Source organism: Barbus barbus (assembly GCF_936440315.1).
Source record: "Barbus barbus genome assembly, chromosome: 23".
NCBI lineage: Eukaryota > Metazoa > Chordata > Actinopteri > Cypriniformes > Cyprinidae > Barbus > Barbus barbus.
In genome coordinates this window covers 6,513,834-6,637,115 of record NC_136751.1, presented here as the reverse complement: position 1 = coordinate 6,637,115, position 123,282 = coordinate 6,513,834, and the positions used below count along the sequence as shown (strand labels likewise).

Below are 123,282 nucleotides of genomic sequence, written 5' to 3'. Positions count from 1 at the left end.
AGAGGATTTTGAACGTGTAAGCGAGTTCCAGTTGGTTGAATGCGGGTAGTGTTGGAAGTGTAGTATCTTTATTATAATATTATTATAATTATAATTATTTAGTTTTTTGTTTTTTTTTAACCCAAGTTGAAATTGTTTTCTGGCCGACATTTCACATAACGTGTCAGCTCCATGTTGAAAAGATGTATCCATTGTGTTGGATGAATAGACTCCTATATGGTTATAGTAGTGTGCCTCTGCTGGACTTCTGGGGACTGGAGGTCTTAATGATGGACCTGCTGAAGTTGCTCAGCTGGTGAAGCCGGGCTTTAATCCCATAATGTAGCGGAGCACAAGAAATTCATTTAAAAGAATTGGCTGGTCTTATTTTATGGTTTCATGGCCAGATAGCATTTCAAAAATAAAAAATAAAAAAAAAGTTAATTAAAATAAAGTTTATATGCAGTTTTCACACCCGGTTTGAGGTGGGATTGTCTGCTTTTGTTGTTTTTTTTTTGTTTGTTTATTTTTAATTTTCTATTGTTTGTTTTATTTTATTTTTTTCCCTCTTGCTGTAGTTTATTTTTGCACTGCTGGCTTGGAACAAACCGTGGTGTGCACTGCAGTCTGTGGCCAGGAGGAGGTGCTGCTGTGCGCTCTCCTGTCCTCATTGTTCATGTGCTGGTTTCTAAGATCTGCAATAATTTACTGCATCAGGTTCATGTTTTTACCTGAACATAAATAAAGTAATTGTTTGACTCAGTCTGTGCTGTTACTGACCGAGCTCCAGTTTTAAGTCTTGGTTAAAGTCTAAAATGAACATTGTCAAGGGTCAAAAGCAAATGAGTAGTTGCCTTTAGTCAGTGACGAAGACAAACTTTCTTCTGAATGAGCAGTGGGCTTTTATTCTGGTGGGAAAACACATTGCAGATTTGGGAGGAATGTTGCTTCGTGTAATGTTTTCACATGCACAGCACTCGCAAAGATCAAGTTTGCATGGAGCAGCAATAACAAAGATTCATTTATATTTAATTTATACAGTGACTCTGCATTTTATGTTTGACTATTGAATTTAAATTACCTGATTTTTTCAATTTCCTGTTAGACCTACTGGGAAAAATCTGATGAAATTGGCACGACTTAAAGGAATAGTTATTTTCTGAAAATATACTCACCCTCAGGCCATCCAAGATGTAAATGAGTTTATTTTTATCGAAACCAAAATTTACTGTAGCCTTCTATCACCTGCTCACCATTGGATCCTCTGCAGTGAATGGGTGCCGTCAGAATGAGACTCCAAACATCTCAAAAGAGCACAATCTACAAGCTGCATGTTTGTAATAAATCCAGTTTAATTTAAGATGCTGATTCCTTTATTCATAATATTGCATTCTCCAGTCATCTTTTCTGAATCAGAAGAGAAATAAGCACAGATCAAGAACCTTTTACAAGAATCTTAAATGCTTCTAAACAAATATGTCTGTGGATTTTGATGTGAGAAGACAATTGGGCATGGGCTTTTTCACTGGAGGAAGCATTATTATGGACTGGTGTTTTGGCTAGAAAGCAGCAGTTTGAAGTTAAATCACCTTAATGATGAATTTGTTTCTTACAGATTCTTCACAAGACATTAATTGATGGATGTCGTGTGGATTGTGGCATTTTTAGCAGTTGTTTGGACTCTGACGGCACCCATTACTGACTGAGCAAGTAATGCTACGTTTCTGAAAATCTGCGGAGAAGCAAACTGATTTACATCTTGGACGATTTTCAGCAATTCTATTTTTTAAACACGCAGATGATAAACTCTGTAAAATTCTGACGACTGTCTCAAGTGTCTTTCAAGCTCTCCCTGGGTCATTGGTTGTGTCCTGTACTGTCAGGAATAATATTTAATTATATTGTCATTTTAAAGTACTGTATTACTGCCAAACAGTACTTAAATAGGTCTAAATGTGTCCAAATGTAGGCCCTTTTTTAGAAAGATTTGTTTACATTTGTGTATTTTGGACTAAATACAAGCAATTTTTACACTGCATCTAAATTAATATTCTTAGTCTTAACATAAAATATGCCAACTGGTGCACCTGAATTTCTTTAAAGTCACTCACAAATTACAATAATGCAATTTAATTGACATGACAGTCAGGGTCGATTGTGTTAAATAGCATGTTTGTTCAATTTGATCGAAATTAATCATTTAATTCCAAGCCGTCATTTATAGTGACTTGCGTTTTCTTTTGACGGATGGATGATGGTGCCAGACATCTTTTGGTTTCTGAATCCTGATTACACAGAAACATCCAACAGAAAACCTGGGATATGTGTGTGTATATTATCATGGGGAAGAAACCCAATGAATGAATCACTGATCCAGCCGCTGTGATTGTGTCTGTGTTACTGAGAATTATTTACTGTGCTTCTATAGAAGAGTATATTTGCATAGTTTGCATTGTCCAAAATTACAATTCAGCTAGATATAAATACAGCAGAACTGTAACAACAGTGTTTGAGCCATGCGTATTTTATAATCAACATATTTTCATTGTTTATCTGTTCCAGTCCTGAGAAAAACCTGGTAAAACTAACCTGCTAAATGTTTTTCAACACATAAGATTGACTCTCGAATTATTTTTTCATTATAGATTTAATTATATAGTAAATATTGTAAACTATAAATTAATATCTCAATGTGAGCGTTTTAGTTTAGGGAAATGATAAACCAAGAATAACCATTTTTGCTTTTATAATTTAATACTTTGAAATTCATAGTTTTATAACGGTGAATCAGTCAGTCATGTGAACTGTGAGACTGATTTATAGGAGTTATAACAATCTCATTTATATGCTAACAAAATAAATATTGCTTATACATGGATTTTAAAACGGTGCTTGGTTTAAAAAGAAAATTCATATATAAATGTAACATTAAAATGGATTTCTAAAACATTTTCTATGCCTTTTTTCCTCAAATGAATTATTGCATGTCTAAAAATGAGGTTTACATGTGATGGATATGTTCAAGAAAAAAAAGCGAATTTGTAGCAAAGCTCAGAAATGCACCTGTTGCTGGATGTACCTCCAGCTCTGGCCACACGGAGGCGGATCATAAGCGCGTCCTGCGGGAGAACGGAGCATCTCGCCTTGCACTATTCAGAAAACCATTTCGCATCTCGCTTTCATATCAGCTGCAAGGACACGGAATGCTGGACAGAACAAGGGTGAGTGACCTTGAGTATTTTGAGAGGCTGTATTTGCTCATATGATGCTTGATTTTCAATGAATCGATTGAACCGATCAGCCCTGAACGAGTCTGTTCACAAATCCAGCGATTCCCGAGTCAACTCACCTTATGGCTATTTTTGCTGTAACCTAATTCTCCAAGCGATCTTAGCGGCGTCATTAAGGAACGTAAATGACTTTAATAACAAGATAAAAGAAAAGAAACGAATTGGAATAAAGACTAGGACTTTGAATGAAGTTGAACACTGTAGAGTGGTTTTCTCAACATACTAAAACTACGACACACTGCTTTATTTAGGAATAAATGTGTAAAATAGCGATGCTTGGATGCAATAATGTCCTAACACAGTACTAAACAACTAGTTGGTTAATTAAAACTGAATTCAAAGCTGGTCTCTTCACACAGACAGAGGTGTGCGACTCATTTTCATTGTTTGCTGTCTCCACTGCTATATTACATTGTAATATAGCATTTTTTAAATGACAGAGGTTTAGTAAACATTGCAAATATTTGTTGCTTGGTTGTTGGTGTTCATGTTTCAACATAAAATGTTGCCATTGATATCGGCATTTCATATTTTAGCCAACAATGTGCTTCTAGTTACTTAGCTACTCTCCTGAAATATCTGGATAGGAAATGGGTGATTCTCTGAATTGGGTGCCTTTTGGGTCATACCTTTTTTTTTTTATATACCTTAAATAATTATATTTCTGATAATTTCATGTGATAGTGGATTAGTCAAACCTTTAAGAAAATACATTTTCCCACCTCAGGCATGAAATTCTAATCGATATCGAGTGTTTTTTCTTACTGAAAGTTGTTTTGGAGTTCAACCCCGTCACAGACCACTTGGACCCTGTTTAAATATGATTTAAAAAGATTTTCAAGTACATTTTTGTAGAAGCTTTTCAATGAGATGTCCCTTGTTTGATATCATTTATTGCATGTAGAATTTTATTTTTAAATACTCACCATTTGAATACCAAATCAGGTCATGAAAACTGCATCTAACATTGGTCTTCATATCTTATCACAAAATATGCATTAACATTAGGATTTAATTAGGCTTTCATATTTTTTTCGACTGTCCTGTAAATTCTGCACACAGCAAAACAAACATTGACCTAATTTGTCTTCTTATCACGAAAATATTAATAAAAACTGTCAAATAACAGGGTTGAACTCTGCATAACGGGGTTGAAAATGATAACAGGGTTGAAGTGATGATCATTATTTCAATATAGTATGGATTTCTTACCTGTAAAATGAATGATATCACATTCAATAACATTTTATTTTATTAAAGTTGGCAAAAACAAACAAACATTTTAGTAAGTATTTAACATTAAATCAAAAGCATTAAGCATTAATTAATCACTAACATCAATCGATCTTTCCATTTGGAAATATTGAACATAAAATACCATAATTGATTATTTCTGACAGTTCACATTACAATACAACAAGTCTACAATTGAGTAATCTACTAAGAAGTGTCAAACTTTCAACCCTGTCACAACGATTCAACCCTGTTATAATAAAAAATGTGACGGGGTTGAATGTGACGGGGTTGAAGTTTTTGGCTAACAGTAGCTAAAACAGTTAGCTTAGCTAAGACAGTAGCACCACATGGCATTTAGGACATCATAAAATTTTAATGTTTTGCAAAACTATTATTTAATTCTTCTTAAACCGTTGTTTACTATCATTTAGTCATATAACAGAGTTGAAATGTTGAGCCTGACAATCTTAATCTGACAGTGAAAAACATGAAATATAGGTAAGAAAAGATACTGGCAAGTGCCTTTCTTTGCAGCATGTTCTTCAAGAGACTTGTGTGATGTCACTGCCTGGATGTGATGCCACAGGGATTGATCCATTATTTTTATAGGGGGGTAAATAGTATGGCGTGACGGGGTTGAAAACAAACTGGAGGACGTGTATAAATATTGCAATTTCATATATAATTAATGCATTTTTATATATATATGTATATTTTAGTTTAAGTAGACCAACATATGATTATATTAGCAGCAACATTTTGGTATAAATTTCACTTTTTATTTGTTTGATATTCAATGAAAATTTAATGATGGTTAGTGAGGACATGCAAACATGCTTGTTGTCTACTACTTAGGCAACCCATTATATTTAAATTAAAATAAAAAAAAGCAATTGTGTTGCATTATAATGCAAAGGCACCTGGTTCTATTAATTGACAGCGTTAAAATGCATTTTGTGATTTCCTTCAATTGAAAATCTTTGAAGTAAGTTTGGGGGACTTGAAGGGCACCCAATTCAGAGAATCACCCAAATATAGCTAGATTTGAATTATTTTGTACCTGTTATTCTTAATAAATAATCCACTGCAAAGTGCAAAAAATAAAATAAAAAAATCAAGCCAATATATTAAAGTTGAACAATATTACTGAGGTTATTTTCACATAAGATTGGAGAAATTTTTGTGGGTTTGCGCTTGCTCTTTTCTCTCAATAACAAACACACAGCAAAGATGACAGCGGTGAGAAAGCAGCAGTTAAGAAAGCATCTGATTATATTGCATCAGCTAGCTGTGGTGCAAGGGCAGGGCTAGTGACGTAAGGGGTAAATACTGGGATAAATGACAGGGGGAAAACTGAAGCTCATGCTTCACTTTATAGAAATCAATGCATTGACCAGTGCTGACACGAGCCATGGGTCATTCAGGCAGTCTCTCTCTTGCACGTGTGCTGTTGAACGCCGTCATCCTCAATAAATACAAAAAATCTTCATGCTATGGTGTCGGCGGTGAATCCAGTGGAGAAAAATACCCCGACAAGTAAAAGCAAACTGACATTCAGATCTGCATCCATTTTGTTAGGAATTTCCCCAATTTCCAACGATCCAATCAATTCTCGTAGGACGAAATCAAGTCCCGCCCTCTCGACTATAGACATCACAGTAGAGAAAAAAAAGACAATCGCTACTTTCGTTTCATGCCAACTTTAAAGCAAGCAGCTTTATATTATTACACATGAAGAAAAGTGTCATTGTCGCTTTCAATTAGAATTTCTACCTCAATATCTACTATAAAGCAGCACTCCAGTGTGTTCGTGTTTTTTTCTTGCGGTTGACCCTGACAGACTGAACATAAGCAGGGCTCGCAAAATTTCTAAATCCCTGGGAGCCCTTTGGGCAGGTACTTTTCAGATTTTGGCAGCCCGAAAATTCATTTAACTAGCCCAAATAAAGGCAATTTATGAACCTTTTTAAGAGCTGCACAAGTCAAATGAACACTGTATGAGCGGGGTTGGACAAAGCTTTAAATTTTATACAAGTAAATTGAGAGTTTTTAAGGACCCGCGGGAGCCCTGTATTTAAGATTTAAGGGCAGTGATACATTTTGGTAGCCCGACTGGAAAACGTAATAGCCCCGGGACGTCGGGCTAGCGATTTTGCGAGCCCTGATAAGAAATTAACTGAAGATTTCCTTGTCAAAGACGGTGGAGCCAAAGAACACCCTGACCATCACATAATAACTACAGACCATAATTAGGTAGTTCAAAGGTGTTTACCAGCTGGAGCAAACTTTTCCAGAAAGTTCACTTGGCAAGTTATTTCAAAGTCCAAAAATGAACTCCAAACGAACTTTGTTCCGGTCAGATTTTGTAGAAAATTATGTCGATCTTTAATTTCGCTCAAGCTGTGTCGGTGCCTTTGCAGTACTCTCTCTCTCTCTGGACTAATACATTCGGACACTACTGTGAAACTGTGATTTTTGACTTCAGTTCTCTACACACTACTTAAGTTTTCTACAATTTACCAAACTCTGTGCAGAATGAGAGGAATCACTCAGGACAGAAGTGACATCACCTGCATTGGTCATGTAGCCTTAGAGAATCTTCAGATGTACATGTAGCATTGTGCATGTTTGCTTGAAATGCAAGATTTTCCCATATCTGTTCCCATACCAGAGCTGGAACTTGTCTGTTGAGCCATGGTAGTGATGTGTGCGCAGGAATGAGAAAGGCCATCGCAAGGAATGTGTTTGAGTATCTGTACTTCATGTACAGATGCTGCATATGAGTTGCTGACAGCTTCCTGCATTGCTCCTGTCATCCATTCCTGCACAGCAGCTGCAGTACTGCAGGCCATAAATACTGCAACATCGCCACTGTTCATGCTGATTCCTTCATCATGAGCATATTTAGCAAATTATAATGTTCTCTTTTTTTTGTGGAGTTCCTGTGGAGTTCAGCACATGTCTTCCTGACATTAATGAGATAATGTAAATGCAAACATTGCTTGCATGCCAGCGTGTGACCCACTTTGCAGCAGAAATGTGTGAAAGGGTAAAAAATCAACACGTGCCTGTTAATTTTGCACAGAAATAAGTAGGCTAATTATATTTTGAAGAAAAAATATATGAAGCCTATTATACAGGGGCGTAGATTACACACTGACGATCTGATATAGGACCGATCTTAATTTAGGGGTGCTCGGTCATTATTGCACTAATTTTACGTTTTTATGTGTTGTCAAGAATGAACAAGAAACAGTCAGCCTAGGTTTGTTAGCAGAATCAGGACGTTTACTTAAAATTAGGCTTTTATGGAGGATCGAAAGTGCACCGATTATTCTGATTATTGTATTTTCATAATCGTTGGAGGCTGAAATCGAAATCGAAACTGTTTTTCGATTAATTGCACAGCCCTAGAGTGTAGTATATGTTGTAGTTAATGCTTTTGTATTTTTATTTGCAAAAATAATATCACAAGGAATAAAAAAAAGAAATCCCAGATATTACTGTAAATTTTTAGGGATGCACCAAAATTAAAATTCTTGGCTGAAGCGGAGCAAATTGAAACACTGGGCCGAAGGCCAAATACTGAAAATGTTTTTTTTTTTTTGCGTTTTTTCCCCCATTGCATAAATTAAATAGCCAAAATGTGCTTTTTAGGGTTTTGTTTTGCTATTTTTTAACATTCTAGCAGACATAACAAAAAAGCACAGTTTAGCTTAAAATTAATAAGTTAGTAAAATAACAGTTTTTGGCCATTTTTGAGTCCCCCTTCTTCAATCAGGCGTATATTTTCTTACTGTATAAATAAATGCAGCATTGATGAGCAGAAAAGACTTCTTTAAAACATTAGAATATATTACAGATCCCAATTTGAACACTGTGTGAATGTTATAATAAATGTATTAATAGAGCTGTAGTAATTATTAATATATTTGATCACGTCATGTCATTGTTCGGTCTTTTCGCTTATTTGGTCGAACACCGAAAGAGGGGTTTTTTTGCTAGATTTTCATACAATTTCTTATTTCTGAGTGAAAAGTGATCTGGACATGCTTACGTTAAATTTACCCATTACATTTGATGCCCATTTAATCCCATGCTTCTCAAGGATGGTTACATTTCAGGTTCTCTGTTAGGGCCCTATTATTTCTGTGATGTGTAAAACGTGGATGAAATCGCAGAATCCAGGCATAAAAATGGAATTTGGAAAATATTGAATGAGTAATTTGAAAGTAGTGCTGAACACTTAAAATAAAAAGACAAAAAAAAAAAAAACATAAGACTAGGCTAAATGTAAGATCTGTATGTTTTGCGTGCCTCTGAATAAATGGCATGGTTTTGTCAACTACACACACTCAAGCACATATGGCATTCTTGATGTTTTCTGCATCTGCCATTTTATTATATGAGCACATGAATATATAAACTTAATCTCCAGAGCTGCTCTGAGGTTTCACTTCAACAGCATCGCACCATTTCAGTTGATAAAAATGTTTTTCGTATCATATACATACTCTTCACAACAACTTGTCAAATAAATGTTTGGTTTAACTTCTATTACCATTATAGAGTCGAATGTACATCTCAAAGCAATAATAAAAATAATAATAATGCAGTTATTAACCTAATCAGTGTTTTGATTTAAAGAGTAAACCTGTACAGCACTTTGTTTGGCAAAAAACAAGAGGAATTTTACTAATTAATTTCATGACTCTTTGAAATTTTAATTAAATTGTTAAAGTTTTATGCATTTATTTGATTACCACCATTTTTGATAAAGAATTTCTATCAAATTTCTATAAATCACAGAATCCAGAAAAATGAAAACAACAGAATTTATGACTCATTCATTAGTGTTAAAATTGTAGTAAATTGTTAAAGTTTTCCAAATTCAACTGATTAGACACCCTTTTTTAAATAATAGTAATTAAACCACTAAAATGTGAAAAATACAAATGTAAAACACCAAACATGGGAAAGTAGTTTTAAAATTGTTTAGTTATTTGTTGTCTTAGCTTACTTTTTTCCAAACAAATATAAATCGACAAAAACAACATAAGCAGTTTGAATAGCCTCGGTTACAGTTCTGCTCCAAATATCTGACCTTGAGGGCTATAATTTCAAGGTCGTTTATCTGGCGGGCTGCATTGTTTGATTGTGATGGTGGAGGAATGTATGAATGGGCACTTTGCTCCCACCCTCAGCCCTGCCACACAAAGCCCTCTTTGACCGGGAGCCTGGAGGGAAACCCACTCCCACCCTGTCTGGGACGGCATACACAAACCATGTGTTGTGATCAGACTCTGTGGTGTGTGTGGCTGTAGAGAGAGGGGCGGGTGAACAGGTATAATGGGCTGATCATAAGGATGTTCTTCTATCTGCTCTCGGCAGCCTGAGTATCTCCATAAGGGGGCTGTGATCAACAGGTGCCCATTATTGCAGTAGAGGAGGGGGGCAAGAATACAAAAGACTCAATGTTAGTCAGTCTCTCTTTCCTTTAAGAAAAGATTACGTTTAGTTAGTGATCTTTAGATAGGTCAAACTTTCAGGCAATCGATGGCCATTAAAATGACATGCTCTGCCTTTCTACATTTTCCCAAGTTCTAGGTGATTTTCCTCTGCACTATGCTGAGTGGTTGCTAACTTGCTTGGTGGTAGGGTGTTCTGCATCGCTTCTAGGTGCCGGATGCACCAGCTGTGCGAAAGTTAGTTGCGATATAAATGGACACAAAGTTACGACTTTTGCACTACTAAATATTTTTCTGTTGCACCATTAAACTGAAATTCTTAATAAATAAATAGAATTTCTTGTGTTTTTTTTTTCTTTTAGCAGTATTTACGACTTGCAATTGATTTCAAAAACAGATTCTGAATGTTATTTACATACGAAAATACTTTTAATAACATTTAATGATTACTGTGTTTTAGTTGGAACTTCCTACACGAGGCAAGCAGGATAATCTCACAGCATAAATTCACATAATTAACACAACTTTAGAGCACAAAGTACAATCTAGCTAGTTTGTGGAGGTGCTTTGCTTTTCCTTCTAGCACTTTGCATGTGCTGGCATTGTATCGTAGTGCATGCAAGTGTGCATTGAAGCGTGTATATGCCAGCATGTTTTTAAAGACTGCATTCCTGAGATTGCTGAGCCGTATCCTGAAGATTAATTGTAACTGAATTGTGACTGTGTGATTGTTTAAGAGACCAGACCCAGTGACCTGCTTTCTGTCCAACACATACAAAGCTATCTGGTTACAAATAAGAGGGTCATCATGTGTTTGTGCATTTATACTAGCGTTTTAACCATTCATTACAGCTATGTAACCAAATGAAAAATTAAAGGCCCATTCACACCGAGAACAATAACAATAATAATAACTATATCAGCATCTACGCCAACATACAATAAGATTACGTTTCTTCTAAACATGCTGTAGTTTTGTCGTCTACTGCTTTAAATGCACAGGCTTTTTAAGGATAGGTGACATTTTTGTGGAGCGAGACAAGTGTAGCAGCTGGACAATGTATTTTCAGCTTTAAATTCAGGCTGACAAACTAGGAGCCCAGATAAAGTCATTGGGATTGTATTTGAGTATTAGTGTTTGGTCAGACCTCCGAAGGGTCTGTGAGCGCTCTTGCTGTGGTATCCTAGCGATGCTCAGCTCTGGAATGCGAGGACGGGGTGTGAAGTGCAGCTGTGTTGTCGCCTTCTTAGCGACTCTGATATGCCATTGGCTGCCTGCCTCATAATGTCTTCTGATTGGCAGGACCTATGATCCGTTTGGATCACTGACTGATGATAGAACAAACAAGAGGCCCAACACAGGGATCTTTCTTGGTAAAGTTTTATTTATTATTGCCAGATTATTGTTCATAGCTGAGTCTTGCCAGTGTTCTGGCAACAGAATATTCTGAGTCCTGCTGTTTCACACAGGAGATTGCCATTAGGGAAAGCTACATGATTTCATAATTTATAACCTTGCGATGTAACAAAGATAAACTAATGACAGCCAAGCATTATACAAGCTGAGTAAAATTCATTCTGTAGCCCTTTCTGAGAAATAGCAGAACACATCCGTTCTTGCAGTGTGATCCGTGTTCGCAGAGTTTGTGACTGAAAGTGTGACATTTTACACTATTTAATGAATGATGGAATCTGGCAAGTATGGGTTTAACACATTACAGATTAACAGAGGTTTAGCTTCACTCTGAGGAAAACACTGGCAGAATTGTTTTCTGAGAAAATTTTACTAACAGGAAACGGGACAGCCTGGAATTCCATCCAGGTTCTCTTTAGAGGCATAAGCCATCTTTTTATGCATACAGAATATTTGAAAGGACTAGTGAAAATTAAAATTCAACTTGTTTATTCATTTACCTCGATGCAAAGTGTTATGCTGTGTTTTTGTGTGGAAAAGAAAAGGAGAAAGGTGGCCTTTAAAAAGAGAGAAGTATTCGAAAGAGCAGATTCAGTGTTGCCTCTGGTAGGGAGTAAACACACTCAAGCATCATATCACTCACAGTCATCCTGTTGGTTTATGTCATGTTGTATTATTATTTTCCCCAAATTCTTTTTTTTTTCTGTTTTCTGTTTTTTTTTTCATTTTCTGAATTCCATTTAAATGGAGTAAAGTTTTAAAGTTGTAGTATTTAGTGTGTGTGTGTGTGTGTTTTTATTATTATATTATATTTTATTTAATTTAAAATACTAATCATTTAGAATTTTTGGTAAACTTTTTTTTTTTTTTTTTTTTTAATGTTATAGTTTTTAAAGAACATATTTTCAGTTAAGTATAACCATACTGCCCTTAATAAAAAAATTACAAAGATCAATAAAAGCTTACAAAGAAAGTTTAAATGCAATGATGTCTTTTTCTTGTGTCTCACTCCCTCTTTTCCTTCTTCCTTATCTTCCTCATAGTTGTCTTTCTTCACTACTTTGATCACTTTTCCTCTCTCTCTCTCTTTTTCCATTCTCTGTCTCAGATTGTAGGTGTTAGTCTGATGCATGTATACTGGGCGCATTTCAGGAGCATGTCAAGTCATCGTGGTAACACAGGGCAGGGGCAGCCAGCTCAAGTTTGAGCCTGTCCCAGAATGCACAAGCTGTTCCGTCTAGTGCTGGGACAGAGAGACCTGTCCCGTGCAGGAGACCTCTTCTCTCTGGATGACAGCGAGATTGAAGACTGTCTGTCCCAAGCCCTGGAGGAAATCAAAGTCATATCCTGTTCACCAGTGAGTACTCTGATCCCAAAAAAGTAAATTCATGACACAACATTCTTAAAGGGGTCATTTTAAACATAAAATTCCTTAAAGTCCACCTAGAATTTTACTACAATGGTGTTGTTTATTTTTGTCTAGTTAGTATTTTAATCATAATTCATGTAATAATTTTTACCCCCCCATAATGTATAGGTATGAATGCATCCTCATAAAATCTTCTAACCCACTTAGTATGGTTATTTTTGCATTACAAATTTTTTTAATTATCACAAAAAAGTTTAAATTGTTAAACTGTGGGACAAGTGATTTGTAAAAAATGTATTTGTCATTGAAACATTAATTTAAGAGATTTGCTAAAAAAAACTTGCTGATTATAAGTAATTTTTAGTAAATATTTGACTGCATCAATTAATATTTTGTCAGACTCTCTTTCATATCATTTGGTTTGTCTATTCAGAATTGTGGGAAAATATATTACAGCTGTACAGATTCTGTTGTTTTTTAAACAGATTTATAGAATTCTCAGAATCTGAACAATGTCACAATAGCAAAACTTCCAAGTACAAGCGATAAATTGAGCAGCTATACCTCAGAGGCTCATAACAGCATCGACTAAGATTGGATATAGTATTCAGACACCTGCAGTTAAAATACTAGTTCACATTTCACAGTAACTGTTTAGTGTGTGGTTCTCATGGATCAAGGTGACATTGACAATATCTTCCAGCTACACATCCTATTGTTTGAACCTCCTGTCGGTCACGATGAGGAAAATGATATTAATAGAGAGGATTTTCCAGGAATTGTGGTTATAGTCGAGTTCGAAGACGAGCATGGCCTGCTGATGCATGTAGAAGTACGCTTACCACGTTACATGACCGCGTTTAACCCAAGTATAGGTTTGATGCGTACTCGAAGAGCTCTCAGGGAACTTTTATTGTATCAATGGACACCTGACACTGAATATAGTCCTTTGGTCTCCATGCTGACCTGGCAAACAGATGTCTGGGGCGTCACTGTGCATGCTGCGGGTGAATCCTCAAACCTTGGGTTTTATCCCTTGTATACGTATAACCCACCAGCAGCACGTGAGGAGATTCCTACGGATGACGAACAGCCTGGACCTTCTCACCAGGTCAACCGTGAGGCTAGTCCTGGAGGATCTAGAGCACCTGCAGACCAGAGCTCAGACAGTCAGGTTAAGAGTAGACAGGGCGGTAAAAGAAAAAAGAAGACTTCTGGCAGGTCAGAAAGCCGAGAATGGAAAAGGAGGAGATCAGACCATCAGTCGGACTCTTCATTTGATTCGCTCATCTCTGGAGAATCACTTGGAGAGACATCCACCGATGATGACCAGCCTGGATTTTCTCACCGAGACAGCGGAGAGGCCAGAGCATCAAGAGCACTTACTGACCAGAGCAGCCAGGATGAGTTGAGTCAAGGTGGTAAACGGAAAAGGAAGACTTCTGGCAGGTCAGATAGCAAAGAAGGGAAACAGAGGAGATCAGACCACCAGTCTGATTCAGATTCTTCAAGTCACTCCTTCACCTCTGAGTTTTATTCACCGGCATTACTTGGAGAGACATCTTGTCATGATGACCAGGCTGGACCCTCTCATCAAGAGGCCAGAGCTAGAGCATCCAGTGCACCTGCTGGCCACAGCAGTCAGGATGTGTCAAGATTCAAAGGAGTAAGAAAAAAGAAGACCTCTGACTGCCCAAACACCCAAAGCAAAAGGAGTAGATCAGACCCTCTGTCTGATTCGTCGTGTGATTCCTCTGGGTTTTATGGTCCAGATATCACTTTTACAGGAAACCATGTTTGGTGATGTGGTAGAGTTGCATGATTAATCATTAAATAATTGCAATCTCGATTCAAATGCCCACACTTCAAATACCAATCTTATTCCTAAACGACAGTGATTTGACTGTCAATTTGACAAGCATGCTCACACTGGAACTGAAGAATCGTGATCTCTATTTTTAATTATTATTTTTGTTCTTGTTTTTAATATGATTCTAAATTCATCCAGAATTATGCAGCTTTACATGAAATAACTGGAAAAAGTGAAGTCAAGAAACTAAAGTAAATAAAAGTTAAACTAAAATAAATGAATTTGTTTTTGTATTGTGGTATTGTGAAAATTAAAGCACAGCATTCAGCTCAAAATTCAACCATGATTCAGTCAGGACACTGTTATGCTTATCAGCATATTGTACATTACAGTTAATTTAAGTAGCCTAATACAAAATAAACACTTGCTAAGTGACCAAAAATCAGCACTGCTGAGTACATGAAATGTTTGGCTGGTAATTTTTTTAATGAATTCTATTAAAGGGGTTATCAGATACCCATTTTCCACTAGTTGATATGATTCTTTAGTGTCTTAATGAAAAGTCTATAACATAATTTTGGTTAAAAGTTCTCAATGGTAGTGTAAAACAACACCATTTTTACCGCTCTGCACACAGCAGCACATTTTAGTGCATGTTTCTTTAAATGCTAATGAGCTCTGCTCACCCTGCCCCTCTCTTCCATGGGGTGACGAGCCGTTCTCATGAGACTGTTGACTTTAGCCACATTTAGCCGCGGAACTTGCTAACTAGCACATTATTAGGAAAGGCGATTTGTAAAGATTCATAAAAGAACCTTATCTTCTTCTGTAGGTGAAGCTGGATCACGAATGATTTGCGTGAACATAAATGCATTTAGGTAGATTGGGGGTGCATTCCCTTCAAAAACAAATGTAATCCACTGCGTCTTCAGCGGCTCAGATGTCAAGAATAATGATGACTGCAATGTTCATTAGGGCTGTGTATCACCAGCAAGGTCACAATACGATACGTATCACGATACAGAGGCCACGATACAATACATATCACGTTTATTCTTCAATACGTTATCACGTACAATACGTTTATTAAACACTGTATTACTATAGGGCCATTGCTAATAGAGCACGCAGTTGACCTCTGCATTATGAAGGGCCTCCATAACTCTACCACAGTACAATATAGGTAATGGCATATGTTTAATGTTTACATTGGGCACTTCCCACCAGGTCAAATATTCTGATTGCTTGCATCTTGTTTTTAAGCCCATAAATAATATTGTACTCATTCTAATAAATGTATATTGTAATGTACTTATATTAATATTAAAAATCATCTTAACATTGCTGGTAGGTTATCATTGCACAAATTAACGCATTCGCTACATTTAAAAAATACAAATTCTAAGCGTTCTAAACTAATGCGCTGTCTTCACTGAATCTATCGAACACACGCTGTAGTCACTCAAACAGATCACGTTGCGAACGCACACAGACATTCAGCAACACACATTTTTTTAGCGCTGCCCCGCAATTTTTTCAATAAAATAGCTTAATCGCTTAAGAGCTACATTATCTTTTTCAATAAGGAGGTTGTAACATCATTGTTTCTAAAACCACAGCTTCACTGTTAATACAGTGGTAATTCATACATATGTCAAAAGGGCAAAGTTAAAGATCAGATATAAAAGCCAACAACACAATTGATAAAAAAAAAAACATAGCCGACTACGCCACCTGGACTCTTAACTGAGACTAGTGTCAGTCAACAGTTGTGGGAGGGGCCTGGGTCAGTGTGTATTTGACTAGTTTTTCTCAAATGAAATGATGAAAAGATTCTGAAGTGAATCTCAGAGCAATTTCATATGGATTGTCTTCATATATTAAGATGGAACCATGAGCGTTACATCTGTTTGAGTTTGTTTAATAGACGAAACCTTACCACTCATTCACAGAGAGACATGCAGAGCATGCAGACTTATAATGGACATGCACTGACTGGCTGTTCTTGCAATTATTTCTGTTGTATGACACTCTGTTAGATTAATCCACATCGAGTTAAAAAGACCAGAGCTATCCAATTTTATTGCAATCTTGATATGATATTGTTTATTGCCCAGCAATAAACTTTGCATTTAAAAATTAGCATTTAAAAAAGAACAACATGCGTGTTCCCAGTGTTTGCAATAATAATATATTTATTTATAACTTACTTTGAAATTATGTAATAATGGACGAGGAGACACCACCCCTCACAATGTAGAGCGCTTTGAGTGCTTAGAAAAAGCAGAAAAGCGCTATATAAATGTAATGAATTATTATTATTATTATTATAATAATAATAATAAATGGTTATTATTCTATAGTCATATTGAATGGGTTTTCCTTTCTTTTTCTCCTTAGCTGATCACATGCCTACTAGTTGATGTTATGCTGTAAAAGTGAAGTTAAAGAACATATGGCTTGTTCTGGCTGATCACTGACCCTGTCAGCACTGCATATCTGAATAATTTGAATAAGGTGACCCTCATTTCCACACTTAGCTTATTTTCCATTTAAATGAGATAAGTTCGAAAGGAATGTTGGTGTCACTGAGCGTGATCATCTTGCCTCGTCGGGCTTCTTTGTTCTGGCTGGCTTTTGTAAACAGATTTGGGCTCATCCAGCGTCTCAGGGGTAGCCTTCTCATTCTCTCTTCTCTTGTATTTCTCTCTCCAGGGCCTACAGTGTCCTCCTTTCCACAGTCACTTGCATAACATTATCATTACGAACATGCCACACCGCAAAGATGAAAATATTTGCTACCAAACTTTCTAGTTTAAAGATACTTCATGCTTTCAGAAATCTAAATAAGCTTGTAAATACTCTGTAGCTTAATAGGAAGGATGTCAGTCCATATATGTTTTATATATTACATAACCATGTAAGGAGACCTATTCACTAGATTTTGAAATAAATGCTTCAGAAATGAAATAAACTTGATCTTTTTGTCTTTTATTTAAACAGGATGAATGCAAACCAAAACATAAGATTTATAGTAAATGAATGATAAATCTGGCATCAGTGCAAAACAACTTGTTGTATAATAATGAGGTAAAACAAAAGATTTAAAACAGTAATACAAATTAAATGTATTGCAAAATAACCAATATATTAACATCTGTGAAGCTGTGACTGCACATCAGCTTGGCATATACACAGTGTGGTCAAACTAAATTGCTCCCATTATAATCAAAGCAGTTTGCAGACTATAGTTTTCTTTTAGGTGTCAGATTTTTTTAAATGAAGTCATGGATATACCTCTGCATAACCCAATTTCTACCATTTGATTGTGCTTGATTTCTGCTGTCACACAATATATGGCAACATGAAAATGTACAGCATTGAAGAGCATTAAATGTCTTTTCATCTCTTTCATTCAGTTATGTGATTTGTGATTGGTTGCAGGACTACTTGACCAATGACAACGACCAAGCGGTGGTGGAGATCTGCATCACGCGCATCACTACAGCCATTAGGGAAACAGGTTCGATCGAGAGGCACGGAGCAGCTCTTGTGTCATTATGGGAGTCGTGTCTCGAGCATAACCTCCAGCCGCGAAGCAAAGATGAAGACACACCCCATGCCAAGATCGCCTCTGACATCACCAGCTGCATCTTGCAGGTAGGAGCAACACTTAAGGGCCAGAGCACACAAATGACTGAATGATTACTCTACATTTATATACATATAACAGCAGATTCATTACAGTATTAGTCAGGGTACAGCTTGTTCAAAAAGTGTTCATGTATCCCAAATATAAAAAGGAAAATATGCGATCAATTCTTTGGATTTGCTAACAAATCCCTGATAGGGTGATTCATTTACTAATTTACACATCTGTACTTCACTAAACAGGCTCACTGGCATTCACTTCTCTCTGAAAATCCTGTAGAAATAAACCAATCAGACGATGACTTCAAAACTGCCGAAGTGTTTCTCATTTTGTGTGTCTTATGCATCAGTCATTCTGACGTCTGAGGCTGAGACTACAATTATGATGACTTTCGCTACTGAGAGCCCCGGAAATGTGAAAAGGGTCCATATTTGTCAGTCGTGAAGCAATAATTATACTCATTCTCAGGGAGTCAAGTGGCATGTCTCAAAATGGAAGTGACACGCCTGACAACAGCAATTAGCCGTAATCTCTTTTTAATTATTTCTGTTTCAAAAAGATTTTTCACAGGCATGACACAGTTTCTCCTGCTTCTTTGGATATTTGCTTCACTCTCCTTCCAGTGGATTTCCCATATTCTTCCTCTCAATGACTCTTCTCTCCTCTCTTTCTTTTTATATTTTTATGTCTCTCTCTCTCTCTATCGCACACACACACACACACACACAAATTCACTTACATAATAAGCTGCATATGAATCTTAGAGCAGGGCTTAGAGAGAGGCTGAGCTAGAGTGATGCATTCTGGGTAGTGGTGGAGATCAGTATTCATTAGAGAACTGCAGCTTGAACAGTCTTATGCCTGAGTTCTTCAGAACTATTTGTGGAGGGGCTCTTTGATCTGAGCAGCAGTCACATATTCAAGTGGGTGTTTTATAATTAGCTTGGGTTGTTTGGAGGTTATTTGCCCTACGTCATGCCTTTTAAAGTTTTAGTTCCGATAATCAAGGACCCTTTCCCTTCAGGCAAGAATGTAATTGGCCATTCTTTTTACAGTAAAGGAAAATCTTTTCATTTACTACAGAAGAAATGCAGTTCATACTCATACCATGTCTATAATGTACAGTAATTAGATTCATGAATATTTTTGAAGAATTCACTAATTATGGCAGACTGTTAAGATTTAAACATAAATTTGAATTATTTTATTTTGACCACATATATTAAATGCAATTGCTATGTAGTAGTGAAATTATTAAAATAACTTTCCATTTCTTTCAATATCCATCAGATTTTCCACCTGTTTCGATCTGACATGTTCACATCGTCTACACTAGGCGGCAGCAGAACTTTTCACATACTTTCTGTGTTCAGTTCATTTGAATCGTTTGAAATGTTTACTGCTGCCTTATATGCCTTACATAGTATCTCTTGTTATTTTTATTATTTTTATTCAATTAACTAAGCAGCCAGCTAACCCATATGTGATCACTCCCTGAATCTATTAAAATCTTTATTGGCATACAGAATTAGCACACGCTGGTACATTGATTTTGCCTTATTTGAATGAAACTTCTAATTTAGAGTCTCAATTCAGGCTTCAAAGTTTGTGGTCGTAACTAGTAAACAGTTTACGGTTAATTGAAAGAGTCTGTGACCTGAGATGCAGGTCTAAAGTTGGATTGATTTGTTTTTTTCCAGAATTACAACAGGCCTCTCGTGATGGCATTAGCGGTCCCTGTGGCAGTGCGGTTCTTGCAGCAGGGGAATCAAGAGCTGAGCAGAAACATGTCCAGCTACTTGTCACTGGCTGCCATTGCTAAAGCTGAACTCCTGGCGCAACACACAGAGGCCATCACCTGCAGCGTGCTGGGAGGTAGGGGTGCAACATGGGGTCCATGGGGCGGGAGAGGTCACGGTAGGTCACTGACATGCCATAGACAAACACAAGATCCTCTGGGTTATGGTGGTTTCACCAAGTGCCACATGTTCCTGGATCAACACAGGGATGTAACAGTCACATTCTGTCACGGCGTGTTAAAGTGACAAGTGATGAAAGGTCTTTATATTTTTATCTTTCTCTTCAATTTAAATCAGAGGTCTTTTCCTTACTAGCCACAATTGTAAGCAAAATTATTGTCCTAAAAGGTTGAAAACCCCTGCATTAGGATATTAAGTAGAGATCATGTTTCATGAAAATATTTTGTAAATTTCTTACCGTAAATATATTAAAACTTAATTTTTGATCAGTAATATGCTTTGCTAAGAACATCATTTAGACAACTTTAAAGGCAATTTCTCAGTATTTAGATTTTTTTGCACCCTCAGATTCCAGATTTTTAAATAGTTGTATCTCGGCCAAATATTGTCCTATCCTAACAAACCATACATCAAAGGAAAGATTATTTATTCAGCGTTCAGATGATGTATACATCTCAATTTTGAAAAATTTACACTTATGCCTGGTTTTGTGGTCCAGGGTCACATTTGTCCCTCTTCATAACTTTACAATAAACCAAGTTCAAGTTTATTTGTATAGCGCTTTTTACGATACAAATCGTTGCAAAGCAGCTCTACACGAAATTAAGTTTCCACAATATATTTATATATTGCAGAACCTTAATATATTTAAGCTTATGGCAAAATTTGGTAATTCTGTATGTTGTCTGAGCATTGGCATCCTCTGAGGTCCTCTGAGGGGTTGGCATCATCTTTTCTCAGTTGTTCGGTCATCTCAGATCATTTAAGGGTTGGATACAGACTGAAGCTTCTGTGGCAGAAACAAAGAAACAAATAGAGACATAATTAGCGTAGCTGCTGCTCCATCTAAGCAAAAATGATTTGTTCAACCCAAGCTAAAGAATAATAATAATGTACATTTGATCAGATATAGCTGCAGTACAAGATTATAAGATGCATTATGTGAATGCTTGGTTAAAGAGATGTGTCTTTAATCTAGATTTAAAGAGATAGAGTGTGTCTGAACCCCGAACGTTATCAGGAAGGCTATTCCAGAGTTTGGGAGCCAAATGTGAAAAAGCTCTACCTCCTTTCGTGGACTTTGCTATCCTAGGTACTACCAAAAGTCCAGAGTTTAGCGACCTTAGGGAGCGGGTTGGATTGTAGCGTGATAGAAGACAAGTTAGGCCAGTGCAGAGACTGTAAAATTGGGGTAATATGATCATATTTTCTTGACCTGGTAAGAACTCTAGCCACTGCATTTTGGACTATCTGTAGCTTGTTTATTGAAGATGCAGGACAACCAGCTAGCAGTGCATTACAATAGTCCAGTCTAGAGGTCATGAATGCATGAACTAGCTTTTCTGTATCAGAAACAGGTAGCATGTTTCGAAGCTTGGCAGTGTTTCTAAGATGGAAGAATGCTGTTTTTGTAACATGGGAAATATGATTTTAAAAGGACAAGTTGCTGTCTAATATAACACCCAGATTTTTGACTTTAGAGGACGTAGCAGTGCATCCATCTAGTTATAAATTGTAATCCAAGAGATTCTGTGTAATGTTTTTTGGTCCAATAAGTAATATCTCTGTCTTATCTGAATTTAATAGGAGGAAATTATTGGTCATCCAATCTTTTAAATTTTTTACACAATCTATTAGCTTAGATAGTTTAGAAGTTTCATCTGGTCTTGTTGAGATATATAGTTGAGTATCATCAGCATAACAATGAAAACTAATCCTGTATTTACTAATAATATTACCAAGAGGCAACATGTATATTGAAAATAGCAGAGGACCTAGGACAGATCCTTGTGGTACTCCATACTTTACTGGTGATAATTGAGATGACTCCCCATTTAAATGAACAAAGTGGTAGCGATCGGACAGGTAGGATCTACACCATCTTAAAGCCTGCCCTTGAATACCAGTATAGTTTTGTAATCGATCTATGAGTATGTCATGGTCTATAGTGTCGAACGCAGCACTAAGATCAAGTAATACTAGCAATGAGGTGCAGCCTTGATCTGAAGCAAGAAGCAAGTCATTTGTAATTTTAACAAGTGCAGTTTCTGTACTATGATTGGGCCTGAAACCTGACTGAAATTCTTCATAGAGATATTTTTTTTGCAAGAAGGAGCACAATTGAGCAGACACAACTTTTTCTCAAATTTTAGACATAAACGGAAGATATGTAATGGGTCTGTAATTTGCCAGTTCATTAGAATCAAGTTGTGGTTTACAGCTTGAATGGTTTTGGGACGTGACCTAAAGATAACGATGAGTTAATAATATTGAGAAGTGGTTCTTCTGCTACAGGTAACAACTCTTTCAGTAGTTTAGTGGATTCAGGATCTAATAAACATGTTGTTGGTTTAGATGCACTGATACGTTTATTTAGCTCTTCCTGTCCTATAGTTGTAAAGCACTGCAGTTTTTCTTTGGGTGCGATGAATGAAGCTGAAATACTAGACACAGTAGAATCTACATTTGATATTGTATTTCTGATGTTATCTATTTTATCAGTAAAGAAATTCATAAAGTCATTACTATTAAACTGTGAGGGAATATTTTGATCGGGTGGCGTCTGTTTATTTGTTAATCTAGCCACTGTGGTAAATAAGAGCCTTGGATTGTTTTGGTTATTATCTATGAGTTTGCGGATATGCTCTGCCCTGGCAGCTTTTAGAGCCTGTCTATAGCTGGACATACTGTTTTTCCATGCAATTCTAAAAACTTCAGAGTTTTTCTCCATTTGCACTCAAGATTACGAGTTTCTTTCTTGAGAGAATTGGTATAACTGTTGTACAATGGTGCAGTACGTTTTTCTCTAACCTTTTTCAATTTGAGGGGGGCAACAGCTTCTAATGTATTAGAGAAGATAGTGCCCATGTTGCTAGTCATTTCGTCTAGTTCATGTGTATTTATGGGCACAGAGCAGTTGAGATAAATCAGGCAGGTTATTTGTGAATCTGTCTTTGGTGGCTGGAACAATAGTTCTGCCCGGACGATAACGCGGAGCCATATAACTAATATCAGTAATACGCAGCATGCACAATACAAGGAAATGATCAGTAACATCATCACTTTGAGGTACGATATCTATATCCGTAAGATCAATTCCATGCGATATAATTAAATCTAGCGTATGACTAAAACGATGAGTGGGCCCGGTGACGTTTTGCTTGACTCCAAAAGAGTTTATTAGGTCAGTAAATGCAAGTCCTAACGCATCATTTGTATTATCAACGTGAATGTTAAAATCTCTGACAATTAGCACTTTATCAACATTAACTAATAGATCTGAGAGGAAATCTGCAAATTCTTTTAGGAAATCTGTATATGGCCCTGGCGGTCTATACTAGAGGTCTGCACGGGCTTTAAACTGAAGCCCGAACCCGGCCCGTACCCGCGATCATTTAACCCGACCCGACAAATACATTTACATGTTAAGCCCGAACCCGACCCGAACCCGAGGTTATCTAACATCTGACTAATTAAAAATTAACCTCAAAACATAACATGCTAAATGGGGGATATTTAGCATAAAAAATTAATTGTCAGAATGTCGTCTCTCAGTTGTTGAATTTCGCGCAGACGTTGCCACAACGTAAATGTGTTTGCTCAGTCCGATCTCATGAAAGTGCGAATACCACGAATTGTATCTGTAGTGCTTATGATACGCAGTTTTCGTGTGCATATGATACGCACTTTATGGGGTGTAATAGGCACGCACTCCGCACCCCTAATCCTAACCAAGGGGTTTACAGTACGTAGCATATGCATGCAAAAAACATTTTTGGTGTATAAATGGCACTAGAAATTAATTTGTGGTATAGATACGCACTTTCATGAGATCGTGTTTCATAATCTGCTACTGGGCCGGCCCTCTGTCAAATTTTAAAACCCAGTGTGGCCCTTGAGCTGTGTTGCCCACCCCTGGGCTACACAGACCACAGACACACAGGTAGAGCCTGTGTGTCTGTGGTCTGTGTAGCAGATGCACATTGCACATCTGCGCACGCAACTTTCTCTCTCGCGCGTGCCGGTCACCACAACACAGCAAGCAGGCAAAGCACACGGCACGCAAACTATATATAGCCTATTTAGTTTTTCTTAGTTACAAACCCGAACCCGACGCTGTTCAATAAACATTAACCCGAACCCGACCCGAAACCCGCACATTTTTCGGGACCCGTCGGGCTCGGGTCGGGTAGCAGACTTCTAGTCTATACACAGTAGCCATTTAAGCAAGTAACAGTGAAACAATGGTAATGTGTGTGAATAGAGTATTAGCAATGTAAGCGAGATTAGCGGCAGCCACGTTGCCGATGCTAACGGGCTATAAGCTAATAGCAGACTCGAGAAATCAAAATAAAACTAGTGATAACAAGGCGCTCTGATTGGTTTTGTTTTAGAATGCTATAGGGGATATATTCACACATTATAGAAACGAAAATGATAGTGTATAAAATTGTTTTTAAGATAGAAAATAGACGATAAAGAATCAACTTGATGGAGCTCAAACTCAAAACACGCATTCACAAATAAACCAACACATTCTCACTCCCAATTTGTTACATATTGACACTTGGTCAGGATCCCTTTTTAACGCCCAGGGTACACTTTAGCGTAGTTTTTTTTTATGTGCAGTGTGCTCCATTGCTTTTAATGAGAAATCTTTGGCATCATACACAGACACGATGAGCATGGGAATCTCGCTATGATGAAATTACATATTGGAGTATTAATAAATACACTTAAATAAATGTTTATACAATATATAGCCTACCTGTGATTTTGCCTGTTATGTGTTTATGTTGTTGAGAAGTGGATTGGTTTAGGGTAGGAGTGGGGTTAGATGCTCTAATACCTATGAAAGTATGGATATTTATATCCATACTTTACTTTTTTTTAAATTAAAATTTATACTTTTACACATGCGTCATGACCTGACGCTAAAGGGTTACCCTGAGTGTTAAAAAGTGATGCCGAGGCATCCTGACCAAGCATCAATATGTGACAAGTTAGGAGTAAGAACGCCCTGAATAAACATTTAATATTTTCTGATTGGCTGTGTATCATGGTACAACACCAGTTTCACATTTATTCTAGGCAGACAAACTTGTTGCATTGATCCTAGTTAGGAAATATTATTAGGTGTAGCATTGGGTTTAGGGCTGTTTGTTTGACAAGAATATTGTTCCAGGACCAACAACAGATGTTGATCCAGGAACACGTCCTACTTGGCAAAGTCAACATCACCGTATTGCTGTATTTGATTACGCAGTAGAATAGAATGGTGAGTCATGGAAGGTACAAAACAATTATATTCCCCATGATTCAGTGCTTTCCAGACTGTGCACCTCATTGCCTTTGTGGTAATTAGAGAAGCAGTCCCTTTGTGCCTTTACAAGAATATCCACACACAGAGACCAGTGACTGTTTAGTTTCCACAGCACTAGTGTGCCACCCACAACATTGGCATGGTGTAGATGACATGTGGTCTTCCTGGCCCGCAGTGTGTGGTTCTGGTTTTTGGTCCCAAAACCACGCAGTTAAATGGGTCATTTGAGACATCCACAATGAAGCAAAGTTTATTACATCCATTGTTCTTCTAAATTGATTGAAGTACATGTAATTGACAGTTTTTTGAGTGAAAGATTAGCATTTTTTTACGAGTCGTACGAGGAATGGATGGTATATTTAACATGGTGTATGTGCCAAAATACACTATAATGTCAGCTGTTCAAACACTCCACTCACGCAAATTGTTGCCCATTGAAGATAAAGATCTCATTGGTGTGGTTCTAATACTTGTGTTAAAACTCTGTCATAAAGGAAGGGTCAATTGGGGAGTTTGTTGGCCAGAGTCATCAGAGGCGAAAAACAAACATGGCTTCATTAGGGAATAGTGTGGTGAAATGTACATTGACCTCAGTTCATGGTTATATATTGTAGTTTGGGTCAGCCAAAGGACAACCATATTGTAAATGCCTTTTAACTGAGCCACAGAATAAATACTGAAGCACTGAAATGATGGTATAGCGTGGTCATGTTAGAGATAAGGATATAAATCCGATATCTTCATATTCTGCAACAGTTTCATAATTTCTTATAGTTGGATCAATAAATTTGTACTGTCGGACAGCTACAAGTGATATGCCCTCTTAAAGAGATCACCTGGAAACATTTTGTAAGTGTTCTATTTGACCACCTGGCATGTTCATTCCTCAGGGAAAAGTGATAGATAATCTTTTCACTATCTACATGAAGTTTGGTATGCTTGTTCTTATTCTGGCCATTTTGAAGGAGGAGACTGTGTGATCTACAAATAAAAAACAGCATCCAAATATTGAAAATACAAACACTGGCGTCCTTTGATATATAATTTTTGATTTGTTGTGAGCATGGCACTGCAAAATCACAATAGAGAAACCCCATCATCCCTTTTCTTTTGGCTTCCTGCTTCAGTCTCTTCATCCCACATCATGAAGAGAGTTACCACAGACTTGAGATATTATTTAAGATATTTGTTTGTTCAGCAAATAAACCAAATATCTGTCAAGCGGATATCCATCCAAACCTGCCACAGCGGTGTACAGACAGGTTCCTCATTCTACTTTCTACATTCTATTTCTATTTATTTATGTAGTTTCATTCTATTTATTCAACATTCTGCTTCTTGCCAACACACAAAAAAACATTGCCTCAGATGAAGAAGGTCCCTCTTGGGTTTTAATATGTATTATTCAACTGTTCATGGGGGTTAGAGATCTAAATGAAGTGTATTGTCTTAAAACTGGGCTTGCTGCTTGACCATCATGTTCATCCAAGAACTGGTTACGTAATTCTCAGTTTTGAAACTGTCATGACAACTTCCACTCAACAGTTGGCCAGGTTTTTGGAGCCCGAGGTTCAGTCTACAATTGACTGACCACTTCAGTTAAGCAGCTTGCATTGAAATGTTTAGGTTTCCATATGCCCGATGCATTGTGTATATGTGCTCTCAGGTCTCCTTTGATTACATCTTGTACCATCACAGCACTCCAGAGGGCTGAGTGGGAGAAGAAAGCCGATATGTGTGTTAGCAGAACCTCTGGAATGAATCCAGCCTGCACTAGAGATAGAAAACAGAGGACTTACCCAACTCACTCTTTCTCAAAATCTACATAACACAGCACAGGACACAAAAACAACACCAGGATCGTCAACTCTCGAGAAATTAGTGGTCTACATTTCCTTACCGAAATTCAGCATGACTCAGTGATTTTGCAATACTTGGTTTAACTTACAGCAATAGTTTTTATTTCCAGTATAAGCATATCAGGTTTTGCAGCTTCTGCATATGCATTATAGCAGAGCAACTACAGAGGATTTTTAGCTAATGGGATTTTTAGAACTTAGCTCAAACTTGTCCTTCCTCAAGCCTCCCATTGGTGTCTGTCCTCTTAATCAGTCTCCTTTCCCCTTCTCTCATTATCACCACCCTGGTCCTACTTCCCATGGGTTCACAGGAAACCAATAATGTGCAACCTCTTCATAGTCCATAAAGCAGGATGTGCGGTGAGGTAATGGGGTTCAGGTTAGGTTTTGTGGGGTACCATCGAGGGGTTAAACACTGAACAATGCGAAAGGAAGTGTAGAGCAGTGATTCATAGAAACAACTACTTCATTGGTACGACAATTAGATTACAAATTTCATGGTCTATTTAATGCTCAGGCCAGGCTCATTCTGACAAATGGCTTTTTGAAAATCAAACATTTATCTTGGTAAGTAAAGAAAAAGAAGACCATGACCAGCTGTACTTCAGCAATGACTTATTGGCTACTGGTGGTAAGTAACCCTACTCAAAAAAAACATTTTGATTAGTGTAGAAGACTAGTTGGGACACCACCACCATAAAAAACGATAGTGTATGCTGCTCTTTTCAGCAGGACAGTCAACAACTTAATCACTTAGTCTCTTTAAAATGTTTTGCTGAGCTATGTAGGTGTTTCACCATGAGCTCTCATGTTTCCTTAGTCTGTAGACACAGGGGTCTCATGTTGGAGTCATGTCGTAGTACGATGAGTGTTTGTAGTGGTCTGGAGTGTGTTAGAGACACAGCTCCCCTGGTGTGTACACTCACTACAGGAGCAGGAAAGGTAGAGGTGGAAAAGAGCATCTTTGAAACATTAAAGCTTTTGAATGGCTCCCAAACTCCCTCCAGCAATGCTCATTATTAATAATATCCCTTCAAGAATGTAGTCTCCCTACCACCATCTGGATCCACTAATCAGTCTGAGGCCCGAGTGCTTTTGCTAAGCCAATGATTTGTTTCTCTTTTATGCTGACCCGTGACCAGTCTCATCCAGATCCTTGGTTATGTTGCATGTTACACATGTAAAATACCAAGTCAAGTCACCTTTATTTATATAGCGCTTTTAACAATACAGATTGTGTCAAAGCACTTAACAGTATCACATTGGAGGATAGAGTGTTAGTGTATAATGATAAGATTAAACACTCAACTTTCAGTTAAAGGCTTTTCATTATTGAATTCAGAGATGTCACTGTCTAGCTCAGTTTAGTTTAAATAGTATCTGTGAATTTAAATTGACGATAATCGCTAGAAATTAAGTGTCCTCAACTGAGCAAGCCAGAGGTGACAGCGGCAAGGAACCAAAACCCCCTCTGTGACAGAATGGAGGAAAAAACCTTGGGAGAAACCAGGCTCAGTTGTACCAGACGCTTAATGTGGCCTGTGATGTTTTGTCCTGTTTTCGATTAATTGATTTACTTGATTTTTTAAAATACACAATCTTATTGTACAAGTCTGATCATTTTTGTTGAGCATAATAGTCCAAAGACATTAACTAAAAGGTCACTTTTATATGACTCTTTTCTATTAAAAGAGAGAGCGAGAGTGAGAGGCAAACCAAGAGATATTAAAACTGATAGTCGAGATTCACTAACCCTGTTTCAAATGTTATGGTAGGGTTGAGTCATGTTAGCAAAATTTCAACAGAATTTTGCAGGCAAAAAGGTCCATTGTCTGTTGTCAGTAGTGTATGAAGCACAGCTCACACAGGAGTCACTTTCAAACGAAGCAACTTTTTGGTTAATCTGCATGACTAACGAATCCGTTGTGTAACAACAGTAAATGTAACCATACCTTTAAACTGTTGTGTTTCTTATCTGAGTCCACCCTTTCATAGTGGCTGTAAAGGGGTTGGGAATGCAGTAACCTGTAGTTTCGCTGACTTTACAGATATGGGATAGCTGTCACAAGTAAACGTTTTGTGTCATTTGGGACAAGGCCACACTCACTGACATTTTTTCACAGTCTCACTGGTACTAAACTCTTTGCATAGTTTTAATTTAAGAATGATTTAGCTGTTGGTTATGGAATAATTATGCATCATAATGTATTGAATCCACTCATCTATATATAATGACTTGATCGCTCATTGCATTCTAAACTGCCAACAGGCAGTGAAGCCACCAGAATTTTTCGAGCCGCCATCTTACTATTCCCTATCAGCATCACCTGATTTGAAGCGAATCAGTCACACAGGATTCGTTTTTATGTTATGTGTATGTAAATTCATTTTTACTTCAGATGTTATCTGCAATTTACAGTGGTGTGAAAAAGTGTTGGCCCCCTTCCTGATCTTTTATTTTTTTGCATGTTTGTCACACTTTAATGTTTCAGATCATCAAACAAATTTAAATATTAATCAAAGATAACACAAGTAAACACAACATGCAGTTTTTGAATGAAGTTTTTTATTATGAAGGGAAAACAAAATCCAAACCCACATGGCCCTGTGTGAAAAAGTGCTTGCCCCCTAAACCTAATAACTGATTGGGCCACCCTTTGCAGCAACAACTGCAATCAAGCGTTTGTGATAACTTGCAATGAGTCTGTTACAGCGCTGTGGAGGAATTTTGGCCCACTCATCTTGGCAGAATTGTTGTAATTCAGCCACATTGGATGGTTTTCGAGCATGAACCGCCTTTTTAAGGTCATGCCACAGCATCTCAATAGGATTCAGGTCAGGACTTTGACTAGGCCACTCCAAAGTCTTCATTTTGATTTTCTTCAGCCATTCAGAGGTGGATATGCTGGTGTGTTTTGGATCATTGTCCTGCTGCAGAACCCAAGTTTGCTTCAGCTTGAGGTCACGAACAGATGGCCGGACATTGTCCTTCAGGATTTTTTGGTAGACAGCTGACTTCATGCTTCCATTTATCACAGCAAGTCTTCCAGGTCCTGAAGCAGCAAAACAGCCCCAGACCATCACACTACCACCACCATATTTTACTGTTAGTATGATGTTCTTTTTCTGAAATGCTGTGTTACGTTTACGCCAGATGTAATGTGACACACACCTTCCAAAAAGTTAAACTTTTGTCTCGTCAGTCCACAGAGTATTTTCCCAAAAGTCTTGGGGATCATCAAGATGTTTTCTGGCAAAACTGAGACAAGCCTTTATGTTCTTTTTGCTCAGCAGCGGCAAACACTTTTTCACACAGGGCCATGTGGGTTTGGATTTTGTTTTACTTCATTAAAAAAACCCTTCATTGCATGTTGTGTTTACTTGTTATCTTTGATTAATATTTAAATTTGTTTGATGATCTGAAACATTAAAGTGTGACAAACATGCAAAAAAATAAAAAATCAGGAAGGGGGCCAACACTTTTTCACACAACTGTATATGTTTTTTTTGGGGGAGAATAAACAATATATTTAAATCGTTAAGGTGGGTGTGTCTGCTGCTGCACACTTGCCGACACAGGTAACGTTATCTGATCCAACACAAAATATAGCCAATTTCTTTATGTACGTAATTATTCAGGAATTATTAAACATGAATGTATTAGTATCAGAAATTGATCTGAATATATAATGAATAATATTATACAAGCCTCTGTTACTATATTGCTCTACGTTGTACTGAAATTAAAAGCTTACCATGCATCATCTTGGAAATAAAGCTTAATGTCTTTAAAGGGGTCATCGGACACCCATTTTCCACAAGTTGATATGATTCTTTAGGGTCTTAATGAAAAGTCTATAACATACCGCGAAACTGGCTAACTAGCACATTATTAGGAAAGGCAATTTGCAAAGATTCATAAAAAACCCTTTTACAGGTGCATCTCCAAAAATTAGAATATCGTGAAAAAATTCATTATTTTTTGTACCTTATTTCAAAAAGTGAAACTTTCATATATTCTTGATTCATTACATGTAAAGTAAAACATTTCAAAAGTTTTTTTGTTTTCATTTTGATGATTAGAGCTTACAATTTATGAAAGTCAAAAATCCAGTATCTCAATATATTAGAATATTTCCTAAGATCAATAAAAAAAAAAGGATTTGCAAAACAGAAAAGTCCAAGTTCTTTAAAGTATGTTCATTTATGCACCCGATACTTGGCTCCTTTAGCACAAGCTCCAGCATCAGTGAGGAAAGGCATGTAAGCGATCAGCCTGTGGCTCTGCTGAGGCCTTCAGCTCGTCTGTATTGTTGGATCCACTGTTTTTCATCTTTCTCTTGAAACTATCCCATAGATTCTCTATGGGGTTCAGGGCAGGCATGTTGGCTGGCCAATCAAGCACAGTAATATCATGGTCAGCAAAGCACTTGGAAGTGGTTTTGGCACTGTGGGCAGGTGCTAAAGTCCTGCTGGAAAAGGAAACCAGCATCTCCATAAAGCTTGTCAGCAGATGGAAGCATAAAGTGCTCCAAAATCTCCTGGGAGACGGCTGCATTGACTTTGGACTTGATAAAACACAATGGACCAACACCAGCAGACGTTACGGCACCCCAAATCATCACTGACTTCAGAAACTTCACACTGGACTTCAAGCAGCTTGGATTCTGTGCCTCTCCAGTCTTACTCCAGACCTTGATTTCCAAATGAAATGCAAAATTTACTTTTATCTGAAAAGAGGACTTTGGACCTCTGAGCAACAGTCCAGTTCTTTTTCTCCACAGCCCAGGTAAGACACTTCTGATGTTGTCTTTGGTTCAGAAGTGGCTTTGTAGCCCTTTTCCTGAAGATATCTGAGCGTGGTGACTCTTGATGCACTGACTCCAGCTTCAGTTCACTCCCTGTGAAGCTCTCCCAAGTGTTTGAATCAGCTTTGCTTGACAGTATTCTCAAGCTTGTGGTCATCCCTGTTGCTTGTGCACCTTTTGCTACCCAATTTCTTCCCTCCAGTCAACTTTGCATTTAATAGGCTTTGATACAGCACTCTGTGAACAGCCACTCCTTTCAGTAATGACCCTCTGTGACTTAACCTCTTTGTGGAGGGTGTCAATGGTTGTCTTCTGGACCATTGCCAAGTCAGCAGTCTTCCCCATTATTGTGGTTTCAAAAAACAAGAGATACCCGGATTTTATATGATTCGTGCGAACATAGACACATTTATGTAGATCGGAGATCGGCGCATTCCCTTCAAAAGCGAAATTAACGTTAATCCTCTGCGTCTTCAGCAGCTCAGATGTCGGGAGTAACTGACGACTGCTATGTTCATTATGACATCCAACAACAGAACACTTCAATCACTTAATCAAAGACATTCTTGTCTTCACCTGCACCGGAGTCAACACTATGGTGGACTGATGACTGCTCTCTCAGGGCGGGTCTAAGGTAAGACGGCCTTGTCAATCAACTATCGTGGGAGGGGCCTGTACAGAACTATATCATTCTGACAGGGGTCCCAGAACAGCCTGATTTGAGAAAGGGGATTTTAAATTAGGGATTTAAAAAAAAACACTGGGTGGATTTTTATTATTATAGGATGGATGTGTACACACACTTCCAACACACATTTATGTTCAAACAACTTGTAAAGTGAATTCTGCATCCGATGACCCCTTTAAGTCTGTACTTTATGTAGTCAGTTATTTCTCTGAATAAGTTATGATGTGTATATTATTAATGTTCTGATTGAGCAACATCTATTGCAGACTCTCCGATCGCGCAAATATGGCATTTTACTAGCCTTACCGTTCCCATGTAAAATGTTATGTATATACTGTATGTTAAATTAATAATTAATTTAACCACAGTTTACATCATTACCTGCTTCAAAATGAATGCTGTTAATGAAATCATTGTTGAAACATTTGCAGTTAGCCTACGGTGTGAATAAAAATACTATAACAAAATTACATAAACTATGAATAACAGTACAAGGCGAATGAAGTTATATGTGTATACAAAGCAGATTCAGATTTCAGAATGAGCACATTGTCATTTGTTATATATATGTTGAGAATCTCGTCCATCTGATGTTCGCTACTGTAATGTATATGAACATAACTTTTTAATAAACGGGAAATTCCCGACATTAAACAAATAACCGTTTACATGCCTAGGGTGTTTGCATTGTAAGAATGTACAGGGATACTTAAAGTCCCCCTGTAGTCAAATATTTTATCCCTTAAAACTTATCTTTGATCATCAAAATGACGTATTTAAAAGTTTTTTCTTGTGAAAATAATTTTCTCATGCCTTAATGTGAATTTAGAACCGCTAACTTGCATTATAACCCGCGGCAACAGTGTAAAAGTAGCCCGGAGTCAGACCCACCTCTCCTGCCTCGGTGTCTGCACTTCACACACGTATGCTCGTGGGCACAAATTAAGAATCACAAACGGCTGCATTCAGTCTTGACAGCATTTTGAGGACACAACATCATCATGTAAGTAACTTTAATGAATGTTACAGTATTCACTGTAGTTGTCTGCTAGTAAAAACATAGCTTTATCAGTCATTATCTGTGTATGCAATTGTTTTGCATTTACTACAGTTCAGTAGATCAGGAGGCACTGGCTGCTGCGACTCAGTGGAGGCGGGGCTAATTCGCATATTCATAGATCAGCGTATAGTAAATGAGGCAAGGGTGTTGAGTTACATTCAAGCTATTTTAAACCACGGCTTCATGGGTTTTTTGCTCTAATTTATGTTTGGTTTTGTGCTGGTATTGGTATATTTTGCATGCTAGTTATTGGTTTGTGATGTAGCAACCCGAGGGCTGTTTCAAGCTGCATTTCTGGGAGTGCCATTGGCAAACTACAGTTTTAAGGAGAAAATACTCAGCAATGGTGTTGATTAATGGATTGGCACATGGTTTGTCTAAAAGCATATTAAAAACACCACACAGACAAATAAACAACATAAAAAAACTTGATTTTCACTACAGGGGGACTTTAAGATTTAAAAACGCTGACTTGTTAAGGGATGTTTTCTCATTAAATTCGTATGACTTCCTATTAATTCAATGGAATGTATGGCTGCTTCAAGTTCATGATGTCAAGAGCAATCCAGTTCTCTATAATAGATCAGTGATTGAATCACTAAATAATGTATATATCACAATTAACTGTTATGTGCTATTAAATAAAACACTCACCTCTTGATCTATTTTTATTCATTGATCCTGAATGACAATTCATTGATATTTTCAGTTTTACATTTTTATTATGGTTTGTTTTCCCCAACCCTCAGAAAAAATATCTATGTACATTATACATTCATCTTAGCCTCTTAACAAAAAACATAATACATTTAATCACATCAGTGGAAACATAAAAATAAAGTCACAATTTGTAAACATTTTCCACAGTTCCATCATCAAAACTTAGCATCCATCTTGTGGTAAAAATACAAACCAAAGACAAAAAAGTTATTCATTAGCAGAACTCATAACACAATATTTTAAATTGGCCATCACAAGATATGTAACAGAGCCTATTGTTTGAAAAAAAAACTACATAAAAATAACAATGGACTGAAGTATTACATTACAAATAGATTAAAAATTAAGTCAAATCAGAATGTAAACATTACCAATCAAGATAAATAGTTTGACGATACATAATATATATATATATATTTTTTAAATCCCTCCATTTTGTATTAAACATTCTTGAAAACAGAACAGTTTGTAATAATAAAAAAAGATATATAATGTCCCTCCAATGGCAGCAGTTTAACTATTGTAACTTGCTAAATCACATTTTCCCTATGAGAGAGCATTTTTTGCACATTTAAGGAGAGGAAAATTATTGTTTTGTGCAGGTGTAGCAAAGCAGGGTCTTAATATGTGCTTGTAGGAGTTCAGCTGATTTGTATACAAGGCTCAGGTGGTTAAGACAGTAGAGAAATTTAGTATATTAACTTGACACCCCCTTTTGGCTCAATGTCAGAAACACCCCATGCCACAACATTACCATGGATACCACAACCACTCCCATCGAGCCGTGCTTGCTGAGATATCTCTTTTGAATTCAAAACGCGGTCCCACATGTTCACTCCAGTCATCTTCCCTGTGAAGGCCAGCTCCGCATCAAATGTGTCTGGGATACTAAGATGCCTGAAGAAACGTCCATACTCTTGTCCCAATAGTATGCTTCCTTTGCTGCGTAACTCATGACCTTCAGCCACTCCAGGAGAGCTTGCAGCTTGTTGACCATTCACCCACAGTGAAGCCAAGCCCTGCTGTGAACTCCAGACTGCACAAATGTGCACCCACTGACCCTCTTGAGCTGCCCCTGAAGCTTGCACCAAATGGGTTTCACCATCGACGGTAAAGAAGACACTCTGTCCATTCAACACCAGCTGGAGTTCGTAGGCATTGCCAGTTGTACTGTACGAGAAGAGGATGGTCTTGTTGAGCACCTGAGTTGGTTTCACCCACAGGCAAATAGTGACGGCATTGGTCTGAAAGGGTGTCTTGGGTGAGACTTCAACATGAGCTGTAGATGAACGTGTGGGGAAGAGCAGCCCAGTGTCACAGCCTGGAAAGGAAGAAGAATGGAGAGAGAGAAACTTTGATTATCCGCTGTTAGAAGGAACAAAATTGATCTGTTATGATGTCTCTTACCCTATTTATTTTATTTTCACTCCACCACTCCACCCATCAATAGGTACATACGATTGCATCACTGAAGGCTTATGATTTTATCTGTCTAACCTATCTAACCATCACACAAATCTTTCAAGGAGGGTTCATCGCAAAGTGTAAATAATAAAAATGTTTTGTGATGTAGTCTTTAGCGCATCCTTTATATTTTATTGGGGGTTTTCCAAGTAATGAGTTACATTGTAAACATTTAGTCATTGTGAATCCAGTCCAGGATTTGTTTCTGCTGAGCCTCCCAAAGAGCAACAAAGATCAAGAGACTTCTTTTTATTGTGCTTTTAATATTTATTCACTGCTAAATATAAGGAGAAATGATCAGGTATAACCCAATTATGATCGTCCCTGTGCAGTTGTCTTTTGTAAGCTCATGCTTGCATGAGCATGTTTTATACGGATGGCCAGTTTTGTGCGCTGCCATAACCATTGAGAGGACCTTCAACCAGAAGGAACTCAATTACAGTGGAAGGCTTGTAAAACTGAAAGGGACTTAAGGGGGCTTGGTTAATGGGATTGGTACATTCTCTCTCCTATGGGTGATTTCTTTGCTATGACAGGCCACGGCTCTCCTTTCTACCGTAGCTTACAATATTTTCATTACATTTGTCTTGGGTTTCCTGCTTTGGGAGAATGGAGGAAGGCTAAGTCATTCTCTAAACAGTCTCATCTGGTTCTGTTTTTCCCCCTGGATGCTTTGTTGTGGTCGCCCTGCATCGGTGTTCATGATTATACCTCCCTCTGTCTTTCATTTACTCTACCTCTTCAAAGCTATTTAATGCAGAAGGCATTGGCATCATTTTTAGCTTAAGCTGACTAGAAACTGTATCCGGCTTACTGACAAGATGAAAGCTCTCTTGATGCGAACAAAGTTTGTTTCCCAACTCAGTAGGAGCTTGGGGAATGTTTTTGTGGGTTAAACTTATATCAGATTTTGGGGGTATCAGCCTCCTACCTTGGGGTGATGGTGGTCTGCTCAGAGGTCGTATGAGTTGACATGCTTTGTGTTTGTGTTAGTCAGCTAAGTTGGCTAGTGGTTTGATCGTACCATGTGGTTTGCATAAATCGCAGATTTACAGCTCAAAATTTACAGCACCAAACCAGAATCGTCACCCTGGCGGTCTGTTTTAGTCCTATCCAAATTGACCTCAGAAGATTAACTCATATAAAGCAACATACTTGCATAGGGTGTAGGAATTGGTGCATGAAGTTTTGTTTAGGTCCTATTGCATAAATCGACATATGCGTTTTACCCTTTCCATACACAGTGTGGTCTGTTATCTGTGCCATTTCTTGCACATAGTTAAACACTCTGAGGCATCATTGACAAAAGTTTGAATTCAGCATGATTTTTGCTCTATGCTCCTCTCAATATAGAGATAAAATATTGACTACTTTCTATAACTTAGATGTCTCACCTGATGGAAGGCTTTTTGCAAAGACTGATTTGGTATAAATGGTAAGCTGTTCCCGGATGGTTTGCAGCTCACTGGCGATGGTTGCCAGAGTCTTCTCCAGCCTACCTCCATTCTCTGTCTCAGTCACTTCTTGCATGAGGTGTCGGACCTGGAAGCTCTTGGCTTGGGTGGCCAGACCTCCTTCCCCCCATTTCAAGCAGCCGTTCTCCAGTCGCTCCAGCCGTGCAGCCTGGTTTACGCTAGCAGCCAGTAGCTGCTGCAGGGCTGCATCATGCTGTGCGGACTGATCAGCTGAGACCTCTCGCACACGGTCTAGAGCGTTCTGCAGACGCGTCTCTGTTTGAATACCAGCCCGTCGGACCAAGTTCTCAACCGCAGATGCGCAAGAGCCGCCGTACTGTGCCACAAACTGTAACATCTCTTCTCTCAGACTCTGCAGCTCTACCTTGATGATATCATCGGTATACTGCAGGAGCATGTTCTCTTTCATTTGGGAATTTTCCAGCATTGTGAAGAGCTTATCCCACTTGGTGAAGACTGGACCTTTGCAGGGTTCAAGGGAAGGTGTGGGGGTCTCCCCTGAGAGAGAAATCAAGGGAAAGGAAAGAAGAGTAATGTAGAAAGAGAAAGAGAACATGAATTTAGATGACATGATTTTTATATGTACTTAAGGTGACACCATTGAGCTTGAAGTGTTAACAGCGGAGAGTGCGTCATGGTCCTATGGAACTCTGTGAACTATAACATTGAAATACTGCAACTAAGTCAATTCATAGTTGATTAAATGCTTAGATCTGGAAAACTCATATAGAATTCAGAAAAAAAAAATAGTTTGATTAAACTCAACCAAAGAATAACTTTTCAGTTTTCTGCAACAATGGGATGATCTCAGCAAACAGAACAGCAAAATCTATTTCTTCAATGATTAAAAAATATTTTGGACACCCTGACACATATCTAATAAGGACATGTTCACTTATAGATAGAATACTAAATTTAAAAATAATGATCTTCTCTTTTGATTTCAATTGAACCTAAAATGTTTAAAATTGAAAATTTTGTTTAGTTGGTTTTTTTTTCTTGCATCAATCTGGTTAATAAAAGCTTCTTCATTCTATTTTTCTTTTTCCCTTGATTTTTTCCTATTGTTAGAGACATACAGTATACTCCAAAGACAACACACAATCATAGTATAACCTCTTCATGGCACAAAACATGAATTCTGTTACACTTCAACAAATACTGCAACAAATATTGCTGCATTCACAAATGTTTAAACATATGATCCCAGTGAGTTACATTGTTTGTATTACTTTGTCTTTTTCCTTGTAACAATGTAACACCACTCTGAAAGACATTTCCACACACGCTCATAGTTTATTTGTCCTGTCACCACTTGCATGTCTCCGTATCTCACAGCTAACAGTACTGATCACAGTGGAATATTTATTTATTTATTTATTTTTGTCAGTTACTCACCTTCCATCTGGTCCTCCTCAGTTATCTCGTTCAAATAATTGGGTCCAAAGTTCACATCGATATCATCCTCATAATTCTCAGGTACTGCCGTGGACAATGAAAGCACCAGGCACATGGCCTGGAGGAATGTCCACTTGCACATGCTGGCCATGTGTGAGTATGAACAAGGCTCAGTGTTTGTGTATAATTGTCTCTTTTTTTTCTCTGGTGGTCTTCCTTGTTAGATGCTGAGCAATCGGTTGGCTGGACTCCTGCTTGTTTGTTGAACTGCAGCTGAAAGGGAACTGAGCCTGATAGAGGAGCTCTGTGGTCTATATAAACATTGCGCTCAGAAAGAGGTGGGGGAGAGAGAGTTAGCTCCAGTGAGAAATTCTTCGTTGGAGGTATGGGTAGGAAAATTGTTGTACTGCTCCTGCAAAAGAGAGAGAGAGATTGGGGGAGGATGTTGGGGAAGAGGTACAAGTTGAAACCCTGAAAGGGAATTTACCAGTGAATTTTGAAACAGTGGCTTGGAAAAATCATAGGAATTTTTGTAATACCTAATTCCTTACTGTAACTTACCCCTAAAATCGATGAATGGATAAATATTCAAGAACACCAATCTAACCTGAAGTCTCTATCCTAGTTTTAACATTTACACTTAATTTCTGTTAGAAATATTGCCTGTGACCCCTCTTACTTCATCTAACTTATATCTTAATCCTCAGGCCGACCCCTGTTCCTACCCCCATCCCTTAATTTCGTAGTCATATTTCTGATGCAGTTGAAAGATGTTAACAAAGATCTAACATTGTAACTACTGTACCACAAGATGTGTAGATGGTTGAGCAAAGGATCCAGCTCTTGTGAGACGGAATCGCTTGTCTTTACCTGCAGTGCATCTCATTTGTAACCAGATTTTTAAAAGCTGGGGCAAGTTAAGCTTATTAATGATGCCAGCCCTGTTAAAAAAGAAAACAGCATATGCTGGTTAGGTATGGTTTAAGCTGGTCCTTAGTTGGTTATGAGCTGGTTTATACTGGTTGTAAGCTGGTTATGAGCTGGTCCTGATCAGGAGATTCCATTGAGCTCTATTGGTAACAATGGAATTTGCGACCATAGTTGCTTTTGAGAGATGCGCTTAGGACCAGCACATGAAGTTTAAACTAGCTCATGACCAGCTAAGGACCAACTTAAACCAGCTCAAATCAGCTGCTATGCTACAAAACAGAACTAACTAGCATATGCTGGATTTTTTAACAGGGAGGGCATCCATTGACAGAAACACGTCTAGCAACATTTACTAGCAACTACTGTAAGTACAGTGATCTTGTTACCACCATTGATTAAAATTGTTGCAAATGTGAACAGGCATCAATCCAAACCTTAACCTCCCCTCCCTTTCCTAGTCCCAGCTCCTTTTCTCCAGTCCATATCCCACTCTTGGAAAACCAGACATGCTTCTGGTTCTCGATTAGGGTCTGCTGATTAGGACCACTGTTCAAAAACCTAACTTTAAAATCCTGATTAGTTTGACTTTTTTAAATCACAGAAAACATCTTTTTCATTCTCGTGGTCTCTTATTTCATCGTATTAACGGATAATGTGTTTTAAAATAATTGATGTATTATTTTGGGTAGAACTAATGGATCCTGATTATTTCGGATGATAAATCACAAAGAAAACATGCTTGTCAGAAAGGCTCAGATTCTGTGTTTTGTTTCGTGTGGGGTGCTGGGATTTGGGCCATAGAAATTTGCTGTAATTTTGGTGCAAATCACAGGCGCCACTTTCACAGTCATGCACATTTACTCAGAAACAAAGACTCCACACCCAACTGCAAATTATTTGATGCTTTCTAAACTTTTTGGACTGATGCATGGCTGATATATTGTATGGAAACAGAGAGGTCCCATGACATGTACCCTTTCTGAGGTCGATATTAATATGTCTGCAACACAAAATGCCTTTAACTGCAACGGATGGATTTTTCTGCTTACACTGCCAGGTTTGCGACAACATCAGCATGCCAACAAATCTTTCCAGAATGTGACCTTTACATTAGTCATCAGTCCATTAACAGAAGTTTACATATCAACACATTCTTTGTTCTGCATGATTTTTCTCTGATGAAGATTATACCCAACAGTGTTTCATTTTCCACATTAATGTTGTTCCCTACTGAGACGTCTACTTCTTGTTGCCTGGGGCAAAAAGTATGGAGGCGTATCTGAATGTGAACTCAGGCCAGGGTTACTGGACAGTACAAATGTGAATGACTGGTCTCGTTGTCTGAAGGGAACACAGTGGAGGGTCAGCTTTGGCTAATGCCGTCAATCTGCTACCTTGGAATAAAAAGTGCTGATCAAGAAATTCCAACAGAACCTACACCATAATTGACGGCAAAGCTCAGACAATGAAGTCCTCTAATCTAGTTTTAAAATGCACAGTATAATCCACGACAGCCTCACACCTACAACCCAAAAACTGGGCTGAGCAGGAAGGAAATATTAAAATGAACACCTGTATGTTTATCATTCCCTTGAAATCAATTTTTTTAATTTATTGTACATGGAGTGCACATTGTTATTTGTTGTACTGAACAAAATGTGTTACTGCTGATTTAAAGGAATATTTTAGGCTAGATGCAATGACACATTTACAGTAGATTGATTGCTTTTCAAGAAGGATCCTGACTTTTGGTTATTTGGTTAAGCTTTAGTCTGTTATTACAGTACATTATTGTGGAAGATAAGTTAGTTATTTAATATATACACTGCCCTTCAAAAGTTTGGAAACACCCCTGGCAAAGTGTGGTTTTGGACGATATCAGCATAAATACTTATCATTTTTTGGTGCAAATACATTAAAGTAACTTGACATTATCATTGAAGACCAGCAATAAAACATAATAATGGCAATATATACATGTCAAAGTCAGACATGCCCCTTTGCCAGCTGTGATGCCTGGTTACTGGTTTAAACCCAGGTTTTTAAAAGATTTTTGGGTCAACACATCTTAATACTGTAGCTTCAACAATTGATTGCCAAGTCAATGTTTGAATAATCTGACAGCTCGGATGCCCAGATTATGCAGAGCTGTCATAGTGTAACGGTAACGTGCACCAGGGAACACAGGATTCAGAAATATGATGAAAAGGAACTTTAATGAGGAAGAGCAAACGTTTCCAACAAAGGTTACTTTAAGACTGGACGATGAAATTCAAGAAACTAAAGGCTTATATAGACAGAGACTAATGAGCCAACGAGGAGAACACAGGTGAGAATACTTAACGATGATAGACTAATAAATGAACTAATTACAGGAAACAAGAACAGGAAACACCAAATATGGTCAAAACAGAACTGAAAGGAAACCGACATGACACATAGCTGCTAATGGTGGATATTTTGATGAATCGAAAATTTTAGTTTTTTCTATGTATAAACTGTTTCTGTAATAAAATATGTTTTCGTAGTTTGTGTTGTCCCTTATCAGTGCAAAATTATCACAAATTAAAAAGGATTCATGCCAATATTGTCCAAAACCCCACTTTTCTAGGGCGTTTCCAAACTTTTGGAGGGCAGTGTATATACATAAAACTATTTAAAAAAAACGATAGTAATATAGTTGTAACGGGGCAAAGGAGACGTGCGGATCCATTTGCAAACTTTATTAAACAAAGACGTGGTCAAAAAACACAAGCAGGGTCAAAACATCAGCACACAGGTATGGCACTGACAAGATACAAGAATAATCCAGAGGGCAAGCGTGGGTCTTTGATCGGTGAGCAATATCCAGATGGCTCGACAACAGGGGTAACCCAGAAACATGAGTGATAGTCCAGATAAGGTACAAACAGAGTCCGAATGGCGAGACAAGGGTAAATCCAGGAAACACAGACTAGAAAACAAGAAACTGATTCCGTATCGCAGCTAAAACTAGGGGAGTAATAAATGCAGAGCAATACTGGAACTAAACAGAAACACAGAATGCTTTGGTAAGGCCGCTAACACTAGGAGAGTGCTGTATGCTGTATGCAACAATACTCGGCAAAGAGGAAGAGGAAGTACATGGTTTAAGTAGGGTGTGTGATTGTGTGATAATTCTCAGGTGTGAGCGTGTGATTGAGACAGCTGTGTGTACTTAGTGCAATGAATGATGGGAAATGCAGTCCAGGGTAATATATGACAGTCTGTGTGGTGTGAGAGTCGATTTGATGAAAGAGTGACCTTTGGTGGCGAGCGAATGAAAGTCCATGGACCTGTTTCATGACAATAGTAATCTACATCTACTGTACAACAGATGATAATATTAACATATAGTCAGATAAGCTGTGTTTTTCTTTTTTGGCACAACCTCTGCTCATATGGCTGGAAAAATAAAGATCACATACATATGGATGTAGAAAAACTCTAGGGAAACGGCTATAGCTTTTGGTTACTTGCTTTTAGTTATACAAAATTTATCTAAAAATATAAAGATACCTTCTGCCAAAACTCCTGGCAAAGATTAAATTACTTATCTCGTGTTGTCTTTGAAAGTGAATGTCGATATTTCCTATGAACTGTCTAGGGTCAGCAACGTTTCCCCAGCTGTCTCATTATGAATGGTTATGTATAACACTAATCCTTCATTACTATAACCCGCTGTGTGTAGAAACAGGTGGGCAGGTCTTCTGCAGTCCTAAATGTCCCCCCTGAGCCAGACGAAACATCTCGTTTTCATAATTATGTCCGCTAACCAACCGCCCTTACTTAGATGGCTTGCCAGAGCAGAGATTAGATTTGTTGTTGATGTTGGTTGGGAGTTTCCTACCATATTTTGTTTATGATGAAGTGCCATTTTTTTAGCAGTTAAGTGAATGATCAATAAAAATTGTTCATGACACTAAATCAGAGTGTTAGTAAGAGCTCGGTCATGGAAATTGGTTGACTAATTCATCAAAGTCTGTTCACCATAATCTTCCAGTAAATTATCAACGGTCCATTACATAACATCTAAGGGAAATTTTGGAGTTTTGCTACACCGTCTTTGCTTGAAAGGGCTATTGCAAATTTAGTTTCACATGATTGTTTTCCACAGCATGCAAATCTGATTTGTTTTTCAAATTGATTTTTTTGTCACATCTTGTCATAAATGTCACATTTCAGAGGTTACTGACTGGTACTTGAAACCCTCTGCTGTGATTTTATCAGTACTGGTGCCATCCATTCGCACTTCAACTCCATGATCATCCATCATGGTGTCTTTTCACTTCCTGTTCCCACATTTATTTCATGGAGCTCTTCAAACTGCAAACCAAGATCTTTCTTGTGCTCAGATTAACCAAATTATAGATTGTTTCCAGATGAAGAATGGCTTTTAAATGACCTAAATTTACCTACCTGTTTACACTTAATTTCGAATTCCAAATCTTTCTTTTCTTCTAGTACAAATCAAGACTTTATGTTTTAAGTCTTTTTTACTCTGTGAGATCATTTTTGCCATATGTGTGTCCGCTAAAACAGCAAGGCCTGACATTTTCAACTAAATTAATGAGAAAACAAATGGCAATAAAATCCAAACAGCAACAGTGCATTTATCAAGAAAAGGGCTTAAATAATGAATCAGCCCTCACTCAGTTTTGCAGGGGAAATGACATGCACGTGACATGCATTTTTGGACTTTGCTGGAGGTTCAATTCATTCATTGTGTTTTTCACTTGTACTTGTGTGTGTGTGTGTGTGTGTGTGTGTGTGTGCGTGTTTATGTGGTTTATGAGGACACAAATTTGTATAATGACATGGGTATGACAGAGGTATTACAATATGAAGGTGGTTTATGAGGACACTGCCTATGTCCACGTAATTCAAAAGGCTTAAAAAAACATACTAAATGGTGTTTTTTTGAAAATCTAAAAATGCACAAAGTTTCCTGTGAGGGCTAAGTTTAGGTGTAGGGTTGGTGTAGGGCAATAGCACACACAGTTTGTTCAGTATAAAAACCATTATGCCTATGGAGAGTCCTCATAAACCACAAAAACCAATGTGTGTGTGTGTGTGCGTGTGTACTTTACTAACAATAACTATGGTGTTTATGCATAAATGGTCATTTTTCCATAACAGAAGTGTGCTGTATTGATTAATTATTGGTTTTGATAGGTAATGCCATGCTGCTGAGAGTGCTGCCATCTGTGTATCCACGACAATCAGAGCCCATCCATCAACACATCCGTGAGCTGACGGCAATGATGTCCCAGTTGGACTTGGCTGGCAGACAGCACCTGCTCAGACTACTGCAGATGATCTCTGACCTTCACCCCCTGGTGAGTGAAAGAGAGACAAATGAGTGAGCAAAAGAATGAACGTGGTGTTTGAGGATGAAGGCTGTTCAAGGTGAGTTATTCTGGGCAACAGAAAAATAATTTGAATGTCACCAAGGGAGTGGAGGGGTGGATACATAAATGAGTATGAATTGAGTGATTTAGCATTTATTTTAAAGCAGACAGCTGCAGTACAAGGTCAAATATGGGAAAACAGTTTGATGGTTGACACCTCTAGCGATACCATAGTTGAGCATCCGCCAAACGGATGGGGAAATATCAGAAAACACATCCTAAGCTGCTTGCCCCCCCGACTCTGAGTGAAGACAAATTTACAGGAAAAGAAAAGGGGAAACCACACTTTTGGCAGAAACAGAACCAGCCATCTGTTTTTGTGTGGAGATGTGTGGAGTCAGTAGAATGCATTAGTCATGAGGAGTTAATTTTGCATTGGTAATAAGCACATGCATATCACTCAGCTCATCAGTGAACACACTGGATGCCTGGATAGTAGTAAGATTAGGAAAGATTATGAGGCATTATTTTACAATAATGTAGCCTATCTGTTGTCATTTCCTTTGATTTACATTTACCGAAATAGGAAATGAGAATTCAGTGAAAAATTGTACTGTTTTCAAGGAGTAATATTGTCATTCCTAAGCCCAAAGTCCAAAGCCAAATCCATCACAGACACTTAGGGACTATCATAGAGGCATATATCATGCTTAAAAAAAGTAGGATTTTTAATGGCTGATTATTTAATTCTATCACTAATCTGAAATATGGTTATAGCCTCACAGAGTAGCAAAATATTTTTATTTCAACCCTTTTATTTTAACATTAAGTTTAGAATCTATTTGCATGTACTTTGAATAAGCACACTAAATTCTGTACTTTCTCACTGTAAAACCTGATAAGTTAAGACCTCAACCTAACCACAGACTCTACTCTCCACCACAACAGTAACACTACAAAACCAACATAAGAAACACCTATGTAAATCCTAACATAACACCACATTTAAAGTCCGTTTAAAGAGAATTCTGAGAATTGTATCTAAACACATTACAAATGTTAGAAATGTATCGCTGAAACACATTACAAAGACTCTGAACTATGTAGTACTGAATTGTGGAGTTAAACCGTTAAACAGTTTTTCACTAATTCTGTGTTCAGGATTTTTTGGGGCGGGGCTAAAACGGTGGCTCGATGACGCAATGGAGCCACGAGCCCCTAACACTATAATAACTGTTAAGAGGTCAAGTTCTTAGTTTGTCTTTTTGAATGTCTGTGATGTTAGATATACAGATTCTAGGCAGGGACAGTTCTAGGGTGAATGGATACCCGCCCAGAGACATCAATATGTGGCAGAAGACGAGAAGGTTTCAACTCACTGCAGCACTACAATTAAATAACGAACTTGCACGCTCAAACATGTATAGAGGTAGTATCAGTAGCATCCATTTAGGTTGTAGTGGTATTTGACAGTTGAGAGAGACGGCCGCTTTCCCGAGAATGGACGTGGTTTCAGCGCCGACAGCGGACATGCCCCAGCGTTTGAGAGCAGAGAGTTTTATCTGGCATAACCAACAACACTGTCATTGGTCATATTTCAGCCGCACCAGCTAGGATACGTTGATGAGTGGTGTGACTGTACCAGTCTGCCAACTTGAACAACACTGAACCAGCACCCGCCAGCTTAGAACAGCACAGAAATTCATAATAGGTTTTCTTTGTATATGGATGGACCGATAGATAAACAAATAGACAGGTACATCCATAACTTTCTTCTACAGTAAATCAGAAATCATGTGGGAAAGGAGAGACCCCAGACTCTCTCTGTCCCAGTGCTGCTAGTTTATACAGCGATTTGGAAGCAAACGAGATTAATTAAGATTAGTCAGTGGTTTTCACATCCTGACAGAGGCTGGGAATCCTGCTTCTCACAGGACGCCCTGTCTGCTGCCCTCCCAGCTCTACCAGATCTTCTCTTTGTCCTCTCAACCACTGCCAATTCAAAGGTGAAGTGTTTCACAAGGAAAAATGAGAGGATTAAGCAAATCCTCGCTAAAAGGGTGTAGTTGGAGTCATTTCATGCTCATGTAACCCATGTGGCTCATCTGCCTCTAGTCGTCACTGCAGTTTATCAGACATGAATGTCAACCAACACAAGATTTCACTGATGATCTGAATTTCTTCTGTGAGTCACTGTTCTTTTTGAAGGTCACCTCTGCTTTGCTATAACAGACAGATAAATCTAGATCAACTGTCCATAGTGGGAGGATGATTGCGAGTTTCCTTCTGCTCCGCATTTTTTCTCCTGTTACTATCTTCACTAGTTTTTCTCTGCAAACTCAAATAAGAACCAGGGGCTCTGGTTAATGAGCGGGCGGCACTGAAATCAACCAACCAGAGTGCTGTGGTTCTTTACACAGCACGATTACAACCATAAGGGACCTCTGATGAAAGAAAAGTTCAAGACCAAATGAGTGTGTTTGTGGTGTTTTTACTATTTTTATTACATCCTCACTGTCAAGAGGCCAGATAGCATGTCCTTATGTGCCTTCACAGAGAACTGTAGAAGTGCTTTAATACCCTCAAAACATTTATTTATTTATTACTACTTTCATTCATTCATTCATTGCAATTTTTTTTTTTTTACAAATTTGTTTACCATTCGGTGCCAGAAATACTTTTTGTTATATTATCTATGAAATTAAATTTGTGTAAGAAACATTTGTAAAATATATTTAGACTTTTCCCCATATCTCACACTTCTGAATTTTGTTGGTAAACATAAATATGTACACCTATTGACAAACCATTGCAGGATTAAAAATGTATCACTTTTTAAGTCAAATTATTTTATTTTGTTTGATATTTATGTTGTTTTGATATGTAGGTTTCATAAATCATGAGGAATTTAATTAAATTCCATTCAGTCCAATGGGGTTGATTCCAGTAATGTTCGTAGGTTTATGCTCTTAGAAGTTTAGTTATAAATATAGTTATGTATATAATATCGTAGTTTTTTGTGTGGTTCATGTGGAATTTTAAACTGCAAAGAATTCTTTAAAAAAGGGGTAAATGCAGTAAAACGCTGTATTTGCTATTTGCTGTTATAACTGTTTCATGAATAAACAATTATTTGGGTTCAAACTGATTTTGAATGCATTGTGAGCGTTAAGTCTGGCCTTATCTTTTTGTCTCCTCAGGTATTGTCATCTTTGGTGCCATCGTTGATTGGTTATGTCACTGACAGTGATCTCAGTGACACTGCTTTGGGTGTGTTGGTGAACGTCGCTCAAGCAAGCCCCGCCTCTATCGTTCCCTTCCTGTCCACGCTAAGAAATGTGGGTCAGAAGAACCCTTGGTTGCTGGGACACATCACTAAGATCCATGGAGCTGTGGGTCTGACTAGTGAGGTGGGCATTTACATCCCAATACGCGTTTTATGTCTCAGATCCAGCTAGTTGAACACTTAATGCGCTTGGTCATACTGTATGTCCCAAGATTAATTGTTTTAAAACTAAACAAATGTGACCTTTTGTGTGTCAAAAATAATTTTTATTTGCTGGTTCAGTTTAAAGGACATTTAGTAGGTCTTTAATATATGCAGCAATGTTCTAAATGTTTTTAAGTGCCACAAAGGTAGTAGTCACTCTACTATCGCACATGATTGTCTCTGAATTGTTTTTTTTTTTTTTATAATTACACTGATACAAGTGCTTTTTATAGTGCACTCTGCACAATAATTAATCCCCTTACATGTCTAATCAAACATCGCAGGTCACATCATTTTACCATATATACCATTCAGATGAGTCTTCACAAAACACTTCATTTCTTAATGTGTAAAACTTTTAAAATTAGCAACAAACTATTGAATACACCTTTTCAAATGTAGTGCTCATGGCGTGAGATGCTGAAAAAAGTCTAGTGCAGAGTAAATAAACAAGACTTATGCAAAAAGCTCCTAGCAAGCATTATCCAGCATGTCATGACACACTACCCACAACCCTTTGCAGTAATAGCTTCTTATCTACTTATGATCTTATTGTTAAAATGTCAAAATTTGAATGCCACTTGTAGAACTTGCAGGGCTTTTTCTTTTCACGTAATACAGTAGTTTTAATTGATTTATTATTTTGTTAACATTACATAACATTTTATTTATTTTGCTTCACTGACTGGCTGGCTGTACAATATCTTGCAGAAAGTTTTCTGTTGAAGAAAAAATCAGGGATGTAGGTAATATTCATGCCAATAGGAACCTTGAAAGTTTGACAGTAATCACTGTGAGAATTATTGTTGAAAGAGGTGAAAATGTTACAAGTGGTGCTTTGATGAGTGTAATGATGTTGCTTTAGAGGTTAATGTAGAAACAGAGAGGGGTTGAAGCATGTTAAAACTGCTGTGATCTTTATTAGACGTGACACTCTTCATATTTCTGTTGGAACTGAAGTTATATGCTGAAACAGCCATGCAGTGCTTTTTTCTCCTGGTTTCTTTATGGGGATTCCAAAGCAGATCTGGGCAACATTACGGTTATTGTAGCAGGCGATGAAGAGTTAAGATGAATTTCTGTGTGTGTGTGTTCATGTGTGGATCCTGAGGTTTCTTTGTGTTAGTGTACTGGCACCCTGATCTGTTTGTTCCAGAGTTTTTGTATCATTATCAGAGCTGTTCCATCATGTTAGAGAAATCAGGAGAGTATAAAACGGACTTGCGTCTTTTTTGTCTGTTGTTTTAGTAAAAACGTCTTTTCACTAGACTTCCTCTTTTTTCAGCTTTTGTCTTCCTCTCTTTACATCTCTGTTTCTGTCGCCCTCGTTCTAATTTTCTTTATTTCCACAGTGAATTTAAATTATAAAAATTCAGTGTTTTTCTTTATTTCCTTACATTTCTCAACTTGTTCAGCTCCTTTTCTTGTTTTCTTTTCATTTCATAGTCGCCTTCCTTTTAGTGTTCTTATTCATATATCACTTATTTGTATAGTTTTATTTTTACTATCATAAATTATTACAAATTAATCATTACTATATCTTAAACCTTTTCATACAGATTTAGTAACAAATCCTTAATTAACTCTAAAATCTAGTTCATTTTCTTTAGCTCCCCCAACTACATTATGCTTTCGTTCCACTCTCAGCTACTTCAGTATTTGTTAGCAGAAATTTAGTCACTAATGGCTCTCCTCACTTTTTTGTGTCATCCTTTTTATGTTAATTAAGTAGCCTGGAAGTGTTGACACAGTTCGTCAGCATTACTAAGCCTTGCTTAGGTGTTCTAAACCTGCTTGCTGTGCTGAGGGATGAGAAATTATTTTAAACGTCATCGCTAGTGTGGAGAGAGAGAGAGAGCTCCAGCATTCTTCCTTTCTTTCTCTATCTGTTTGGTAAAGCGATACCTGCAGTGTACTTGGACATTTTTCAACGTTACCTAATATGTTTGCTTTGGAGATGATCCACGGTCTGACCAGTTGCGATCAGGGCCATGTGGAGACAATATGGCACGAGCTGAAGTAGGTTTAAATCCAGTTACTTTCTGAGTGGACCTACTTAGAGCTCCCACATGCCCTAGCAGCAAAATAATCAAGGAAATATGGCACCATCTTTAGTTTTTACTTCTGTACAACCATGATGTAGCTCTGAAAGAATGAAATAATCTCCAAAACCAATCGCAAATCTAGTGAAAACTATTTTATAGATGCTGTGATGAGTATGTAGACTTGATATAAGATTTCTGGTTAGGTCTGTTTAGGAACTGGCCAATTTTTTACTAAACTGGCTTCATGTGGCTGCCTTCTCTGCTTTCACAGAGCTTTGTGAGACAGTGTTGGCTTGTTAAACAGTCACGTGTGTATGTGCCAAATTGCTGAATGCTGAAAAAGTTGTTTCTTCCTTTCATGTTTGCGGAGGGGCAATTAAAGTAGACAGCAGAAGAAAAAGACCAAAAAGAAGAGTTGACATGGTTTTTTAAAGGCATCGCTGAAACGTGAGCCACTGAACATTTCACACAAAAACAAACACAAATGCATGTGCACACACACACACATGCTCAACCACCGTGGAGAATAGATCTGACTATTGTTGGATGGTAAATCTCAGAAGACTGCTCGAGACAGGCCAAATTGCTCCCTTTTCGCCGCGTAGCACCACATGCTGCTAATCTGCATTTCTCAAAGTGTTCTTGCTACTTCTGGAAAAAAAAATGTTGTAGTTAAAGGTGAAAAAGGCTGGAATGAATTGATTTATCATGTACATTTTTGGGGGAAAATTCAAGCATCAGAGAAGTTAATTATACCACTCCATTATAAACCACATTTACATTTAGAGTCACATGTCTGTCAAGTGTCGGTTTACAGTTAGTTCCGTTTTGTCCTTATTTGGGTTTTCCTGTTCTTGTTTAGTTAATTATCATTCTCATCACCTGTGTTATATTAATCATCTCGTTTGTTCCTTTGTTTCCGTTCCTTTATAAGTCCTCAGTTCTCCCTTAGTCTGTGTCTCAGCTTGATGTTAATTAATGGAAAGTGTGTTTATGCAGATTAAAGTTTCTTTGTTTGTTTACCCCTTCGTCATGGCATTTATTCTAAAACCACAGTACCGTAACAATGTGTTTTTAGTTGAATTTTCAAAGCGAACTTTGTAAATATATTTAACTACTACTTTGTCTTGTTTCATGTCCCGTGGACAGCCAGGCGGGAAAACCAGGCGGGAAAGGGGGACAGAGTGCATAGGGCCCTGTCTTTTTGGGGGCCCCACTGAGGAAACATATTTCAATTATTGTCCAAAAGATAATTTCATTGCAGGGTGAAATATGACATTGCTCGACAGATTATGTAAGACTCACCCAAACCATGGTACTGTATATGAATGTGGTATTGCCATCAGATACAGACACGGTACTTTTTGTAAGGGTCATCATGTACATTACTGGTTTTGGATACTTTCCTTATACTTTCCCACCAAATCTTGAAGAAATTATCACATGTTTTATAAGAGATTAATTTAATCAGATTTCTCCCTGGCCCTCGTTCTCATTTCCTTTTGTTGATGTGTGACACGTCTGTTAAACCCGCATGAACAATAGACAACACATATGTATTGGCCCTGCGGCTGCTCAACAACAGTCAGGAGGCAAAAAACGTGTTGTTTTTTGATGCAACACATCATAATAAATAAATGTTCAGCTGTGTACATTCCTCCTCTCCACTTGTTTATTTGCAGATGTATTCCTAAGTGTTGTTTGTGAAGGGATTGCAATGATTTGAGAGCATGTTTGATGACCTCTTTGGTTTTGAGAGGGCAAGTTGATTTATTTTTCTTTTGATCCATTTTAGTTACGCAAAGTGCTGCAACTAATTTATTTCTGCAGTTGTGAATGTGGGTTGTTGTTGAGAGTTTGACTATCTATAAAGTAGACAGGACAGTTTATTTCTCAAACTTTCTAAAGCGTTGATAGTAATGATGTAAACAATGTAATTGTTATGGTATGGTGTTGTAGGAAGAATAGCGCACGACGAGGAATGGACGAAAATGAGGTTTTTAATAAACATCAACACAAATAACCATAATACAACATTATTTAACATTAACTTAACATTAATCCAAGACAAAGACAGAAGGAGAACTGAGGACTTATAAAGAACAGGAAACAGAACTGAGGACTTATAAAGAACAGGAAACAAAGGAGCAAACAAGATAATTAATACAACACAGGTGATGAGAATATTTTATTTTATTTTAATTATTTATTTGACAGGGACAATAAACAGTCCGAAAACTGCCCCAGAATTAGCTACAGAGCTAAATTTCATCTGCTGTCCCTGGTCAGGAGAATACAAAACAAATTATGTGACAAAAAAACATCAGTATAATACCATTTACGGTAAAATCCCTCCAAAATTTAACATAAAAAATATGATTTCTCACATAGAAACTACAAACCAAATTTCTACAAAATATCACCTAATAATGCAGAGCATCATCCTACAAACAATTCTAAAAATTTTACAACTCAATTTCATTAAAAACACAGAAATACTCAATGGTCACACACCTGACTCGTTTTTAACCATGATTTCAAATGTAACTTAAATTGTGCTAAAGTAGAACACTGTCTTATAGTAATTGGTAAATTATTCCAGTTATTAACAGCCCTTACAGAGAAAGCTGAACGACCAAAATCAGTAGCTCTAAAATTCACTGCACAATCAGCTCTAGACGAAGCTCTAGTTTGTCTTATATTTTCAGTACAAGAAAAAAAAAAATCCTTTAAGGGTGAGGGTGCAAGATTGTTAACAATTTTGTACATTAGACAACAATTATAAAACACAATAAAATTGTCAAAAGTAAAAAAAATTATACTTATCAATAATCAAACAATGATGATACCTGCAAGGTTTCCTATCGAATACTTTTAGAGCATGTTTATACAAAATATATAAAGGTCTAAGAGCAGATTTTCCTGCTTGCGACCATGAAGTAATACAATAAGAGAAATGAGAAAAGATCAAAGAATTCAAAAAAACTCTTGAGGCTTCTATTGAAAGTTGACTCCGTATAAATGTAAAATTTCTAAGTTGAGGTGACACTGCACAAACTATTTTTCGAACATGCTTTTCAAATGTCAAATGAGAATCTAAAATAACTCCAAGATACTTAAAATCTGGTACAATTTGTAATTTTTCACCATTAACTAATATAGCTGGTTGGACCTCCTCCTTTTTAATTTTAAAATACATACATGCACTTTTACGAACATTTAATGTTAAGCAGCACTGAGTAAACCAATCTAAAATTTTTGTCATTGCAATAGATATTTTTTTTGCCACCTTTTCGTTTGTTTTGTCGTGTACATAAATCACAGTGTCATCAGCGTACATTTGAATATGCACATCAGGACAAACATCTGGAAGATCATTCAGATAGAAACTAAAGAGTAATGGCCCTAGGGTTCACCCCTGAGGAACCCCTGTGGGACAATCTCGTAAAGAAGATATGTATGTATTAATCCGGGTACACTGTTTCCTTGATGTAAGATAAGACTCAATCCATTTTATTGTATCTTCTGAAAAATTAAAATGTGATCATTTAGATAATAAAATATTGTGATTTAGTGTCGTATCGAATGCCTTTTGTAAATCAAGGAACACAGCACCAACAACCCCACACTTATCTAATTTTGACCGAATTTGCTCAATAAAATAACATACAGCAGTTTCTGTCGAATGCTGTTTACGAAACCCAAATAGCATAGGACACAATAAATTATGTATATCTACAAAATTCACAATTTGATCAGTTACTACTCTTTCTACTATTTTAGACACTACTGATAGAATTGAAATCGCCCTATAATTTACCACATTAGTTGGATCACCTGTCTTAAAAACTGTGGTAACTAACCCCGTTTTCCAACAACTTGGGAATGTAGTTTGTGTAACTGATAAATTCACAAAATGAGTAATTAGTGCTAATATCACTATTATTTTTTTTTAAATTACAGTCTAAACCATCTATATCTTTGGCTTTAGAAATTTTTAAATCTTTTATAATATTCTGAATTATACTCTCTGTAACTGTTGTCAAATGAAATGCTGATATTTCTAAATTCACTGATTTCATTTCTTTGTCTTATTCCAAATTTATCACTCAAAGTTTGAACTGAGTCAACAAAGCAATTATTAAATGCATCAGCAATTTAATTAACTGATGACTGGAAACTAGGACAGGAAATACCAAAAAAGGGCAAAAGGGAAACTAAACAGAAACCAAACCGTGACAGTAATCCTTGCCAAAAAATCATGATGCTTGTCCATATTTTGTCTTGGGGTGCATACAAAAAAAATTGTAAAAAAACTAATTGTACTTTTAGGTATGCAAGTGAAAATGCTTTGCATTTGGTAATATTTGTTTTAAATTAGAGAAGAAAAAATATTTGTTTGATAAATGTTTCTGGCACGATGACTAAATAGTTAATATTGATTATGTCTCAGGTGAATTCTGAGGGAATAACTAGGAACTTTGTTGCAATGGCGTGTGTCATTCTCTTGGTAGAGGGTTCAGCATGCAAGCTTGCCTCTTGTTCATGCTCTCTTTATAATTCTTTTGGGACGTTTCTTAGAATTAAAGGATGTTTACCCCAGTCTGAATGATGAAACAGGGCAGCTAGTCCATGTGGGAACCACAGTGTGGGGCATCAAGCAAATGTTTTTATCGGTGCCAGTAAATGGCACAATTGTCGGCTTTAATTTGGCTTTGCATGTTTTGCCTAACTGATATTTTTAACATTTGTTTACCTCCTAATGACTCAAGAACAAGTAGATTATTTGCAATAATGACTCAGGCAAAATCACCAAGGGTGTTTTGTAACGTACTACAGCAACTTCCAAAAACTGTTTGTTAGACAATTGCTTGGAATTTTTCCTAGAAGCTATTAAACTGGAAAGCTAACCTGACACGATTCGATAATATCAGTGACAAGCAGTTTGTCTGTCCACATAAGTGACAGAGCTACAAAACACAACAAATGCAACAAACCACAGCCAATTAAAACAGTGTGTGGGTGGGCTCTCTTTTGCAACAAAATGGATAAGTACATAACCAAGTTAATGAAAAAGTAATGTTAATAATAAGAGGAAAAAACACTGATTTGGGTTGAACGCCTATTTGTTAGCACATTCAAAGTGATTAGTTCAAAAGCACACCAATATAAATATAGATCTAGTGAACACTTTTTTAAATTAGCACTTGTAAATGTAACAATATGAAAAAAGTGTTTAAAATGGGTACAAAACGTGCATTCTGCTGGCCTCAATGTAATTTACATACTACATATTACACTGTGCAACTGGGTTAAATTATGCAAGAGTTTCAGAAGTTTTTAGCTCAGAACACAAGTCTGTCAATGGTTTCCGAAGAGATGCTTTGTGGCTTGACACTATGTTCCCACTGGTATTAAAAAAAAGCTTTCATATGGGGAACTAGTTTCTGGAACACAAGCTCTCTCTGGCTAGTTTGCAGGAGTGAAATTGTCTATTGGTAACATCTCTGGCATATTAATCAAAATGTTCAACAATATTTGATATTCACAATATTCTGTTATTCTATATCAATTATTAAAGTTGCAATTCGTAAGATTTTCGTAAGAATTTGTAAGGTTAAAAATGGTCCGAAATCAATTTTTGGGCAAGTACATAACCAACCAGTGTTCAAAAATCTCCTTACCTTAGCCCGATTCACAGCTTGTAATAATGCTTTCTAATTTGAGGTTTTAGCGGGAAATACAAGCATGCTTCTGTTCGTCTTTGCTTCATTACATCGAGTCTGTTAACTTAAAGAAGGAGTCCCGGCTATTAGCTATAACGCATGTGAGGATGCTGCTGCAGGTGGCAGATCATTAGTAGCCTTTTCTCACAGCAGCTGGAATAATTATCATAATTATTAAACTCATTTTGATGGCGGATTGTAATCCAGAAAGGTCCATACAACGATCAGTGACTGGAGATTCACTGATAGTCACCAGTAGTCTACACGTAATGCTTATACACACCATATGCACATAGTCAAGCAATGCTGATGTTGATTAATATTAACATTTTGAGAACAAAGTATAATAATAATAATTTGCATGTGATTTTGGTGTGGTGTGATCGTTAGATTTAATCACCATTGGTTGCACGATGTATTGTAATGCTTTTTTTTCTCAGTTGGTCAGAACAAACGTGGCAGACATTTTACTTTCTTGTTCAGATGACATTTTCCAGTGAAAATTCTTATTTGGGTCATACTTCCAAGTTCCAAGACGTAGAATCTGGGATTCCGAAGTACAATTAATATTTTGAGAGCTGTAGCAGGCATCAGATTTGACGTGAGCTCATTTTGTTCATAAAATTTTAAAATTTCTGAGTTTAAACATTTGTTATGTTATCTATGTTCTATTGTGAATAAAATATTGGCTCAACCTCATCTATAGTGCACACACCTCTTAAAACGTCAATAGTTACACTGAAGAAAATAAAAAGCAAGAAATTAGGACTGAGAGAAACTGAGCAAGTTTGTTTGGCATGTTAAAAACATCATTTAAACTGTATGTTTGTGAAAATGAGGAAAATAAATCTGAAAAGATTAGATTTACCACAGTGCAGAAAGAAAGGCCAAACATTTATTTTCTAACAGCATCAGCTGAAAGACTTGAGAAATATAAACATTTAGAAAATGGATGAAAAGCATCCAGCTGTGGTAAGTGTTATGATTACCTGCATCTCAGCCAGCTCTTCATGAAATGCACACTAAGCATCCAGACTGTAGTTTAAATTTAAACAGCCAGAAGCTTTAATCACTCTTGATGGGTAACTTAAATATAAAGCTTAAATGGGATTGCAGGCCCCCAACGTCCATTAAAACACATAGAATAACAATACGCTATGAGAAGTAATTGATGTCCATCCAGAAATGTGCAAGACAGGAGGAACGTTTCCCAAAATATTTCTTTTCAAAGGCAACATTTCACAGGGAGTTAGAAAATGTGTTTCCTTGCGTGTAAAGCAGCTAATTGGAGTTTTTTTTAGTCTGTTTGCGTAAAAAATAAATACTCACCCTCATAGAAGGAACCCAGTTTGACTTCAGATGCAGAAACTGCCAGGTGTAATAACATTATTTTGCTTGTCATTTCTGCACCACTACCAGGACCAAAAGTTTAATTGAGTGTTTTAAACACTCTCCTGGTCTATCATTAGTTGGATAAACATATAGTTCCATCCCAGACTCACATGAATGGTTGAGTAAATTATTTTGTCTGACCCAGTCTGTCCACTCAAACAAACAGATTCCAAAATGCATCTGGTGATGTAGAAATTACACACAAAAACCACAACTACTAAATTATTTTTAAGAATGCAGTAGCATCCATCCTAGAGGATTATAGTCACATGTAAAGAGATGGCAGAAGGTCTCTTTTATTGGCTAAGGTCCATCTGACAGACATGTAAAGCAACCAATTAGTTTGTTTTGTTCAGCTTCATGTTTAGTGGTGTGAAAATGTAAAGTTGATGTCCCTACAATAACAGACCATTGTGCATAAATTATTCATTCAAGAATGTTGTGCAAGAACTGCATTTAAAAGTTAACGACCAAATGTTTGTAAAAATTCACATTGCTTTTGCAGATGAAATATAACACAGATAGCATTAAAAAAAAATGTTACCAGATTAAATGCTGATTATTAGTAAATCAAACCCCATTTTTCTAAACCTCTCTACCTAACTGTCGTTTTTTTTTAACGCATTTTATTCATGTTTGTAGTTCTGGACCGAATCCTTCACCAAAGTGCAGTGGATTGTGGGCAATATTAGCCATTTGAGTATGCACGGATCCACACTTGAACAATCTACCTGAAATAGTAGACCATCCGGGGAATTTTGGCATACTCTTTTCTACATACTATGCTTTGGGACACAGTTATTTTAATCTCACACACTATTTAGGATGAATAGAATAAACATTGGGATGCAGGTCCAGCAGTTCCTGAATGAATCAGTCGTTTGAATGAATCGAATTAATAAATGAATGAATCAATGACTTAGGCTACTCATTAAGGCATGACAAAAACCGTTTTAGTTTTCTATTTAGAGTATTTCATGTAAAAAATAAAATCATACTTACATATGATATATATATATTTTTTAAATCCACATGAATTAAAAATAAATAAATGAAAAAGAAAAGAAAATGAAAAGTAACATTTCTTTTTCAAGCTACTTTTTGTAATATTAATTTCATGCTTTTCTCATGTAACAATAATGGGATTTTCAAGTATCTTTTGTGGGTAATTTCTTTTGTGGCCAGATATGATGTGTGATTAATGTGCTATTAATTAGATTAATTAAACGCCATATCATGTAATTAATTACAATAATCATTTAAATCGATTGACAGCCCAAATATATATTTATCAGTGATGCACTGATATTTTGGAAACTAAAAATATTCAGCGGAAAAAAAAAGAAAAAGGGCCAAAAAGTCACTGTTTTCATTGTGTTCATTTCTTGCTTTGCTGTTCAGCTAAATGAAAACTTTCATTTGTGATTTCAGTGTTTTGGTAAAAAAAAAAATAATTTGGGTAAATCACTAATGTATATATGCACAAAATATTTCACACTTTATTTTTTAGTATACCTAAAAACAAATTACGCACTGATGCTTTAACATAGAATTGTTCTAAGATAGTCCTCCAAAGAAGTTGTGCAACCCATCAAAAAATATATTGCAGAATGTCCAATGTGACTTTTTTGGGGGGATGTAATTGAGTTTAAAAAAAGAGCACAGTGGTTGTTCTGCAATATGTCATGTTTCCACAGAAGAAATAAAGTCATACAAGTTTGGAACCACATGAGGAAGACATAAATTATGACATAATATTCATTTTTGGATGAACTATCCTTTTGAGACGCATGATAATATGAGGTGTAAAGTGGGCTGAATTGTTCATGCCCCATCAAGGGGAAAAGGCTGTTGTTCTGATTAGTTCAGTTTGAATTTTTGCTGAATCTTAACTGAGTCACACAGACAAACAAATCAGTCACTATAATTCACAGTCTAAAGGCTTTAGTCTGCTAATTACAGAACAGTGCTGAGGCAGATCTCCTACCTTCATCACTCACGCTGCTCTTCTTAGGCAATGTCACCAGAGCTATTGCGAGCTTTTATGCTTTGATGACAGTCCTAAAAAGAATGATGACATGTCAGGAGAGCTTTTTACCAGATATTTTGTAATATTTAATCACTTTTACTGACCATGCCATAAGATGCAAAATAAACATTTATAACATTATTTTTTTGAAGTTGTAAACTAAAGCAAGCTTGTTGGAGTATGTTTTACAAGAAAGTACTTCTTCAGTCTTTCTACTTCAAAATTTCACAATGAATTACATGTGAATGCCCATTTCTTTGTAGCTATTTGTGAAATATACTAGTGAAAATTGCTTTAATGTAAATCCTATATCATTTTTTGTCAGTGTATAAAATGTAAACACATGCATCACAGCACTGAGGTATTTTTGAATCCAGTTAAGAAAATAGATTCAAGCATTTGCATGTTTATTTATTTTTTATTTCGATATTGTGAGCTACTTTCTAAGGCAGCATCATAACCAATAGGGATGTCAAAACTATTGCTTTGGTACCAGATCAATACTGCAACAATACCAGTCTTTCTCCATTATCGTTAACGCTTAGTCAGTTCTCTCCCTAAGATCTGTCTGTCTGACATGCATACTGTATTTGCACATGTGAACACGCTAAAGCCATTATTTCCGGTTTTCTCAAATTTAAGACATGTTTAATTGAAAGCTGTGCATGAAATTTGGCTGATAGTTTTAAAATAATAATTTTGATGAAAGTGATTATTAGGCCAAACACAAATTTGTGGTGGTGGTAAGCAGAGATTACAGTAAGATGGAGTGTGTTGGTTTATTGAGCCAGAGCTCAGCCCAATGTCTACGGGACAGAACTGGCTGGCCAAGGCTTTTCTTGGCACTCATGACTTGATCTCTGGCCCAAAGCTCGTATTAGATTTAAACACAACCAGATGTTTACATATGCACTCAACCTGTAAAATTCACATGTGTATGCCAAGAATCTGAATCCCTCATTTGATTTGAACAGAAACTGCTCCTCGCTATTTACTCTTTTTTTATTGATACTAGCTCCATCTTGTCATTCTGTGATTGCTCTGTCCTGATATCCTCACTTCACTGTTGAAATTGTACCTTTTGTGTTTGAGTGTAGGATACGAGAAGCAGTTTTAGGACCATTAAGTTTATGTAAAAAATGACCAAAAATGCATTTAGGAATCAATGTAATGATTAACATTTATTCAGTGTGCATATCTGACTGCATAACAATTCTGACATTAAGACTGTAAAAGCCCCCAGTTAGAGAGCCACTATCACGTACCAGCAGGCCAACTTATGTCAGATTGATCATTATTGAAGTGACTCAAGAGCATATATTGCCGTGTGCTTTGGTTTTCCATTCGCATGTCAGCCAACATGAATAATAAATAATGACCACTGTTTTACCTAATTCAGTCAAATCCAACACTTGAACCTGACATCATAAGCTATAATCATATAGTCATCACCACCAAAGAGCCAACTTGTAATGTTTTTAGAAGTTGGGATAATATCCAGTGGAGAGATTTCAGCAGGGGAGCTGCCTGGTTGATGCATCTGTTGATTTTATTTTGACCATGTCAGGCTCACTGGATTGAGAATATTGCAGATTGATTTAAATGTGGAAATAGGTGTAATGTGGAGAAAAAAACAAATTTAGATTTATTGATGAAATTGATAATGTTACCATAATTAATTGTTTTTGTAATTGTAATAATTAATTGATTGATTGATTGATTTCCCATCTCATTACAAGTTTATGAAACTATAGAAGCTTGTTTGCATTAAAAAAAGGAATTGCGACTTTTAATCTCAATTTGGACTTTTTCCTTGCGAGTTTATATGTCACAATTCTGTCTTTTTCTTGCAATTCTGAGAAAAAAAGTCTGAATTGCGAAATGCAGCCTAAATTCAGAATTGTCAAATTTGCAAAATTGCAATTGCCTTTCTCATTTTTTCATTCCATGGAGGGGGGAAAAACTGAATTTTGAGATGTAACAAGAATTAAAGGGATAGTTCATCCAGTAATGAAAATTTGATGCTTATCTGCTTACCCCAAGGGCATCCAAGATGTAGGTGACTTTGTTTCTTCAGTAGAACACAAACAAAGATTTTTAACTCAAACCGTTGCAGTCTGTCAGTCATATAATGGCAGTCAATGGGACTCACAGCTTTGATAGAAAAAAAAACATACACAGACAAAACCAAATTAAACCCTGCGGCTCGTGACGATACATTGAGGTCTAAAGACACTAAACGATCGGTCTGTGCAGCTCTCCTGGGCGCGTTCACAACAGCCGGCGCGTGACGCGTCAGCGTGCTCTGGCATAGTAGATGCATGCGCGGAAGCGATCTGTCACGCGTATACGTCACTCATTGTTTACACCGTCACGCGCCGGCTGTTGTGAACGCTATCTTAAGAACTACCCTTTTGAACTATCCCTTTAAGAACTACACATTTTGAGAAAAAGACAGAATTCTGAGTTTATGTATTACAATTCTGTCATTTTTTCTTAAAATTGTACAAAGTCTGTATTGTGATCTTAGATATTTTCGCTATCACAAACAAGTATACATGACTGTATTCATACACACACACACACATAAGCCAATGATGTGAAACTCATTTTGTGTTCTATTTACTCAAAAATACATTCTATGAGGGGCATACTTTTTTGTTCAGAGTATTTTACTTTGATTTAAAAGAATGCAGATGTTCAAGAACGTGGTGTGATAGGATCCAAGATGGCGCCAGTGTGTTTGTCGGCTTGCCGTATGGCCCGTCAGCTTTTAAATACCAGATTGGATGTCTGGCTATCTATGTTTCTTCTGCTGCCGCTGTTGACACACTGTGTTGATGCTATCATAACTTATGATCGCCAAATATTGCTGCACATCAGAAGTTCATTGGAGACTCAGTCTAAAGACTGCTCCGTGACGCATAATTGTTTCCTCTCTACATTCTCTCATCTACCGGTGACCTGTGTTCGCCATTTACCTTGCTGTGGAAACGTCGCAGAAAGAGGGGTAACCACGGAGGTATCTGCGTGAGGATTAGGAGAGAATTCTCCTCGACGCAATCATCTTGTTGCTCTTCCACACTTCTGACTGGACATAATGGCCTTTATTTTACTCGGCGTCCGTGGGATGTGAGATACGTCAATCATCTGCCCATTGTTTCGGATCAGAATCGGACACCTGACTACTGCGCTCCTGCAAGACTGCACGTTCAGAGCAGAGGTGTGAATCTCCAAAATCTTCTTCCACTCAAGTATGTCCGACAATCACAGATACAAACTGTTCATTCTCACGTAAAAATGACCCTGGTTGATGCCAGGTCTGTGTCTAATAAGACTTTTATTTTGAATGACTTTTTTACGTGTCGTGGCTTAGACTTTTAATTTTTAACTGAGACATGGACTGGAGCTGATGAGACATCTATCATTGGTGAACTATGTCCATTAAATTGTAGCTTTACTAGCACTACAGACAATCTTTGCTGAGAACTTTTCTACATTCGAATCACAATGTGTACTGATAGAATCTCCCACCACTCCGTTGCTGTATGTCTTGGTTAACAGACCTCCAAAGCCAGATAAAGATTTTATAAAGAAGTTTTCTGATTTCATATCTCATATCATTACATTATATGATCATCTGTTAATTTTGGGTGATTTTAATATTCACATCTGCTGTCCTGGAAAACCTATGGTCACTGAGTTTACTCATGTTTTGGACTCTTTTGGTTTTACTCAGCATGTTGATAAGGCTACAAATGTACTTGGACATACTCTTGACTTGGTTATGTCATATGGGTTTCCCATTGATAATATTAATATTGACGATGCTTCTTTCTCAGACCATAAGCCTATTGTTTTCAATGTCATATTATCTAGTTCTACACATGCTGCAAAAAATGCAGGTGTTTATTCTCGTTTTCTTAATTCTCTCACTGCAAATCAATTTTCTGATATGTATAAAACAAATGATGTCTCAACTGCAATTTTAGCTGCTGCTGAGCAATCTTCAAGCCCATAAAATTTAATTTCTCTCATTAACTCATCTTGTTCAGCTATTTTGGACTCTATAGCCCCTCTTAAATATAAATCCCCAAAATTTAAATCACAGCATGGTTAGATGATACCACCCATTCACTTAGACAGATCTGTCGGAAAGCAGAGAGGAGATGGAAAATAGATCATCTTACTGTCTCTTTCGAAATCTTTAGAAACTCCCTGGTGAACTTTCAAAAAGCAGCTAGAAAGGAAAGAGCTAAATTGTTTTCTGATATTATCAGTAAATACTCTCATACCCCTAAAATCCTGTTCAGTACTATAAATTCAATAATTAATCTCTGTACTTCCAATGAAGCAGAACCTTCTGCTGACATATGTGAGAGATTTTTGAGTTTTTCATTGAAAAGATTGATGGCATTCGATCCTCCCTTATTCCTTCTTTCTCTAACACTCTGCTTGAATGTCCAGTTAATACAGCCAAATTTAATAGCTTTCAGACAGTGTATTTGTTTGATCTGAGGAACTTATTGATGCAGGTGAAATCTACAACCTCGCCCCAGGATGTTGTTCTTTCTGATATCATTAAAGGCTCTTTTGATATAATTTGTTCTAGCACGCAAACAATTATGATTTGATTTTATTTGACCCCTTTTTTTTGCTGAATAAAAAATACGATACACCAATTGTACCATACATTAAAACATACAGAAAAAAAAAACAAAGTCAGGATAACACAATAAAGCCCTAGGGCTTATTTCCATTGTGGTCCTATAATTCCTGCTTAGTCTCTGACACTGTTCCTGCATTACATGCAGTTGTCCACCTACTGCTTAAAAAGCCCAATGCTGATGTAAAATGTTTGAATAATTATCATCTCAAATTTGCCTTTTCTTTCAAAAGTTATGGAAAAAGTTGTCCAATCATAGTTACCTCCATTTTTAAATTTGACTCTGGTATTTGAACCATTTCAGTCAGGTTTTGCAACCTATCATAGCACTGAAACGGCTTTGCTAAAAGTGATGAATGATTTACTACTTGTGGTTGACTGGTGAAAATGCAGTTTTGATTTTATTGAATTTAAGTGCTGCTTTTGACACAGTTGATCACAACATCCTTTTGTCACGCCTTGAACATTGGGTAGGTATTAAGGATACAGCATTATCGTGGTTTAAGTCATATCTTAAATCCAGGACACGTTCAGTGGCTATCGGCCAATTTTCCTCATCGTCAGTTTCTCTCCCTTGTGGGGTTCCTCAAGGGTCCATTCTGGGGCCCTTACTTTTTAATCTGTACATGCTTCCACTTGGTAATACAATTAGGAAATATAAAATCTCTTTTCATTTCTACGCTGATGATTCTCAGTTATACGTTCCATTAAAATCTAGACATTCTCTGCAGCCTTTTATGGACTGTCTGAAGGACATTAAAATTTGGATGGCGAATAATTTCCTCCAGCTAAATAATGAAAAAACTGAGGTGATTATTTTTGGTCCCTCTAAAACCAGAAAATCTATAGTTAGTAACTTAAGACAGTCTCACTCCATATGTTACGTCCAGAGGTGGGTGGAGTACCCAAAAACTGTACTCAAGTAAAAGTAAAAGTACTTCTAGAAATATTTACTCAAGTAAAAGTAAAAGTAATAGTCTGAATAGTTACTTGAGTAAGAGTAAAAAAGTACCGGATAAAAAAACTACGCAAGTAGTTAGTTACTAGTTACTTTGGATCATATAGGTACTGAATATAGTCTATTTTTATTTAGATATATAGATTACATTTATGTTATGTGTATGTGTACACACACACACACACACACACACACACTGCCGTTCAAAATATATATATATATATATATATACAGGTCCTTTTCAAAAAATTAGCATATTGTGATAAAGTTCATTATTTTCTGTAATGTACTGATAAACATGAGACTTTCATATATTTTAGATTCATTACAACACAACTGAAGTAGTTCAAGCCTTTTATTGTTTTAATATTGATGATTTTGGCATACAGCTCATGAAAACCCAAAATTCCTATCTCAAAAAATTAGCATATCATGAAAAGGTTCTCTAAACGAGCTATTAACCTAATCATCTGAATCAACTAATTAACTCTAAACACCTGCAAAAGATTCCTGAGGCTTTTAAAAACTCCCAGCCTGGTTCATTACTCAAAACCGCAATCATGGGTAAGACTGCCGACCTGACTGCTGTCCAGAAGGCCATCATTGACACCCTCAAGCAAGAGGGTAAGACACAGAAAGACATTTCTGAACGAATAGGCTGTTCCCAGAGTGCTGTATCAAGGCACCTCAGTGGGAAGTCTGTGGGAAGGAAAAAGTGTGGCAGAAAACGCAGCACAACGAGAAGAGGTGACCGGACCCTGAGGAAGATTGTGGAGAAGGACCGATTCCAGACCTTGGGGGACCTGCGGAAGCAGTGGACTGAGTCTGGAGTAGAAACATCCAGAGCCGCCGTGTACAGGCGTGTGCAGGAAATGGGCTACAGGTGCCGCATTCCCCAGGTCAAGCCACTTTTGAACCAGAAACAGAGGCAGAAGCGCCTGACCTGGGCTACAGAGAAGCAGCACTGGACTCAGTCGTCCAAAGTACTTTTTTCGGATGAAAGCAAATTTTGCATGTCATTCGGAAATCAAGGTGCCAGAGTCTGGAGGAAGACTGGGGAGAGGGAAATGCCAAAATGCCTTAAGTCCAGTGTCAAGTACCCACAGTCAGTGATGGTCTGGGGTGCCATGTCAGCTGCTGGTGTTGGTCCACTGTGTTTTATCAAGGGCAGGGTCAATGCAGCTAGCTATCAGGAGATTTTGGAGCACTTCATGCTTCCATCTGCTGAAAAGCTTTATGGAGATGATTTCATTTTTCAGCACGACCTGGCACCTGCTCACAGTGCCAAAACCACTGGTAAATGGTTTACTGACCATGGTATTACTGTGCTCAATTGGCCTGCCAACTCTCCTGACCTGAACCCCATAGAGAATCTGTGGGATATTGTGAAGAGAAAGTTGAGAGACGCAAGACCCAACACTCTGGATGAGCTTAAGGCCGCTATCGAAGCATCCTGGGCCTCCATAACACCTCAGCAGTGCCACAGGCTGATTGCCTCCATGCCACGCCGCATTGAAGCAGTCATTTCTGCAAAAGGATTCCCGACCAAGTATTGAGTGCATAACTGAACATAATTATTTGAAGGTTGACTTTTTTTTTGTATTAAAAACACTTTTCTTTTATTGGTCGGATGAAATATGCTAATTTTTTGAGATAGGAATTTTGGGTTTTCATGAGCTGTATGCCAAAATCATCAATATTAAAACAATAAAAGGCTTGAACTACTTCAGTTGTGTTGTAATGAATCTAAAATATATGAAAGTCTAATGTTTATCAGTACATTACAGAAAATAATTAACTTTATCACAATATGCACATTTTTTGAAAAGGACCTGTATATATATATTTTAATGTAATTTATTTCAGTGATGCAAATCAGAATTTTCATCAGCCTCTACCCCAGTCTTCAGAGTCACATAATCCTTCAGAAATCATGTTGATTTATTATCAGTGCTGCTCTTTTTAGCTTTCTATTCATCAAAGAATACTGAACAAAATGTCACAGGTTCCAAAAAATATTAAGCAGCAAAACTGTTTCCAACACTGGTAATAAATCGATATATTATAATGATTTCTGAAGGATCATATGACTCCAAAAACTGGAGTAACAGCTGATGAAAATTCTGATTTGCATCACTGAATTAAATTATATTTTAAAGTAAATTAATTATGTATTATCCTATAACCTCTGACACTGAAACCTCTGAAAACGCCTCACATGACTGCTCTGAACATAACGAAACAAATGCATATTGACGGATCTTCTGTTCTGCAAAATGTAAACAAATGTAGCCTATATTTTTGCAAGCGTAAATATTGTAAAAATATGAATATTAATTGTGTCTAGAACAGGCGCGCGCCGCTGCGCAGAGCTAACGCGGGTTCCGCGGGTGTTCATTTCATACTCTGTGACAGCTTATTTAATGTATAAATTATACATTGTATTTAATGTAAGGTACATGTACAACAAACTGGTAATGTCATAATGGTATCGTGGCCTATACCTGTGGAACAGTAGACAGCACACGCGGTAAAGATCTTCATATAGCTCTAGCAAACAAGCCTTTGCAGATTTGCTTTCAACTGACTGTAAATCCAAAGTCACGTCTTCAGCGCTCTTGATGTTCTTAAACTCTCTGTTATCTGAGTGAGAACCGCTTCAGAGACTCACTGGTTTGCCAACTGGTTTGATAAAGCCTTTAAACAGAATCGACTCAAAAGAATGAATCATTCGCGAATGGGCATCGTTCATTGCCCAGAGAAAAGTAGACGGCGCGTTTGGAATAAACCGAAGCATTTTTAACTTGGATTGCATTAAGATACAGTAACGAGAGGAGAGTCGCCCACAGTAACGAAGTAAAAGTACCGTTTTTTCTCTAAAAATATACTTGAGTAAGAGTAAAAGTACCCATTTTAAAATATACTCTAAAAGTATTAGTTACCCAAAAAATGTACTCAAGTAAATGTAACGAAGTAAATGTAACTCGTTACTACCCACCTCTGGTTACGTCACATGCAAAAAATGTAGGTGTTAGTTTTGACTCTGAGCTTTGCCTTGAAAAGCAAATTAGCTCAGTTGTTAAAAACAACTATTATCAATTGAGAATCATGTCTAGACTTAAATCAACACTTTCCTCTCAAGACTTGGAAAAAGTGATCCATGCATTTATCACATCACAATTAGACTACTGTAATTCCTTATACCTAGGTCTTCCCCAATCTGCACTAGCTCGTTTGCAGGTGGTCCAGAATGCAGCGGCCAGATTGTTAACTGGTGCAAAAAAACGTGATCATATCACTCCAATTTTAGCGTCGCTCCACTGGCTTCCTGTCTCTTTTAGAATTCAATTCAAAATTTTGTTGATTGTTTTTAAGGCACTTAATGGACAAGCCCCATCATACATTTCTGATCTTATCTCGTTTAATTCTGCTCCTAAGTCCCTGAGATCTGCTAATAAAGCTCTTTTATATGTCCCACGGTCACGACTTAAGTTTAAAGGTGACAGAGCCTTTGCAGTAGCTGCGCCACGCCTATGGAATCAGTTGCCACCTGACATTAAGAGTGCTCCGTCTATTTCGGTTTTTAAGTCTAGACCTTAGCATCTTTATCCTATGGCATTTCCTGAATTTTAATTTATGGATTATGGATTAGTATTGTTATCTTGGCTTTTAATTTGTATTTTATTTTATACTTTACTGCACTTTATGATTGTTTTGTACAGCACTTTGGTCAGTATAAGCTGAATTTAAATGTGCTCTATAAATACAATTTACTTACAAGAACAGTTAATGAAACATGACATCATAATCTCTTATTTACAGTAGTTTTTTTTCATGTTGATGGATAAACTGTTTCTTTAGACCTTGAGATTTTGCATCATGGGATGGAGACAGAACAGTCTGTATATGATATCAGAGGTAGTTTTTGACTGACACATTAGTAGTACATCATGATATACAAATCTTGTGTTTTCAAAGGGGAATTCAATTGCTGATGCCAGTATGATAATTTATTATTCCCCCTTTCAGTTTGATTTAGTTTTTGCTTTGAGTCACCACTTTGACTTGGGCAAAAAACATGTTTTGAATCAGACCCCCATATTAGTTTAAAATAGGAATGGAACATAGTGTTTTGATATGCTTACAGCCACAGCCAGACACACACCCATTGTGCAAGATGTAATGTAGTCCCAGTTGTGGGCATTTATAGAAACTTCCTTTCATGGAATTCATCATGCTGTGATCTTACTCTATTTCTGGACCTTTCTTAATATTTTTAAATATTATTTATTGTACTACATGTCCTATAATGCTTCCAATAATTTTGTTCCAGGTTTCTTGTGCTTTATAAGCCATCCATCTACTGTTTATTCTGTTAAGGTACCTGTTAGTCATTCAGTACGATTACTGCAACATTTTAAAGAAACACTCCACTTTTTTTTTGAAAATAGGCTTATTTTCCAACTCCCCAAGAGTTAAACAGTTGAGTTTTACCATTTTCGAATCCATTCAGCCGATCCCCGGGTCTGGCTGTAGCACTTTTAGCGTAGCTTAGCATAGATCATTGAATCTGATTAGACCGTTAGCAGGTGCAATGATATTACGCAACACCTGAAAGTAGTCCCTCGCATATCATAACTAGTTACTTAGCTGGGGACTACTTTTAGGCGTTGCGTAATATAATTACACCTGCTATACCCGTGCTATGGCAGCAAAGTTCCTTGATCAGACCAGGAGATCGGCTGAATGGATTCGAAAATGGTAAAACTCAACTGTTTAACACTTGGGGAGTTGGAAATGAGCCTATTTTCAAAAAAAGTGGAGTGTTCCTTTAATAAAGTACTTTTTGAAAGGCTTAAATGATTATTTTCAAAAACATTTAAAAAGTATAAATTATTAAAATGTTTAGGAATAACGTGTATTATCGATTATAACAATCAGTAAGTGATTTTTTTATTATTATTTATTGGTTTACAGCTTATTAGTTAATGTGAATTCATATGGCTAAAAATTCAACTTGAATGGAACTACTTATTTTTATACTCTACTGTTCAAAAGTTTGGGGTCGGTAAGATTTTAAAAATGTTTTTGAAAGAAGACACTTATGGTGTATGCACACCAAAAGTGAAGCAAATATTCTCATCTCGTTATGTCTTTAGATTACTAACGGGATGTTTTTCGTGTCACTTGAATAAAAAATCACGTAATGTTCATTTTCTGATACAACCAGACATGTCAATAAGCTCTTTACTGACTGGCTTGCACGACAACGCTTCATGCTAATTTTCCGCTCGATTTTTCAGCTTTGCAAGTTTGCTGCAATTGCATCGCCCAATTTGCGTTTTTCGCATCACCTGACAGGAATTTGTGTCGGTTCTATCCTTTGCATTGACTTTGTAAGTAATCTACTTTACGAATAATTAAACTAACTTCTGGTGTGCACACCATTATGCTTACCAGGGCTGGAATTATTTATTAAAAATGACAGTAAAAACAAATATTGTGAAATATTATTAAAATTTAAAATATCTGTTTTATGTTATAATATAAGTATTAATGTAATTTAAATGTAATTTATTCCTGTGATGGCAAAGCTAAATGTTCGGCAGCCATAACATAAGTGTCACACCTGTCACACAAATCTGACCTCTTGTGTGCAGGTCCAGGCTCGCGGGGCGCTGCAGTATCTGGTATCACTGTTAGCAAGTATGGAGCACAGCGCCCATCACACACTACTGATGGAAATCCGTTGCCTGACCGATCGCTACACTTCCATCCTGGGTGGAGGAGGAAAAGACATCTACCGCATGAGCAACAGTTTCACTGCCATCGCTCGACTGCTGGGCCGCAAGCTGGAGGCTGACAGCACGCTTAGCAGGTAGTCACACACAACACACAATTTTAGATTTAGATTTTTAGAAGCACTCGTCATCAGTTGTAAACACGATGGGTTTCTTCTTTCGCGAGGGGGTTTGGTGCCACGGCATTTTTGTTTCCAGGCGGAACTTTAAAGAACGCGACACACACGTCTCCCGGAAATCCTGTATAATTCAACCAATCCGATGAAGACTTCGAAACTCCTGAAGTGTTTCCAGATAAGTGTGCCATATGCATCAGACGTTTAGCCAACGTTCCGTCTGAGGCTGAGACTAAGTGACGTTAGTCTTGTATTTTTGTTTACTGACAATGAACTGCATTCAAACTGCAATTTAGACTGTAAATTAAAATGTAAATTAAACCTAAATTAAGCAATTAATATCAATAGGAGGAAGAAATAAAGTTCATTACAAGTAGCTTTTCAAGCTGAGGTAAGTACCAGTATATAGTGCACAGTGTAGTACACAAAAATACAAAACACCATAATTATAACACACAACATTAAAATAATGCAATAAACATGAATTAAACAACATGAGTTGTAGCATAAAACCCTAATATATATATATATATATATATATATAAAACTGATAACATGAACTATTAAGAAACCCAGTTATTTAAACATAATGTCAGTGTCAGACAGGGAATTCTGGAAATGTTAGTTTATGGTTTTACACTGGAAATTATAATCTGACTGTTCTTTTTAACTTCCACAAACTGTACATTTAACAGTATTTTACTGTAACATTACATTAAACTTCCTGTTAGATCTATTACAGTTTTCTTTATAGTAAAGGGACTTACCGGTAACCAATTAACTGGTCTTTATTGTAGCATTTTTAGAGTCTTTCACAGTTAAAAATATATATTTTTTACAGTGTAGTGTTAGGGTTTAATATAGTTGATTATGCAGAATTTACTGTTATTAATATAGTAAGTGTAGTAATGAAATATGTGTAATAGTTCACTGTAAAATAAAGTGTTACCTACTGCTAATACTATTTCAAATACTGCTTTTAAAAAGTATGCAGTGCATACTGTTCAGTATACACTAGACAGTGCAGTTGTATTTCATTTTGAACTTGGGCTTTATCTTTGTGCGTCAGAGAGGAGGAGAAGATGCAGGATTTGTCAAGGTCATGTGAAGCCGAGTCTGGTTCTGACATGTTTGCTGAGAACCAGCGCCTGCAGGTGAAGATCCAGGCTTTCGAGCAGAAGATGGGTGATGAGGTGGAGGAATTTGAGGAAGAGGGTGCTTCTCCTAGTCCTCAGAGGCGCCACAGTCTGGGTCAGGCAGCACGAGATGAGTGCAGAGAGATGAGGTTCAACAGGTGGGCCCGACCTGTGGGAATTTAGAATTAAATTAAAAAGTTTTTGCTGATTGCTGAACTAGAAATGAACTAGAACTAGAACTAGAACTAGAAATGGCTATCCAGCCAAATAGTCAATCAAATTTCTGCACTGATATGCCTTGTTGTTATTTGCTATTCTGATTGTAAAGCTTATTGAATGGTCTGTGACACACAAACCTGCTTTTCTGCAGTAGTGTTATATGTTTGCACATGGAAAGGAATGGTAGACTGTATGGTGAAGGTTTTTAAAATAGCTCTCGTCATTCTTTATATACGTATGGTATTAATTTTATTTATGGCTGTCTTAAAGTCTTAAATTTGATTTAGCAAAATTCAACACTGCAAAAACATAAATACTACATGCATCTTCTAGTAGAGTATGGCACTTTTTAATAACTCGCAGCCTAAAATAAATTGACTGATTTTTGTATTTTGATGTGTGCTGTTCTCTCATGTTCAGGTCAAAGAGTCTGGCTCTTCATGCTGTACGCACACGATCCATTAACTCTGACAGCAGTCCAGAGGGAGAAGGGGTGGATCTGAGCACAGAACTCGATGTCTGTGAGGCCATTCCCAGTTCAGAGACCGGTTCTGCCCTCACAACCTTGCAGGAGAACCACAAACTCACAGAGACTCAACCTGACACATTTCCAAACAGTGAGGGGCGAAAGGTGGTGGCTGGAGATCCCCGGGAGGGAGATCGACTCTGGATCCACCTAAGAGACAACATGGAAGAAATCAAAACCTTCTGTGCAGAAATGATCAAGCAAATCCCCGTCCCTGAGCACTGTGTCATTGAAGGTAACCTGTCAAACCTTAGAGCAATCCACTCAGTAACGCTTTAAAAAATACCATGCATTTATGAGTAGTGCAGAAGGAAAACTCTCATCCAGAAATGACTTTGGACGTGGAAATTAATTTGGACATGAATGTGTTTATAAAAGACTGAATTTCAGGTCAGCTTCTAGTTCAGTTTATTTGTTGTTGTTTTAGCAACCGGAGGAGACCATTTTCCTGGCATACTTTGAAATATGTTAGAAATGTAATCACACCAGTTACATATTGGAATGCCATGTCGAGTTATCTACAGGGTTCTTATGCAGTTTGGAAAAGTATGGAATTTGATTTGAGTAATTTCCAGGTCTGGAAAAGTATGAAAAAAAGAAAGCAGAGTACAGAAAAATATTTGCATTTCCAGAATTTTGCCTCTATTTAGTTTTCGATAATAAAAGAGTAAGCATTTAAAGTGATTGTCAAACATGACTGAATTAATTCAATGTGCATATTTTCATTATGCAAAAAATCAAATTATAACTGTTTTGGGTTTCTTCTTATGATATTCTTAGCACCTTATTACAGAGCTTCTAAAAAGATTGATGCAAAAATAAAAAATGTACAGACTTTTGTGTGCGCACATGAAACCATTAAACTTAGCAAATAGGATGATGTTCACTGAGCCATTCATCAGCCCATTCCACGGTGTGGTTTCTTGGCCACCACAGAGTATGCGATAAAGCAGATTTGAGGTATTTTTTTATTGTAACATGAGTTATAACATGATTATAATGTTAATTAATATTAGCAATCACATTGCTTATTGACATTTTCTGTAGAGAAAGTGGTTCTTACCCCGGCACAAATCCAGAATTGTTGCACAATATCATAAGACAAGTGCCATTTTTTTCAGAATATTAATTCCACATGTGATACTGATTTTATTATACAGTTCAGTTAACTAGTTAATATTAAGTGAGTTACATTTTTGACACAGTATTAACTGTTTTTGCTGTATTTGGCCAATGAAAATAGTTTCAAACAAAGCCACAGCAGAACCGTTACATATCTTCGAGCAACAGTGTTTCACTATTGCATGAATCTGCGATCTTGAACAAATGATTTTAGTGAATGAATCATAAAGACAGTGACTTGATTTGTTTCTGAATGATTCAGCTGTTTGAACAAATTTATTGAATGACTCAGTGACTTGCAGCCACCTACTAAAATTATAATTTCATTTTTTTCATATTAATTTGATAAATTAGTAATATTCTGTCACTGTTGTGAACCACCACACACAATATGAAGAATATGAAGAATATAGCTCTCCTGACTCTGGACTCTCATTCCCAAATCTATTGAATTGTTCTGATTTTTTTTTTTTGTTGTATTGTCCATGATGCATCTAGAAGTTCAGTAGCTTAGAAAAAGTTAATGATTTGATTCATATCAATAGTGCAGTGCAGGATGAGTTACATGTTTAAGTTAAATTCATAAAGTTAAGTTTTTGTTCAAACCCATAAGTATGAACATAGATGCTTGACTTTTCAAACACCACTGATTATCATCTATTAGTGCATTGAATGTGACATATATAGTTCAGCTGAGGGTGGCAGACAGATTGAGGGGCAGCTTGGCTCTGTTATCCAGATGCAAATCTATTTTAACATCTACCCTGCACTGGCCAGGGTCTGTGCCTCCCCTTCACATTATTCAACAGCTCTCCCACAGAGAAACTGTAAGGTAATCGATCAGTCGGCGACCTGCTGAACCGGCAGAATACATATGAGTGCGCTTGTGTGTGTGTGTCAGTGTGAGGGATTCAGTGCAATCATACTCACCACATCATGGAGGATCAGCTACTGTCATAGTCATGTGTGGTAAAGCTGTCAGAAAGGATATTGTGTGAGATTGTTGAACAGAGTCCAAGTATTGGCAGACTTCACAAGCAGAGAACAGATCTCTGGTGTTCTGCTCTAGTCATTTATGATATATTTTTATCATTTAGTCCATTTTGAAGCGCACATCTAGAGCAAGCAAATGGATGTGAAGAGGCATTTCATTGGCTGAACCCATTGAACAAACATGCCTCTTCACTACATGAGAAAATGTCTGTTAGGTAGAAGAGTCTAGCTCATTTATGAATATGCAAAAAATACATAACTCATGCCTTTTTTGTATAATTTAAGTCAATGCTCGTAGCACCTTATTTTATTTTTTGATAAAAAGTTTATAATGTTTAAACACTAATTTTAGAGTCTCTTAGGAGATCTATAAACATGCAAGAACAAACCTGTTGAGTAAGTAATTCAATGATTTGCTCTATAGAAAACATTCACTGGTTGTCATCTACTGGTATATTGATGTTACCTACAGAAAGAGTCACTGAACAAGTGAGTGAACTAATCGGACTGAGTCTTTTTAATAAACACAGTCAAAAGATTTGAATCACTAAGATGAAACAAACATCAACACCATTAATTCCGAAGTGCAATTTGCTTGCCTGCATTCTACTTTGTCTCGCGGAAGCTAGTCTTTTTCTATCTTCCCAGTTCCGTGAACTCATTTTCTTTTACAAGAATACACTCATTTATCTCCAGCGCATCAGGATTTAGTTATTCTAAGAGGCCCAACTACAGTTTCTCTCTTCTTTCATTGTTGTTTTTTTCATTAAACAGTTGATGCATAATCCACATGTCACTGAGTCACATTAAAAAAAGAATATGAGAACCAAATCATAATTAAGCTCCAAGTGTTGTTTCATAAACACATATGGAGAGTTGAGGGACGTTCAGGCTGATGCTAAACTGGCAGTGTCACATATACAAACCCAAAAACATAAACGCAACATAATACTAACTTCACTCTTCTTCTCCTTCACTTATTTAGTGTCAATGACGGCCAAAGAGAATGGATGATTAATGATGTTTACAGAGAGGTTGATTTTATGTGATTTGTATAATCAATAGGCAGAATACAATGACACAGTTATGAGTAGCGGTTTACCGATACAGGCTTCACAATGGCTGATGGGAATGTCAGTATATCTACAGTGCATGGTGGGATAGTCTCAAATAGCACAACCAAATAAATAAATAAAATAAACCTCCCAACCATGTGACCAACATGCAAACTGACCAAATGTATCAGCTGAGACTAGTTGGACTGGGCCAATAAAATGCCAGTATAAACAAAGTAAATGATCTACGGGTCTAAATTTCCCTAAAACGTTATGAGTGTCTGGTTTCACTGACAAACACTTCTGCAGTGGTTTGGAGTCTGACTACACTATTGTATTAAAAGATGGAGCAGTTTAGCTGCTGGGAGTTTATTTTAGGATATTTTGTGGTTTGGGGAAATAGATTCCATTTCTGGTGAAGGAATTCGTAAGCAATACATGCTCCTGTGTTTATGTGTGTGTTTGTGCTCCAGACTCACATCGTGGCTGTGTAGCCAAGCTGTCCTTCTCCTGTCCACTCAAAGGACACTACTGCCTGTACGGGAAGTCCTGTTTCTCACTGTGTAGCCGTCAGCCACACCTCTGGATCCAAATCATGCTACTGGCACTGCAGGTAACAGTCACATGATTTGTGGCACAAGATGTGAGGCACTGTGTGTATTTGTACTTGTTTTGCTATTTAACTATTTTGAAGGCCGAATGTCCTTACTTATGCAATGATATGTCTTGACAACTGACTAGTGAGGACATTACAAGTGTTCACTCTAGTTAAAAATTATTATAGGTAGGCTAAATCATGGTTTTACTTAGATCTAGTGATTTGTAGAGGTTTCTGTTATGGCTATGTTTATTGGTGGGATGAGCATGATGGGTAGCTTAGCTGTAGATTTTCAAGGAACTTGTATAGCTTTTCTAGTAACAAGCTATTGTTCCAAACTAGTAGCCTTGCAGTAAATCACCACATCTCTCTTTCTTTCCAATATTACATATTACAGTAAGAATTTGAGCCCAACAATCCTACAATGTCAAGTCTCTCAAATAATTTCTGATTTATTTTAGCAAAAGCAGTCCACTCAGTAGTGTTTCCAGACGTCCCAATATGACCCTTAGGATTTTTTTCATTTCTTGTAGAGAAATGAATATTGAGTTCTTAGCAAACACCACTAATTATAAGTAGTGTGTATTTTGGCAAGCTAGCATTGTATCATGTCTGTGTGCAGAGTAAAGTGAGCGAGGCATTGTGCTGTCAAGATGAGCGTGTTAAGCAGCTGAGGAAACTTTGGGAGAGAACACAGCTGACGGGAGCTCACAGCTTTGAGCTGGCCATGACCCAGACAACTCTTCCTCACAAGAAGGTAAAGTCCTCAACAGTTTCTCTTGTGCTCTTCTTCTTTTAAAGGAACGGTAAAACTCAACTGATTAACTCTTGGGGAGTTGGAAAATGAGCTTATTTTCAAAAAAAGCTCTCTCCGTCCGTCTGTCACTCACATAAACACATACTTTTATGAAGCAACATGTATCCATTCACTCAGCACTTCTCTTCACTTGAGCAATGACACTGGATTTGGCTTCACATGCCAGTCCACATGCCAAACTTGACTAAAGTCATATGACATGACATGGACGATTTCATAATGCTTTATCATATGCAATAGCGGGGGTGTTGATACTTTTTCCCATGCAATTGTGTTAATGGCCATTAGCCTTAGCTTTCTCAATGAAAGCTGAACACAAGTGCTTACAAGAGACTCATTTGAAACACCTGGAAGAAATAGTATGTGCAGGTGACCACTAGAGTGACCATCTTAATAACTCTATATTGTGATTAATTCTTTATCTCGATTCATTTTTCACATCCACAGTTATATTGTTACATTTTGGTGTTGCCAATTTCAGTATAACCAAGCATCAGCATATTAACACTGAAGACTGGAGTAATGGCTGCTGAAAATTTAGCTTTGCCACCATAGGGATACATTTATTTTCTAATATTTTTATATTTTAAAATATATGAAAATATAAATATTTAAATTGTAATAATATTTCACAGTATTACCGTTTTAGTGTATTTTTGACTGAATAAATTAAGCCTTAGTGAGCATTAAGAGACTAATATCAAAAACATAAAAACTTAAATATTTAAAACTTTTAGTAGTAGTGTATATAGACAATGTAATAAATTATTTATATTGCTTTCTGCTGATAATCCCCAGCTCTAAGTTAGATTAAATAAGAAGGAAAAATCAGTCATCCTCCCTCTGCCTCGATGCAGGACATTATGAGGAAGAAGTGGCCCAGCGGGATAGGAAAAGTATGTCTGATCCTGATCAAGGTTTACATTTATGACTTTGAGAAGAAGGTATAGGTTACCACAGTGGAAAACTATTTATGCATGTGTTAACAGCAACCTTGCTCTACAAGTCAAAGTTCTCTGTAGAGATCAATAAAGAAAGCACTAAAATACAGTACACTCTTAAAAATATAGCTTTTAATTGGCATTTACGGTTCTATGAATAACCTTTAACATTCAAGGAAACTTTACATTGCACAAAAGGTACATTGGATTATTAAAATGTTCTTCTCACTGAGAAAAAAACAGTTTTTTAAGACCCCAAAAATGGTTCTTCTATGGCATTACTGCAAAAACACCATTTTGGAAACTGTATTGTTAACAGTGTAGATATTTAACTTTGCAGAGCCCGACATACGCCCTCCATTATAGCCACGTCCATAGTGGAAAACGGCCACGCTGTGCAAACTGTGACGGGTCAGAGGTCATGATAGCTGCTGAGACGGGGATGTTTACCTTAAGTCATTTTCTCTTTATGTGCCATGTAAATCCAAGCACTCAGATGATCTCATCAAACATCGTAAATGTCAACTTTGGAATAATTACATAGTACAGCTGGTGTCTTCTGTGTCTTTATGCTGGCTTCCTTTTCTTCTTCCCTTTTTCTAAATCCGGGGTCATTTCTCGTCCATTAAAGAACTTTGTGTGCACATAGCACATATGGAATCTGTTTGTGTTGGGCACATGTGCACATTCAAAAATACGAGGCAGGACACTAGCAAACCCATCTTGAATGCACTCTTAAACAACCCCCAAATGATGCCCTAACCCCTGACATTTCCTTTGATTTATTCTCTGGCCTACACTTAAAGAGACAGCTTTTGCCAGCATAGAAAAGTTCATATCATAAAAAAAAATATTTTTTTCTTGCTGTTTTGAAATGATTTTTTACTGTATAGACATACTGTGGACATATCTGACCCCATACACTGAGACAAATGTCCATGTATTGGGGCATTACAAAAGGTTTCTATTTTGCTGACCAATAACGGTGGAACTGTTTAGTAGGTTTTTGTGGTTAAGATTTTACGGTTTCTGTCTATACAGAGTTTGACTTTAGGGGAAAAATAACTTACCCTGACAAATCTTCACAAGAGTAAAATGTGAAACTACCGCCTCGTTTATACATTAAGTTCAAACAAAAGAAGATTTAAAGATCAGAATCAGAAACTGTCAGTTTTGATGCATCTCAATGTGTAATGACAGTTTTACATTATACTATATTGTGAAAAAATCTGTAAACTTTACAGTAAAAACCGCAGTTGGTATTACCGTAAAAATATAGTAGCAACATTTAAAGCTTTATGGTTTGAGCATAAATTTACATAAACATAATATTTTATTTAAATGTTAATAAAACAGAGAAGCATAATTATCAAAAAACATCAAATGGGAAGTGTTATATAGGGAATCTGGGAATGTCAGTTTACGTTTTTCATTGTTAATTATAAGATGGCTCGTTCTTTTAGTGTAAAATTACACAGACTGTCCAGTTAGCTCTGTTTATAGTAAGTGTCACGGTTCAGGGTGCCTTCCTGGCTCCTCTTGCTGTCTGTGTTGATCTGTCAGGTTCGGGAGCTCGTGGTCTGAGCAATCAGTGCTGATGGTGCAGCGGGAATGCACGGATCACGAGCTGACTCTCCCCCACCTGTCGCTCATTGCCCCACTCCCTTATATGTCCCTACTTTCATGTTCCTCGTTGTGAGTAGATTGTTTTGTCCTTGCGAGTGTTCTGTGTGAGATTTACGCTTCTTTATCTGACCCTCTGTTCCCTTGTGCGGCAGGACTCGTAGCACGGAGATCCAGCAGCTTGTATGGTCCGCAGACGCTGCCGGCCAGCTCTGGAATCTCTGCTTCCCTAAGCAGCTGTTAAATATTGTTTATGTTATTTTGTGTTTTGTGGCGAGAAATAAATTTTCGCCGTTCTCTACTCTGCATCTGAGTCCTCTATTACTCATACCCTGACAGAATCTACTCACCACATAATGGTTTCAGCAAAGGAAACGGAGTTGTGCCGAGCCCTCTTGCAGCAGGGCATTCTACTGGGTCGGCAGCAGGAAGAACTTGAGGCTTCTCACCGCGCCTATGCAGAGGTTTCGCTCCAACTGAACCAGCTGGTGGAACGGCTGGACCAGCTACAGGTCAGCTCTTCTGCGGCTCGGGCTGCAGCACCCACTGCTGGCCCGGAAGGAGCAGTTCCTCGCCACGCAGAACCGCGGCTTAATCCGCCCGCTCCTTACTCGGGTGAGCCCAACTCATGTCGGTCATTTCTGTCCCGATGCTCACTGATTTTCTCCAGCTCTCCAGCCTTCCTGTTTCCCCATGGAGCTATCCAGGGTAGCGTACGTCATCACACTCTTGGTGGGTCAAGCGAGGGAGTGGGGCACGGCCATGTGGGATGGCGAGCAGGCTTGCTGTGTATCTTTTGAGGCATTCTCGGAGGAGCTGTTCAAGGTGTTCGATCACTTGGCTCGGGGAATTGAGGTGGCACGAGCCTTGTCGGTGCTTCAGCAGGGCGAGCAGTCCGTGTCCGTTTACTCTATTGAGTTCCACATGCTGGCCGCATCCTGTGGCTGGAATGAGAGGGCACTCTGGGATCACTTCCTCCACAGCCTGGCTGAGCACGTGAAGGACGAGATCTATTCCCTGGAGCTGCCAGCTGCCTTAGATGGATTGATTGACCTCGCTATTCGCGTCGACGACCGGATTGCTCTCCGTTCCCGGCACTGAAGAGGGGGATTTCCCCGCGAGTGCATCACGAGCTCAGCTGCGTACCCTGTAGCGGGGCGACGCTCATCACGCAAGGGGGAGCATATGGTGAGCGTTACTACGACTCGACTGCCATCTGGTGGTCGTGCAGAGTTTCTAGCTTCATTACGGTTTGGTGGAGCCGCTTTCCAGGTCTCGGTGTTCCAGGTCTCGGTGACTCTGGAGCGGAGGGCGATTTTATGGATTCTGGATTGGCCACACGTCTGGGGATTTTGTCCATTTCCCTGGCCAAACCTATTTCGGCTAGGACTCTTTGTGGCACCCTACTAATATTACTCATGCCACTAAGTTTGTTACATTAACTTTGTTTGGTAACCATGCTGAGGAGATCCGATTCCTCCTTATTCACTCACCCACCGCTCCAGTGGTGTTGGGTCAGTTTAACCCCCACATTGATTGGGCTCGCAATTCCGTGTTGGCTTGGAGCCCTTTCAGTTTAACCCAATGTTTGTGTGCTGCATTTTCCCCGGTCATGTCTTGTTCTGTGTTGCAGGAGGAGCCAGTGAGCCTGGCGGATGTACCAGAGGCTTACCATGACTTGAGAGCGGTGTTCAGTAAGTCCCGAGCTTTATCTCTGCCTCTGCACCACCCGTACGACTGCGATTGACCTGTTGCCTGGCACTTCCCCACCAAAGGGGCGCCTTTACTCTCTGTCCGGAACGGAGAAGGAGGCCATGGAAAGGTATATTCACGATTCTCGGATAGCAGGCATTATCCGTCCCTCTTCCTCTCCAGCTGGGGCGGGGTTCTTCTTCGTGGAGAAGGATGGGTCGCTGCGCCCCTGTATAGACTATCGGGGGGTTGAATGACATCATGGTAATCGTTATCCTTTGCCATTTATATCATCGGCCTTTGAGCTCTTGCAAGGGGCAACCATCTTTACAAAGTTGGACCTCCGCAGTGCTTATCACTTGGTTCGGATTAGGAAGGGGGACGAATGGAAGACCGCCTTTAACACCCATACTGGGCATTTTGAATACTTGGTCATGCCGTTTGGCCTTTCAAACTCCCCGGTGGTCTTCCAGGCACTCGTCAACGACATGCTCAGAGACATGGTCGATCGGTTTGTTTTTGTTTACATCGATGACATCCTGATCTTCTCCCAGAACGAGCACGATCATGTCCAGCATGTCAGGCAAGTGCTTCAGGGGCTGCTGGAGAATCGTTTATTCGACAAGGTGGAGAAGTGTGAGTTTCACGCACGGTCGGTTCCATTCCTGGGGTTTATTCTCTCGCCTGAAGGTATCCGAATGGATCTTGCCAAGGTAAAGGCTGTTGCTGATTGGCCCACCCCAAATAGTCGTAGAGTGGACTAGCGTTTTCTGGGGTTTGTCGATTTTTACAGGCGGTTCATTCGGAACTTTAGTCAGGTTGCCCTTGCTCTAACGGATCTCACCTCCACTAGGAAACGATTCTGTTGATCGTTGCAAGCCCAAGCGGCGTTTGAGAGTTTGAAGAGCCGGTTTATTTCGGCTCCCATTTTAACGACCCCTGACCCGTCTCGGCAGTTCATTGTGGAGGTGGATGCATCCGAGGTGGGGGTTGGGGCAGTTTTGTCTCAGAGATCACCTTCAGATGAGAGAATACATCCCTGTGCCTTTTTCTCTCATCGCTTAACCCCCACGGAACTACGACATCGGGAATAGGGAGTTACTAGCCGTCAAGCTGGCGCTGGAGGAGTGGCGTCACTGGTTAGAGGGCGCGGGGTTTCCGTTTATCGTTTGGACTGACCATAAAAATCTGGAGTATATCCGCACTGCTAAAAGAATAAATTCCAGGCAGGCTCGCTGGGCATTTGTTTTTTGGGTGTTTCAGGCTAACCATTTCTTATCGCCCGGGCTATAAGAATGGTAAGCCTGACACGCTGTCACGGATCTTTGAGGGCAAGGCTAGTCCCACCCCCCCTGTGGCTATTCTGCATCCCGAACGGGTTGTGGGGCGGTCACCTGGGGGGTGGAGTCCAAGGTCTGCACTGCGCTATGTGACGCCGCTGTTCCGCCGGATGCCCAGAGAGTCTGCTGATCGTGCCCGAGTCGGTCCGAACTAGCGTTCTACAGTGGGGCCACTCCTCTAGCCTAGCTTGCCACCCTGGAGCGACTCACACTTATAGGTTAATCAAGCAGCGGTTTTGGTGGCCGCCCTTGGTGCGGGATGCTCAACGGTTCGTGTCGGCCGGTCCGATTTGTGCTGCGGGTACGGGCTCCAATCGACCCCCAGCTGGGCTACCCCAGCCGCTGACGGTCCCTTTGCGACCCTGGTCACACATAGCGATGGACTTTGTTACTGGCTTGACCTCTTCTAATGGCAAGATGGTAGTCCTCACTGTAGTGGACAGGTTCTCGAAGGTGACCAACTTTATTCCCCTCCCCAAATTACCTTCAGCAAGGGAGACAGCGACTATTGTCTTGGATCACGTGTTCCGTATTCATGGCCTCCCGTTGGACGTGGTTTCTAACAGGGGTCCCCAGTTTGTGTCTAAATTTTGGACAGAGTTCTGTCGACAGCTGGGGCGACTGCGAGCCTATCCTCCGGATATCACCTGCAGGCTAACAGTCAGGCTGAGTGTGCCAACCAGGATTTGGAGAGTGTTCTGCGCTGTGTGGCGTCTGCCGAACCGTCATCTTGGAGTTCCAGGTTAACCATGGTCGAGTACGCGCATAACTCCCTCCCTGTCTCGTCTACGGGTTTATCTCCCTTCCAGTGCTGTTTAGGCTACCAGCCACCATTATTCCCATCTCAAGAATCCTATGTCGTTGTTCCTTCCGTGCATGCGTTTATTCAGAGATGCCTACATACTTGGAGGATCGCCAGAGAAGCCCTCACTCGGACTGGCAAGAGGAACAAGGTGTCGGCGGACCGTCACCGTACCAAGCCCCCACTTTACGTGTGTGGTCAGAGGGTCTGGTTGGCTTCTAAGGACATCAACTTCAGACTTCCCTCACATAAACTGGGACCCAAATTTGTTGGACCGTTTATCATTGCCAAGGTGCTCAGTCCAGCTCGTGGTCTGGGCAATCAGTGCTGATGGTGTGGCGGGAGTGCACGGATCACAAGCTGACTCTCCCCCACCTGTCGCTCATTCCCCCACTCCCTTATATGTCCCTACTTTCCTGTTCCTCATTGTGAGTAGATTGTTTTGTCCTTGCCAGTGTTCTGTGTCAGATTTATGCTTCTTTATCTGACCCTCTGTTCCCTTGTGCTGCAGGACTCGTAGCACGGAGATCCAGCAGCTTGTATGGTCCGCAGATGCTGCCGTCCAGCTCTGGAATCTCCGCTTCCCTAAGCAGTTGTTAAATATTGTTTATGTTATTTTGTGTTTTGTGGCGAGAAATAAAGTTTCTCCGTTCTCTACTCTGCATCTGAGTCCTCTATTACTCATACCCTGACAGTAAGGGGGATCTTACTGTTAATCAAATTAGCAGGTTTTTACTGTAGCATTTTTGCAATCTTTTGCCATTACAATCATTCTTTTTACAGTGTGCTACATTGTATTCCACAGTGTTTGCACAAGGTTTGAATTTATTTGACATTTTTTACAAAACTGTACAAGAGAAGAAAAAAAACATCCCATTCATATTTAAAAACAAATGTCAGGGATAAACAAACTTAAGCATTCTCGAGGAACAAAGATACTTTTTTGGTCTGTACTCTAGACAGACCATGGGTGTACTTTGTTTAATTTTGATGAATGAATCATTTGCGAATTCTGTTGAGATGCCCGGACTACTCACTTGGCCCAGTGTTCTGTCATGTCCAACTCGAAATGAGCCAAGAACCGGGGAGTAATATGACCATGTTTGAGTTTGAGTGCTAATTGTACTATTCATAATGAGGAAAGTTCCCCAAATACACGACATAATCATTTGTTTTATCATTTTCTTTCCAATCTTTAAGGTCAGTGTGACACCAAGAATTTGAGTCTGTTAGTGTTACTCCGGCTGGGTGGACAGGTGGCAACATCATGTGTAAACCTGTTTTAGTGGATCAGAGTGGGCTGTGGAAATTGGATAAAATGGTAGAAGGCACGGGTCATATGCCTCACAGGCTTGAGAGCGTGTGAGTTAAACTCGCCAGCTGTATGCCTTTGCAACTATTTAATTTTTTTCTCTACTCAGAAAAAAATAAAATTGCAGGAGGTCTTAGAGGAATTTTTACCACACAACATCTTGAAGGCATTATAAGTGTGTCACTTTGCTAATGATAGATCATACTGAAATAATACTAAATAATGGAAACTGCTTGGAGAATATAGAAAAACCCCTTTGCCTCACATCACTGTATCTTACTGACTGGTGGATGAGATCCTATTACCATCCCTGTGTGAGTGTGTATGTGCATGTGTTGTGTGTGAAATGACACTGGGAAGAGTGTTGCAATAGTATCCATTACAAACAGAAGGACCTCTGTTACTTTTTCGGACTCCACACGATAATGATGACATGTTAGCTAGTATGTAGTAGGCCCCATGGTTTTGGCTATTCTCCCCTGACACTTTTGTACATCTGGGGCTTAGCGTTTTCGGTGCACATGTATACTAGGGTTTTGAGAGTCAAGGTTGGTGTTGACGTGTTTCTTTTGACATACTAGAATAGTGTAATCTCATTGTTCAGCTCTGTTTCCCAAAGCTGGCAGGCTGCCCGCCCGGATTGCCCAACATTTTGGATCAGAAAAAGAGGTCCAGGCATGCTATTGGGGACCTCTCTGTTAATTTTCCAACCACCCTCAATGTGTTATATGTCTCTGTGATTCACCAGACTGACTCATTTCCTGTGTGTCACTCAAGTCATCTTTAGTCATCAGTTTGCAGATTGAGTTTGTGAATTATTTTAATGCACTTCTTAATAGTTTTTGTATTAGTTAAAGGCATGTCATTAAAATGCCAATATCTGTCATTAAAATTTAGATGGTGAAGTAGATGTGTAACGATATACCAATACCACGGTTCAGTTCATATCATGGTTTTGGAGTCACGGTTTGGTTCTGGTTGCTGTGGGGGTAGGGTTCATGGCATGGCACCAGCCACATGATCACTTTTAACCTAAAGGGATAGTTCATCTAAAAATTCTGTCATTAATTACTCACCCTCATGTTGTTCCAAACCCATAAAACCTTTGTTCATCTTCGGAACACAAAATAAGGATAACACTTTATTTTAGGCTCTCTTAACTAGTTGTTTGTTCGCATGCATATTACTAGAATATTAGCCATTTATTAGTAGTAATTAAGCACATATAAATGCCTTATTCTACATGACCCTATTCTACATCCCTAATCCTACCCAATACTTAAACTTAACAACTACCTTACTAACTATTAATAAGCAGCAAATTAGGAATTTATTGAGATAAAAGTCATAGTTAATAGTGAATAAGTGTTCCCTATTCTAAAATTATTTATTTTTGATGAAATTTCTGACCTTGCATAGACAGCAACACAACTACCACGTTCAAGGTCCAGAAACGTAGTAAGGACATCATTAAAATATCCCCTGTGACATCAGTGGTTCAACCATAATTTTTTTAAGCTACAAAAATACTTTTTGTACACAAAGAAAAAAAATAACGACTTTATTCAACAATTTCTTCTCTTCCGGTTAGTCTCCGCTACCACTCACGGGAGTGCCACGTCGATTACCACAACCACGATGCATCGTAGTGCTGCCGTGAACGCATGTCTAAGTCTGACACGGAAGAGAAGAAATTATTGAATAAATTTGTCATTTTTGTTTTCTTTGCACACAAAAAGTATTCTCATAACTTCATAAAATTACAGTTTAACCACTGATGTCACTTGGGCTATTTTAACAATGTCCGTACTACGTTTCTGGACCTTTAACATGGTAGTTCACTCAGGGGTCGCAAGCTGTCTGAGAGGTGGCTGTGCATGCTTTGACAGAGCGCACTGAAGACTCTCAGAGAGTGCGCGAGTACTTTATGGGTTAATTTTTGACATGCCCTGACATTTGTGTTTCTTTTAGTATTTTAAAAACATATGTCAAGTCTGATTACTCTGTAATCAGCTCATTCTGTGCTACAATAATATGTGAGCAGCAGGAATGTACATGTTTGTGTTTTTGAGAAAACAACATTTATGCATGGTTAATGAAAAACTTAATTTTTTAAGTCCCAGAGATAAGGCCATGAAACACTTACATAACATTTGTTCACAAGACTTTTGAGAACTGGATGTGGTAGACTAGAGTTTTTGCTACAAAATGATGTGAAAATCATCCTGCACACAAACACAGAAAACAATGTATTGATTTAACTTTTGTAAGACATGTTTTGTTAGAAAGACTGTATTTGAGGGAGTGACAATGGTCATGAATATTTAGTGATTCACACCTGAAAGGCCTCCCTATTGGGCCATCAATGTGACTGTGACTGTCATGTAAGAAAGAATTCGTCCAAAAACGAAAAGTATCCTAGATGAACTTGATAAATCTGCATGCTTAGTTTACAGAGGTGATGTGGGCGTTTACATGTTTGAGCGTCTCACGTGTTTATCATTTGAATATGCGGCTGCTTGCGGGCATGATCACATTACATATAATAAGCTTAGACAGGAAAAACTGTACCTTCTGTGGAAGCAATGTTTGTAAAACGCTGAAAATGCCAGTTAAACCCTAAGAATTTACAAAAAAAATTACAATAGTGCTCTTATTATAACGTCATGTACAGAATATGGCAGTCCTAGTTATTCTTGTTCTGCATTTCTGTTTTGAGCTGTGCACACTGAAGATCACCAGTACAATGAAGCACTTTGATAGAGGGTTTTTTTTTTTCAACGAGGTTTAAGTCATCAGATTTATAGGATACACTTCATTATTTATACTACATAACCTTAGTATTATGACTTATCTGTGCACAAAATGACCCGAATGGACAAGTGAACATGCTTTGAATGTGCTTTGTATGTGTAAGTCCTATTGTGGATGCGTTCTTCATGCAACAAAGTGCAGAAACATGGCAACTGAACTCAAAAAATTCAGTGTTTTATTGTAATAGTGTTCTCATTATATGCATATGTCAGTTCCAGTCATAGTTATTAATATTCTGCATTGTTGTTTGAGCTGCTCGCACTGCACGCTGAAGAGATAATCACCATATTAGGCATACAATGAATCGCTTTTCTGCAGTGTAACTCAATCAAATGCATCTTATATGAAATAATGTATACATGATATATATAAACAAAATATTTCAACTTAGAGTTCCACAAAAGACTGTGAATGGCTGCACAAGCAAGCTTGACTGTCTGTGCTAGTAATGAAGATATAACTCTGTGGATGCAATCTTTCCATAAAAAAGCACTGAAACGTGGTATATTCTTTTACAGTAATGTTCTCATTATAATTTTATGTAGCCTATATGACAGATTTGTTCTGAACATGTTGCTTTTAATGTTACCTTCCTTTTCAAAGTGATTCAGGCAATTCAAGACCATCATGGCTGTACGCATTTGAAGTGTCTCAGCAGGGGGTGGAGTAGTACAAGAGAGTATTGGTTGGTACGCCATGAGAGTACTATAGTACGTACCCATTTTTCAGCTCGGTTTGAATATCATTACACCCCTAAAACACAGCCAATAGCTTTGCTGCTTTACATTTAAATGGCTGGTTAGCATTCACTAGAGCAGTTCGCAGCGTGCTTCAGAAACCCTCCACCTTCCCCAGCTCCACCTGTATAGCTCTGCTACAGGGTGATTTCATGAATGTTATATGTGGGAGTTATTTCATATGTTATATGTGCAGCAGCAGTATTTCTTATGCTCATAGCAGCATGTTGTGGATGTATTGGCAGTAGAAGGTCTTGGCAATTGCTCTGCCGCAGCAGCAGCAGCACTGTAGCAGATCTATTCCACCAAGACCAAACACATTATCATTGTCATGTACCATGCTAAACTCGTTGCCATGACAGATTTTATCAATGCACATGCATGTAGCGCATGAAATACTGTTGATGGGAGCTCAACCGCTGAGAGGCGAACAGACCTCATTGATTCTTGCATGTGAAGCAAGCACATTTATGCATCCATTCTTTATGAAATTTTTGAAGTTTCAATGTTTTGTTGTAATGGCCTTTAAGTGGAAGGACATAAATCTCTTAGGTTTCATTAAAAATACTTTAATTTGTGAAGACAGTCTTATGATTTTGGCATGTTTTAATATTATCTCTGTTTAAAACTGCAGTGCAAAAATAGTGATTTAAACATTTGTATGTAACTGGCTGCAAACCTTTGAAAAAGATTTTAAATATTGAGATGTAAATTAAATATATATTAAAAATGTCTAAAAAATAATCAATATATGTTTTGGGTCTTTTTCAGCTAGTCATGGATCACATGCCTTCATTTGCACTTCTGTACAAATTGCATTGAGTTCACAAAATATGTTATCAAATATAAGTGAACCACACACTTTCCAGTATAGCCATCTGAATGATGTTGCTGTACGGTGTCGCTTATATAAGAAGTCACGCCACTGGTGGAGCCAGAAGTTGACACACTGGACCACTCAAATAGAGATGTTTTCATAGCATTATTGAGAGACAGTATTTACACTCTTGTGGGAAATCAACCTAAGAAATGGCTTCTTAAAGTTGTCTCTGCACATTAAACTGAGTTAGGCAAAAGTATTTTACCATCCAAACAATGACCCCAATAGCTTTAACAACCATTTACAGTCAGTTTGTCAAGTGTTCTGCTGATTGTGGTATTTCGAGAGAATCTTTGAAAGTCTACATGTGCAAATACGTCACCAGCTCATGGCCTGTCTACAATCTAATATATATTTATACTGATGCAGATGTCTGTTCCTCCTTTTAAATTCTCTAGCTTTCATCCAACCATGACAAACAGCCATATGTGAGATTTTACCTTTCACAAATGTTCAACGAGACATATTTATTGTTCAAAGGTAACGCAATCCTCAAAATTAATTATGTGAGTTATTAACATTAGTTGGGGATTGGCCCATCAACAATATGCAGAATTATTAACAAGACAAAGTCTGAATAGGAAAATGTATTAACAACATTTGAGTAGTGTGATTTACCAACACAAACACGGGGTCAAAAATATTAGCATTAAGCCATATTGTTAATAGACAATTTTGCACTAAAATATCATAATATTTGTATGGATGTACAACCTTTGACAATATGAAACATGAACCATGTCCTTTGAAGTATGGTCTTTTATTTATTCATTTATTTATTGCTTGCTATCCTAATTATACATTATTTATATGGTTAGTTACATTATGTTACTTGCATTTACAATAGTTTTTCCAGCTGCAACCAGAACAGACTTGCTGGCATGGTTGGGTTTGGACACAAAGAGTGTGCAGGGTGCAGTGGGCTTTTTATTATTCAAAAATAAAGTTAAAAAATAGGAACAAAAACACTGAATCAACAAGGCAGGACAGGACCAGGCAACACAGTAACATTAGACCATGTAAACAAAAGAGGACAGGTGGGATAAACTAGAAGGCTGGAGTTAAGATTAAAGATAGGAGAACAAATGGCATACAGTAGAAACAAACAGAAGTCATGTGCTCACACAAAACATGACAATATGAAGCACGTGGCCAATGAAAAGTGTCTCAAGCCATGAGCTGCACCAAACATGAAAGCAAGGTGCTAAACAAAAAAAAAGGCCTGACAAGCAACATAGACTCGTTGTAAAATACATGCCTCTGTATACATTTCTGCAAAACTGAAAAAATATACCTATATTTATGAATCACTGCAGTTTCCAGTTGAAATGAACACTAGAGGCGGTAAAACTCTGACAACTTTTATTCCTTTTCACACAAAGCATGATTTACAATTACAGAGTTTTGATTTATAAAGGCTAATTTCACACAATTTCTTGCAGAATATTTTGTTATGAGTTCAAAACAATTTTAATATCCTGCGCAATTTGAAAATTGATACTTTTGACCATTGTCGTCACATATACACAGGGCCTAAAATTAACTTTTTGCCACACCTGCCAATGGCCGGTGACTTAAGAAAATTTACCGGCCAAAAGATTTTTGGGACCTACAAAATTTGAAATTAAATTGAAATCTAAAATCTATTAAAGGTTAAAATTAGTGCTTTGTGTCAATTGATTTAAAAAATATATATAAATCACACATTTTTTTGCAATTAATCATGATAATCGCATACTTATATAGTCAATTTCACGTTGAACCTCCACATTAATGTAGAAACAACATAAGGATAGTATATTTTAAATGTTGTTAATGGCATCTTTTTACTAAGTAGCCTATTAAGTATTGATACCAATACTGCTACTGGTGTCTCAATTAAATGCATTTTCCCTCAATTTTACCTGTTAATTATAGCCATTCAACATTACAGTATAACTGAAAGCCATTATTTTTAACATTTAATAGGCTCTGAAATATTAAGTGATTTTAAAGCAATCTTCACATATGCATATGCATAAGCTATACAGATTAATCTTTATTAATCAGCGACTAGAGCAGTCGAGTGATTTCTCTTTTTCTTTTGTTCCTTCATTTACATCAATGACAGACTTTGGTGGGTTTTACTTTAAAAGCAGCACTGTCTCTTTAAAACCTGATGCACATGACGCGGATCAGACACATATCCTATTTTCTCCAAACTCTTTACGGTCATTTAAGACTTTATAACTCATTTAAGACTATGTTTACGAGGTAACTGGCCAAAACCACGTATTTTGACATAATTGTGTGTGTTTTCGTCCGTTGAAGCGCTACTGGTGCGCTGTCTGAAGTATGTGTACAGACCATGGGGCAGACGAACGTAGACTACTTCAGTGGTAATTTTAGGCCCTGCATATACAGCTTCATATGCATAAGATTACTAATTCAGTAGGTTTGCTCGGTAGTTCACGCGATACGGCATTGCACTTGAGAGATGAAGAGCTCAGGTATGAACCCTGTGAAGACTACAGTTTGACAAAACAGCTCAAATCCGCATGAGAAAGTGAAAATGGCACAGTTGCATGAACAAATACTTTATTATATCACTTTTGCATTTGTTAACTCTATTGGGTAGGTTTAGGGTTGGGTTTGGTGTAGGGGATATTTCCAACACGATAAGAGCATTAACCTTTAGCGACACTCCCAGATTTTTTAATTCTGAACAGCCGCAATACGTACCTCAAGCAGCGTAATAAAAAGCCCAAATCAAAAGTGACAGAACCCTGAAACCTGCAACCTAATGTTGGGTTAACCACCAGTTCAAAACCACTACCTTAGAGTGAATGATTTGGGCAAGTCCTCTTCAGCTCAGATTTTTGGAGCCCAGCTTTTAATAAGAAACATAAACCACAGCACAAATATCCCTTACCAGACTCCACATGTGAGAACATGTACACATACACACACATGGCCCTCATTTAGATCTATGTACTTGACTCATCTGTAAAAAATACATCAAATGCAATTTGTGCTATTTGAAAGGTTTTCATGGCACAAATAATCAAATGCACATTACATTTCTTGCTCGATTCTTACACTGATTTAGTTGGCGTGAAATAAGTGATGGCAGAGAAATAGTAAGATGACACGACTGTTCTTGCCAGAGAGGTTGTCTGCGGGGGTTTGATAATGACCTGCATCAATCTACAGGAGAGCAAAAAGAGAAATTTAAACATAAGATGTACGATGGATGGTCTTTCATCTGCCTTTGCTTTAAACTCAATGAAATAAAAGCTCTCACTCACAGGATAGGTGAAAATTAAACTCTTCTCTACCCCTTGTGTCAGACTACTCTTAGGTCTGAACAACTTGTATCATGTAGTTCTAATGGAAGTTGTTAGGGCTTGAAACCGGTTTCTTGAAGCAGTTTCTTTTCTTACAAATTTGGTGTTGTTCTATTGTCAGGGGAAGTTGGCTTTACTGTGTCTCCCACCTTAATCTAAGTAATGTGCTGCCATGCTGAAGGAGATGGTGAAAACTCTTTCCATTCATCTTTCTGAGCCTCAGGTCTGAGAAAGCTGGATTGACTGATGACCTGGTTTTATTCGCTTGAGGTGAAACTGTGCGTAATGCAGAAAGTAGAAAATCAGACCTTAATGGAATAGTTCCCCAGAGCTCTAACCAAATAATAAAAAAGCTCTGTATTACTCAAGCTTTATAATTTTAAAGGGATAACTCACCCAAAATTGGAAATTCTGTCATCACTTGTCATCTGTCATCTGTATGACTCAAATGCAGAACACCAAAAAAATGTTTTAAAGAATGTTGGTTTTGCTTATCATTCACTTCCATTGTAGGAAAAAAAGACTTTATCAAAAGATCTTTTATTTTCCACAGAAGGATTTCATGCATACCTTTGTGTGATTTAAGTAGTTTGATTAACCACAATTTCTCTCCCTCATGTAGTTCCAAACCATCTTTATAATGATGACGATATTTGAAGATATTTTTACTGAAACCTGAGAGGTTTCTTTCCCTCCAGTGAAAGACCATTCAAGCAAAATTTCATCAAAAGTCATCGTAAAAGTAAAAGTCATGGTCACTTTATTTGATTTTTTTTACAATGATTTTTTTCTTTCACAGTGATCTGTCATGTTTCATTAAAAATGTCTTCATCTGTGTTTCTCTGATGAATGAATTTCACATGGGTTTGGAATGACATGAGGGTGAGTAATTTTCGAGAATTTTCATTTTTATATGAACTATCCCTTTATGGGTGGAGGCCATGCACAAGCCAGTGATCGTAATTTCTTGGAAAGGACTTCCGAAAAATCTTTGTTTTTGTCCCAACTCTTCTGTGTGATGTTTGTGATCATTCATTTCCAGAATACCTCAACCCAGTATAATACTCACTTCACTTATTTTGATATCTGTAAAAACAGATAATTTTCGAATATCATTGGTTGTCTTCATTTTGGCAAACTGCTCTTCCTAAAGGCCACACACCCTCACATCCATTGGAAATTCTAGTCAGTAAGCACATTTAGATGTTGACTCTCATTGTTCATTGGTGTCTAGCTGTGCTGTTGACTCTCTAATACATAAAGTAAATCCCAGATTATCATTACGCAGCTGTTTCAGTCCATTGACGGCCTTCCACAAAGACTTAAGAGACTAGATCAAAAGTCTGTCCTGCTTAAAGACTTTTAACCCTATTAAAGGTCCATTAGTCTTGAGTGGCTAACCACAGCTTATCACAACACTTTCAAAGCTATCTTGTGGTTTACTACTTTCCACAATGTAAATATTCACCTTTAAATCAATATAGTGTGCGTGTTAGCCCTGTTCCAAAGACTAGTAATCTGTCTCACTAGGACCTTTCTCACTGCTTTAGTTCCAGAACTAAAAGTACAGTACTAAAGTACTGGGACGATTTTGCGCAAGCTATTTTCCAGTACCATTTAAAGGGTTGCATTCACACCGACAGTGGGTACTAAGAAGTGACGTAAACCGGTGTAAATCAGTGTACACTTACGTCACAGATAGTTCCTAGAACTGTTTTAGACCCTACTCTAGGAGCTAATTTAGTTCCTCCAAACGCAGCTCCTGGAACTAAAACCGTTCCTAGTTCCCGCTGTGCGAACACGCCAAAAAGTGGGTAGTTCTAGTTTGAGTACTATGAAAAGGTTCCTGTGGTGCGAAAGGCCCTAATGTTACTATTTACATGCGCAAGGTAGCACTTTTGTCATAAATGTTAGCCATTTTTCTAGCTTCAGCTAGACATTGCTTCTCTCCAATATTTTGCCCTTGAGAGATATCTCAGCAAACCGTACCCACAGTAACTGGCACACAGAGAGCGTCTCAAATTCGTTTGATTGGCAAGAGAGTAATGCGTTGCTGTCTTACTTTTTTGGTGATTTCAGAATCTCAGGATACAACAGAAAGAGGTTTGATGTCTCAGGACACATATTTCAACAATGTCTATGCTGTTCCATTAAAATGTGCAAAAGAAATGTGGCGGCTAATGACCCTTTCACTTGTGTGTCATCTTCAGTGCTGTGGAGTAGCTTCATCTGCTAAATTTCATCACTCCTTCTCTGTATTCACTCTCAGGATGTGGACAGTTTGCAGATGTATCTGGAGGAGGTTCGTTTCTTTGACCTGTTCAGCTACAGTGAAGAGGAGGGTGGCTGGCTCTGTTTCATGTGCAGTAACCCTGAGAAAGCCACAGGTAAATGAGATTTGCTTCTTGTTGGTCTTCTATAAACATACGCACACACTAAATGAGTCAAAACTGTGACAATATACAGGGTTCGCACGGTCATGAAAAACCTGGAAAAGTCATGGAATTTTAAAACAGCGAATTCCAGGCCTGGAAAAGTTTTGGAAAAATAAATAAACCCAGAAAGTTTTGGAAAAGTCATTGAAATCTATTTCACAAAACTCTGTATAATAGAATTATGTTTAATCAGGTCCTGAATTTTGGTGCAGGATTACGCATAGGCCATATCGCATAGATTTACTCATTCTCGCAGCTTTTGGCTTTAAAATGATCGATATTCACACATTTATTCTATAGCCAATAGTATGTAGGTTTGATGAGTAAATAAATCCACACAGACTATCAGATCAAATTAGTCGTTTATAAAGAGCTTGAGTGATTCAGCTGTACCGCGTCTTCTCTCTTTGGCTTTCTCTTCAAACGGCTTCACATCGGTGCATCTCGTCTGCACTAAAGAGCTGCTGCACACTGTGATACAAGACTTCCGCTCATGTTTCAGTGCTATTAGGCACGTATCCAATCGTTTGTGTGGAGAGTGGAAGCCTAAGCGCGCTTTGCAGGACATGGAGGTAGAGCCCTGCGCGGGACTGTTTTCTTCATCCCGCTCCCGCCCGCGCCCGCCGAATTTCTGACCATTACCGTCCGCTCCCGCAACGTGTGTGTTACACTCCCGCCCGCTCCCGCAATATGTATGTCCACTCCCGCCCGCACCCGCAAAACTCTGAGAATTTATTCCCGCACGATAATAGAGATGCATTGATTTTGTGTCTTCTCCCATCCCGCAGGAAAAAAAAACCCCGTATTGTATTGCTATTATTAAAGAGATTCATGTTTGTTCCTTTCCCTGACCTGCATGTATTCTGACGCACTGGTAGGGAAGATGAATATAGCCTGGGCTATCGGGGACATCTAAAACGCTTAGGCTACCGCGCGTTTCTTTAGACTTCAAGTACTTTGATTTTGTTGACAATGACATCATGTCGCTAGGTTACCTCCCGATCCAGCAGTGTTTTTTTTAGCCGCCCATTCCCGCCCGCAGCAAAGTTCAAACCGCCCGCTCCCGCGAGATTTGCGTTGGGTCCCGCGGGACCCGGCGGGTCCCAATCCCAATGCAGCCCTCTACATGGAGGCGTCAGCGCGATTACTTGCATTTTTTTCTTATAACAGTGGAAACAACCGTCATTTTGCTCATAAAGGTAAGAGTAATACATAATTTGGGACTGTTAAGGGTCTACTTTTATTTGTGTGCACTCACAATAGAGCATACGTTGTGCTTTGTTTAGAAAACAAACAGGATGCGCTTTCTGCCATCTCGGTCTTGAGCAGGAGCACTTCACAAAAATGAACCGAAACTCAGCGAATATTGTTTCCCCTGGCCCCCACACATTCATCGTGGTAATTACTTGCTGGGGTTTTGCGGCAAGTTTTGTGTGCGCTTTAACGCAGAACTCTTCCAGTACTCACTGCTGCTGCTGGACACTAAACACCATCCGAGCTGATCTTGACAGTCGCAGTAGTACGATCTCGTGTTGTTTCCACCATCACAGCAAATCCTTTTCATCACCATAATAATTGATGAATATCTAAAATATAAAAATAAGGAAGAAACCTAAAACAAGCCCGATGCCCGGCCCGCGTCTGAGCTATGACGTGAAAATTGTCCCAAAGCCATAAATAAGTCAGGGCCAGTCGGGCTCGGGCTGAAATGCAGGGCTCTAGTGCAGCTTGTTGCGTTTAAGTGGCAAAAATACACACAGAATGGTGTCAAAATGGCCATCCTGGCGAGTATCTTCATAAGCACTGTTGTTTTTTTCTTAAGTGAATGTAAACAGTTGTGAAAGAAATTCAGATCCTGCGTCTAACTGAGTTAAATAAATGATAAGATTCAGTGATGTGATATGTTCTCTATGTGGAGTAACGTCTGGCAAAGTTGCAGCTTGTACTCATTACTAAAACAAGAGAGCAAACAAGTAGCATTAATAGTCATTCATTTTAGTTAACATATGCTATGAAAATCTGAAAATTAAGATTTTTATTCTTAGTGTAAAATAATAGAACATTAGGTCATGAATATTGTCTGAAAAGTCATGGAAATTTATTATAAAAATGTGTACGAACCCTGAATATATCAAGATTATTCGGTTGCAAATAACCAAACTTAGTCCCTGATGTGTGAGAGAAGTAATGGTGAGTTTTTTCAAGGAATCGGTTGATGCTGTTCACAAAAATGGTCTTAATGATTCGTTCACAGCTTGGGCTCATCTGGTTCTTGAATTCAACTCGCTAACTCGATCCGGTCACAGCTGTTAACAGCTCACTAGAGGGCAAGATTATCAGTGAATAACAGTCATGATTTTAAAAGAGTTACAGTTGATCCTTCTCTGACGTTAATGATTAGCGGCTACATGATTTTGCAAAAGCACATCAGGACTCCAGATGTCACATACAGCTTCAGTCCTCTGTTATGATTGCTGAAATCTGCTTTCCATGAGGAGAAGAAACAAACAAAAAATATAGGAGAAGGTGGTTTGTCTCGTTTCTGTAGCTGAGAGAGTTTACATCAGCCCAGCATTAGGATGTTCATCATTTAGACAAAGAGGCTTCTGATCCCATTCAAGTGCATCCAGAATCGCTGTTGCTTTGTTTTGAATCTTTTCCAGATATACAGATGTGCCTTTTCCACAAGAACCAATTACATACAATGGAGAAGGTTTTTGCCTCTGGCCTGAATGTTTACCAAAAACAATGAAACATATTGTAAATTGGTGCACATGGAGCATGGCTATTCCATCTGAGATCATTTATAGGCATCTGAATCACAAAAAAAAAAGAAAGTCTCAGGTCTCAGCATTGATATTGCTGAAACACGCCATCATTTTCCATGTGGTTAACAGAGCTTCTGCATTGCCATCAGTGCAGTTTGTGTAGTAAGGTCTAAAACAATGTGTTCCTGTAAAAAAAATAGCTTCATTGTTTCATAAGTTTCATTAGAAGGTCAATGTAGTTTGACTAGCTTCACCAGCTAAGATTTGTGTGACTACTAGCTAATTAAATCAACACAATGCAAAACAATTTTTCACAATGATATATTTTATGATCAATTGAAATTTGTTAAATGGAAGTTTACTTAATCTATTTGGATAATTTTTGTTTGTCATAACTGTCGTGGATGAACTTTACGGTTGGAGGAAAAAGGCAACCAGAACCAGCAGGGACCCGTTCGAAGTTTTATTGTGCAGAAAGTGTCAAAAATTCCATAGCGAAGAAATAGCGCCACAAACAAACAAAAACAAAAAAAAATAAAAACAGTTCAATAGAATATGTGTCCGTGTCACAATCTATTGTTACAGCAAACGAACTAGTCATTGGTTAAACAATATACAACAGGACTGTTCAATCAGTAGCCGATTTTGCACATTAATCTTGCTAAATTTTCACAAAATTGACAGATTAATGCTACCGGTAATGTTACAACTTCTCATCCCAGAAAACTGCAAATTTACCAGCACTTCTAATATTTTATGCTCAGTAGTACTTCTAGGCTTTGGATCTTTACTCTGGTTTTTGGTTGTTACTCTTCATGTTTTTCTACTTTGAATATTTTACACCCCCGGAGTTGGATGTTAAAATTGTTCACTGCTGTTTGTTGGAGTATTGGATTGCTACAGTACATGAAATTTTGATGCCGTCACTTTACTTCAGAAAGCAAATGTTTAGGCCACAAAGAGACACTTTAATGAGACAGGAAATGTTTTTATACACCACTATCCAGCAGCCAAGGTGGGAATAAAAGACTCATTGAAACCTCAATAGCAAGAGCCGCTCATTAAACAAGGGTTGTAGCACACATTCTACCTCCTTTCTACTTATTTGGAATGTGGGACAGTTTCCATTAGCAGAGAGCTGTAATAATTCTTAATAGAGCGAGGTGAATGTTTACAGAAATAAGGACTTGGGGAAGGGTAAGCAAAGCTTGGACAGGCAGCACGTACCTTGGCAGTGTTATGGTCTGACACAAGTCTGGTGTGTCGTCAGCTCATGAAGCACATTATGTGCTTTGAGAGTTCTCCAGTGTTTGGCTCCGACATAAATGAGAAATTCAAACAAGGGGGAGAGAATGCAGTGATACAGCTTCAAAACTACCAAAATGATGCTGCTTACCTTGCTGCAGAAATTTCACTAGGAGCATCCTGGCTGTTGGCTGCCTTTCTCTTACGGTCCTGTCTAATTTGTACATTTCAGAAGCTTTTAATTGACATTTTAGTTTACGTAAGAAAACTGTGTAGAAATTATGTAACCCAAAATGTTGGGACAATTTTTTTTTTATTTGAATAAAATATAAACTAAAAGACTTTGAAATAACATGAGAAATTCACAATAGAACATAGAAATCATGACAAATGTTTAAACGGAGAAATTTTACACTTTTATCCACTAAATGAGCTCATGAGAACATCTAGCAACTAATTAAGTTAATTGACATCAGGTCTGTGACATAAAAGGGATGTCTTAGAGAGACAGAGTCTCTCAGGAGTAAAGATGGACAGAGGCTCTCCAACCTGTGAAAGAGTGCGTAAAAAGATTGTGGAATACAGCGTTCCTCAACATCAGATTGCAAAGGCTTTGCAAATCTCATCATCTACAATGCATAACATCATCAAAAGATTCAGAGAAACTGGAGAAATCTCTGTGCGCAAGGGACAAGGCCCAAAGAACTTTGTTTGATGCCCTTGGTCTTTGAGTCTCAGACGACACTGCATCACTCATCAGCATGATTCTGTCATTGACATTACTAAATGGGCCCAGGAATACTTCCAGAAACCACAGTCACTAAACAATCCACCGTGCCATCTGCAGATGCCAACTAAAGCTCTATCATGCAAAAAGAAAGCCATATGTGAACATGGTCCAGAAGCGCCGTCATGTCCTGTTGGCCAAGGCTCATTTAAAATGGACTGTTTCAAAGTGGAAAAGTGTTCTATGGTCAGACGAGTCCAAATTTGACATTTTTGTTGGAAATCACGGACATCGTGTCCTCCGGGCTAAAGAGAAGGGAGACCTTGCAGCGTTTTATCAGTGTTCAGTTCAAAAGCCAGTATCTCTGATGGTATGAGGGTGTATTAATGCATAGAGTATGGGCAGCTTGCATGTTTTGGAAGGCACTATGAATGCTGAAAGGTATTTAAAGGTTTTAGAGCAACGACGTCTATTTCAGGGAAGGTCTTGTGTATTTCAGCAGGACAATGCAAAACCACATACTGCAGCTATTACAACAGCATGGCTTCACGGTAGAAAAGTCCAGGTGCCTGCCTGCAGTCCAGATCTTTCACCAATAGAGAACATTTAGCGCAACATTAATCTAAAAATACGTCAAAGACGACCACAAACTCTTCAGCAGCTGGAAACCTATATCAGGCAAGAATGGGACCAAATTCCAACACCAAAACTCCAGAAACTCATAACCTCATAACTGTTTTGAAAAGAAGAGGAGATGCTACACCATGGTAAACATGCCCCCGTCCCAACTATTTTGAGACCTGTAGCAGGCATCAAATTTGAAATGAGCTCATTTTGTGCATAAAATTGTAAAATTTCTTAGTTTAAACATTTGTTATGTTATCTATGTTCTATTGTGAATAAAATATTGGCTCATGTGATTTGAAAGTCTTTGTTTTCATTTTATTCATATTTAATAATTTTATAAAAATGTAAAATGTCCCAACATTTCCAGAATTGGGGTTGTATTTAAACATTGCCTTAATTAAAGTCATAAAATTCAATCAGGTGTGACCTAAAAAGGAGTTTGTGTATCATTTATGGTCTCCAAACTATTGTTTGGAAACTCTAGAAGATATTATTTTATTAGTCAATAGCCTTGTGGTTAGTGCGCCGGCATACAGCAAAACCACATCCCACCTCAATAGCAGCAAATTGTTTTGGGTAACTGTCACAGATGGACTATAACTTATGACTTTAATTTTGGAAGGACTGCAGGAGCACATGTACACACACAAACAGTTTACACCATTATTCACACACACTCTAGATGCCGGCAAATTAACATCAATTGTAGGAGATGTGTGGTTACTTTCCTGTTTGTGTGCTGTAATTTAATTGTTTGTTTATATAATTTTACTTTTATTGATTGTTTTGTCTTAATGTTTTGTTACATGATGTAACATGTTAAGAAAGCACACCAAACTCTTTTACAAATGTTAGTTTATTTTCCATGTGAAACTAAGAAATACTTGTAAAACACTGCAGTATTTACATTTTGAACCACCTTTCACCCGCCAAACCTGTATGCAGTGGAAGCAGCCATATTTAAAGCTTCCAATTGCCCAGTAGGAAGTAGGAAGGGCACTTCCATTGTTAGTAACATCATTGAGGGGTGAGATCAAGGAACTGAAATCTCTCATGAATTTTGTCTGCAATGGTTATGAATAGTTCAGTGATCAATAGTGTAATACATCTGTTGCATGCTAGCACAATTTGTCTTATGTGTTGGTCTAGTTTTGCCTTGTTTTTTAAATTGTTGTGCACCTTCACATGGTATGTACTAAAGTGGGAGGAGCCTAACTCTATAAAAGATGTTTTTGGAGTGTGTGCGGGTTGTTGTATATTTGGGCCTGAATATTGGTGTAGTCAGAGTACACCCGTGAACATCTTGTAAATTGTTTTGAACAGTTTTTGTATATATATATATATATATATTTATTTTTTCCCTTCCTTTTTTTTGTGTATATTTTTGGGGAACCACCAAGGTTACACTGAAATAAACACCCTGGACTGAATTCTTCCTTCTCTCGTCATTGATTGTACACCCTCTCCGCCGGTACACCCTAACACTTTATTTGAATGTATCCTTGTTACACGTTACATGTACTTACTATTATAATAACAATAAATGATGCATAATTACATGCAAGTAACCCTAGTCCAAACCCTAATTCTAAACCTAACCATGTAGTTGTCAGTCCTCTGTCGTGTGTGTTATGTGTTCCCGCCTCTTGTGCCCATATTTGGTTTGTTTCCTGTCCTTGTTTAATGTGATTATTAGTTAATTCTTGTCCAGCCGTGTTTGTCTCATTATCTATGATTATTCTGTGTATTTATAGTCCTGTCTGTTCAGTTTGATTTCGTCTGGTCTGCTCGTTACTCCCCGGTGTTCCTGTCTGTGTTTACCTTGCCTTGCCCTGCCTTGTTTAAAGTTATTAATGTTATTTGAGTTTAATCATGTAGTTAATTAATATTACTCATTACTTAAATGTATACACTGTAACAAGGACTCCTTAAAATAAAGTGTAACCACGTTTTGCAATTCAACAGGAATGCAATAGGTACATTATACCTAACATTCATTCATTATTTTCTTTTATTATTATTTTTAATTATTTACTTATTTTGACATAAGTACATGGCAATTAAAGACACCTAATATAATGTTGTACCTAAATTAACCGAAATTTCCAAGGGGATCTCTCCCTCTCTCTCTCTCTCTCTCTCTCTCTCTCTCTCTATATATATATATATATATATATATATATATATATATATATATATATATATATATATATACACACATAAATAGCTTTTTCAAAGCCCCAGATAAACTCTTGAACTCTTATCTTATGTGTTGTTTTTGAGGTGGAGTTGGATGTACTCCAACTTTGCAAAAATATGTGAAACCCTGTCTAGTAAATGCTATAGAAGTGAATCCACATTCTCAGCAGGAGTTGCCAGAATCCTGTCTGACTGTTAGAGCTTCTTTCTTTAGTTACTCTAAATCAACAGTAAAGTAGAACGATGGCCAAAGCCTTTCTTTCCCTACAGTGACTAGCTATATCCTCATTGCATAAATTTACAATTGTAGGAGAACTGGAATAAACAACACTTACCTCAAAAGATATATTGATGTATTGGTAGCATAGTGCTCCAAACCTCTTACTCAAACTCTTTTCCCATTGGCTGTTGTTGCTTTCTGTGCTATGTGTGAATTGAAACTGCCAAAATCCAGATTTCCAAATGGGCTGCTTCCAAATAAGAGAAATATACTGTTAACTGCAGGTTTATACTTCGCTTGTGATGGGAGAGCACATTTGAGTGCGTCACAACAGCTACAATGCTTTGGCACATTGTGTAATTTCATAAAGACCAAAATTCCTCGAACAATTGAGGATCTATCTGGCTTTGGACTTGATGAGCATCAGTTTTGGCCTCTGCTCTTATCATTGTGTATGTTTCACTTTCATGACCACAAACAGACAAACTCGTTTTTAAGTAAAGTATCATATACACAAGAAAATAAAGTCAGAACAGAAATCGTTGTAGCAAAACAAATGTAATGCAGACTACAGCACAGATGCTTTTAATATTCTAGGATTTACAAAACATACATTTTACATTTGTTTTGCTCATGTTCTCATACACACACACACACACACAAGTGCTTTGATTCATGCATGCCAGAGAAAGGCAAAGAGAGTAAAAAATATCAAAGTAAAATGAAAAAGAATTTATTTGGAATTCATAATAGAGAATTATTACGTTGCTCAAGAGATAAACGCACACTAATTCATTTATCACTCACTACCAGCACTGTATCTGCTGAAAGTTCTGGCTGGAAATAACCAGAACAACAATTATCTCCTCTAAGGCTTCTCATTTTTGTCAGTTTGAAATTTGAAATTATGATTTTGGCTGTACCACTTCAAGTGTATCTGACACCCAATACATCATTATTTTGATATAATCTGTTGACTTGGCATTTTCTGAGGGTTAAGTGCCTTTTTTCACTGACAGTTTGTTGAAAAAGAAAAAGAATATGACTTAATTTTTAAGACTTTCAGGCCCTGTTTTGTACCCTATTCCTAGAATGTGCCGTTTATATCCCAGAATTAAATTATTATACTAACCTAATTTAACCAAAAAACAAATGGCCCTTTTTTGTTTTCCAGGGAACTGAAGCAGGTCAAGGGCAATAATGTGTTAATCAGCGCTCCAGTGTTCTGGGCTTCACTTCTGCCAGTTGGGATCATAGTTAGGTGATTATAAGAGATCAGTCTTGCTTAATCTTAAGCGGGCTATCAAAGTGCTGCAGATTCTCATCTGTTTTCCTTGCTGGAAAAAAAGGAAAACTCAGACAATGGGCTGCTTTGTACCATCCTGGAAGGGCTATAACACAGCTTCCTGTTTAACTGAAATAGACCCATGAGAGATCTGTGAAACGCTTTGTGTAGTTCAGACAGACCCTGCAAACACAGGCAGGAGACAAAATATTCACCATGCCTGAAACCACACCAGATATTTCAACGTGGTGGTAAACACCGAGCAACACTCTTTTGTTCGTCTAATGAGAAAACGTCACCCTTAATTCTTTGTGTGTGTAAATAGCATGGAGTAGGTCCAGAAGAGGATGACGGTGTGAGTGAAGAGTATTGTTTTGTGTTGAGTGACTGTTTCTATTTTATTTGGGCAGAATGTAGCCCATTTTACACATGCTATCTTTACTGGTAAATTTAGAGGTACACTCTTAAAAATAAAGGTGCTTCACGATGCCATAGAAGAACTTTTTGCCTAAATGGTTCCATAAAGAAGAACATCTGAAGAACCTTTCTGTTTCACAAAATGTTCTTTGTGGTGAAAGAAGGTTCTTCAGATTATAAAAAGGTAAGGAAGAGATTATTCTTAAACTTTGAATGAATGGTTCTTTGTGGACCCAAAAATGGTTCTTCTATGGCGTCACTTGAAGAACCTCTTGAAGCACCTTTATTTTTAAGAGTGTAATGTGTGAACAGGACCTTTTCAGAAATACCGGTAAATCAGTTTTGGCTATTTTCCGGTATGACGTAACCAGTACCATGCTATGTGTGAACAAAAAATAAGATTGCTGGAATGACAGCACATAAGATCTGGACACGCTGACGGAAGAAGTCTGCTTTGGGTCAATCATAAAGTTCTGACAGACATTATGCTATTCCAGGCTCTTTACAGTTTTAGTTTTTCTATTCAAATCTGTTATTTGGATGTCTTTGATCATTGTGTTGCGGTTACAGTACAATAGTCCATACAACTTATGTGGTTCTTCCCCCTACTTTAACATTGTCTGACCATTTCATTTGTACTCTTTCTGCTCAGTTGTTAATCAGGATGGCCAGCCACTCATTGAGGGGAAGCTGAAGGAAAAACAAGTGCGCTGGAAGTTCATCAAAAGGTGGAAAACACGTTATTTTACCCTCGCCGGCAACCAGCTTCTCTTCCGAAGAGGAAAATCAGTAAGTGTCTTATTCACAAGGCCTCAGAATGTATTATTTATGCATTCCTTACTGTCAAGACTCTTTTAAAAAATAATTTACTCACTCTTATTTGCTGTGCAATATATTTGTGGAAATGTGCATTCACTACCTTTCAAAAACTTGTAAGTAAGATAAAAAAAATGGAATGAATGAATATATATATATATATATATTTATAAAATAAATAATACTATTTAGCACGAACACATTAAAGTGATCAAAAGAGGCAGTACAGACGTTAAAAAAGATTTATATTTCAAATAAATGCTGTTCATTGAAATTTCTATTCATCTAAGAATTCTGTAATAAAAATGTTACCATTTTCACAAAAGTATTAAGCAGCAAAAACAATTTATTACTGTTTTTACTGTATTTTGATTTAAAAAATGCAGCCTTGGTGAGCATAGGACACTTTAAAATCGTAATTTTTCAAAACTTTATTCCAAACATATTCCATACAACTTCTGCGGTATGTTCCAGATCTTCAGAAGTCAAATGATAGCCCTGTGGAAAGAACCAAACCAGAATTTAAAGGGATAGTTCACCCAAAAATGTAAATTCTGTCATCATTTACTCAGCCTCAAGTATTTCCAAACCCGTATGAATGTCTCTGTTCTGCTGAACACAAAGGAAGATATTCTGAAGAACGTGGGAAACAGAGCAGTTCTGGGGCACCACTGACTTCCATAGTATTTTTTTTTCCTACTGTGGAACAAGGTTATTATAGTTTTGAATTTTTGAATTTGTTTTATTTTAATAGCGTTTTCAAATTTGCTATGAAATTCAGTTTTGTTTTTATTAGTTTCATTAATATTTTTGTTAGTTTTAGTTTAGTTTTTATTTTGTGAACACATTTTTATTTAGTTTTTATAGTTTAGTTTCAGTTTTAATTAAAGATCACTTCCAGAGCGAAGGCCAAAGAAAGACGTAGGCATAATTTAACTTTAGTGAGGCAAACGTTTAGCGACAAAATTAACCCATGCTGAGATTGATAGATGGTAAAAGTATACAAATTAGTTATGAAGCAAGCCTTTTTACTAAATAAATCTACACAAGTTGCGCTTAATGTCATATCTAATGGTGTGTTGAGATATTTAATATGAAATAAACGTAGCCTAATTTGGTTATGTCTTTTTTCTTATTTAACTATAATCATGATATTGTCGTGTCTTGCACACTTTTCCGTGAACATCCGCGCATAAATCATAACTGAGACTAATTAAATTCAATAATAACAGCAATCGTATTTAAAAGCTCACATTTGAATGTTATTTTCTTTATTTATGAAGAATTATAAGCGTGTGTATGATGTGATTTAGCCTATGCTTATTTATTTGTTCGAAAGTTTGGCAGTGATCACAAGATGCCAGGGCAACATTTGTATTGTTTACAGAAAGGTGCATTCTCATCTTTTTTTTTGTTAATTATCATGTTGTGTGTCTGTTTTTCTTCAAAGCACCAACTTGCCTAATGTTGGTTTGATTGCTTGTATTACATGAGAAAATGAATAAGTTTGCCTACCTGATGTTGTAGATTAATGCGGGTTCGGGTCGCGACTCTGTCTTTGTCAAACGGTTCTGGTCTGGTAGGCTACAGAAATAATTTAGTGCTGCTGTGGGATAACGGGTCGGGTGTTCTGTTAAGTACTGCTGGTGCACGTTTAGCAAACAGGCACCGTGCAGGACTCTGCTTTAAACTACTTTGCGTCTCTCCGTCAGAGATGCGCCATCTACAGGTGTTTCCCTAAACCGCCACACAGCTCATATATTTTTCAGCCAAGGGGTGAGAACGTAATGATTATGAAAACGATTATTTATTTTATTTCAGTTAGTTTTTCAATAACTGTTGTTTCGTTTCGTTTTAGTTTTTCAAATATTTGGACATTTTTATTTTATTTCAGTTTACGAAATTGTTTTTTCAATAATCGTTTTCGTCTTAGTTTTCGTTTACGAAAATAACCTTGCTATGGAAGTCAATGGTGCCCTAAAACAGCCTGGTTACAAACTTTCTTCAAAATATCTTCCTTTGTGTTCGGCAGAACAAAGAAATTCATACAGGTTTGGAATAACTTGAGGGTGAGTAAATGATGACAGAATTTTCATTTTTGGGTGAACTATACCTCAGTCTTTCTTTTCATGCCACTCTTAGACTTGAAACCCAAAGTTTGACTTCAATGCCAAATGCCGTTTGCTTTGCAAAGTAGCAAGTTTGAAAAACACAACGACAACTAAGAACAATACTGATTATTAGTGAACTATGACTTAAATGTATGTCTGTTTCTCACACAAAGCTATTGTATTGCTTCCAAAAGGTATTGTTTTGCTACCTCTGATCACTGGTCTGCTTTCAATATACTGAATAGAGCAGGGTGACCATAAATCTTATTTTGTGTTCCATGGAAGAAAATAAGTCATATGGGTTTAGAATGTCATGATAGTGAGTGAATGCAGAGAAAATGTCAGTTTTTGCATGACTAATCGTTTTATTCAGTTGTTTTCAATCAAATCAAGTCCTCAAAAAATTAGTAGGTGTATCATTCTAATTAGGGGCCAAATGTCCCAAATGTGTTCTTTTTAAAGAAAAGTAGTCTTCTTGCATCTGCCTGTGAATCTTCACCGACTGCAAAAGATTATGAGCATGAAAAACAGTGTTCCTGAACTACCATCTTTATTGAGCAATTCCATAATCTGGTGACTATTCAGTATAAAAAAGGTAGTTGTTAGATGATTTATTTTAGGAGCTAATGGCTCACTAGTAATTGTATTAGTCCAGAGCCCTGCTTTATGGAAGATGATCAGTTCTGTATAACGATCCATCACTTAATCTTGAGATTCATCAAAACATTCCCTTGAAGGGATTTACTTGAAATAAATAAAACTAAAATGGCTTGTCAAAATCACTCTGTGTCTAAACAAAGCAAAGACCCAGTTTACTATGCGTCCATATAACTTGGAGCCATTTCGGGTTGTGCAAAAGAGAATTCATAACAAAAACCATGACATACAAAGAGTGACTAAAAAGCTAAGATCAGTCAGTCTCGCAGTATTCTGACAAAAAGCCAGCAAAAGCTTTTTAGTAAAAATGAATTCATTTGTCAGAGATGTAAGCACATTAAACCTTGATTCATTGTAAATCCTAATTTGGAAAAGCAATGCATTGCTACAGTCATTTTATTTTGTAAAGTCTTGACAGAGTCTTAATTTTATCAGGCATGACACAATCCTTTCAATATGATTTTGAGGACAATTTGGCCTCTTGTCACGGTATCTTGTTTTTATTATGCCTTTAATTTGCTTGCAGTTCTGTAGTTTTTCTTTCATTTTAATGGTCCTTATTCTCATCAGTGGGCACAAACAACGATAAGCCTCGTTTTTGGCAAACTTTGTGCAGCGCCTCTTAAAAACAAGTTGAAAGACAGGCAGAACAATAGAGTTAGAGAATTGGAACCATCAAGAGAGGACATGAACGCTTTGATCCTCCAACCGAAAACCCCATAACCTAAACCCCATCCATTGCGTTTTGCCATCAGGGATTAGTGGTTGACTAGTTGACTAGTCATCGAGATTGTGTATTATGTAAACGCACCGTAACACTTGTGAAAATTTTAAGTTTTTATCTAAATCATGTTCTAATGTGTAAAATGTTTGTTGTGCTTTAAAGAAGTACACTTATTTTGATGTGTTGGCTTACTAAAGCACATGTAAAATACCTGATTATAATTTTAATCAGGATGTCATTCAAGCAGGGCTGGGCGATATATATCGAACGCGATTATAATGTGCATCTCGTCAGTAAAGCCGGTTCGGTGATTAGCGGTAAATCTGCATCACCTGCTTTCAAATGGAGTGATCGTCTTCTATATTGAACGCGATATTGTGTATCTTGTCAGTGAACTATGGCTCTGTCTATTAAATGCCGCTCCATTTGAAAGCAGGTGAGGCAGATTTACCGCTAATCACCGAACCGGCTTTACTGACGAGATGCACATGATAATCGCGTTCGATATATCGCCCAGCTACGGTGGCCGAGAAGTGCAAAACAAATCACGATTCTGAAAACAAAATAACAAATTACAAACGCAAATCTAAAAAACAAAATAACAATTCCGATAACATTATAACAATAAGAAAACACAATGACAAATCAGAAAACACGACAAATCAGACAAACCGGAAGAGGTAGGTATAGTTTGAGACAGCGCCATTGGTTTGGGAATAGATTACTCATCGCTGATTGGACAAGACATCTGTCAATCAAGGTGTACAGGAAGAACGAGAAGAAGAACAGCAGAGTCAACCATTTACAGCGTCAGCTCCAGTGGCGCAGATGGTAGAACTCGTGTAATTTTGTTTTTGGACGCGATCGACCCGGGTTCGTGTCTGCCTTTTGCCAAACTTTTTTTTTCTTCCTTTTCAAATCTCGCATCGGAAAGGCATTTATTTTCAATAAAAATTAAGGAAATTATCAAAAAGTTGAAAATAAAGTATCGGGTAGGGTTAGGGTAGGTGTAGGGAGAGCTTTATTGTACCAATAAGGTGGCATCCATTTGAATTAAAATTATAATTTACACTCAATACGTTATTATTGCATACTGTTTTTTTTTACTACAATACTGAGGTGCAGATAATTGCCACTATTTGCAACAAGTAGTATACATAGCACAAAATCCTGCTATTAGTGTAAATACATATTTGCACTTAGTTAAATAGCCTCTATCGCTATAGCTGCTGCATAAAAATATACATGCATGTACATTTACAACACTGTACTCTGTATTATATTACCTTTGAATCAGAATACAAAAAAAAACTTAAGGCTAATGCAAGGGTGTTTCTAATACAGTGTTTATGGGAGTGACGGTAAATTTGACATAGTTCTGTCAAATAGCGATAGCAGCTAACCTCAGTATTGTAGTAAAAAAAACAGTATGCAATAATAACGTATTGAGTGTAAATTATAATTTTAATTCAAATTGATGTCACCTTATTGGTACAATAAAGCTCTCCCTACACCTACCCTAACCCATATTTTCAACTTTTGGATTATTTCCTTAATTTTTATTGAAAATAAATGCCTTTCCGATGCGATACGATATTTGAAAAGGAAGAAAAAAAAAAGTTTGGCAAAAGGCGGACTCGAACCCGGGTCGATCACGTCCAAAAACAAAATTACACGAGTTCTACCATCTGCGCCACTGGAGCTGACGCTGTCAATGGTTGACTCTGCTGTTCTTCTTCTCGTTATTCCTGTACACCTTGATTGACAGATGTCTTGTCCAATCAGCGATGAGTAATCTATTCCCAAACCAATGGCGCTGTCTCAAACTATACCTACCTCTTCCGGTTTGTCTGATTTGTCATTGTGTTTTCTGATTTGTTAATTTGTTTTCGGAATTGTCATTGTGTTTTCTTATTGTTATAATGTTTTCGGAATTGTTGTTGTGTTTTCTGAATTGTTATTTTGTTTTTTAGATTTGCATTGTTTGTAATTTGTTATTTTGTTTTCAGAATCGTGATTTGTTTTGCACTTCTCGGCCACCATACCCAGCCCTTCATTCAAGTATATTTTAGTTTACAATAACTGCTTTTCAGTACATTTGGCAGTACACTTTAACTATATTTCAAAGGCAATAGAAGTGATTATTAAATTACATATAAGATGTACTTAAGTCCTACTTAAGTGGGTAAAAGAAATCACTTAAATTCATTAGCTGCATTTAGAATTTTTTTAAATTTCTTAATTTAAATTAACATGCAATTCATTTTCCAAAAAACATTACATTTAGTTGCACTTATATTCTTTAAAAGTATATTATTTCTGCAATAAGTACTCTGTTAAAGTATGCTTGTTTTCCACAAGGGAAATAACAGGTCTGAAAGTGAGTAAAGTGAGTAAAAATTCAGTGCAGACGAGGTGTAGGCTCTGACTTTGACTACTGGCTCAATGCACACGGCTGTGGTCCATGTAAAGCTTCCTGATTGTTAGAGCATTAGCATTAGCTTTGATTGAAGGTGCTTTTTCCCTCTTGTTACTCACAGAAGGATGAACTGGACAACAGCACAATTGAACTTAGCAAAGTGCAAAGCGTTAAGGTGGTTGCAAAGAAGAGGCGTGACCGCGGGCTGCCCAGAGCCTTCGAGATCTTCACCGACAGCAAAACCTACGTGCTGAAAGCTCAAGACGAGAAGCATGCAGAAGAGTGGCTGCAGTGCATCAATGTGGCTGTGGCCCAGGCCAAAGAACGTGAGAACCGCGAGGCCACAACATACCTGTGATGCTTGTTCTGCTGAGGATCCTGTGGGCTTCTCAAGCCAGATGGGTGCGTCTTATTGCCACATTTTCTCATTATGACCGTTTATCAAAAGTCCTGTCTCAAATGCCACCTTCAACCTTTGCAGTCATCCTCCACATAAATTCTTGCAATGGCAAGCCACTAAGACTGTCAGTTGGTCCTTTGTACGGTGAGCTTGGCAAAGGGCACATTGTGGCCAAAAAGGATCCCTCAGGAGAACGCTTATGAATCATGCAATGATCAAGGGGACATCCTACAGACTTCTCAGACATGCGTTAGGAAAGGGCACAAGACCACAAGTCAATATCAAGTGCGTCATTTGGGACATGACCAAAGAAAAAGAGTGATGTACAATGAGACTGAGTAACACTGAGCTGCGCCTGTTGTACACTTCGCACTGACGGTCGCTCTGTGGTTCAAATCTTAACATTTTAAGAACAGGAATCATGATTTAATTCATCTTTGTCTTCCAGAGAAGTATAGAAGACTTATTTAGAATCAGCTATCACATACATGTAGAGCTGTCACAGTTAACATGTTAACACATACAGTAAATACAGTAAGTTTTAACACTTCATTATTTAAACCACATTTATTCACATTTATATACTGACTTACTGTCTCATCCTCTTTTGTGATTTCGCTTTTTGCTATTTGTGCGAGATGAGTAACATTTACGACATAAGCAGAATCCACATAAATTCATGAACCTAATAATTAAATAGACTGATTTTATTTTCTTTCCTTGAAAAGGAAAGGTTAGCATCTTAACTAGAACAATTAGAAATTAAAAGGGTTAATCCAGGAGTTCTCAAAACTTTTTTTGATCAGCCACACCCCTTTGATGTAATATTACTTATATTTACTTGAGCTACACATTGAGATTTAATATTTCAGCAATTTAATTATATATTTACATGTTTATGGTTCTCCAATATTGATAATACTAATTATAATAAAAAAAATATTAGTAGTAGTAGTATGTTTTAAATGATTAGAATATAAATATATTACTGTTATACAGTACACACCTGTGCTGTAAAATAAAAAATAAATATTTGATAATTATAATGAAATGCCCATTTCAGAATAATTCATTATTAGCTTTTTATCTGCCCACGAACCCCTTGCAGTACCCCTGTTTGGGAAACCCTGGTTTAATCAGTTGGCAGCCCACCTTTCAGTAGATGGCATGAAGTAATCACTGAAGTTTTCATAATCTTGAATTTTACTGCCTGCTCCTCTGCGCTCCCAGAATACAGCAAGAGCCAATGTTACCTTGACAGCTACATTTAGCCCTCAGCTCACAAACCATGCAAAGTGTTACAACATACAGCAATAAAAGAATTTAGCTGAATTGATTTCACAAAAGGACCAAAAGCATCAAGAAGTGCCTCCAATAATCAGTGCACGAAAGCATTCATCACTGGGGATGCGAATGTATGTAGTGGCAAAACAGATTCTGGGACAGACTGTTCTTTGGCCACGGAGACTTGCGTGTCAGAAATGTTGATCTATGTCTTCTTGAATAACACAGAGGACCTCTCCAAAGTTCTAGAGAACCACAGAACAATGGCGGTGAAAGAAATTCGTTCCACTGGTATCTGTTTCAGAGCTGAGTTTTGTCCGCTGGGGTGGGCTTTCATGTCTCAAGGCAAAGTTTGTCCCTTTTTCTCTATATTTTTTATCCATGGATGAATACCAGTTATGTAGTACAGTAACAGTGACTCAAATTGAAGCCTTTTATCTATTTATAGTAATAATTATTTTTATTCTCCAATAATTATTCTCTCTATTTTTTCCCCCTCTTTTAAATTTTCCTTTCTAAAAATCCTACTGTGTCAAACTATGCAGCTTTGACTATATTCACAAAGAAAGAAAGAAATATTTTAAGGCATATATTTTCTTTCTCTTTGCTGTTTTGTATCATTATGGTATGTTTAATGGTAAGTGTTAAACAAGTTTAATGAAAAGTAATCAGTAATCAGTCAGAATTCAGTATTGCTTCAGTGTTGACGTAGATCATGATTTTTAAAAAATGCAGTGGGGGAATTCACTAAGAATTAATATAGCTCATCTTATTTGCAAATGTTGTTTTGGTGCCTGGTTCAATGAAGGAACTAAATTAGGTAATGACTCAAAAGTACCCACAACATTTGTACTGAACACAGTGTGCATGGTGCAATTCCCCACTATGCACTTTGATTCTGAGGTTATGAAGGGTTATGCTAGGTTATGAATAATCTAAAATAAACCTAATTTAGGGAGGTTTGAGTAGAAAATGTTCACAATATAATTTAAATATTCAATATTTCAGCACATTTAGCCCCTGTTTCAACTAGATAACCTCTCTCTTTCTCTCAATTGTCTTTATATCTCCTTATATAGTTCCTCCGTGAGACTCGAGACATGTGTGGCACGCAGATGTCTCTCATTAGCACTCGCGCCACCGGCCTCGCTCCATTCCCACGACTCTCAGCCCTGCCCTGTTTGCCACAATTATATTATACACATGGGTCTGCCTGAGTTATTCATCTTTTAATGCTTTCTCTATGATAAATTGGCCACTTTCGTTCTTCACTTGAGCATTTTTTTGGATGGCTTTATTCAAAATGAGGATATTTATCGAGGTAAGAATTGAAGCGGTTAATGATTGGATATCTGACCCAAAACATTTGGCCCTTACATTGTAGTATTTCATTGTGTCTGAATATTGCAAAAGTATTATTTAACCCAGGGTTAAATCTGGCTTTAACCCAGGGCTAAAAAAGATGTTCAATCATCTCATGAAAAGCTCCGTTGTGGTTGAAAACAGAAGTATGTCCACAGATGTTTCTTGTTTTGCTTCACAGTGTTGATTTTCTCTGTTTATTTACTTGAGTTGACAACATAATCCAGTCAGGATGCATGTCAGCATCTTTTAGGATTTATTTAGATCTCACACCCCTAATGGCCCATAACGGATGGGCTTTCAGCTCAAGGTGTCTCAAGGTCCCAGGATGTGTGAAGACCCCCAAAACACATTTGCAATTCCATGGTTTGTTACAAAGTTTTAAGTCATTTACCAACTATCAACATTCTCACAGTCATCGTGTTGGGGTCTCTGAGCCAAAATTCTATTTATTTTGAAAATGTTTTGTTTTCTGTTTTTAGTTCGTCTAATTTGAAATGCACTTCCAGGCAGCTGTATAAATATCGGTCCAATTACTTGCTAAATGAAGGTGTGCACATGTGCTCATGACCTCTGTGACATGAGCATGGCGTATGTTTGTGTTGTTTCTCCTGAGGGATGAATGTCTATTGAATGCTGGAGGGTTTTACCCTCTTCAAATGAAGTTACTGAACCTTGTTTTTTTTTTAAATACTGGAATGTACAGTGAAGTAACTACTGAATGTGAGAGTTAATCAAATTTTATATATATATATATATATATAGAGAAGTATTAGTCAACATGAAACATGTCAACGTGTTCTTGGTCTTGTTGTGAAAGATTAATCTGATTATGTTATTTCAAAGAATTTTGATATCCAATTATCTATGTGAGCCAATGGATAATGTGAGTAGCCAAATCTATTTAAGCATTGTTTTAGCAAACACAATTCATATTCTGACTTCATCCTGGTATGTCATACTCTGTGTCCTGGTCTTGATTGTCAATAGATAAAATCAAATCCTGCTTCACATTTTGAATATACTGATTCACACTGAAATATGAAGGGTTACAAACAGCAATTAACGTTGACATTATGAAAATTTGTAATAATTTTGAACATGAAAAGCACACTGGATAAAATCAAATTTGTTAGTTATTGTAATTCATGTTTTAATTCTGTTTTTTTTTTATCTGTATTTATTTTAAGCGTTTAAAACTATATGACTAAACACTAAAATAATATCAGTTTGTTGAAGATTAATATTAGTTGACATTTTACAAAGCTTAAATAGTTTCATTAGCTGGACAGTTTCACTAAATCTAACCTTTATTGACTAATGTAATGAAAAGAAATGAAAAAACAAAAGATTAATTTGTTTTTCTTTTGTGTAGTTTGATGAAATGCAAACTGATTTATTTGTTTCAATAAACAAATCATTAGAATTACTATTATGGCAGCATTTACTTTCATTACTTTGAATCACAAACACTTAAAGGGATAGTTCACCCAAAAATGAAAATTCTGCCAATAATTACTCACGCTCATGTCGTTCCAAACCTGTAAGACCTTCATTCATCTTCAGAACACAAATTAAGATATTTTGGTTGAAATCCAAGAGCTTTCTGACCCTCCAAAGAGAGCAATGTACCTGAAATGTTCCTAGACCCAGAAACGTAGTAAGGACGCCGTTAAAATAGTCCATGTGACATCAGTGGTTCAACCGTATTTTTACAAAGCTACGAGAATACTTTCTGTGTGCAAAGAAAAGAAAAATAATGACTTTATTCAACAATTCTTCTCCTCTACGTGACCGTCTTCCACCTCTGCTTGTAAACGAGGCACAGCGTATGCATGTTCTACATGAGCAGCAGCACGCGTATGCCTTGTGGTACACTCGATAATGGCTGAGAATGGGACGAAGAGAAGAAGAATTGTTAAATAAACTCATTATTTTTGTGTTCTTTGCGCACAAAAAGTATTCTCGTAGCTTCATAAAATTAAGATTGAGCCACTGATGTCACATCGACTATTTTAACGATGTCCTTACTACATTTCTGGATCTTGGAACATTTCAGTTACACTGTGTTCTATGCAGGATCAGAAAGCTCTCGAATTTCATGAAAAAATATCTTAATTTGTGTTTTGGAGATGAATTAAGGGCTTACAGGTTCGGAACGACATGAGGGTGAGTAAGTAATGACAGAATTGCCATTTTTGGGTGAACTATCCTTTTAATGGTGCAAGTGAAGTATTGATGCACCTTCAATCGAGTTAATTAAGGGGTAAAGGTTTTGGCAGGGGATACTGGGTGGTTGTTTAGATAATGTTTGATAATAGATACATAGCTAGTCAGAAGTTTTTAATGGAATGCATATGGGAAAACTACAGGTCTGATAGGTTAGAAAAGACACAACATACTAAGTCATTCCTGTAGCTCAAAGAGTAGAGCATGGTGCTAGTGATGCCAAGGCCATGGTTTTGAATCCCAGGGAATGAATGAGCTGATAAAAATGTTTTTCTTGAATGCAACATGCTCTACTCACTACTAAAAAGTGTCTTCCAAATGCATAAATGCAAGTCAAACCAAGCTGAAGGTCTGTGCCATGTTTGTAAAGGCTGGTTTGGGATTTTGAAAACCCCAGAGTTTGAACAATAATACTGCTCAAAATAATAGTGACTGGAGACTAATGAGGCAATAGTAAGACAACCCCCAAAAATGGAAAGATTTTGCAGTTGACACAGACACAGACAATCTTTAGGAGCATGACTAGACATTGTCTGGAGTACCACTGACTTACATTATGAGTTGCTTTATTCACGCATGTCTAATCAGCCTGTAATTTAAAATTTTAGAATTCTTAGAATTTCGGTGAGATTTTGAATCAATAGGTTGATGAGTTTTGTTTCCACTGACCATCGTCATATAATTCTGTTCCAACAAATTTGTAACGCCACGCCAGCAGAGGGAGCCCTCGCCCGAGTACTGACTGGTACCACTCCCTTTGCTGCTTCTGTGATCACTTCCTGTTTGGCAGCCATTTAAGCATGGCCAGGCCAAACAGACCTTGAGAAGTATTGCCAGTTTCACTGCCTTACCGAGCATTTCATTGTCTTGTTTTGTTTGCTACGTGTATGATGCATCACCTGTTTCTCTGGATTAACCTCTTGTTTGTTTGCCGGTTGGACTGAATACTGTGATTTTGACTTCTCTGCCTGTGCCCACGACTCTGATTTTTGCCACACGGTTTGGATTGTTGAATGGTTCTTCATTAATCTTCTGCAAATGGATTCTAACACAGCCTCAGCCTCACCCTCACCCTCATTACAAAATTACACCATGTATATAAGTAAAGATTTTCAACTTGAATATTTTATTAATCGAGATCCAATGTGTGCTCTAAGTGTTCCCTTATTTTATTTTTTTTGAGCAGTCTAGTATGATGCCTTTGTGAAGTTGATCTTTTCTTAGAGTTTTTCATGTTGTTCACACATCGGACAGAGTAACCACAAGGGTTGTACATTAAATTGCTGCTACGTGCTTTAGCACCCTTGAGTAGACAGCAGCTTTGCCAAAACATATCCATGTTCAACCCCCCAAACAGACTGAAGACACACTGGACCGGCTCCAAAACAAATGCGACCACCATATGTACTAAATACACATTACAAACATGAGTATGTCTGCAAGTAAATTACACCATTCAAAAAGCCAACTTGAGTTGGGAAAACATGAACAAGCCCCTTGGAAGAATATAGCGTTCCATCTGGAATCTTCTCCTTGAGTTATCTTGGCAGAGAGATTTTTGTTTGGCCTCCCCCACTTAGCATGTAGAGACCCTACTGACACTATGATGACCAAGCGTGATGCGGCAAGTTTCCAGAGTCAACCAATTTATCTTTCCGCGCTGAACGCAAAACAGCTGTGCAACATGACAGTCATAGCCAATCATTTGATGTTTAATGTACAGTGACAAGGAACAGAAATGTATTTTTCATCCCATTGGTGCATAGATTCATATTGCCCAATGAGTTATGAAAAGTAGTGATGGTCCTTTGGGACGTAATAATTACATATTCATATACAAATGCATGGCTCATTGTTATTTTTCATAAATCACTGAGCAGGATTTTGGACCAGCCATTTGCTAATATAAACTATAGGCTACACTTCATTTCAATAGTCCACTTTAGACATCTACTAACTATAAGCAACTAATGAAGCAACCAAGATGGCGCCCCTGATGGCAGCTATTGTGCTTTGATCTCCAGTGTTTGTACTGTTTTTGTTTGTTTTTCCTGTTTTTTGTTTTTCAAATAAGATCAGTTTTACCAGGGATGACCTGCTGAACATTCGACAGAACACACCACAAAATCTTTTACCGGATCTTAATTTTTCGGACGTTTTCCTGGACATTGTAGTTGGCGGAGCCGTAGCTCTGGTCAAACGCTACAGGAGGCGCAGGCGGGGAAGAGAGCGGGAGTGCTCGTGAAGCTTCGTCAGCGTGGATTTCAAACGGCGTTGCCTAGCATCTATCTGGCGAATCTCCGCTCTTTACCCAACAAAACGGACAAACTCCTGCTCTCCCGGACAAACAAGGATTTTTCTAACTCTGCTGCTCTGTGTTTCACGGAAACTTGGCTAAATGGCGACATACCGGACAGCGCGATTCATCTGCCTAACTTCACGCAGATCGGGACACGGAATCAACGGGGAAATCGCGTGGCGGCGGGATGTGCTTTTACATCAATGAGAGGTGGTGTACAGATGTAACTGTGTTAAAGAAGATGTGCTGTTCTGATATAAAAACGCTCTTCATTAACTGCAAATCGTTCTATTCGCCACGGGAGTTCTGCTCGTTCATTCTCGTGAGTGTCTACATTCCACCGCAAGCAAACGTGAGCACAGCTCTACAGAAACTCGCTGATATGATCACAGAGAGTGAACAACAACACCCGGACTCTGTTTTAATCATTCTCGGGGACTTTAATAAAGCAAATCTCTCCCGTGAACTGCCAAAATACAGACAGTACATCACATGTCCCACCAGAGACAGTAATATATTGGATCACTGTTGCACAACAATAAAGGACGCATATCACTCGGTTCCACGAGCAGCTTTAGGACTCTCTGATCACTGTTTGGTTCATCTTATTCCGACCTACAGGCAGAAACTTAAATCTGCAAAGCCTGTATTAAGATCTGTTAAAAGATGGACTAATGAAACAGAGCGGGATTTACAAGCCTGTTTCTCTCTCACTGATTGGACTGTTTTTGAAGCCGCTGCCATCGATCTGGACGAGCTCACAGAGACTGTAACATCTTGTATCAGTTTCTGTGAGGATATGTGCCTTCCTAACAGGACTCATCTAATCTAGAACAACGACAAGCCATGGTTCACTGTAAAACTCAGACAGCTCTGTCAGGCCAAAGAAGATGCTTACAGAAAGGGGGATAAAGTCTTGTACAAACATGCCAAATACACACCGGAAAAGGAGATCAGAGTGGCAAAGAGGAATTATTCTGACAAGCTAAGGAAAAAATGATCTTCCAGTGATCCTGCTTCAGTGTGGAAAGGAATGAAGGATATCACCAGTTACAAGTCACCATCCCCCAGCACTCTGGAGAATCAACACCTGGCAGACGACTTGAACGAGTTTTATTGTCGTTTTGAAAAATCACCCCACACCCGCCCTGAACACCTCTTCACACAACCATTAACACCTCCAGAAACCCTCCTCTCCCCCACACCTACAATTCAAATCAGCGAAGAAGATGTGTGGCAGGTCTTCAGAAAGAACAAAAGAAGGAAAGCACCAGGCCCAGACGGTGTGTCACCAGCCTGTCTGAAAATCTGTGCTGACCAGCTGGCCCCCATCTTCTCACAGATCTTCAACAGATCACTGGAGCTGTGTGAAGTCCCCTCATGCTTCAAACGCTCCACCATCATCCCCGTCCCAAAGAAACCCAAAATTACTGGACTTAATGACTACAGACCTGTGGCCCTAACATCTGTTGCCATGAAATCATTTGAAAGACTGGTTTTGGCTTATCTGAAGACATCACTGGTCCCTTACTGGACCCCCTGCAGTTTGACTACAGAGCAAACAGGTCTGTGGATGATGCAGTCAACATGGGACTGCACTTCATCCTGCAGCATCTGGACAGACCAGGGACGTATGTGAGGATCCTGTTTGTGGACTTCAGCTCCACTTTTAACACCATCATCACGGAAAACCTTCAGAATAAACTAACCCAGCTCTCTGTCCCCACCTCCGTCTGTCAGTGGATCAATAGCTTCCTGACAGACAGACAGCAGTTAGTAAAGCTTGGTAAATTCACATCCAGCACTCGTACCATCAGCACTGGAGCTCCTCAGGGCTACGTACTCTCCCCACTGCTCTTCTCCCTCTACACCAACGACTGCACTTCTAAAGACCCCTCTGTCAAGCTCCTGAAGTTTGCAGACGACATCACACTGATCGGCCTCATCCAGGACGGTGACGAGTTTGCTTACAGACAGGAGGTTAAGGAGCTGGCTGTCTGGTGCAGTCTTAACAACCTGGAGCTTAACACGCTCAAAACTGTGGAGATGATTGTGGACTTCAGGAGAAACCCCCCTGCTCTCCCCCCACTCACCATCATGAACAGCACTGTGACTGCAGTGGAGTCATTCAGATTCCTGGGCACCACCATCTCCCAGGACCTGAAGTGAGATATTCACATAGACTCCATTGTCAGAAAGGCCCAACAGAGGTTGCACTTTCTTCGCCAGCTGAGGACGTTCAGCCTGCCACAGGAGCTGCTGAAATAGTTCTACTCTGCCATCATTGAATCCATCCTCTGCACCTCAATAACTGTCTGGTTCAGCTCAGCTACCAAATCTGACCTCAGAAGACTACAGAGGGTACTCCCAACTTTCCAAGAACTGTACTCATCCAGAGTGAGCAAAGAGCACCAGAACGACCAGACACAGAAACAGTTTCTTCCCTCAGGCAATCCATCTCATGAACACTCAACAATAAATGTGGAACACACAACTATAATACATTATCCATTCACCATACTCACTTATTTTATTTTATTTTATTTTATAATTTATAATTTGCACATACTTGACCTGTACATACATAGTTGTCTATATTATATATTGTGTTTTTGCTGCTTTGGCTATTTGGATATTTGTATATTATTCTTTTATTATCTGTGTCCTGTCCTGTTGCTGTCTTTCTGTTGCACTGTAGAGCTTCTGTCACTACAACAAATTCCTTGTATGTGTAAACATACTTGGCCAATAAAGCTCATTCTGATTCTAATGTCAAACAGTTCTCAGAGTATTAGGAGACTGTTAGGTTACGGTTAGTAGTATAAGTTGACATGCACTTGCAAATGTACTTATAGTCAGCAGAATGTCTGTTGAAGAACCATAAAAATACAGTGTTAACAGATATTAAATACTCTGACTAGTAGTTGACATGTAGTTTCAAAATTACTTAAGTAGTAAAAAAGTAAAGTGAACTAGCGAAAAAGTCCGCTACCATATTATATTATGAAGTTGGATATGTAACTTTGTCTGCATAAAGTACATACTCGCATTGGGCGATTATATACTGTATTGCACATCTCAACTGCTTGATTGCTTGTATCGTCGCAAAATGTGAACTACAGTATGTTGTTTATCAGCTCTAATCTGCTAAATTCAACTATAAAGCATGAAGATATTAAGATATTATAATCACCAACGTCATGATTTTCTGTAAAGCTGCTTAAAAACAATGTATTTTGTGAAAATCGCTATATAAAAAAATTGTCTTGTTGCAGCTTATTAGGGCACGTTTTAGAGCTCACAATATCTGCACTGCATCTCCAAGACTACAGTTCATTTGTACTAGAATAATGAAAGAAAAAAAAGCTAAGTGGTGTTTAAATGCAGGTTAAAGCAGTTCTGTCTGACCTGCCGCTAGTAGTATTTATTGTCTTTGGCTGGTCTGGTCTGCTTGCATTGTGCTTTCCGCTCGACTGCAATTTGGTTTGGGCCTAGAAAAGTGGTCTCATAAGTGAAGAAGAACTTCAATAACTCTTCTTCTTCATCATTCCAAGCAGCCCTTGAATTTAACCTAAATAGAAATGTATTTTATCAATCATGTCTATTGTATG

At 37.8% G+C, this 123,282-nt stretch overlaps 2 protein-coding genes across 2 annotated transcripts; one reads left to right on the top strand and one right to left on the bottom strand.

The window, feature by feature from the left end:
• Positions 1-3,074: 3,074 nt before the first annotated feature.
• Positions 3,075-113,426, top strand: veph1 (ventricular zone expressed PH domain-containing 1). The gene is made up of 14 exons (XM_079373981.1): positions 3,075-3,200; positions 12,496-12,744; positions 18,011-18,226; positions 19,919-20,093; positions 45,116-45,279; positions 48,492-48,701; positions 71,258-71,475; positions 72,584-72,808; positions 73,290-73,630; positions 77,039-77,178; positions 77,786-77,920; positions 95,717-95,834; positions 106,023-106,159; positions 112,219-113,426. Exons 2-14 carry the CDS (start codon positions 12,607-12,609, stop codon positions 112,453-112,455), a joined length of 2,454 nt encoding a protein of 817 aa, XP_079230107.1. The 5' UTR covers positions 3,075-3,200; positions 12,496-12,606; the 3' UTR covers positions 112,456-113,426.
• On the bottom strand, positions 34,589-39,356 carry ptx3a (pentraxin 3, long a). Its single transcript, XM_079373982.1, has 3 exons — positions 38,993-39,356; positions 37,514-38,092; positions 34,589-35,976 (listed from the first exon to the last, which is right to left on the bottom strand). Exons 1-3 carry the CDS (start codon positions 39,141-39,143, stop codon positions 35,345-35,347), a joined length of 1,362 nt encoding a protein of 453 aa, XP_079230108.1. The 5' UTR covers positions 39,144-39,356; the 3' UTR covers positions 34,589-35,344.
• Positions 113,427-123,282: the final 9,856 nt, after the last annotated feature.

Coding starts and splice junctions, on each gene's coding strand:
- ptx3a (XM_079373982.1), bottom strand. CDS start 39,143: ATGGCCAGCATGTGCAAGTGGACATTCCTCCAGGCCATGTGCCTGGTG. Junction 38,093..38,992: donor TGAGGAGGACCAGATGGAAG/GTGAGTAACTGA, acceptor TTTCTCTCTCAG/GGGAGACCCCCACACCTTCC. Junction 35,977..37,513: donor TGCAAAAAGCCTTCCATCAG/GTGAGACATCTA, acceptor CTTCCTTTCCAG/GCTGTGACACTGGGCTGCTC.
- veph1 (XM_079373981.1), top strand. CDS start 12,607: ATGCACAAGCTGTTCCGTCTAGTGCTGGGACAGAGAGACCTGTCCCGT. Junction 77,179..77,785: donor TCATGCTACTGGCACTGCAG/GTAACAGTCACA, acceptor GTCTGTGTGCAG/AGTAAAGTGAGCGAGGCATT. Junction 95,835..106,022: donor TAACCCTGAGAAAGCCACAG/GTAAATGAGATT, acceptor CTTTCTGCTCAG/TTGTTAATCAGGATGGCCAG.